The sequence below is a fragment of the Dermacentor silvarum genome, chromosome 2 (assembly GCF_013339745.2).
Source record: "Dermacentor silvarum isolate Dsil-2018 chromosome 2, BIME_Dsil_1.4, whole genome shotgun sequence".
Classification (NCBI taxonomy): Eukaryota; Metazoa; Arthropoda; class Arachnida; order Ixodida; family Ixodidae; genus Dermacentor; species Dermacentor silvarum.
In genome coordinates this window covers 7,962,546-8,106,724 of record NC_051155.1, presented here as the reverse complement: position 1 = coordinate 8,106,724, position 144,179 = coordinate 7,962,546, and positions in this window count along the sequence as shown.

Here is a 144,179-nt window from a genome sequence, read left to right as displayed (position 1 = left end):
CAGGGGGAGTCGGTAGCAGTCGCGGGCCGCTCCCACGCAGGGACCGGAAGACCGTGGCCCTCCGCCCTCTCGCAGGCCCTCTGGACAGCCCGAAGTTGAAGCGAGAGGTCGCCGCTTTTAAGGGCTTCCTCCCAGACCTCTTCGTTGTTGAACTCTGTGTCGCGTAACGCAGGACATTGCCAGAGCATGTGAGCTAATGAGCAGTACGCCTCTCCGCAGTCCGGACATTGCGGTTCGATGTTGGGCGAGAAGTGACTAAATCTGCCCCTCGAAGGGAAAGACCCCGTTTGGAGCATCCTAAAGGCCGTCGATTGCGATCGAGTGAGTCTAGGGTGAGGAGGTGGAAAAGCCCTCCGCGAAAGATGATAATGAGTCAAGATCTCGTGGAAAGTGAGGAGCGAGTCCCTGTACCTCCCGGCGTCCCCGCCTTCGAATCCGCCGGCACCGCCGCGGTGAGCGAAACCTCGCGCACGGTCATGGGCAAATTCATTGGCGTTGGGAACATCGGGATGTACGTTGGCCCCCATGTGGGCCGGGAACCATTTTATAGTGTGAAACCCGGCAGCCCCCTCGCTGCCGAGGATGGCCGCTGCTTCCCGCGAGATCGAGCCCGAAGCGAAAGCCCTAGCTGCGGACCGCGAGTCCGTGAATATATTTGGACGCGACGGGTCCTTCATTGCTATAGCGATGGCTATTTGCTCAGCCACCGTTGCCGAAACATTTCGAACCGAGGCAGAACATAGGAGTTTGCCAGTATGGTCGACAGAAACCACTGCGAAGCAATCGGAACGCTCGTACTGGGCTGCATCGACAAAGGCTGCGAGATCCCCACTATCTGCAACCGATTTTAATAATGAACGGGCCCGAGCTATGCGGCGCCCTACATTGTATTGCGGGTGGACATTTCTTGGAAGTGGAGCTACCGTAAACGTACCTCTGATTGAGGATGGTAGAGTCACTTTACGCTGGTTAGTCTCCGTAAGACCGCAGCCTATGGATTCCAGGATGCGCCTACCAGCCCGCGAGGACGATAGACGCACGACCTGAGCCATCTGCTGGGCCTCGATCACCTCCGCGAGTGAGTTATGCATGCCTAATTGTATGAGCTTCTCGGTGCTGGTGGTGATAGGCAAGCCTAGAACTCGCTTTATACTTTTGCGCATTAGTGCATCAATTTTTGGCTCTTCCCTTTTGGACCAGTGCAGCGCCGAAGCGACGTAATTAATGTGGCTCATGAGAAACGCATGGTAGAGCCGTAGGAGATTGCTCTCGCTCAGCCCTCCCCTGCGGTTCGAGACCCTGAGTATGAGCCTAAGCATGTTCTCCGTCTTGGAGGTGATGCGGGCTATTGTCTGTGAGTTGCCCCCTTTGGACTCCAATAGGAGTCCGAGGATCCTGATGGAGTCTACCCTGGGGATCATTAGCCCATCCCGTGTGTATAGAGCTATGGGAATCTGCTCTAAAGGAGTGAAGTTCCTCACCCCTTGTCGTGTGGGTCTGTAGAGTAATAACTCGGACTTAGCCGGTGACAGGCTCAGGCCCGAACCGACTAGAAAGTTCTCCGTGATGTCTAGTGCCTGTTGAAGCGCCTGCTCTACCCCGGCGTCGGACCCTCCCATGCACCACACGGTGATATCGTCCGCGTAGAGAGCATGGTTAGTCCCGCGCACCATGGCGAGTCGCTCCGAGAGGCCCTTCATGGCAATATTGAAGAGTAGAGGAGATATGACTGCCCCCTGAGGGGTGCCTCTCGCTCCCAAGGTAAATTCCTCGGATTTGACTTGACCGATCTTGATGGTAGCCCTGCGATCACTCAGAAAGGAGCTAACGTACGCGTGGAAACGTTGTCCCAGCCCCATATCCGAGACCGCCTCAAGCACAAATTTGTGTGAGATATTGTCAAAAGCTTTGGCCAGGTCTAGAGCTAGTATGCCTCTAGTATCCCTGGTGTAGTTGTCAATAATCTGTCTCTTGATAAGGAGCATGACATCCTGTGTGGATAGTGCAGGTCTAAATCCCACCATATTGTGTGGAAATAGCTCTTTGCACTCTATGTACCGGGATACCCGATTGTGAATCGCATGTTCAGCCACCTTGCCTACGCAGGACGTAAGCGAGATGGGCCGCATGTTCTCCGGCGCTAGAGGTTTACCTGGCTTTGGGATGAGCACAACCGAGGCCGTCTTCCAGGATTCGGGGACCAGCCCCGTCTCCCAGATTTTATTGACTTCCTCAGTGAGCTTTTCGATGGATTTACCGTCCAAGTTGCGTAAGAGCTTATTTGAGATTCCATCCGGGCACGGTGCAGAGCGCCCGTTGAGCTCATGGAGGACCTCCAGAATTTCGTGTTCCGTAAAAGGTGCGTCCAGCTCCTCAACCGGTCCCCCCCGGTAACGAGGATAGTCCGCATCCCCGGAAGGGCCCAGCGGAAGATATCTGTCCGCTAACTCCTGCAGGAGGGCCTTTTCGGACACCCCCTTCGCCTTTTGGCTATGAACGATTCTGTCAATAGCCAATCTCTGATTTCCCTTGGACTGCGACTCATCAAGTAATTGTTTGAGGAGGTTCCACTTGCCTCCCACTACATGGGCATGCCAAAATATCGCCAATAACTCCCCAAATCGAAACGCAACGCACGAGCAGTGGGAGATGGTGCTGACCAGCTCGGCACTGGAGGATCAGCGAAAGCTTATCGCCAGAGCCGAAAGTGCTGCCACCGCCGCTGGGGCCCTGGACTGAAGGCTCCACCATAGCCTCCTATATACTTCATGCCTGCCCATCGGCGCCGAGAACGCAGGGAACCGGTCGTCGCGCCTAGTGCCGTCACTCGCCACCAGATGGCGGTGCTACCCCAGAATAGAATGCGTAAAGTAGAACCGGCGATAGCAGAGAGGGTAGGGGTAGACGAACGAGTCCAGGTTAGCGCGCTTCCGGGGAAGCCGATTAGAGAGGTGATCGCGAAGGCCAAGGAACGCATGTGGTGATGATGATGATGATGAAGATTTATTGGCATCCCCTTTGAAACGGGGTGGCGACAAATAGTCACCTAGCCTGCTTGATTTAATCAGGTATACTACACATGTTCTTTATCTCGCATTTTTGTATACCTTTTTCAAAAAATTTAGCTTGTACCGCTGCCTATGATTTTAAGAGATCAGGTCGTATCCATCTTTTCCCTGCTTTTTTTCCACCAGTTCTCTAATCGTCTCTTGCTGATCTCTACGGCTGATCTGTTTGTTTCCTTCCACTTTAAACCCAAGCGCTTCTGGGAGTTGCACGTTACCTACGGTTCTCGCTGGGTGGATCCCGTCGCATTCCATTAGGATGTGCTGAGTGGTCTCTGGATCTTTACTGCAGCATGCACATGTCTCATCTAGTTGCGAATATTTGTTCCAATATGTTTTCGTCCTTAGGCAACCGGCTCGAGCCTCAAATAGCAAGGCACTGCCCTTTGTGTTATCGTACAGATTTTCCCTTCTAATTTCTTTCTTCTCATTCTTGTAAATCTCCATTGTCCTTTTCGTTTCCATTCTTTGCATCCAATTCACGGTCTCTATTTCTCTCACTTTCTTTCTGATGACCCCTGGTTGTCTATTTACAGTTTCGATTATCCTGTACTTGGTTGCCAACTTCCTTGACCTCTTCCTCCATTCTGTGTCCACGCTTTTCATGTAGAGATACTTGTGCACTTTAGCAGCCCATTTATTTTCATCCATGTTCCTGAGCCTTTCTTCAAAACTAATTTTGCTTTGTGCTTCTCTGACTTCAAAAGAGGCCCAACCCATGTCTCCATGCACTGCCTCATTTGTCGTATTACCGTGTGCTCCCAAAGCCAACCGGCCTACTGATCTTTGGTTAACTTCTAAACCCGCCAATATATCCGATTTTAAGCATATAATGGCATTTGCGAATGTTAGCGCTGGCACCATTACTCCTTTCCAGATTCCACGCACCACCTCATACTTATTGTGGCCCCACAGTGCTCTGTGTTTCATTAATGCTGCATTCCGCTTCCCCTTTATTTTCAGATTATCTTGGTGGTTGCTTGAGTAATTCTTTCCTTCGTTTATGTGTACGCCGAGGTACTTATATTGCTTCACTATGGGTATTACTTGCTGTTGAATTGACACCACGAAGTTACTCGTGTGTTCATTAAAGATCATAATCCCTGATTTCTCTGTGCTAAACTTAAGGCCTAGATTTGTCGCTGCGTTCCCACAGATATTCGCAAGTATCTGTAAATCTTTTTTATTGTCCGCTAGTAGCACAATGTCGTCTGCGTACATCAATCCAGGGACCTTCTGTTGCACCATTTGTCCATTACGCATGTAGGATAAATCAAAACCTAATTCGCTGTTTTCCAGTCGTCTTTCTATGCCCTTGACGTAAAGCGTGAACAACAATGGTGACAGAGGGCATCCTTGCTTCAATCCTTGGTGAATTCCCACCATTTCATTTCCTTTTCGACCTTCCCATGCCACTTGTACTTGGTTGTCTCGATATATCTCCCTCAGCAGCTCCACGAAATCGTCATCTATGCCTTCGTATTGAAGAATATCCCACAACAATTCCCTGTCTACGTTGTCATAAGCTCCTTTAATATCTAGAAATGCTACCCATAAAGGTCTTTTCTGAGCTACTGAAATCTCTATGCACTGAGTTAGTACAAACATATTGTCTTCTAAGCGTCTGCCTGGCCTGAACCCGTTCTGTAGTTCCCCCAATACACCGTTTTCCTCCACCCACTTCGACAGTTCTAATTTTATGGCTTGCATTGCCATTCTATATATCACCGACGTTACTGTAACTGGCCTGTATGAGCTCGTCTTATCCTTATGTCAATGGAGGACACAATGGAGCTCGTCTTATCCTTATCTCAATGGAGAACACAATGGAGGAGAGACACCTAGTGGTGATATAGGGCGGAGTGATTGACGTACTGAACGGACGAGGAGCAGGAATCACAAAGCAAATAGCAAAAGGGGTCACCGACCTGCGGAATGTTTCAAAAGAAGTACAAATCGCGGTGTGCACGGTGCCAGAGGTTGAAAGGCAGGGTTATAAAATTGAAAGGGCAGTTCTTGCAGTAAACAGGGAAATTTGGACTCTAGCTAAAGCAATGAATTTTACGGTCATTGACATCAACCGTGAAGTGCACCGAGCAGGCCGCGAAGGCGCTTTTGTGCGTGACGGGATACATTTTAGTGAAAGTGTAGCAACACCGGTCGGAAGTCGATTCGCGGCACGAGCTGTAGCTTTTTTAGGCGGGCCCCAGGCAATCAGGAAGCAGGATTAAGTATTGAACATAGCGAAACACCAGTAAAGGGCAGAATTAGGCGACCAGGAGTCAGGAAAAGACGCAGAAAGGATAAGAATAGAGAAGGTAAAATTTGCTACATTAACATGCAGGGTGGTCGTAAGCAGGAAAAATGGCTGGAAATTCAAACGCAACTGAATTATGAAGCGATTAGTGTGTACGCCTTGACCGAAACGCATCTACGAGATTTGGAGCAGCCGCCTGTTATTGACAACTTTGTATGGGAAGGGTGCAACAGAATGACCGGGTCAAGGAAAGGCGGAGGCGTAGGCGTACTAATTAGGCGAGGTCTGAAGTGGCGAAGGGTAAACGAGACATGTAAAGAGCATTTATGGATTAGTGGTACATGGCAAGGTAAAAAGACGTGGCTGGGAGTAGCTTACCTATGGACAGGTAGTGATAGCAGGGAAAAAAATAAGGAATTGGTCGATTGCATTAGAAGCGATATTAATGAGTTCAGTAACTCGGGCCAGGTGATATTAGTGGGAGATATGAACGCACACATGGACGATTTAGACGGATATACTGATTACAACGGCTCTCTAGTGCTGGATTTGTGTGATGAACAGAACCTTATAGTAGTTAACAGGGAGAATAAGTGTCATGGACAGGTAACGTGGCAATGCGGAAACAGGCAGTCATGTATCGACTACGCCTTAGTCTCAGAAATGATCTACGAACAACTGGACCAAATGATAATAGACGAAAATGGAAAAAAATAGCCTGGGAAGCGATCATAGACGTTTAGCATTAAAGTTTGGGAGAGATACCAGCGCAAAACATGAACCAATAACCTCAGAGTTTTTAAAAATGAATGACGAGCAAATAACAGAGATCGCAAACAACATAGAGAAGAAAATTGAGGCTTTTCCTACAGCAGTCTGGGAATATAAGGAACTGGTGGAGGTTATGCAGCATGAAATAAGGCGGACACGGCAATACAATTGTTGGATTGGAAAGAGGAAACCACGTAAGTGGTGGAACAAGGAAATTAAACAAGCTATAGAAGAGCGTAAAGAGGCATCTAGGGTTCATCGAGAAGCCAAAAAGTTGGGATTACAAGAAGAAGAGGTGCTCCTTAGATGGAATACATACCGAGAAAAGAAAAGGGTTGCGAGTGAGCTCGTGCAAGAGAAAATTAAATGCGCAAGTGAACGTTGGGTGCATAACATTCACAAAAGAGACAAAGGCGCCCCAAAAAGATTCTGGAACCATATAAAAGCACTCGGAGCTCCAACTAGAAACTCGCAAACGGCTATAAGGGATGAAGACGGTAACATCTATGAAGGCGATGATGCGCTGCGGTACATCACAGACGTTATCAGGCATAACTTCGGTACGAGAAAAAGCGTAGTTCAGACAACAGATCCAGCAACAACAGAGAAGCCTGAGAGATCAAAATTCAGCATAGAAAGCTTTTATTGGAAAAAGGCAGCAGAAAATGTCCCTAACAACACGGCAGCAGGACCCGATAAAATCCCAATACAGCTAATGAAAAACCTCGGTCCAAAAAGCAAGGCACTGCTGACTAATGCCATAGAGCAAGTGATTAGAACAAAGAATATTCCCGTTGGATGGCGTGAAAGCAAGATGAATCTTATCTACAAAGGCAAAGGAGATAAGGATAAGACGAGCTCGTACAGGCCAGTTACAGTAACGTCGGTGATATATAGAATGGCAATGCAAGCCATAAAATTAGAACTGTCGAAGTGGGTGGAGGAAAACGGTGTATTGGGGGAACTACAGAATGGGTTCAGGCCGGGCAGACGCTTAGAAGACAATATGTTTGTACTAACTCAGTGCATAGAGATTTCAGTAGCTCAGAAAAGACCTTTATGGATAGCATTTCTAGATATTAAAGGAGCTTATGACAACGTAGACAGGGAATTGTTGTGGATATTCTGTGTGTTGTGGGAAGGCATAGATGACGATTTCGTGGAGCTGCTGAGGGAGATATATCGAGACAACCAAGTACAAGTGGCATGGGAAGGCCGAAAAGGAAATGAAATGGTGGGAATTCACCAAGGATTGAAGCAAGGATGCCCTCTGTCACCATTGTTGTTCACGCTTTACGTCAAGGGCATAGAAAGACGACTGGAAAACAGCGAATTAGGTTTTGATTTATCCTACATGCGTAATGGACAAATGGTGCAACAGAAGATCCCTGGACTGATGTACGCAGACGACATTGTGCTACTAGCGGACAATAAAAAAGATTTACAGATACTTGCGAATATCTGTGGGAACGCAGCGACAAATCTAGGCCTTAAGTTTAGCACAGAGAAATCAGGGATTATGATCTTTAATGAGCACACGAGTAACTTCGTGGTGTCAATTCAACAGCAAGTAATACCCATAGTGAAGCAATATAAGTACCTCGGCGTACACATAAACGAAGGAAAGAATTACTCAAGCAACCACCAAGATAATCTGAAAATAAAGGGGAAGCGGAATGCAGCATTAATGAAACACAGAGCACTGTGGGGCCACAATAAGTATGAGGTGGTGCGTGGAATCTGGAAAGGAGTAATGGTGCCAGCGCTAACATTCGCAAATGCCATTATATGCTTAAAATCGGATATATTGACGGGTTTGGAAGTTAACCAAAGATCAGTAGGCCGGTTGGCTTTGGGAGCACACGGTAATACGACAAATGAGGCAGTGCATGGAGACATGGGTTGGGCCTCTTTTGAAGTCAGAGAAGCACAAAGCAAAATTAGTTTTGAAGAAAGGCCCAGGAACATGGATGAAAATAAATGGGCGGCTAAAGTGCACAAGTATCTCTACATGAAAAGCGTGGACACAGAATGGAGGAAGAGGTCAAGGAAGTTGGCAACCAAGTACAGGATAATCGAAACTGTAAATAGACAACCAGGGGTCATCAGAAAGAAAGTGAGAGAAATAGAGACCGTGAATTGGATGCAAAGAATGGAAACGAAAAGGACAATGGAGATTTACAAGAATGAGAAGAAAGAAATTAGAAGGGAAAATCTGTACGATAACACAAAGGGCAGTGCCTTGCTATTTGAGGCTCGAGCCGGTTGCCTAAGGACGAAAACATATCGGAACAAATATTCGGAACTAGATGAGACATGTGTATGCTGCAGTAAAGATCCAGAGACCACTCAGCACATCCTAATGGAATGCGACGGGATCCACCCAGCGAGAACCGTAGGTAACGTGCAACTCCTAGAAGCGCTTGGGTTTAAAGTGGAAGGAAACATAAACAGATCAGCCGTAGAGATCAGCAAGAGACGATTAGAGTACTGGTGGAAAAAAAGTAGGGAAAAGATGGATGCGACCTGATCTCTTAAAATCATAGGCAGTGGTACAAGGTAAATTTTTGAAAAAGAAAAATAATGATAGGTATACAAAAATGCTAGATAAAGAACATGTATAGTATACCTGATTAAATCAAGCAGGCTAGGTGACTATTTGTCGCCGCCCCGTTTCAAAGGGGATGCCAATAAATCATCATCATCATCATCCTCAGAAATACAGGACGCTCTACGGCGGCCTGCGCTGTAGCATAACTGTATATCACGCTATTTTTTTACCGGTGCCGATTCTATTGTTTTACAACATCTGCGGGTGTTTAACGCCGACACAGAAGCGTACAGGCCGCCGCGCATTGCTTCTTCCAAAAGAAAAGAACAATAAAAGGAAAACCACAGCTCTTATCTGTACTAGTATGAAGCTTCATTTTCCTCTGCTTATTATTACATATGTTTTGTATGTCAGTGTGGAGAAAGAATAATGTCGGCTGTAATAACTCCACAACAAAAACTTTTATTACCATCATTTGGATTTAAAGTTTGTGAAGCTTTCGTGACAGGGGCTCCTGTGAAAAAACTTTTCCGATGTCGTTCTTGTCCGTTATCTTCAGTGCAAAATTAGTGAATAGATGGCGCAACAACTTTGTCACCATGATCTCAAACAGCTTCTCGTGATGCTCAGGCACTGAACAATTCAATAGTTCACGCTCTCGCAGCACTTGAGCAGCATTCACGGCAGTCTCCCTCAACGGCTGCTTAAAATTTCTTAGCTTAGCGAGCACTACTTCAACCTACTTGTGCGAAGAGTTCAGCACAACTAAGCACAACTACGAGTTCGTCTGACCGATACAGCAGACGGCTGCTGTCTTGAAGCCTAACCAGAGAATCTGATGGCGCCGAGGGCTTGGAATTTGTCAACAAACTGAGGCATTCTTTGCAAGACACCCGCTCATTAACAGCTTAACAGCTCTTTATAGGTATCCGCCAACCATCGCTAGTGCTGCAGATTCTGGCGAACGAAGCGTTTTTTTTTTGCGCCGGGTAATGTGGTTGAAGAGCGCTGCTGTCGTCTCTTTGGGAAATTTTTTAGGTAGTTCTGGCGTAGTGCTTACGCTCAGTTGCCGGCGTAGCGACGAGCGTGTGCTATCTTCCGTGTCCATCACGTTGTTGTTTGTCGATGTTGACGCAATGCCTGTCTGCAGAGACTTTTCTGTTCCGCACAAAACTGCCCGTGAGTCTGTCTGATCGTTGCTTCCAGCTGACCTCCTCAACCACCTAAAAAAAGATTCATTGGCGTCAGACGAGAGCTTTCTAGTGAGAACAAATCGAAAGTGCATCTCTCTCAGCAAGTATCTGACGTATTCCACGTTTGACACATTCAAACTTAAAGCCACTTCTCTGGAAGTTCTTCATCGCTCGGAATTTCATGAAATGAGATGCCTAGGACCTTTCTCTTACTGTACGAGGTGCATCCAGGTCCACAACAATACGCCATACTACTGGGTACAACTCGCAAAGCGCCCTATCAAACCACTTAAAGTAGCACAACTCACTCGTGACCACAATGTCTTCTTTTCGGCCAGAAGGCTTTCATTTGAGCTGCTGCTAGACGTCCTCAATACGGAACCGACAGTGTCACCACAGCCACAGTCGTTCAATACCATGCCGCAGCTCACCGCGTCAATCCAAGGCAGAAGGCAAGTTTTTTTTTCCAGCCGTGGACTGCTGCCGAAAGGTAATCTCCCAACAAACCAGCGAACCGTCGGCAGGCTAGGCAAATTAATATTGTCTCGATTTGACACTAATGGAGACGCGCACACGCAATTTTTCCCGCCTTTAACCATGCACGGCGGCTAGCGAACTATTCTGGGGCAGCAGCGCCCCTAGCGGGCGACCTGCGAGGAGGTCAGGAGAGGAGGTTGAACGGCGCTCCCGGAGTGATTGCGCGGGCACAGAAAGTATATAGGAGGCTATGGATCCACCCACCACGGAGATCGACGCTTCTCCGTGCCTCATCAAAATAAAGTTTTGTCTCTCTCTCTCTATATTGCCACGCGTTAGTAACGCTAGAGAACGAGGACGAAGAAGTGTTGTTGGCTGCTGCGGCCAAAACAGTAAACAGCCGTTCGCTCGGAACTGACTGCCTGCCTTTTCCTCTCGCGACAAACTGGTGGAGGTGCTGGGTACACATACGCCCTATGCCTGCTGGTCCTGAACCAGAAGCTACCAACGCCAGTACCTCAGAGACTGCAGAAATCCATCGAAGCAGCCGTCGCCTCCAAGGTCTTCCACCGCAGTACAGTGCCCTGGCAAACTCTGCGAGGAAGATGGCAACAACAACCGCAACCCAAACCGAGGAGATCCCAAATGCTGCTGTACCTTGCATTGTCAACGCGCCTCGCACGCCTAACCCGTTCCACGGCGACGCCTTTGAGGACGTAGAAGACTGATTAGACCATTTCGACCGGGTCGCCACCTTTAATGACTGGGATGAGCGCCGTAAGTTGAAGAACGTCTACTTTTCCCTTTTAGACGCGGCAAGAGTATGGTACGAGAACCACGAAGTTTCACGAGAAACGAAGTTTCGTTTACCAGCTGGCAGGAGTTTTACTGCCTGCTTCGTGACGCCTTCAGTACCCCCGGAAGGAAAGAAAGAGCCGAACAGGCACTATCTTCCAGGTTCCAAATGCCGAACGAAACCGTCGCCATGTTCGTAGAAGACATGACACGATTGTTCCGTCGGGCCGACCCACTAATGCCAGAAGACAAGAAGGTGCGCATGTTAATGCGAGGCGTAAAAGAACAGCTTTTCGCGGGCCTCGTGCGCAATCCTCCTACAACGGTGTCTCAGTTCGTCCGTGAGGCAACAGTCATGGAGCGCATGCTTCGGCAGCGGCTATCGCAGTATGAACGCCAGACCACCATGACTGCGGCATGCTCGCTTGTACCTGCAAGGGATGACAGGGAGTCCCTTACCGAACTAATACGGCAGGTTGTTCGAGAAGAACTCCAGAGGCATTATGGATCGGCACCTCCGAGTGCCGCGGCTCTTACGGACGTCATTCGAGAGGAAAAGGCAGGCAGTCAGTTCCGAGCGAACGGCTGTTTACTGTTTTGGCCGCAGCAGCCAACAACACTTCTTCGTCCTCGTTCTCTAGCGTTACTAAAGCGTGGCAATATATATATATCTCAAAATGTGCATCCTTCTGGTACGTGGTGTCTGTAGGGCGAGACGTCTGCGGGAGAAACACTTGAGCGGCCTGTTCGGCGAGTTCCTGAGTGCTGATGCCTTCACGGAGGCCCACACGAGCCGCGCCGTTGTTAGTCTTGCGCTGGCCGAGAAGAGAGCGCAGGATGGCCCAACCCTTGCACGCGTGAGTCTGTCCATTGATCGATTCGCAAATTCCCATCCAGTGGTCTGACGGGAGCATAGTCGTATATTCTTCAATGGAACGCTGTATTTTGCGCAGCCGTGCCTTGTGGTGCGCAGCGCGACCAGACCGCCTGTACTGAGCGAGAATCAGGCGCCTTCTATTCTAAAAGGTGAGCAGATGTCTATCAGGCTCTGGGTGGTCAGATGGAACCTGTAAGTTCTTGGTGGCTCTTCCCTTTGCTGCGCATAGCTGTGATACCAGATGGTCAATGTGCTTGGCTGGAGGCTGCTGCTGCAATAAGTGCTACGCAGCGTCGGTGACGTGAACTACGAAGTGGCCCCAGTGACAACATTGCAGACACGGACCAGGATGCAAAGACAATCGAGCTCGGACGTAGTTCATGTTGTGCGCATACACTGCGTGTTCGTAACTTTTTCCCCCATCATTCACCCTTCTTTGGTTCTGCTTTTCATTTATCGTCGTCAGCTTGCTTCCTCGTTCATTGAATATGCCGGCGTGACGTTTATTTTTTTGTAATTTCCTTTTGCCTACGTTGTGTTATGAAAAAAAAAACTTTAGGTCAGCCGTAATTTGTGGTTCGTATCAAGAAATTATCATCAGCAATGAAGAGAGAAATAAATGGAAATAAACTTTGTCTTCGAGGCGGGATTCGAGCCCACGTACCCACGGTCCCAAGGCGAGCGTTGTAACCACTAGGCTATACAGCCACTTATTTTTTCTTTATTGTCTCATGTGCAAAATTCACTCATTTATCAACAGCCCAGTTCAACGAAGCAGCACGTGAAAATCATATGTAACATTTACCAACCAGCATGATTGCAATCAGATCAAAATTCTCTTAATGTTGCCAAAGGTTCTAACCTCGACAACCACTCCGGGGCGCATTCATGCGCTTTCTGCACCTCCAGAAAGGCATTTATACTCTCTCGGAAGTACATTCGCGCAGGTCGTGCGTCTGGGCCACAGTAATAGCCCGCCATTCTGGCGCGCCAGATGCTGTGAAGGCCAACGAGCATTACCAGATCAAAAGGAAGCCTATCGTCGTTTTCAATCGCTAGATATCTGATGCAGTAGGGATCTAGAGGGAATTCTTTCTTAACTGTCCTTTGTAAAACATCCCACAAGAACACTCCCTCCCAACAATGTAGAAAAACATGGTCAATTGTCTCGGGTTGATTACAGATTAAGCAATGTGTTCCCCACGGTACAAAAAAACCCTTTTCTTTCAAAACTGTCTTTACTGAAAGCGTTCCTCTATGAACCTTGAAAAAAAAAAGGTTTTTACCCCTGGTGGAATTTGCATACGCTTTACCTTTTTTAGTATATTTTGACCCTGGCTACCTCTGTAAAGGGATCTATATAAAGGAACCGGAAATTCAGTGTCGCATAGATCCCTGTACAGCTTTTTTCTTTGGACAGAACTCAGGTAATCCGTTGAAAAACGTACGCTTAGGAAGCGCACAGTGGAGACAAACTCCTTAAAAAACCCCGTAAGCGTTCCGGGAATACTGCTTGTGGCAACAATAAAATCTGGTAGCGCTTTGCTTATTCTCATCTGACACACAGTGCGCAAGAAAGGGTCGCTGACGTCTCGAAAAAATATAAATCTGTTACGAGCTGACGCACAAAGAGGTGTCCCAGACCTACTCCCCCATCTTTGACGCGCCTGAATAGGTTCGTCCGACTACACCTCTCCCAACTCGAGGCCCACACAAACGCGGCAAATATGCGGTGAAATTTCTGAATGTTTAGCCCAGAACAGTATAACACCTGCATTGTGTACCAAATCTTACTGATAAAGAACAAATTACACACTGTTGCTCTGGAGAAGATGGATAGATTAGTCCACTTTCCATCTGTCCACCTTCTCACGCATCTCTTTTCCTTGTTGTTGCTAATACCGATCATTATCCTTATAAAATTCAAGCGGCACACCAAGATATTTTACCGTAGTAGTTTCCCACCTAATGTTGGCAAAAGTGTCAGGGGTCGAAGGCCACTCTCCATGCCAAAACCCCGGGCACTTTCCCCAATTGACAGGACTTCCATGACTAAATTGTTTAACCACTCTAACTGCTTCAATAACACTTTCTTTGTCACAGAAAAGAGCTACGTCGTCTGCATACGCCAAGAGTTTAACTTCTGATGCATGCAAGCGAAAACATTGAATGGCATCATTCTGCAATATAGAGCGACACAGTGTTTCAATATACACACAGAAGAGAAGAGGGCTGAGAGGGCAGCCTTGGCGTACAGAACGTTGCACACTAATTGACTTTCCTATCGTCTTGTTCACAATTAACTGTGTGGAGCAGTTCTGGTACGCCAAGGCTACACCTTGTCTGATAACAGTACCAACATTGATGTATTCCAATATAGCTAACAAAATATCGTGTGATACACAGTCGAATGCCTTTTCGAGGTCTATCTGGAGAACCACGACACAAACCTGCATAACGTCACAACACTCCAGAACGCATCTAGCCTTATGAATGTTGTTTAGAATCGAACGACCTTTTATACCACAAGTTTGATGGTCGCCTACAATTTCGGGCATAACAGTCTGAAGCCTGGCTGCTAAGATCTTCATGAAGATCTTATAGTCAACGTTTGTCAATGAGATGGGTCTGTATGACGTGGGCAACCTTAGTTTTCCCGTTTGATCTGTTTTTGGTATGAGGACTGTATGAGATGTGCAATACGATGGTGGCAGCACATTAAGCCTCATTAAAGACTGCGGCAAGGACTGGGGTAATTCCTGTTTAAAAGCTTTGTAAAAAGATGCACTCAACCCATCTGGTCCGTGTGATTTACCCTTATTTAAGTTATCTATAGCTCGATAAACCTCTTCCTCTGATATCGGCTGCTCCAATCTTTCTTTTGATTCATCGTCCAGCTGTGGCATGACACCCAAAAAAGCATTCTTAAACTTAGGCACGTCAACATTCCGGAGCGAAAAGAGCGCTTGATAATGCTGGAAAAACACATCTGCTATGCTAAAGTTATCCATTACCAAATTACCGTTCCACTGAATCTCATGAATTTGATTTCCACTGGCGTATGTCTTTTCTAACCCTAATGCCCTTTTCGTTGCCACTTCCCCTGCGGTTAGTGCTTCCGCCCTCGCCCTCACGATTGCACCACGGTATTTTATTGCGATAGCAATTATATGGACACTCAAAAGCAGATTTCTGCCGTCGGCGTCGCCGTCGCCGTCGCCGTGAGGTTCCGTATGACGTCATTTGGAGAAGAAATCGTCGCCGATGATAAGTGGTTCTTGAGGGAAAGGAAAGGTTGGCGCTATCTTCTGCAGCCCTTGAGGGAGCACGGCTCAGCGCCAACGGGGAGGGGTAAGTGGGAGCGAAAGAAGGGATAGAGTGGAGTCGCCATGGCTGGGCGAAGCAAAACCGGCAGGCATAGGCGGCACGTATCAGGCCGAGATGGAAGGCCTTGGTGTGCTGCAGAGTCTGCAGGGGTGTTGTGCCAGGCCGGTCAGGCCCGGGGTGGGGTGGGAGGCCGTGAGGCCTTCCCGCTTGTAGAAATGTCCTTAGAGGCGTGCGGAGAGCCCTGACGAGTCAAGGAACTCCACGACGCCTCGAAGTGCAGAAAGGTGGTGTCGGCCGGGGAAGAGGAGATCTTCCTCCTTGCCAGAGGGGAGGCCCAGGCGGCGGAACTCCTGCAGGAGTGGGCCCCGCTGCTGGAGGTACGCCGGGCAGGCCAGCAGGAGATGTTCGATCGTCTCCGGCTCCCCGCAGGAGCTGCAGGCCGGGGACGTCGCTCGTCCCAGTCGGTAGCTGCGTGCTGCCGTCCAGCTGCAGCCGATGCGGAGCCGGAGAAGGAGCGAGGTCTCCCTGCGAGCCAGGCCTCGCTGGGGGAGTGGTCGTGGGGGGCATCCCAGTGCCACCCGTTTGTCTGGGTGGTGGGTCGCCAGGTGTCGCCGCAGCCTCAGTCCTGTGAAGTCGCCCTCCGTCACGGCCCGACTGAGGGGCACAGTGGTGTGGTGGGCGTCCTTCGCCAGGGTGTCGGCTGCCTCGTTGCCCGGGATCCCTACGTGGGCGGGGATCCAGTGCAGGGACACCGGGTGGCCTGCGTCCTGCAGCGCTGTCAGCCGGGTAGACAGCAGTGCGACTCCAAGGCTGGCGCTTTCTGGCCTCTGCAGGCCGAGGAGGGCTGCCTTGGAGTCGCAGAGGATGGCCGCTGGTACCCCAGGAAGCTCCTCGGAGAGTAGGTCGACGGCCAGGTGGAGGCCTGCCACCTCCGCTGCAGTCGAGCTGGCGTGTCTGGGCAGTCGACACTGCCTGCTCTTCTGCAGGGCTGGTGCCGTGCAGGCCGCCGTGGCAGAGCCGGTGTCCGGTACCACCGAACCGTCGACGTACACCAGGAGGTGGTCTCCGAGAGTCTCGTCCAGGAGGCAGGCGGCCGTCTGCTGCAGGGCGCAAGCGGGCGAGCGCCTCTTCGAAGTCCCGGGCAGCTCCGTGGCGATGGGGACAGGAGGCCTCTGCGGTGGGGGCAGCTGTACCGCATTCGGCGGTGGGTTGCCAACCACCTCCTCGTAGAGGCGGCACAGCTGACCCATCCTTGAGGAAGGCCGGGACTGGAGGCGACGCAGCAGGCCTCTGCCATCAGGAGCATGGTGGAGGCGGTCAACGTGCCTCAGCCCCTGCTGCAGGAAGAGGAGCGACAGGGGCCATGCTCCAGCCTCCGCAAGGGTAGCGGCAATCTGGAGCTCCGGGGGACGCCCAGGCAGAGTCGGATGGCCGCCCGGTGCTGCAGCTCCAACTTTTCGAGGCGGCGTGGCGGCAGCGCCACCAGCGGGAGGGCGTACCGCAGGCGTGATGTGGCCGCCGCCTCGTAGAGCCGCAGGGCCCACTTCACCGAGCAGCCCTCTCCATGGGCAAGGAGCTGCGACACGGCCTTGCGGACCCTGATGGTCTGGGTCTGCATGGCCCCGACTGCCGGTAGCCAGGCTAGCCGGTGGTCGATGCGCAGCCCAAGGTACGACACAGTCGTACTCCATGGGATGCGCACGCCTTCCAGCTGCAGCCGGGGAGCTGAGCGCCGTGCCGCTGCTCTCGGGTGGACGAGGAGGGCCACCGTCTTCCCCGTCGAAACCGAGAGTCCAATGCTTCCCAGGTAGGCGGCCGTGGTGTCCAGGGCTCTCTGGAGGGCCAGGCACACGTGGCGGCTTGACTGCGGCGGTCCCCGCACCCACAGGGCGATGTCATCCGCGTAGATAGAGCACTCCACCTTGTAGCGAGGGTCGGTCGGCAGTGCAGCAGGCAACCGGGCCAGGGCGAGGTTGAAGAGAAACGGGCTCACCACTGACCCTTGTGGTACGCCTGCTGCGACCGGACGGGGAGTGCTCCTTGCATGGCCCACGCGGACCCTGAGGGTGCGGTCGTTCAGGAACGATGACAGGAACCGCCGCAGGTTGCCGCCAATGCCCAGGAGGTCCAGAGCCTGCTGGACGACCGCATGTGGGAGGCCATCGAACGCCCCCTTGACGTCGATGAGGAGGAGCATGGCGAGGTCTCCGCTGGCCCTGGCGTCCTCCAGGGTGGAGACGACGTCTGCGATGGAGTCCGCAGTGCATCTTCGGCGCCGGAAGCCTGTCTGCTGGTCCGCGAGGAACCCGCAGGCGCGGGCCACCCATTCGAGCCGTGCCAGAGCAATGGCCTCCATCACCTTGCAGGCAGCGGAGGTGAGAGAGACCGGTCGGTATGAGGACAGCTCGTTAGCCGGCTTATTGCTCTTCAGAATGGGGGCCACGATGGCTGTGCGCCAGGCCTCCGGCACCTGTCCTGACCACCAGATGTTGTTGTAGCAGTCGAGCAGGCGTCGTTGCTCACTGGTGGCCAGGTTGCGGAGCATCTGGAGTGTCACTCCGTCTGCTCCCGGTGCACTCCGACGCTTGCCCCTCCTCAGGGCCGTCTGCAGCTCGTGGAGAGTCAGTGGGTCCTGGCAGATGGCCGCGATCTGGCTGGTCGCCCACTCCGGATGCAGCTCCAGCAGGCAGGTAGGCGGGTTGGCAGGGGGAAGTCCGACCGGCAGGATGGCCGCAGCGAGGGCAGCCGGGGGGGGCGAAGTGGTCCGCTAGCAACTCCGCCAGGGCCGCCTCGCTGATGCCCAGCGAGATAGCCACCGCGAGGACGGGGTGGCGGTTGACCTTCCTGCCGGTCAGGGACTTTAGGAGGCGCCAGGCCAGGGGGCCCTTGGAGCGGTTCTCGATGGTGGCGCAGAGGCTCCCCCAGCTCTGGCTCCTTCTGCGCCTGGCCTGTCGTCTGCAGTGGGCATCCGCTCTCCTGTATTCGGTCCAGTGCTCTGCACTGCCCGTCCGGATTGCTCGGCGCTCCACGCGTCGCCTGGACGCACGGAGGTTGAGCAGGAGCAGATCCGGGGCAGGAGTATCGGGCAGAGCAGAGCACTGGACTGTGGCTGCCTGGGCGCTCTCCATGATGGCACTCAGGAGGTCACAGCCATCTTCCAACTCACTGCAGCGCTTCCTGAAGAGGGACCAGTCTGTGACGTGGTATGTTCGTGACCTCGGCCTTCTCCCACACCCGGGGGTGATCAAGATGGGGAAGTGATCAGATCCCCAAGTGTCGGGAGTTGTAGCCCAGTCATAGGAGCGCTGCTCGGTGGTAAGGGAGAGGTCGATGGCTGTGCTCACCCCACGGCGGACGTACGTGGGTCCTCCTTTGTTGAGTATCACCAGGCCTGCTCGGCTGATGGCGTTGCAGAGGTCCCTGCCTCGGCGGGTGCACCTGCGGCTGCCCCAGTCGGTGTGGTGGGCGTTGAAGTCACCGCACAGGATGCGTTCCGCCGAGGCGTGCTGCAAGCCGCACCAGGCTGGAGGGGTCCCACTGTTGTCCAGGACGAACGTAGACGCTCGCCACGGTCGTGTCCTGTCTGTCAAGGCGTACCGTGACAGCACAGCACTCCATGGCGCCGCCTACGACGTCCGAGACTGGGGTCACCGAGTGGGCCAGGCTGCTGCGGACGTAGATGGCAGTCCTCGGCTTCCCCTTCTTGTGGGCACCCTCCAGGCAGGGAGCGTCCGTGCAGCTCTGCGTCGAGCAGGTGGTGGCGCCAGAGTAGCCCGTGTATCCCGGCAGCCGCAGGTCCTCGGCCACAGTGTACACCTCCTGCAGTGCGAGGACGTCGAAATCACACCGCAGGAGGTGCGCGCACAGCTCTGCATGCCGCCGCCGCAGTGAGTTGGTGTTCCATTGGAGAACACTCGGGCGGCGACGGCATTTCCCAGCTGTGGCTGGTGAGGATCAGCCATGCTGGTTGACTGTGGTCGGGACTGCCACTGCCTGCAGGCAGATGGCTCGGAGGGGGCTCTCGGCAGGCAGCATCTCCCCGATGGCCTTCAGGGCGAGCTGCAGGCTGGCAATGATCTGGTCCCGAGGGTCCGGGCCAGGCATTGCCAGTGATGCTGGGGCTGTGGTGGGCTCGCTCCCAGGGGTGGCATGCGGCTGGCGTCGCTGCTTCCGTGGGGCCGGTGTGGGGGGCCGTCCGGGGGGGGGGGGCTGCCTTCTGCTGGGGCGCCTGTGGGAGGCCGGCCAGTGCCTGTGCATAAGACAGGCCCTGCACAGGCGTTAAGGTGGCCTTGGCCTGCAGGTTCTCCTCCCGGACACCAGCGTGGACTGCCCGGCGGGAGAGGGGAGCAGGGGCAGTTGCCAAGATGGTGGCCACCCTGCGTTCCTCCTGCCACCTGGGGCAGGCAGGAGTATTTGCGGGGTGGTGGCCACCGCAGTTGCGGCAGTGGGCCGCGTTGGGGCAGCTGTCACCCTGCTCGTGAGACCTCCCACAATGACGGCAGCTGGATGGCGAGTCGCAGGAGGCAGCCACGTGCCCAAAGCGGCCACACTGCTGGCACTGCAGTGGACGCGGTCTAGACGGCCGCACCCTGAACCGGAGCTTGTAGAGGCTCACATGCTCAGGAGGGACCGGCCCCGCGAACCGGATGGTGATGGTGTCGGCCTCCCTGGTAGCAGCCAGCACTGGGACTCCCGACTCGATGGCCCCCAGCAGGTCCGCGTCTGCGGGGATGCCGTCGGCGCCGTGGACAAAACCAGTGCTCCTGCCTCGCTCGGCAGGCTGCCGGGCAGTCGCCGGTATTCCCCGGAGCTCCGTGGTGGCCAGCAGCTCCTCCAAGCACCTCTGGGTGGTGGCGTCGGCGGCCACGATGTTGCGCCTGTGATTGACTCTCACAGCGGCAACACCTGGCCGCGCTGAGAGCACCGCCGCAAGAGAGAGGCGTGGTGCTCCTCTGAAAGTGCCACCCACCACAGATGGGCGGAAGAGGGCCGTGCCAATGACCGCGGGGTCCACCGGGATGGCAGCACTCACTGGTGCTCTTGCGCGGCGGCGATCGGCCTTGGACAGCACCAGCTGGAAGCCCTCAGCTGGTGGTGCATGGGTGGATGGGGCCTCCTGTGCAGCAGCCTTTGCTGTGGGTGTGCCGGAACCGCCAGAGTGGGCCTCGGGGCCGGAGGGGCAGCAGGGGGGGATGCCTGTTTGGGTGCAGAGCTTTTCCCCGCCTTCTTCTGCTTCTTCTTGTTTTTCCCCTCCTGCCTCGGTAGAGTGGGGTGGGGGGGATCCTTCAGGAACCTCGCCGCTGGGTGGGCGAGGCCGTGCTGCGTCGGACCGGCTGGGGCTGTGTCTGCTCGGGGATCGTGCGCGAGCCCCAACGGCACAGACTCGGGCGCGTCACGAGCATCCGCCGTAGCAGACGACGCAGCAGGGCTCGCGCCAGCCTCACCAGCAGCCCCAGGAGCGACCGTGTTGATGCGCGCGCCCTCCCTCGGGGAGAGCGCGAAGGAGGCAGCGGACGACTCGCCGGGCGTCCGAGGGGCGGCGCTGGTGCTCGAGGGGAGCTAAAGTCCCTTGATGTAGGAAAGTACCGCCACTCTTTGTACTCTGCCGCCGGCGCGCGACCTCCTCGCCTCCTCCTCGCCCCTCGCGAGTCCCCTCCGCGGCAGACATTCTTGCACCCGTTTTCCTGCACGATGATTGGTCTCCCTGCCGGTGCCCTTGGAAACGAGCGGAGCTTGCGTTTTGCTTTTTCGTTCGCGCCATTTTGCGCCTCAGCTCGGCTGGCTCGGCGTATAGAGAACGTCGCACGCTAACATTGCACGCTGTTTCGTGCACTGTCTGCTGGCGCTATGCCGTGCTGTTGCGCATATAACTGCTGCAAGAAGCGTGATGATGGCTATGCAGTTTTTACGATAGCGCAAGAAGCAGTGGTTGCACCACATTGGCCGGAAGAACTTTGTTCCGACAAGCAACAGTGTTGTTTGCAAGGTAAGGCGCCTTTCTTATTGCTCGTATCAAAGCATCTCCTAATGTTGCATTTTTTCAATTCTTCCGGCCTGCTCATTAGCGTTTTTGCTGCGGTAATTTGTACGTTGCATAGAAATGGGGTTCTCCTCAGAATGCTGAATATTCTGCTGGGACTCGATCACCTCGCACGTCTTATTCAATCGGAAATGAAGCACTATAGATTCTGCTTTCCACTGAACAAATATACCCGAAGATACAGCCTCTCGATCGCACTTTTCGTGATTGTTAGGATCCGTTGCCTGTTTTACTGAAAATCGAAATAGCAGCTTGTAGAGGAGCTATTCACGGCTTACTTCGATGTGTGTGTCAGTCACTTAAATACAATGAATGCAGGGCCCCGAAAAATAGTGGCAAGTATACCCGTGGTATTCCAGGTGATAAGCGCCAGCTAGTGAACATTTTAAGGCGAGACCCTTAGTTGGATATGTTTCAAGGTGAGCGTTTGAAGTACACAAAGTAACGTGGCCTAATGAAGGCAGAAGCGAGTCAAATCATGTCCAGCCGTGTAAATAAATTATTCTTTTGCCTAAAAATATAGAATGCCTTCTCCGCGCTCATAGGTATACCGAGTATGTTTTAAGCTTCATTGACACGGACGCCTCAAGAATTATCTGCAAATACCTTTCCTCAGATTCTGTTATTGTGGGTGATGAGTGGCTGCCGGCACCGCTTCATCGCACTGAAATTGCGCAACCATCCTATTCAATGCAGAAACCACAGCGCAAAAGCTACTTTGACATTGAGACAAACACATGGACGGACGATGCTCTCGCCAGTAATTCATTATAAGAAGGCACACTGAATATAATACCTGCGATGCACATGCGCGCACATACAAGAAAAAACTACCAAACATAGAGCGATCTGCCACAAGCAATACTAGATCAGATGCAAAAAGTAAAGCAGCGTATCATGTGGCAGAAAAAATAACTGGGGTATAGAACTCACCTCAAAGCTCCTTTTAGATCAGTGTGTGTCATTCATACGGCTTTAAGATGAAACCAACCTCCTCATAAACGTTGCCTTCAGCATTCTCCATGCTGTTATCACCATTTTCCAAAATATTCTACGCCACTGGGGCGCGCAACTGGCCCAAAATAATGCGCTTCCATCGAATTCTGCGGCCCGTCCGCGGGAGCCCAGGCGCAATAGCGTGCCGTGCGCAGCGCGCGCAGCCAGCTCGCGAGGAGAATTGAGGAGGAAAGCGCGCGCGCGGAGGAGAGTGTCGCTACTTTCAAGATCAAGGGGCTTTCAAGGCTCGTTCACACCGGAGGCGCAGCGGCAAAGCGGCCAAGCGGGCTTTTCAAAGCGGCGAGGCGGCGACCGCGCGGGACTGTTCAGACCAGACGGCTTGCCTGGCTGCCCGCGCCGCCGAGGAGGCGGAGCATCAAGCTCTTTCGCGGGGGACGTGTCGCCATCTCGTGGCACCGGTCGACCGCCCGTGCCCAGATCTCGCGCCGAGATACACCAGCGCCACCGTCGTCTGGCGTTCTGATTGGCTGCGGCAAAGCGGCGAGCTTGGGCGGGCGGCAAAAAATCGGTCCGGGGGCGATCGGACTAGCCGCCTCGTTTTCCGCCCGCTTTCGCCGCCTGGAGAGGAGGTTTTCCCCGCTTTGCCGCTTGGCCGCTTGGCCGCTTTGCCACAGAACACCCATACAAACTGCTTTGCCGCTCCGCCTCCGGTCAGGAGAGCCGGCGCAGCCGGCGGATCGGCGGGGGCGCCATCTCGTGCCGCGGGCGGTGACGAGGAGGCGGCTGAGTCCCCCGGGCGCCGGGAGATGGCGTCGCCGTCGTACTTGCTCTGCGGGCAGCATAGTTAGAATGTGCAGTAGGTACAACGCGTGGCAACCGCAGAGCCACGCTATTGGCTTACACGCCTGTGGGACGCTGTGATGTCACTCCTAGCAACGGCGCCAAGAGACTACTCTCGTTCTCAGTGCTTTATCGCCTGGCTCTTCTTCGCCAGCGCCACGGCTGTGCCGCGGCCGCTCGATCGAGAGGCCATGGCTGTTCCAACGTGTTGCGTTCCGACTGATCGCACTGTTTTCTCCAAGTGTGTTGTTTTTAACCGCTGTACGGACGTGTTCTGCTGCTAGTGTCACGCCTGACTTTTTTTTTGCTTTCCTCCGGCTGTGCGCACGTGGATGTTCGGACTGTTTTTTTTTTCTCGCTCGCTCCAAGTGTTTTGTTTTTAACGGCTGTACGCACGTGTTCTGCGGCTAGTGCTAGGCCTGACTTTTTTTTTTCTCCGGCTGTGTTCACATGCGATATTCGGACTGTTTATGCTATTGGCTGCCGGCTGTGGGGACGCCGCCGCGGTGTCATGCATTGCAAAGTGCTCTCATCACCAGCGCCCTTCGCGTCTCTTGTGCGTCATGGCTGGGCTTCGCGCTTCGACGCCCTCACGTTTTCTAGAGCGATACTTTCCGTCCCAACCACTAAAGTGCCCTCGTGCCCTGCCGACTGATATAATCGAGACCTATATACGCCGGTGCAGGAGCTTACGCTGCGAGGCTCGATACGCCGGTGCAGGAGCTTACGCTGCGAGGATCGATGCGTGAAATTCATCCCGACAAGATCGGAACCTGTGAGAATGAGATGTCGTATTCCACCACCACTACTAATGACAAGTAGCGCGACGCCCTCAAAGTGAAGCAAAGCACCCTTGCGATTATTCTGCAGCTTACGTCCTATCAATGCAATTCGACATCGACACGGCATCAAAGCACTGGATATTGTTTTAACCTCTAGGTGCATTTGCACAAAACGTAATAAACAGTCCTAGAAAGAGCCTATTTTGTTTGGATGTTACAAAGTTCTCTCAATAAATGTCGCAGGTATGTGCCAATTTCTTCACGTTGAAAAGAACTCTCGGGTTTTATTTTGTTTTTCTGGTTTTCTCCATGCCGCGATATCCTTTATGTAAGGTACTTTGGAGTTGTTCCAGATGCACAATTTCAGTTTTATGACGTAAGTGGTGTGCATGTTAAATACTGTTTAAAAAGTGCTTTGCAAAAAGCAATGCCCATTATTCTACAACGGGGCTAAAAATTTTTAAAGGCGAACTGCCATTAATAGCATTGGAAATGGTACAAGCTAAAAACTGTAATTTAAGAGCACTGCTTTATGTGAATTTCTAAAGCACAGCAATTCGAAATAGTGGACACTGACTGGGGACACTTTTTTTCAATATACTGGCTGAAACTGCATTATCGGAACACTTTAGTAGATAATAAGTGTCATGATCAATAAAGCACCCCTTCTAAATGATTTGGTCTCCATCCTTATTCATAACGTTCCATGTATAGCTTGCTTCTGGCCTGCGGATTGTTCAGAGGGTATATACTGTTGCAATTAGACAATGTTTTCTGCGACCACTAGATCACGTCAACACCAAGCAGGAGAGGGAAACATTTAATTTGTTGCGATACATACTATACAAACATTACCATATCTAAAAAACTGTGTGCAATTCACACCGCAATAAGGACACAACCATGGCATAGCTTTCAATTTATACAGTTTTCGCTTTACACAATATACACACAAGGAGTTAGGAGCACAGAATTATTGGGCATGAATGAGAGATAAATCTTGGAGAATATAATCCATCGAGAAGCGTCATCGTCATTCGTGATGTTGGAACGAAGGACTTCAACACCAGCGCATGAATTGACGTGGTCCTTCACGCATTCCATCGCGAAGTGCGTCGACGTCCGACAATCACTGTCCGCAGCGGCCATAGCCGCACAACCGCGTTGGCACAGCCGGTAGTGCAAAACACTCTGGAGAGAGAGAGAGAGAAAAAAGAAAGTCAGCCGGAACACTAGCCGCAAAACACTGGCGTATAGGCGTTAAAAAAAAAACAGTCCGAACACCAACGTGCGCACAGCCGGAGGAAAAAAAAAAGTCAGGCGTGGCATTTGCCGCAGAACACGTGCGTACAGCTGTTAAAAACAAACCATTTGGAGAAAAACCGTCCGATCAGTCCGAACACAAGCTACGGACGGCCTCGATCGAGCGGCCGTTGGCACAGCCGTGTCGCTGGCGAAGAAGAGCCAGGCGATAAAGCACTGAGAACGAGAGTAGTCTCTTGGCGCCGTTGCTAGGAGTGACATCACAGCGTCCCACAGGCGTGTAAGCCAATAGCGTGGCTCTGCGGTTGCCACGCGTTGTACCTACTGCATATTCTAAATATGTCTCCGGGCAAGGTGGGGCGGTCGGCGGCGGCAGCTTGGGGCGACCGGTTTGCTCCTCCTCCTCGCTCTCTGCTTCGCGCGTGCGTTTGCGCGAGGAGGAGGAGTCCATGGCCTCCTCGTCGTCGGATGGGGGCAGCGGGGTGCTCGCCATGGCAGCAATGGCGGCGTCCTGCTCCGAGGGGGGAAGGCTCGCCTGCGGGGAAGGTATAGCCGGCGCCACGTGTGTCTCGGTGACGGCGGGCGCGGCCGCGGCGGCAGCTGCTTGGGTGGTGGTGGCCTGTTTCTTTATCCACGCGTCCACGATCTCGGCGGCGCGCACCTCTAGTTCGCCTCGCTCACGCGACGCTTGTAGCGCTTGTAGCGTCACGGGCACAAGGGTCGCGAGAGACGCGCTCGCACTTCGACAATGGCCCGCGCGCGGCGGGCGCTCTCCTGGCCTGCGGAAGCCCTCCATGCCGCTCGGCTCCGCAGTCAACACGCGAACCGCGCGTCACAGGGGGCAAACACATTACACGCACGTCGCGCGCACAGCACCGACCACGCGATGCGCGCACGAGGTTCCTGAAGGATCCCCCCCACCACACTCTACCGAGGCAGGAGGGGAAAAACAAGAAGAAGCAGAAGGCGGGGAAAAGCTCTGCACCCAAACAGGCTTCCCCCCCTGCTGCCCCTCCGGCCCCGAGGCCCACTCTGGCGGGCTCCGGCACACCCACAGCAAAGGCTGCTGCACAGGAGGCCCCATCCACCCATGCACCACCAGCTGAGGGCCTCCAGCTGGTGCTGTCCAAGGCCGATCGCCGCCGCGCAAGGGCACCAGTGAGTGCTGCCATCCCGGTGGACCCCGCGGTCATTGGCACGGCCCTCTTCCGCCCATCTGTGGTGGGTGGCACTTTCAGAGGAGCGCCACGCCTCTCTCTTGCGGCGGTGCTCTCAGCGCGGCCAGGTGTTGCCGCTGTGAGAGTCAATCACAGGCTCAACATCGTGGCTGCCGACGCCACCACCCAGAGGTGCTTGGAGGAGCTGCTGGCCACCACGGAGCTCCGGGGAATACCGGTGACTGCCCGGCAGCCTGCCGAGCGAGGCAGGAGCACTGGTTTTGTCCACGGCGCCGACGGCATCCCCGCAGACGCGGACCTGCTGGGGGCCATCGAGTCGGGAGTCCCAGTGCTGGCTGCTACCAGGGAGGCCGACACCATCACCATCCGGTTCGCGGGGCCGGTCCCCCCTGAGCAAATGAGCCTCTACAAGCTCCGGTTCAGGGTGCGGCCGTCCAGACCGCGTCCACTGCAGTGCCAGCAGTGTGGCCGCTTTGGGCACGTGGCTGCCTCCTGCGACTCGCCATCCAGCTGCCGTCATTGTGGGAGGTCTCACGAGCAGGGTGACAGCTGCCCCAACGCGGCCCACTGCCGCAACTGCGGTGGCCACCACCCCGCAAATACTCCTGCCTGCCCCAGTTGGCAGGAGGAACGCAGGGTGGCCACCATCTTGGCAACTGCCCCTGCTCCCCTCTCCCGCCGGGCAGTCCGCGCTGGTGTCCGGGAGGAGAACCTGCAGGCCAAGGCCACCTCAACGCCTGTGCAGGGCCTGTCTTATGCACAGGCACTGGCCGGCCTCCCACAGGCGCCCCAGCAGAAGGCAGCCCCCCCCGGACGGCCCCCCACACCGGCCCCACGGAAGCAGCGACGCCAGCCGCCTGCCACCCCTGGGAGCGAGCCCACCACAGCCCCAGCATCACTGGCAATGCCTGGCCCGGACCCTCGGGACCAGATCATTGCCAGCCTGCAGCTCGCCCTGAAGGCCATCGGGGAGATGCTGCCTGCCGAGAGCCCCCTCCGAGCCATCTGCCTGCAGGCAGTGGCAGTCCCGACCACAGTCAACCAGCATGGCTGATCCCTCACCAGCCACAGCTGGGAAATGCCGTCGCCGCCCGAGTGTTCTCCAATGGAACACCAACTCACTGCGGCGGCGGCTTGCAGAGTTGTGCGCGCACCTCCTGCGGTGTGATTTCGACGTCCTCGCACTGCAGGAGGTGTACACTGTGGCCGAGGACCTGCGGCTGCCGGGATACACGGGCTACTCTGGCGCCACCACCTGCTCGACGCAGAGCTGCACGGACGCTCCCTGCCTGGAGGGTGCCCACAAGAAGGGGAAGCCGAGGACTGCCATCTACGTCCGCAGCAGCCTGGCCCACTCGGTGACCCCAGTCTCGGACGTCGTGGGCGGCGCCATGGAGTGCTGTGCTGTCACGGTACGCCTTGACAGACAGGACACGACCGTGGCGAGCGTCTACGTTCGTCCTGGACAACAGTGGGACCCCTCCAGCCTGGTGCGGCTTGCAGCACGCCTCGGCGGACATGCAGTCCTGTGCGGTGACTTCAACGCCCACCACACCGACTGGGGCAGCCGCAGGTGCACCCGCCGAGGCAGGGACCTCTGCAACGCCATCAGCCGAGCAGGCCTGGTGGTACTCAACAAAGGAGGACCCACGTACGTCCGCCGTGGGGTGAGCACAGCCATCGACCTCTCCCTTACCACCGAGCAGCGCTCCTATGACTGGGCTACAACTCCCGACACTTGGGGATCTGATCACTTCCCCATCTTGATCACCCCCGGGTGTGGGAGAAGGCCGAGGTCACGAACATACCACGTCACAGACTGGTCCCTGTTCAGGAAGCGCTGCAGTGAGTTGGAAGATGGCTGTGACCTCCTGAGTGCCATCATGGAGTGCGCCCAGGCAGCCACAGTCCAGTGCTCTGCTCTGCCCGATACTCCTGCCCCGGATCTGCTCCTGCTCAACCTCCGTGCGTCCAGGCGACGCGTGGAGCGCCGAGCAATCCGGACGGGCAGTGCAGAGCACTGGACCGAATACAGGAGAGCGGATGCCCGCTGCAGACGACAGGCCAGGCGCAGAAGGAGCCAGAGCTGGGGGAGCCTCTGCGCCACCATCGAGAACCGCTCCAAGGGCCCCCTGGCCTGGCGCCTCCTAAAGTCCCTGACCGGCAGGAAGGTCAACCGCCACCCCGTCCTCGCGGTGGCTATCTCGCTGGGCATCAGCGAGGCGGCCCTGGCGGAGTTGCTAGCGGACCACTTCGCCCCCCCCCGGCTGCCCTCGCTGCGGCCATCCTGCCGGTCGGACTTCCCCCTGCCAACCCGCCTACCTGCCTGCTGGAGCTGCATCCGGAGTGGGCGACCAGCCAGATCGCGGCCATCTGCCAGGACCCACTGACTCTCCACGAGCTGCAGACGGCCCTGAGGAGGGGCAAGCGTCGGAGTGCACCGGGAGCAGACGGAGTGACACTCCAGATGCTCCGCAACCTGGCCACCAGTGAGCAACGACGCCTGCTCGACTGCTACAACAACATCTGGTGGTCAGGACAGGTGCCGGAGGCCTGGCGCACAGCCATCGTGGCCCCCATTCTGAAGAGCAATAAGCCGGCTAACGAGCTGTCCTCATACCGACCGGTCTCTCTCACCTCCGCTGCCTGCAAGGTGATGGAGGCCATTGCTCTGGCACGGCTCGAATGGGTGGCCCGCGCCTGCGGGTTCCTCGCGGACCAGCAGACAGGCTTCCGGCGCCGAAGGTGCACTGCGGACTCCATCGCAGACGTCGTCTCCACCCTGGAGGACGCCAGGGCCAGCGGAGACCTCGCCATGCTCCTCCTCATCGACGTCAAGGGGGCGTTCGATGGCCTCCCACATGCGGTCGTCCAGCAGGCTCTGGACCTCCTGGGCATTGGCGGCAACCTGCGGCGGTTCCTGTCATCGTTCCTGAACGACCGCACCCTCAGGGTCCGCGTGGGCCATGCAAGGAGCACTCCCCGTCCGGTCGCAGCAGGCGTACCACAAGGGTCAGTGGTGAGCCCGTTTCTCTTCAACCTCGCCCTGGCCCGGTTGCCTGCTGCACTGCCGACCGACCCTCGCTACAAGGTGGAGTGCTCTATCTACGCGGATGACATCGCCCTGTGGGTGCGGGGACCGCCGCAGTCAAGCCGCCACGTGTGCCTGGCCCTCCAGAGAGCCCTGGACACCACGGCCGCCTACCTGGGAAGCATTGGACTCTCGGTTTCGACGGGGAAGACGGTGGCCCTCCTCGTCCACCCGAGAGCAGCGGCACGGCGCTCAGCTCCCCGGCTGCAGCTGGAAGGCGTGCGCATCCCATGGAGTACGACTGTGTCGTACCTTGGGCTGCGCATCGACCACCGGCTAGCCTGGCTACCGGCAGTCGGGGCCATGCAGACCCAGACCATCAGGGTCCGCAAGGCCGTGTCGCAGCTCCTTGCCCATGGAGAGGGCTGCTCGGTGAAGTGGGCCCTGCGGCTCTACGAGGCGGCGGCCACATCACGCCTGCGGTACGCCCTCCCGCTGGTGGCGCTGCCGCCACGCCGCCTCGAAAAGTTGGAGCTGCAGCACCGGGCGGCCATCCGACTCTGCCTGGGCGTCCCCCGGAGCTCCCAGATTGCCGCTACCCTTGCGGAGGCTGGAGCATGGCCCCTGTCGCTCCTCTTCCTGCAGCAGGGGCTGAGGCACGTTGACCGCCTCCACCATGCTCCTGATGGCAGAGGCCTGCTGCGTCGCCTCCAGTCCCGGCCTTCCTCAAGGATGGGTCAGCTGTGCCGCCTCTACGAGGAGGTGGTTGGCAACCCACCGCCGAATGCGGTACAGCTGCCCCCACCGCAGAGGCCTCCTGTCCCCATCGCCACGGAGCTGCCCGGGACTTCGAAGAGGCGCTCGCCCGCTTGCGCCCTGCAGCAGACGGCCGCCTGCCTCCTGGACGAGACTCTCGGAGACCACCTCCTGGTGTACGTCGACGGTTCGGTGGTACCGGACACCGGCTCTGCCACGGCGGCCTGCACGGCACCAGCCCTGCAGAAGAGCAGGCAGTGTCGACTGCCCAGACACGCCAGCTCGACTGCAGCGGAGGTGGCAGGCCTCCACCTGGCCGTCGACCTACTCTCCGAGGAGCTTCCTGGGGTACCAGCGGCCATCCTCTGCGACTCCAAGGCAGCCCTCCTCGGCCTGCAGAGGCCAGAAAGCGCCAGCCTTGGAGTCGCACTGCTGTCTACCCGGCTGACAGCGCTGCAGGACGCAGGCCACCCGGTGTCCCTGCACTGGATCCCCGCCCACGTAGGGATCCCGGGCAACGAGGCAGCCGACACCCTGGCGAAGGACGCCCACCACACCACTGTGCCCCTCAGTCGGGCCGTGACGGAGGGCGACTTCACAGGACTGAGGCTGCGGCGACACCTGGCGACCCACCACCCAGACAAACGGGTGGCACTGGGATGCCCCCCACGACCACTCCCCCAGCGAGGCCTGGCTCGCAGGGAGACCTCGCTCCTTCTCCGGCTCCGCATCGGCTGCAGCTGGACGGCAGCACGCAGCTACCGACTGGGACGAGCGACGTCCCCGGCCTGCAGCTCCTGCGGGGAGCCGGAGACGATCGAACATCTCCTGCTGGCCTGCCCGGCGTACCTCCAGCAGCGGGGCCCACTCCTGCAGGAGTTCCGCCGCCTGGGCCTCCCCTCTGGCAAGGAGGAAGATCTCCTCTTCCCCGGCCGACACCACCTTTCTGCACTTCGAGGCGTCGTGGAGTTCCTTGACTCGTCAGGGCTCTCCGCACGCCTCTAAGGACATTTCTACAAGCGGGAAGGCCTCACGGCCTCCCACCCCACCCCGGGCCTGACCGGCCTGGCACAACACCCCTGCAGACTCTGCAGCACACCAAGGCCTTCCATCTCGGCCTGATACGTGCCGCCTATGCCTGCCGGTTTTGCTTCGCCCAGCCATGGCGACTCCACTCTATCCCTTCTTTCGCTCCCACTTACCCCTCCCCGTTGGCGCTGAGCCGTGCTCCCTCAAGGGCTGCAGAAGATAGCGCCAACCTTTCCCTTTCCCTCAAGAACCACTTATCATCACGCAGTGCCTGTTTATATCAGAGGCTCCGGCAACAGTCGCCAACGCCGCACGAATTTTGAGCGAACGCGGGCAAAACGCCGATGGCGTCGACAACAGTTCTGCGTGTTGCCGATGCTGCTGCATGTCCAAGTTTATACAGCTGATAAAGCTAATATCATTACTCCGTATAGCTCTCTACAAGTTTGCTATCGCAATTGATGCTTCGCCTTTCAGGTGAAACTGCGACAACTTTTTTTCCTCTTCTATTGGCGCTTCTGTTTAATTTTTCGCACATCATCTTTAAATGCGCCAGGCGTTCTGCTTTCAAGTTCAATCAACTTCTTGAGCATTGTTCTTAGTGCGCTTTCGTTCCTTCTTCGTATCTTATGCAGCTTGACCTTTCAAGAGCCTTCATTTTAATGTTCTGTTTGCACCATTCCCACTGTTCTCCCATATTGCTTGCATATGCAAAGTTTATTTCACTTATTTAATTTTTTACTGTGTGAATGAAAGTTTTGTCGCTTATGAGCTTCGCATTAATTTTCCATAAATCTCAATTAAAACTGCAGCTTTGTTTCTTCGTACCTATCAGGCATTTAACAAGGCTGTGGTCTGAAAACTGACTATTGGTACCACGTCGTAATTATTACACTTGGGAACCATGTCCAATGAAACGTAAATTCGATCGAGGCGAGCATGGCTAGTGCCCTGAAAGTGCGTATACTCCACACCATGAGCCGTCTGTAGACATTCAGCCACGTCATCCAAGTCATATTCCTTGATTAGGTCTGATTAATTAGGTTTTGCGCGCTATGCTCTGGAGATAAAGAAAATGAGAGCGAGAGAGAGACGCATTAACGGAGCGGCTCTGCTGGAACGCGTTGTTGGCATTGCAACGCGGTGGAACGCGGTGTCGGCATTTCGGCCAGCTTCGCTGTCTTAAGCTTTGCGCGGCCTAGTGCAAGCTTTCGTCTTTTGTTTATTTATTTATTACTGTCGCTCTCTGTCTCTGTCTCTTTCTCTCTCTCTGCACCTCCTGTCCTCATGCTTGGTTTTGGCCGGGCGGTTGAATCGAGTGACAGACAGACAGACGGGCTTCGGCTCCGTAGCATTGGCCGTGCTGCCACAGAAAGTTGTCGCCAGATATAGTGCATGCAAAAGGTGTCCGAAGCCCACGCCAGCGCTTTGTTTCCGCGCTGACCACATGCCTGGTCGCTGCCGGCACTCCGCGTTCCTCCTCACCCTTTCGCCATACCCTCCTCCGCTTTCCGCCTCCTGGTTGCGCAGCACCCTCCTCTCCGCTTTCTTCCTCGCGTCTTTCATCCTCCTGCTGCGCTCCGCGTTCGTTTTCATTTTAGAGCGATAGCCCTACTACTGCACCTAGCTCTACTACTGCACTACTGCACCAAAGTCGCCAATTTGCTGGACCTGCTGCAGGTTTACCTAATATCTACCGTTTTCGTGCATAATGAAGAGTTCTATGTGCAAAAGAACGGGATATGCATAGGCTCCCGCATTGCGCCCATAATGAGTGATTTATTGTTGGCGCACTGCGATAGTCTCCTCCAGGAGCAACTCTGCACAACACAGTGAAAGGGTTTCGCTATGTTGACGATTTTCTGGTGATACCTTCTGCCCCACTCCAATTATTGCTAGGCGCGCGCGCGCGCACGCACGCACGCACGCAGCACGCACGCACACACACACACACGCACGCACGCACGCGCACACGCGCACACGCGCACACGCACACACACACACACACACACACACACACACACCAGACTAATAATAGAAGCAGCGGCAATTGAAAAGAAGAATGCGGTAAGCAAGCTGTGGTGGCTCAATGGGTAGGTGTGCCGCCTGCCTTGAGAAGTTTTATTGCAAGAGGTTCGTTCCCCCAAGAAACAGCGCGAAGTCGTTGAGGACTTAACCAAGAGTGTTGCGATCCCGTATATACATGGTGTGTTCCATCGCATCAAGAAAGCCGCAGGCCCGGCTGGTGAGCAACGCTCATGCAGTAAGTGAATTAGTACACTGAGTCGGCATCGTGTACGATTTCGCGTCGACGGCACTGTTTACGCTCAAGGAAGTTGAAGGTCGACTGAACGATGTGACGGCTTTAATAAACCAGCCGTTACAGTTCAGTGCTTTTTGTGTCCTCCTTTGCGATGTCCGTGTTTTCCAAGTGCGCCGTTTTTAACTAACTTATATTAGCATATCATAAGCTCTAGCTCATGATTACTTATTTCAGTAGCCATGACTGTGCAGCACTTCTCAAGTGCTTTCTTTGTTATATAGCGGTATAAGCGGATGCTTTAGGCTCGGCGGCGTACTGTGCATTAATGCGTAGAGGGGCGCTCTAGTTTAATTAATTACAGCGTAGAGCACTGCAGTGAGAGGTTGCACAGCTCAAGCAACACAGGCACAAGGCTTCGACCAACTCGTCGTCGTCGTCTTTCTCGAAGCAGTGCGTACGGCTCGTTCTTCTTCAGTACAAGTATCTCCCCGGAGAAAAGGGATTCACCTACGGACAGGATAGCATGGGTGGGTCGAAGTAAGGCATTAGCCGCTGAACGCGCACGATTTCGCACACTCGGCGGCGCTTATCCAAAGGTTGCTCAAGGGGTTCGATCATGTAGCTCACAGGAGACGTTTGACTGATCACACGGTAGGGACCCCGGTACTTGGAAACGAGTTTGGGTGAAAGTCCAGGGCTGGTGGCGGGAACCCAAAGCCAGACTAATGAGTCAGGGGCATAGGGTGCAGGAGAGGCGGGAATATCCCGACCATGCTACTGTCACTGCTGGTCTTCGGTAGTAAATGTGCGGGCGAGCTGTCGGCACTATCTCCCCGGAGAAAAGGGATTCACCTACGGACAGGATAGCATGGGTGGGTCGAAGTAAGGCATTAGCCGCTGAACGCGCACGATTTCGCACCCTCGGCGGCGCTTATCCAAAGGTTGCTCAAGGGGTTCGATCATGTAGCTCACAGGAGACGTTTGACTGATCACACGGTAGGGACCCCGGTACTTGGAAACGAGTTTGGGTGAAAGTCCAGGGCTGGTGGCGGGAACCCAAAGCCAGACTAGTGAGTCAGGGGCATAGGGTGCAGGAGAGGCGGGAATATCCCGACCATGCTACTGTCACTGCTGGTCTTCGGTAGTAAATGTGCGGGCGAGCTGTCGGCACTCTTCCGCGTGGGCAGCAGCTTCGGACAGAACAGTAGACTCCGTTGTGTCAGGGCGATACGGGAGGATGGTATCCATTGTGCAGGAAGGCTCGCGTCCGTAAAGAAGAAAGAACGGGGAAAATCCCGTAGTGGTCTGGGTGGCGGTGTTGTAAGCATACCTCACGAAAGGTAGAGCGCTGTCCCAATTGGTCTGGTCAGATGCGACGTACATGGATAACATGTCGCCAAGAGTACGGTTAAAGCACTCAGCCATGCCATTAGTCTGCGGGTGGTATGCAGTAGTGGTGCGGTGAATTACGTGGCATTCCTTAAGTAGGGCGTCTATAACCTCAGAGAGAAAGACACGGCCTGTGTCGCTGAGCAATTCTCTGGGGGCTCCATGGCGAAGTATGATGTTACGCAGAAGTAGTAAACGTTTATTCCATGAAGGGGATTGAAGGTTGAGTGGGTGGGGCCCTCAGTCCAGGGCTCCACTGGCCTTAGCGGCTCGCTGGGCTTGGTCGAGGAGAGCCAGTTGGCTCTCCCGTTCCGTGCTAGCAAGCCAGGTCTCCCACTGCCTGTTTCTGGGTATTTGCCCTAATTTGGGGGAATTGATATTTAGGGGCCGCGAATTGCACTCCCATGTAATGTGGGCAAGAGTGGGGCGCTCTCCGCACCATGGACAGATGTCCGCGTATTGTGTGGGACTTATATGGTGTTGTCGGTATAGATTTGTGTACGTGTTCGTTTGTAGTCGGCGCCAGTCACGAGCCTGTTCCCCGGTAAGGTCCGGGTGCGGATTACTAAATTTTTGGCGGTCACGTCGCTGGTTTTCCAAGATGTCACGTGAGCTTGTTAGAGGTTCGTCGATAGGACTCGTCGGCGCTCGGATGTGAAATACGCGAGCTAGCCGATCCGCCCTTTCGTTTCCCTCCAGTCCCGTGTGTGCTGGGCACCACACAATGGTATGATATTCTTGTAAGCCATGTCCCAAAATGTTTAAGGCCGCCTTGGGGATGTTTCCAGTTAAATAGAGGCGGCAGGCTACTTGGGAGTCTGTGAGTACCGAGGCTGACTCTCCTCTCCGGTCTTTATCCTTGATGGCTAGGGCGATTGCTACCGCATCTGCCGTACTGGCTGAGTTTGCTTTGGTAGAGGCTGCTACGGTCGATCGTTGGCTTACAGCTGCTAGGCAGTATCTGTTATTTTGTATTTTAGCTACGTCCGTGTAGATCGTTCCGGGGTGCGAGCCGAAGCGCTTTTGTAGATTCTTAGCCCTTGCCTGCCTTCTAGGTTGATGATATTTAGGATTCATGTTTTTGGGTATTGGAGAAACTGTTATTCGATTCCGTATTTCTCGGGGCATTGGGGTGGTTTCCTCGTTTAGGTACTGGGGTCGTAGAGGATACCCTAAGCGCTCGAGCAGGGCCCTGCCTGTTGCGGTGATATTGAGCCTTTCCCTTTGAGATATTATTACCGCGGATGCGTGCTCTTCGTACGTGTTGTGCAAACCTAGGGCCTCCAGTCTATCTGTGGCGGTATTTTTAGGTAGCCCCAGGGCGGTTTTGTACGCCGTGCGTATCAGAATGTTGATGGCTCGTATTTCAGTGTTTGTAGGGTGCTGGTAAGGTAGGCTGTACGTCACCCTGCTGATTATGAAAGCTTGTATCAATCTGATTGTTTCGTCTTCTTTAAAACCCTTCCTGTGGAAAGTTACCCTGTGTATCATTCGGGCCACCTGTTGTACTGTAGATTTAAGCAAGAGTAGGGTGTGATCTACTCTGCTGTTACTTTGTAACCAGAGGCCCAGAATTCGCAGTTTTTGCACTTGCCGTATTGGTTGGCCTTGGAGTGTTAGCCGGATCTCTGGTTCTGTGCGCATGTATTTTGCTGTAATTCGAATAAATTCCGATTTCTCCGGCGCGCAGCACATGTCCGCCATGTCTGTGAAGGATTCTACTTTGTTTATTGCCTCCTGTAGGGTGTTTTCCTTATGCCCACTTGAGCCTGTCGAGGCCCATAAGGTAATATCGTCCGCGTACAGTGCGTGACCTAGATCTGGTATTGTCTCCAGGGACAGAGCGAGTCTGCGCATTCCGATGTTAAATAGCAGTGGTGACAAGATGGAACCCTGCGGTGTGCCTCTGCCTGGTACCTGTATTTCTTCCGATCGGAGTGAGTCGACACCTATGGTGGCCGTGCGATCTTGCAGAAAAGAGCGTATGTAGGCGTATGTTTTCGAGCCACAAGCTAATTCTTTCAGCTCTTCCAGTATGAGCTGGTGCGATATGGTATCGAACGCTTTCTTAAGGTCTAGCGCTACCACTATTCTATCGGAGCTGCCGGCTGAAGGGTTTAGGACTTCGTCTTTTAGCATGAGGAAAATGTCTTGGGCGGATAGATGGGGCCGAAATCCAAACATTGAAGTTGGGAAGAGTTGGTTGCTTTCTATGTGAGCGGTTAAGCGCGTTAGCACGACTTTCTCAAATAGTTTCCCTAGGCAGGATGTGAGGGAGATTGGTCGTAGGTTTTGAAAGTTTTTGGCCTTCGCGCGTTTGGGTATGAGAATTATTTTAGCCTCTTTCCACTCTCTCGGCACCAAGCCGGTGTCCTAAACCTCTGTGTTAAAGAAGTCTGTGATTTGATGAAGGGTTTCGTGACTAAGATTTCTTATCATAGCATTAGTGATTTGATCACTGCCTGGGGCTGTGTTTTTCTTTAGGGATTGCGCTGCTGCATGTACCTCCGCTACTGTTATTGGGGCATCGAGCTCATCGTTAGCTGCGCCGTCGTAGGCAGGGTAGTGCTGCTTTTGGGGAGGGTTTCCTATATAGGTTTCTCTAAGTTTCCGCAAAAGTTCCTCATCCGTACCTTCGAATTCGCTAGCTATTTGCCTTAGCGTTCTGGATGTGGCTGTTTTAGTGCCTGATGGGTCCATCATACTGCGGAGTATGGCCCACGTTTTTTTTGTGTGCAGGGTGCCCTGCATGGACGCACACAATTGTATCCAATTGTCATCATCCAAATGTTGGGCGTATTCATTCGCCTCTTGGGACAGTTTCGCTATTCTAAGTTGTAGTTTTCGATTATGCCTCTGTCGTTTCCATCGTTTTATGAGGCTACGCTTGGCTTCCCAGAGATGCAGTAGATGTGAGTCTACTACTGGGACGTCGTCTGTTAGCGCCACCTTCTGCCCAGGTCGCCGCATTGTTTAGCTGAGTGTTTGGTTGATTCTGCCGATACGCTTTCCAGTCAGTGATCGTTGCTTGGCCTCGTGGTCGTCTAATCTTGGGCGAGTTTACCGAAATGCTTATGATGCTGTGGTCGCTACCTAGGTTTTCCTCGAGGTTAGTCCAGCTGATTCGGTCTAAAGTATTTGCAAACGTGAGGTCTGGAAAAGTATCTCTCGTGACGCTATTTCCTGTTCGCGTAGGAGAGTCCAGGATGGTGACTAGCCTCATATTGTGGTCCTCCATCGCCTCCACGAGGTTGCGACCTTTAGGAGAGTCCCTCGGATACCCCCAGTCTGTGTGTGGCGAGTTGAAGTCCCCAAGTATTAATATTTTATCCTGATTTCGTGCTAGGGATTTTGCATGCCAAAACAGATCTTTGAAATTGGCGGATCGTTCCCTTGGGGGGCTATAGATGTTGATTATGATGGTTTTGGATTTGCTGCGTTTACAGGGCCAGATAGTTAGAATTTGGTGCTGAATATTTGTTTGGGACATGTAGCTTACACTCACTGCGATGTCTTTTCGAACCAGCGCTGCGATTTTTGGGTGGTCGGGGTGGGTGTGGTAAACATAGCCCAGTAGGGTGTGTATTTTATTTCCTAGTTCCTGAATACATATTATGTCTGGCTGGATTGGCGCCGTTTGCATGAAGTGGGATAATGCGGCTATCTTATTGTGGAGAGTGCGACAATTCCATTGCCAAATTTCCAGGGTTTCGTTTGAATTTGGACGTCGATTAGCCATGATTAGTACCTTCGCTGTCCGTCGTCTCTATAGCCTTCAGGCGCCGCGTTGGGGCTCCCGGGCTAACATTTGCTCGCTTGCGCATGGCGCCGCGTACGCTGTTGACGGATTCATCTACATAGGTTTTTAATTTTTGTAGCTCGCTGCACATTTGTTGTTGGAAATTCTGCATTTGCTGCGCTAAAATTGCGATCTGATTGGACAGCGTGTCCTGATTGATGGGTTTTGGCTTCGCAGATTCCTTAGCTATCACCAATTCCGTATTTTTGGGTATGGTTTGAGTTTGGGTGGAGCGGAGTGCGGCCAGCTCTTGTTTGATTTCGGCTAAGCTAGCTTTAAGGAGTTTGTTTTCGGCAAGAATGCGTTGGTATTCGGGACTTTCAGTTATGGCTTTGGCAGTGGATGACGCAACTTGCGCCCAGCTTACCTGCGGGTTGGTTTGTTGCTGGCCTTTCTGTACGGCAGCCCTGGACTTTGTAGAGGGTGTTTGGGAGAGATTTGTGGGTTTTGAGAAAGGCAAAGTTTCATGGCGGCTCGTGCTGCGATGTCTGGATCCCGATCGAGATCTTGAGCTGGATCTTGATTGGTGTCTCGCTCGCGGAGTGCGGCTGCCAGATCCGTGTCCGAGTCTCGGGATTTCTTGGTCTCTGTAGGCTGCTTCTTCCTCTTCCGAGCTGAACCATCGGGATGGATGTTTATGTTGCAGCTTGCTACTGGTATGTGGTACAGTTTTCGAGGATGGTTTGTTGCGCCGAGATGCGTTGGTGTGCTGCAGGCGACGGTTTGGCTTCAGTCTTTTTTTGCAGCTACGGTCTCCTGTGAGGTGTGGCTCCCCGCACATGGCACAGCGTGGGGTGCATTGGTGCCCTTCCGTGGGGTCCGATGTGCCACACGTGCGGCACACTTGGAGTTCTGGTTGTGGGCACACGTCTGTGCGGTGTCCCACTTGTTGGCACAGTTTGCAGACTTGCACCGTATTTTTGTAAGGGTAGCACGCTAGCTCTCCTCCTTGGTAGTAGACGTAGCGTGGTACAAACGTACCGTAAAATGTGATCACTGCAGTCTTTGAGTCTCCGAGCATGCGGGCTTGAATTATTTCCACACCTTGGGATCGGATACGTAAGTTGACCTTGAGGGTGTCAGATGGAGTATGGGGCGGTATGCCATGCACTACGCCGCGCACAGCCTCGTCTCCGGTGGCCACGTACGCGTTCACTGCATGCGGCCTGCCGTTGATGACGATGGAGGTAAGTTTGCGTACTCGTTCCGCCACTTCTTGCAAAGGGGTCGATACGATAAAAATATTTGAGCCCGGTTTAATACGGAGCATGAAGTGCTCACCTTGTACGTGGCCGTTGCATGCTTCGATGACCGCTTCGGCGAGCAACGGGCTGGTGAGGGATCGGATTGGAAGTCCTTGGTGGGGTCTTATGACGACCTTGAAATCGTCGCGTGGCAGTGGTGGAAGCTTGCGGTATTTTGGCCGTCGTCGGGTATTCCCGGAGGCGTTCTGGCCTTGAGCAATTTCGGAGCTGGGTCTGTTTCTCGATGCTTGTTGTTGGCGTTCCTTTGCTTGCGCTTTACGCTGTCGCAGGGTGAGTACCGTTTGCCAGTCCTCTTCTCCAGCGTTTAGTGTTCTCGTCGGACCGCCGCCGCTGTAGCTGCTGCTTGGTCCTGTGGTCATGGGCTTGGGTGCTTGGGGTTCGGTGTCACGGCAATCCATGCCTTCGGTGTCTTCTTCGTGGCCTCCGCGGCTCCGATCTGGGGGATTCTTCGCGTCCTCTGCGCCAGACGCAGGTGTTTGCGCCGCCATCTAGGGCCGCGTTCCTCGGCGTTCCGCCGGGCGCTGCCGCTACCACCTACGCTCCGGTAGGCTTGGCGTGGCGCTCACGAGGTTGGTCACTTCTGAGGTCCGTGGTGGGATGAAAAACGGTCCCTGGTCCACATATTTGGTATCCACAGGTTCCGCTTGCATTCATGGATCGAATGGTGTCGGTCAATCCGGTGTTTTGAAGAAAAGTTAGCTGAAACGCATAGGTATTCCAAGAACGATGTGAGCGCGTCTGCCTCATGCGGGGCGCTGCGCGCGTCCTCCTTACGCAGAAGGAACCATGCAACATCACGCGCAGATGCGCTGGGCAGAGGCGAAGTTTCCGCGTAACAGCGTTAGATGGTCTATCGCCACAATCACCCAGCGGTTGCCGTCTGAAGTACTCGGCAGAGGCCCGTAAAGATCAACTCCGACGCGGTCAAAGGCGCGTCCTGGGCAAGGCAAAAGTTACAATGGGGCAGCTGAGAAACAAGGGGTATTCTTGCGACGTTGGCAAGCGAGGCAGGAGCGCACATATCGGCGGACGAATCGGTACATTCCGCGCCAGTAATAACGGAGTCGCAGGCGCGCGTATGTTTTCAGTACTCCTGCATGAGCGCATTGCGGCTCATCGTGAAACGCTGCACATATGTCCGAACGTAGATGCCGTGGGACCACGAGTAACCATTTGCGGCCGTCCGAGACGTAGTTACGGCGGTATAGGAGTCCGTCACGAACAGCGAAGTGGTGTGCTTGGCGACGCAGTGTACGGTCAGAAGAAGGCGCTGATGGGTTGGACAGAAAAGCCAGCATAGAGACAATCCATCGAACCTTCTGCTGCTCCGAAAGCATGTCCGGAGCAGTAAGGGAGGACTCGCATATTGGTACCTTCGAATAATTGGGCTGGCCTGACACAGGGGAGCAGGACAGGGCATCCGCGTCCGAATGTTTACGGCCAGAGCAGTACAACACTCGAATGTCGTACTCTTGGAGGCGGAGCGCCCATCGAGCGAGGCGACCTGAAGGATCCTTTAAGGACGACAGCCAGCAGAGGGCATGATGGTCAGTTATTGCGTCGAATGGGCGGCCGTAGAGGCAAGGGCGGAATTTAGTGATGGCCCAAATGATAGCCAAGCATTCTTTTTCTGTAACGGAATAGTTGGCTTCCGCTTTCGTCAGTGCGCGGCTGGCGTAGGCAACGACGTATTCATCAAAGCCAGTCTTTCATTGCGCAAGACCAGCGCAAATGCCGGCACCACTAGCGTCCGTATGAATTTCTGTCGGTGCGCTTGGGTCGAAATGACGGAGAATCGGGGGTGAGGTTAGAAGACGGCGTAGCGTCGTGAACGCGGCATCGCAAAGTGGCGACCAGGCCGAGAGGTCGTGGTTACCCGCGAGAAGCTGCGTCAAAGGCGCTATTATGGTGGCGAAGTTGCAGATGAAACGGCGAAAGTATGAGCACAATCCGATGAAGCTGCGAAGTTCTTTGGTGGTCTTTGGTCGTGCAAATTCGGCGACTGCTTGGAGTTTGGTAGGATCTGGAAGCACACCCTCTTTCGAAACAACGTGGCCAAGGATGACTAGCTGTCGGGCGGCGAAGCGACACTTCTTGATGTTGAGCTGGAGTCCAGCATCGGCGAGACAAGTGAGGACGCGTTCGAGTCGGAGCAGGTGTGAAGAAAAGTCCGGGGAAAAGATGACAATGTTATTGAGATAACATAGGCGTGTCTGCCATTTGAGGCCGCGGAAGATGTTATCCACCATTCTTTCAAATGTGGCAGGCGCATTACACAGGCCAAAGGGCATCACGGTAAATTCATATAAGCCGTCAGGCGTAACGAATGCCGTTTTCTGGCGATATGACTCAGCCACCGGGACTTGCCAATAACCAGATCGTAAGTCTAAAGACGAAAAGAATTCCGCGCCTTGGAGGCAGTCCAATGCGTCGTCGATACAGGGGAGAGGATAGACATCGTTCCGGGTTATCTTGTTCAGGCATCGATAGTTCACACAAGAACGAATTGTCCCATCTTTCTTTTTCACCAGCACTACTGGAGAGGCCCAAGGACTGTGGGACGGCTGTATCACGCCGCGTTGAAGCATGTCGCCTACGTGCTCGTCGGTGACACGGCGCTCCGTCGCGGACACACGGTATGGACGCTGCCGTAGTGGCACATGGCTACCGGTGTCGATGTGATGAACGACTGTAGCTGTACGCCCTAAACATTGTTGTTGGAGGTCAAAAGAAGTGCGAAATCGGGTAAGGAGGTCGACGATCTGCGCGCGCTGACTCGGAGTGAGGTTCGGATCAATACACCGAGCAAACTTTCTGTCACATGTTGGCTCAGACGCAGAGACAGGAAGAGCCATGGCGTCAACCTGAAGAGGAGTCGAGTCATCAGGCACATCGTAGAGAAAGCTCGTCTCAAATTCGTCAGCAGAGCTGAGGCACTCGCCATGGTGTAAGCTTGATGGGCACGAAAACGGATTCGAAACGTAAAGTGCGCTGTAGCTGTGGCGAATGGGAAGGATGGCGAAGGGAAGCAAGAAGGGATGACGGCGTGCAGTAAGTTTCGACGGCGTGAAGAGAACTGTGGAATCGTAGAAAGCAGCACAGGTAACGGGCACAAGGGCGGAAGAGAAAGCAGGGATATCGGTGTCGGCGGCGACGAACACTCTAGCAGAAGAAAGAGGCAAATCTTGAGAAAGACTTCCGCAAAATGGAGTCAGCGCAATTTCGGCACGGGCACAATCAATAACTGCGCGATGAGAAGAAAGGAAGTCCCATCCGAGAATGATGGCATGAGAGCAGTGGGGAAGAACAACAAACTCAATGTGATATAAACTGTATTGTATGGCGACACGGACGGTGTCAGTGACACGAGCGCTGAGCCAATTGAGCCTACAGGCTCAATTGGCTCAGCGCTTGCTGTACGTAGCGAAATAGCGGAAAACGGCGTCGCGACCTTTCGGAGCGTACGGCGAAGCTGGTCGGCAATCACTGACACCGCGGCACCGGTGTCGACAAGCGCGTGAACGGCGATACCTTCCGCATAAACTTCAATGACGTTCGCAGGGAGTAAACGAGGGCTTGAGCAGTTAGATGAGATCGCAGTTCTTGCCTCCGGAACTGCGGGTTTAGGTTTCCTCCACAGCTGGAGGGCGGCGGACAAGGGGGGACAGAGAACGTCGACGGGGAGATGGAGACCGACGAGTGGTGAAACTTCGAGGAGCAGCAGACGAGGAACCGAAGTGCGGAATAGGTGGGACATAGCGGGACTGGGAGTCAGGTGCATTCTCTTGTGGCTCGCAGTATCGGGAGGGTACCAACCCCGCCGGCGGCAAAATCGTGCCACGTGGCCAGCAAAGCCACACGCGTAGCACATGGGCCGATTGTCTTGGGTGCGCCACGGACTGTGAACAGGGGGCCCAGGCTGGGGTGCACAATGCTGAGCCGGGCGTAGGGGCTGCGGAGGCGCGCAGAAGTCGCTCCTGGGCATGTAGTTTGCAGCTGCAGAAGGCGACGCGTAGAAGCCGCTTGTGGGCGTGTAGTGCGAAACTGCAGGCGGAGGTCTTGGACTGGAGACGACGGCAGCGTACGGGAGTGGAACCAGCGCTGGAGGTGGCTGATGAGTGAGAGGTAGTGCGTCGCTGATTGTTCGTGTATGACCCGACGTAGTTCCGGAGACAAGGAGGACTCAGACGACCGGGTAGCAGGCAATAGTGACAGTTGACGCGCGACTTCCTCTCGATCGAATTGTTTGACTTGGTCGAGGAAGGAGGAGTGGGCGAGAGCAGCATTTAAACTGTCGGTTAGGGCAGAAACCGTGTCGTCCGGCGCGGAAGCTTGGCGTGTAGTGAGGCGCTGTTTGCGGAGCTCGTCGTAGTTCTGGCACACGGTGATAACCTCGTCAACCGTTCGAGGATTTTTCGCCAAGAGCATCTGGAAGGCATCATCTTTGATCTGGAAGGCATAATCTTCGATGCCTTTCATGACATTCTTTATCTTTTCACTTTCTGGCATAGTGGGGTTAATGCGCCGACAAAGGTCAACGACATCTTCAATGTAACTGGTGAAGTTTTCACCCCTTTGCGGAGCGCGACCACGCAAACGTTGTTCCGCACGAAGCTTTCGCACAGCAGGGCGACCGAAGACTTCTTTGAAACAATTAGGAAATGCTGTCCAGGTGGAAAAGTCGGATTCATGATTTCGGAACCAGATATGAGCGACGCCAGAAAGAGAGAAGGTGACGTTAGTCAGTGTATCTTTGTCATCCGATTTGTTATGCGCACTCACTCGGGCGTATGAGGAGAGCCAATCCTCGACACCATGATCGTCGGTTCTGCTGAAGACAGGAGGATCGCGTTGGCGTAGAGCACCGCAGCAGACAACAGGCGATGCCTGGGGGGGATCGGGCTGCGCTGCGTCCTCAGGCATGGCAGAAACGGTAGGGAGCGTCCGGCTGCGGAGTTCCAGGTCGGTAAAGGGCCAGCACGTCCACCAAATGTAGAGGGGCGCTCTAGTTTAATTAATTACAGCGTAGAGCACTGCAGCGAGAGGTTGCACAGCTCAAGCAACACAGGCACAAGGCTTCGACCAACTCGTCATCGTCGTCTTTCTCGAAGCAGTGCATACTGCTCCTTCTTCTTCAGTACGAATGCATTAAATGGATACTCACACGATATTTACGACTATTCATTTCTTGCGTTTAATGAAGTTCCTAGAGCTATAAACTGCCGAGAAAAAATTGTGACACGCCTCAGAGCGTATTGAACAAATTAATTCATTAGCTTGTTTTTCAGCTAGTTTCGCTTTCGTTTCCCGGAAGATACTGTGTCGTGAGTCACGCCTCGACAGGGTATGTGAGAGCAGCAACTCTCTGACACTCAATTCGGCTCGCTCGGCCGTCCGCTATGCTGCTAACCTCACAATGATCCGCAGTGCACGAGGCGACCGAGTGTGAGAACGTCGCAATGCCCTGCTCCAACCAACTGTGTCGTGACGTCGCTACACAGTACCCTCCAGGAAACAAAGCCGAAACTGGCTGGAGGAAAGCTCTTTTACAAAATTATTAAAGGGTCCCTGAAACGGTTCGGACAAATTTCGTAGACGCGTAGGGTGCAGCTACAGTAAAACATCCGCGTCACAATTTAAGTGAAGCGTCTCATATTAAGAGAGCTACGGACGATTACAAGTTACCCTCCTCCCTAGCCATGCATTTCCTCCTCAACTCGCTCGCCGAGTGATCGGGGATAAGCTCGGCCTGCGCTGGCTCTACGTCATGTTGTGACGTACGTTGTCGTCTATTTGCGGTTGTCTTGGAGCCAGCGCGCGAAGGCTCGCCAACCTCTCCGCTAGCCGTCCGGCCGTTCATCCCCAGCGAGAGCGATCAAGCAGCGTGCGTTGCGAGCGTTCTGTCGCAGCGCCGAGCGTGTCCGGTATTCCGGTAACCACGGGCGGGCTGGGTGTTTTGACGGATGCGTAAACTAATGCCCCTCCATACCGCTGTGATGAAGGAGCTTCGTAGACGTACGTGAGCAGCCTGATCGGCATGCACGGTCCAGCCATCTGGTGGCGCAGAGCTCAAACAGCCAAATACAGATCTAATATTCCTGTAACCAAGTGTAAAACATTTGAAACTTATAAAAAGTCAACGTGTTCAAGAGTACGCTCCTGCCAAAAATTTGAGCCAGCAGCAAAGTAGAAAAAGAACTTGGTTACTGCTATATTAGCTGTGTGTTTGGTTGAGCTTTGTGCCGCCAGGTGGCTGCACCATGCAAGCAGTTCACGTTTGCCCCTCCGTTCATCACGTAAAACGTAGTAAAACGGCCAGTACACTTACGCTTGCGTTCACCTGAATACCGGACAAACTAAATTCTATTGTGGCAATCCTTCGACGTGATGTGACAGCCGCAAACGCGTAGATGCTGGAGCCCTTTGGATGCCGTCAGTCCGATGCGCTGCAGCCACTGCGCTTGTCTGCTACCTTGCAGCGGGGCACGATGTCGCAGCTTGACATGTCGCTGATCGCTACGTTTGCAGCCCACAATGCAAGGGCGAACCATGGTGCTTGCTAAAAGAAAAAATGTCACAGTTTCGCCCTAAGGGCGAAGCAATGAATGCGATAGCAACACAGCAATGTCATACGAAGTAAGGTGAGCGGCCTTGGTAGCAATATGAATTGTAGTAAACATGAGCTGATTAAGTAAGCAGGTGTGCTGCGGCGTAAGTAGACCGACATGAAGAGAGACTCGATGACCACGAGAAGGCGCGTGTGAAACGGTGGTGTTGATGAGAAGCGCTTCCCGTGGGCAGCGCGTGCGAAGGGACACACCTGTAGTGCTGCACTGCCGATCTGGGCAGCATTGCATGTGTAGCGTGCGTTGGAAAATGTGGCCCGACTATTACTAACTGAATGAACAAGCGTGGTGTGAGCGCGCACAAACAAACATGAATAGATCACACTGAATGACTGCAGCCAACGACTGTCAAAACGCTGGCAGCGCAACGTACCTTCGCCCGCGCAGCGGGCGAAGGTACGTGCGCTCTATCAACGGAAACTGAGCGGCATAAAGGTCGGAGCCGTGTGGAGATAAGAGACGGTGCGGTCGAACGAACGACGAGCGCGGTTGTTGGAAGCGTAGAAGTGCGCCCCCCCCCCCCCCCCCCCCCATGCTCCCTCCGGCGCTGGCTTCCCGCTTCCTGGCTTGCGCGTGGGAGAGATAAGAGACTGTGCGGAGCGACGAGCGCGGTTGTTGGCAGAGAAGTGCCCCCCCCCCCCCCCCCCTGCTCCCTCCGGCGCTGGCTTTCCGCTTCCTTGCTTGCGCGTGGGAGATTGAGTGAGTTCGCTCTCCGTGATAGCGCGCGTCCCCCCACGCTTCCGCTGGGGCATACGGCGCGCGGCGAAGATTTTATCTATACGGAACGTCACGGCGACGGCGACGGCGACGGCGACGGCGACGACGACGACGACGCCGACGGCAGAAATCCGGTTGAAGTGTCCATATAATTGCTATCGCAATAAAAACAAGACCAACACTGACCGCGCAGCTCTCGTGAACACGGAGCACGTTGTAACACAAGCAGACGACACTTGCTGTGGGCCGGAAGTGCTTTTTGTGGTGTGATACATGTCCTTGTGCATTCTCTTTCTGTTACTTTCTTTTTATAGAAACAAATTAACTAACTTCTAAACTATTACGAACAACATTTGTTCACCATAATGTTGCAAAAATTATCGATGACGCGCCCTGGGCAGCCAATCGGATAGCTGGCTCAGTGACGTATTCTGGGCAAAACACGTCATCTGGGCAAAAAAATCTGCCGCTTGGCGTGCTGCAATCGGTAGCGATGTAGATTTTTAACACCTTATAATAAATTACACGCTTTACGTGGAGCGCTTAGATGCGTCAATTAATGATCAGAAGGACCTAGTCTAATGACTCAGTACGTTTGTACACAATCGTCAAAATCATTTCAGGGTCCCTTTAACGGCTCACCGAGGCATCGTAAGTATTAAGCATGAAATGCTTTTAGCTCCCGTTATCGGGGACCTTTAAGTGACCTTGAACCAAGAGCCTTTATCCGGGCACTCAAACGAGAACATACGGGCATCGTTGCAAGAACATCCGGGCAACCAGTCAAAAGTTAAGAAAATGCGGTCTCTTAACAATGCGGTCTCTTAAAAAAACATAGTATATAATGTCCCTCTCTCATGTGGGCAGACATACGCGGGGCACACCGGAAGGTGTTAAAACGTACGCCTTCAAGAACACAATAAAAAAACTCTGAAGGACAGGGATGGCTTCTTGGCACAACATTGTTATGAGTGCGGGCGTAAGCCTCCCTTGTATGACACTACAGTTATTGCTAGGCACACACACGACCACACCAGACTAATAATAGAAGCAGCGGCAATTGAAGAGAAGAATGCGGTAAGCAAGCTGCGGTGGCTAGATAGGACTGATAGGTAGGTGTGCCATCCGCCGGGCCTGAAGAGTGAGTTCAGCGCTTCTCCGCATCATGACGACAAAATTGGCGCTGCGATCGGAGCTTTGTCGCAGGCGGTGCGCGTCGTTTGCTGCTGCGACCGTTTTGCAGTCGAACTTCGGCGCACTTCTCCGTACATTTAAACTGGACGCTGTCTTTGAGCGACATCAGAGGACAGTTGCAAATTGTATCAATGCGTGCATGTTACTTGAATGGCGACAGTATCGTATTTGAGTCGTCCGTCGGCTGCCTCTTCCCAGGATCGAGAGGTAAAATATATAACTGTGTTGGCAATTATAAAGATATTTCACGCAAGCCTATTAATAAGGACACTAATTGTGAATCAAAGTAATAGCTTTGCGGAAGTTTTAAAGGCGAGAGCGACGAAAATTCGTATTTCGAGACCGCATATATTCAGGAGCCCTAGAGCGGCGTGTGGCGGCGTGTTGTATGTTATTGCACGAGGTAGGTATACGAGTGCAATAAAGCTCTATGTCATGAGTAGACTAGCTGTCGGTTATAGAATGCAAAAAAGTACTTATGCCTCTTGATCATCATATACGTATAATTTAATGTATTACTCATGCTTTGAGCACACACACGGACCAACAACGCTACGAAGAAAGCTATGACAGCAAACAAGGTTTACAAAGTAGAGCACTGCAACGCTGCAGTCACAAGACATGTCGTAATTTCATGTGCTTTTTTTTTATTGCGATAGCAATTATATGGACACTTCAACCGGATTTCTGCCGTCGGCGTCGCCGTCGCCGTGAGGTTCCCTATAGATAAAATCTTCGCCGCGCGCCGTATGCCCGAGCGGATGCGTGCGGGGACGCGCGCTATCACGGAGAGCGAACGCACTCAATCTCCCACGCGCTAGCAAAGCAGCAGGAAGCCAGCGCCGGAGGGAGCGGGGGGGGGGGGGGGGCGCACTTCTACTCTGCCAACAACCGCGCTCGTCGCTCGTCCGCACCGTCTCTTATCTCCACACGGCTCTGACATTTATGCGCCGTGCATTCGCCGCTCAGTTTCCGTTGAAGCGATAGACCGCACGTACCTTCGCCCGCTGCGGCGTATGCTTGCTGCCAGCGTTTTGACAGTCGTTGTCTGCAGTCATTCAGTGTGATCTATTCGTGTTTGTTTGTGCGCGCTCACACCACGCTTATTCATTCAGTTAATAATAGTCGGGTCACATTTTCCAACGCACGCTACACATGCAATGCTGCCCGGATCGGCAGTGCAGCGCTATAGGTGTGTCCCTTCGCACGCGCTGCCCACGGGAAGCGCTTCTCATCAACACCACCGTTTCACACGCGCCTTCTCGTGGTCATCGAGTCTCTCTTCATGTCCGTCTGCTTACGCCGCAGCACACCTGCTTACTTAATCAGCTCATGTTTACTACAATTCATATTGATACCAATATTGCTACCAAAGCCGCTCACCTGACTTCGTATGACATTGCTGTGTTGCTATCGCATTCATTGCTTCGCCCTTAGGGCGAAGCTGTGACATTTTTTCTTTTCCCGTGTGCATCCAGACGCAAAGTTCCTGCTCTTTACAAGAAAGTGAATATGCGTTATGGAATAAAATTTGATAACTTTGCTTGTAAGCTCAAATTAGTATTGCTCACAGCCAACCATTCCTGGAGGCTTCAACTACCGTGACTCTTTCTTTTTGCTGTCGTTCTTGCCAGCACGTCTTCAAGCTTCCCACTTGCTTTAATTCCTTGAAACGGGACCATTTTGTCAACGTTCGTCAGGAGTACGCTCATTTCCTCAAGTGTGTGCGAAGTCTTGTTCAGTACCACTGTTCCTTGAACACAGACACTAGCGAGAATTTCGCTGCCACAAAACTGTACAAGGAGAACATTTACTGGGGTGATGCTGTGGTCATCTTTTGAGCAAACTGAAAATGCCACAGTTTCTAGGCTATCGTTCTTTGAATGCAGCGTCCATGAACTGTTGGGCAAAGTGCAGACCGTCACATCAATCTTTTCTTGAGTGGTTACAACAGGCGGATCACAACAAGCGCTGCTTTCACTGGCAAGTGATTTGGTGGAAATCTGTCGAACTTCAGGCGCGCTTTCTTTTCTCGCGTATTTTACTAGCCGACATCCCGTCGAAGACTTCCTGCTTTTTGCGGGAATGGGCTTTGATAGGTCAGCAGGCGCGCCGGCCAGTATTGATGGAACAGCGTCGCTTAGTCGCGGATATGGCCTCAGAATCTGTACAACCTGCCTGCCTATCACATGAGTGCAGTGACGCTCAACGAACTGGTCAGTCAAAGTGGCGCTCGCACACTACTGAATGCGGTTGAAGTTCTTTGTCAGCGAGGTGAAGTGCACGTTCCCTTTTTTTGAACAGTTCTGGGTCACGCGGCGTCGCAAAAAGTGACATCTTCTGCACTTGGCTCGCATGTTTGTAGCCGGATATGCAATAGGCGCAAAGCAAGTGGTGTCCCTCCCGTCTTTTTTTCGGCATAGCGACATTTTCACTCGGTCCTGGATCCTGAGGAGCTTTACACTGACGAGTGTTATCCACGGTATTCATTCCTCTGCCTAAGCATTGAGGTAAATGATAAAAGAACGGTGCAATATCACGGCTCCGAGTGCAGCTCAGCGTGCCGCCTACCTCTTAGCGGACGACATAATGACCGTTTTTGAGGTCGACTGATTAAAACAAGAAACATCACACCTTTATAGTGTCTTTCAGCGTAAATCTGCCACGTTATTTCAAGTTTCGCTAGAAAAAAAATTACACCATCTTCCCGTAGGGGAACCCTGAGTAGTATGCGAAGCAGCCATGGGGTCGACTCAAGCTAGTTTTATCAGCTGTATAAACTTAGACATGCAGCAGCACCAGCAACGCGCAGAACTGTTGTTGACGCCATCGGCGTTCTGCCCGCGTTCGCACCGAACGCGTGCGGCGTTGGTGACTGTTGCCGGTGCCTCTGGGGCGCCTACCGTCGCGCCTCTAACCTAAGCTGCTTCGCATTATCGCGCGCGGAGCCGCAGGTGTTGCCATTCGTTGCGCAATCCGGAGAGGAGAGGAGCGTCGGAGAGGAGGAATGCCGAGAGGAGAGGAGATGAGACAAGGAGAGGAGGGAGAGGACGATGCGCATGCGCAGAGGAGAGGAGCGTCGGAGAGGAGAGGAGGAATGCCGAGAGGAGAGATGAGACAAGGAGAGGAGGGGGAGGAGGATGCGCAGTGCAGGTGTGGACGCCGCACGGCGGATTCAGGGAGGGACATAGCCCCGAGCATAAGATGCTTCGCATCTAAAACAAAGTATTTCATATCTTACAGGCGCGCAATAACAGTAGTCTGAGTAGCAGACGACGCGCGCCTCGCGACAGACCTCCGACCGCAGCGCCACTCCTGCTGTCATGCATGCCGAGAAGAAGCAGTGAACTACGCCGGTCGGCACACCTACCAATCTAGCCACCGTAAGCAAGCATTCAATAGCCCTATCAACCAAGGAGTTATCATATTTGGGATGCGCAAGAAAACATGCGCCCGCTCCTTGACAATGACTGGTGTAGGGCACCGATGTTTCGATTTGTTTTGTCATAGATATTGACACGTACACATGTTTATCTTTCAGCGGTGGCCGCTTTCAATATTGGCTGACAAATGTTAAACGTTATCGCTCGGCGCAGGACGCGCCTGCATTGGAAGCTTCTCGGACGTTATCAATGCTTCTATCCGTAGTCTGTGGTCACCGACGCCCATGTAATCTGATTGTATGAGCGACGCGAATTGTCTAGAACTTTCTGGAAGACACGCGGGCATCAGGGATTAATCTGGAACCTTCGATGACTCAGGTATAAAAGCCGACGCGTTTCGCCGCTGATCAGATTTCGACGATCGCCGACTGTGTTCGCCGCTATCGTTGTGCTTCAAGTGTAACTTGCTTTTGTGGGCACAGGTTCGCCCAATAAAGAATCAGTTTCGTCATTCCCAGTTTTACGACTGTTTGCTTCATCGTCACTACTACGTGACATCTGGTGGAGGTGCTTTTATGTCCTTGTACCGGACCCCCCCGTCCAGCCGTGAGCCAAGCCCACACCGTCTAGAAGACGTCGACGCCTACCCCGACCAGCGAGCTAGTCGCAGGCTACTGAACCTGCCACCGGAGTACGAACCCCTACCTGAGAAGACCAAGAGGACAAAAGTCATGACCTCGGCAGCAGCTACCATGACAGCCCCTGTGCCAACATCTGCGGTCGTGATGCAACAATCCAGGGAGCCGCCGACTTTCCGCGGTTCGCCATGTGAAGACGCCGAAAGCTGGCTGGAGGCATACGACCGGGTTCCTACGTTCAACAAGTGGGACTGCGACGAAAAGCTGCGCCATGTTTACTTCTCTCTTGAAGATGGCGCCAGAACCTGGTTCGAGAATAGGGAACGTTCACTAACAACCTGGGACCTCTTCCGAGCCGCCTTCCTGGACACCTTCACGAGCGTCGTCCGTAAAGAAAGAGCTGCAGCCTTGCTGGAAAACCGTGTACAGCTCCCGAATGAGGGCATCGGTATGTACACTGAAGAAATGACTCGATTGTTCCGGCACGCCGATCCAGCTATGCCCGAAGACAAGAAAGTTCGCTTGCTCATGCGGGGAGTTAAGCAGGAGCTATTCGCCGGACTGGTACGGAATCCACCAACAACAGTCCAAGACTTTCTCTCGGAGGCTACGACGATCGAGAAAGCACTGGACATGCGCAACCGGCAATACAATCGCCGTTCGACGCCACACTACGCCGAAGTCCAAGGACTTTCCGACGACCTACGAGACACCATCAGGGCGATAGTACGCGAAGAGCTGCGGAAGTTGCTACCGTCGTCGCAGCCTCAAGTTGCTTCCATCGCCGATATCGTGCGGGAGGAAATCCAGCAATCGCTAGGACTTCCCGAATCGCCGCAACCCCAGCCGGAAGCGATGACATACGCCGCCGTCGCCCGTCGTCAAGGCCCCCCTCCGCGCTCGCGCCAGGGCCCCGTAAGGCCGCAAGTCCGTCGCCCAGCGCCGCCGCCGCAGCCAGCACGCCCGCCCGTCGCCCAGCGCAGCTACCCGAGAAAAACGGACATTTGGCGCGCCCCCGACCACCGCCCGCTCTGCTATCACTGCGGGGAAGCCGGCCATGTCTACCGCCGATGCCCATACCGCGAGATGGGCCTACGAGGGTTCGCCGTCAACGCGCCACGTCCACAGCTTGGCGAGCGACCACGTGACATCGCCGACTACCTCGCCGGAGCTCAGTGGCAACCACGACGACCCTCACGGTCGCCGTCACCAGGCCGCTACATCTCGCCCCATCGCCGTCAGTACACCGGTCCCACTCGGGGCCGATCTCCCAGTCCTTACCCGGGAAACAAAAGGCAGCAACCGATGGAGGTACGGTTGCTGTACGACGCAATACCGAAGATCCTCCGCCGCCGACGAAGAAGATTCGCGAATCACCACGACGAGGTATCAGCACACCGCCTGGCAAGAGCCCTAACGACAACACTTCGCCGCCGAAAGAAGACCTACCGACGCGACGTAGCAGCAGCGGAGCAAGCCGACGCAGCCGTGATCCGACGCCACGACTTAACCGCAACGCCAGACGACGGTCTACCGACTTAGACGTGCTAATCGATGGTCATCACGTCACTGCTCTCGTCGACACTGGAGCCGACTATTCCGTCTTCAGTGGCCCGTTCGCCGCCAAGTTGAAGAAGGTGAAGACTGCCTGGCAAGGACCCGGTATCCGTACAGCGGGAGGCCACCTAATAACGCCGGCTGGAATCTGCACAGCACGAGTCACTGTGAACAACCGCACTCACCCGGCGAGCTTCGTAATCCTGCAGCACTGCTCCAGGGAAGTCATCCTAGGCATGGACTTTCTAAACCAACACGGTGCAGTCATCGACTTAAGGTCCAAGTCGGTAACGCTTTCAACGCACAACGCGATACCACCGGATACAGACATCAATTACCATGCCTTGAATGTGCTAGAAGAACAAGTCACCGTTCCGCCTCGCTCCAGTGTAATGATTTCCGTCGGTACCGAAGTGCCTGCAGACATGGAGGGCGTCATCGAGGGCGATCATCACTTACTGCTCGACCGTGAAATTTGCGTCGCTAGAGGCATAGCTGAGCTACTTGCAGGGAAAGCAAGGGTGATGCTCACGAACTTCAGCCCCGAATACAAGCACATTAACAAAGGCACCACGGTCGCCTACATCGACGAAATAGTACAAGCCAGCAGTGCTTTCGCCTTCACGGATTCCAGTGCACCTGCAACGACGACTATAGTACCTGAACCAACTTTCGACGTCAATCAGAACCTTCCCAGGCATAGGAAAGAACAACTAAAAGCTCTGCTCCTGCAATACAAGGACTGCTTCTCGTCGTCGTCAAAAGTTCGACAAACCCCTGTCGCCAAGCACCGCATCATAACCGACGAAAATGTCCGCCCACTCCGTCAGAGCCCGTACCGAGTTTCGGCGCGCGAACGCGAGGCCATAAGGCAACAAGTCGACGAAATGCTACGCGACGACATCATCCAGCCGTCCAAGAGTCCGTGGGCGTCCCCCGTGGTGTTAGTGAAGAAGAAGGATGGAACCCTACGTTTCTGCGTCGATTATCGTCGCCTCAACAAGATCACGAAGAAGGACGTATACCCCCTCCCACGGATTGATGACGCCTTGTATCGACTCTACAACGCAAAGTATTTTTCGTCGATGGACCTCGAAACCGGCTACTGGCAAATCGAAGTCGACGAGAGGGACCGGGAGAAGACTGCCTTTATTACACCAGACGGACTGTTCGAGTTCAAGGTCATGCCGTTTGGTCTTTGCTCGGCACCTGCGACTTTCCAAGGCGTCATGGATACAGTACTGGCAGGCTTGAAGTGGCAGACTTGCCTCGTGTATTTGGACGACGTCGTTGTGTTTGCCTCAAGCTTCGAAGAACACCTGCGGCGCCTTGAAACAGTTCTTCAAGCTATCAAGACCTCCGGACTCACGTTGAAGCCAGAAAAGTGCCGCTTCGCGTACGAGGAGCTCTTGTTTTTGGGCCATGTCATCAACAAGTCTGGAGTGTGCCCTGACCCACAGAAAACGACGGCCATCACTGACTTTCCTCCGCCCGCCGACAAGAAGGCAGTGCGTAGATTTCTTGGCCTGTGCGCCTATTACAGGCGCTTCGTCAAGGATTTTTCACGGATCGCCGAGCCACTGACGTACCTCACGAAGGCCGACGTCGAGTTCAAGTGGGAGACGCCGCAAATCGAAGCATTTGAAGAACTGAAGCGACGCCTACAATCGCCGCCCATCTTTGCGCATTTCGACGAAAACGCCGATACCGAAGTCCACACCGACGCAAGCAGCGTAGGACTCGGCGCCGTGCTTGTGCAGAGGACTGACGGACTAGAAAGGGTTGTAAGTTACGCTAGCCGGTCGCTATCGAAGGCGGAATCAAATTATTCCACAACAGAAAAGGAGTGCCTCGCCATCATCTGGGCTACATCAAAGTTTCGCCCCTACCTCTATGGCAGGCCCTTCAAAGTTGTGAGCGACCACCACGCCTTGTGTTGGCTAGCTAACTTGAAGGATCCTTCAGGTCGCCTCGCACGATGGAGTCTGAGACTTCAAGCATTCGACATCACCGTCGTTTACAAGTCCGGGCGAAAGCACTCTGACGCCGACTGCTTGTCTCGCGCCCCCGTCGAACCGCCGCCACAGGATGACCAGGATGACGACACTTTCTTGGGACCCATCAGTGCCGACGAATTCGCCGAACAACAGCGAGCCGACCCGGAACTAAGGAACCTTGTAGATTACCTGGAAGGCAAGACCGTCACTGTGCTGAAGGTGTTCAGGCGAGGATTGGCGTCGTTTTTCTTGCAAAACGACATTCTCCTAAAGAAGAACTTCTCGCCTCTCCGAGCCAACTGCCTCCTCGTGGTACCCTCAGCATTGCGTCCAGAGGTTCTGCAAGCTCTCCATGACGACCCAACGGCTGGACACCTCGGTTTTTCCCGCACGCTCGCGAGGATACAAGAAAAATACTACTGGCCTCGCCTCTCTGCCGACGTCGCCCATTACGTAAGGACATGCCGAGACTGTCAGCGACGCAAAACACCGCCGACAAGGCCAGCCGGACTTCTACAGCCGATCGAGCCACCTCGCCGACCGTTCCAGCAGATTGGGATGGACTTACTGGGGCCTTTTCCGACGTCGACGTCCGGGAATAAATGGATCGTCGTAGCTACGGACTACCTCACCCGCTACGCCGAAACAAAAGCCTTGCCCAAAGGCAGTGCTGCCGAGGTAGCCCGATTCTTCATTGAGAACATCCTCCTGCGTCACGGTGCCCCAGAAGTCCTCATCACCGACAGAGGTACTGCCTTTACGGCAGAACTAACTCAAGCCATCCTGCGATACAGCCACACAAGCCATCGCCGGACCACCGCCTACCATCCGCAGACGAATGGCCTCACCGAGCGCCTAAATAAGACGATCGCCGACATGCTGGCAATGTACGTCGACGTCGAACACAAGACGTGGGATGCCATCCTTCCATACGCGACCTTCGCATACAACACGGTCGTGCAAGAAACGACGCACATGGCGCCGTTCAACCTGGTCTACGGAAGGAACCCGGCAACGACGCTTGACGCCATGCTACCGGACGTCACCGACGAAGAAAATCTCGACGTTGCCACCTATTTGCAGCGTGCCGAAGAAGGTCGACAGCTCGCCCGACTGCGCATCAAGAACCAGCAGAGGACCGACAGCCGACACTACAACCTTCGACGACGCTACGTCGAGTACCAGCCCGGTGACCGTGTTTGGGTCTGGACTCCGATACGCCGACGAGGACTTAGCGAGAAGCTGTTACGTCGCTATTTCGGACCATATAAGATCACCCGACGTATTGGCGCACTGGACTATGAGGTCGTGCCAGACGGCATTTCGCAATCACAGCGGCGCCGGGCACGACCCGAAGTCATCCACGTGGTGCGTCTTAAGCCTTTCTACGCCCGCTGACAAACTTAGGTACTTTGTTACTTTGTTATTGTTTTTTGTTATTTTGTTTGTTACGCATGGTTTTGTTTTCGCTTTCGTGTTTGTTTGTAGCATCGGGACGATGCTTTTTAAGGGGAGGGTATTGACACGTACACATGTTTATCTTTCACCGGTGGCCGCTTTCAACATTGGCTGACAAATGTTAAACGTTATCGCTCGGCGCAGGACGCGCCTGCATTGGAAGCTTCTCGGACGTTATCAATGCTTCTATCCGTCGTCTGTGGTCACCGACGCCCATGTAATCTGATTGTATGAGCGACGCGAATTGTCTAGAACTTTCTGGAAGACACGCGGGCATCAGGGATTAATCTGGAACCTTCGATGACTCAGGTGTAAAAGCCGACGCGTTTCGCCGCTGATCAGATTTCGACGATCGCCGACTGTGTTCGCCGCTATCGTTGTGCTTCAAGTGTAACTTGCTTTTGTGGGCACAGGTTCGCCCAATAAAGAATCAGTTTCGTCATTCCCAGTTTTACGACTGTTTGCTTCATCGTCACTACTACGTGACAATATGAGCCGGCACTGGTGTAAAATCCTGCATGTGCACCCCGTATATATGTTTGTTCTTTCTGGAATAAAAATTCAATTGGAAGTGAGCGCTTGTCTACTTCTGCCTCTTTCGCCATTCTTTGTCCAAGTTCGCGCTGTTAAACGACATGGCTCTTTTCCACGGCAGCGGCCTGTGACGGTTTCGCGGCGCGGGTTGTGGCGCCGCCTCCTTCGAGACGACGCTGCCGGCCGGACGTTGCCAGGCCGGCAGAGTCCGGCGCGCCACGGATGGTTGTGTGGTGTTGCCCTTGGGGTGAACGTGCACCACACCCATTTTAAGATTGTGAGAAGTATCATATCCAACCAGTCTGCTTTGCCGGTAGCCATTCCATGCTTACATCTACTCTCGATTACGGGAGAGCCAGTCATTTTTTTGTCTGCTGTTTAGACGTGTAGTACTTTCATTTAACCCAATAGATGAATAGTTGAAAAATCATGCGAGTGCCTTTTTAATGTGTAATAGGTAGAAAAAAGTTCGGGTGTCCTACGTGCCAGAGCCACGACCTGATTACGAGAGACGCCGTAGTGGCATACTTTAACGTGCGCCTACATCGAAGTACAGGAGTGTTTGGTTACGAAATAGAGAATTATTAAGAAGCCTTTACTTCCGTGTCTTCAGGTGGGTTTGATTTGCGTGACCACGACACCAGCTGACGCAAACTGCAGATTCCGAAGTGTTCGACGCGCACTTTCGCTGCTGTGGTGTTTGATTGAGATAGCAAATACACGAGGTGTTTTGTTAGATCATACAGAATATTTAAATACTATTGCCTGGGGCAGATAGCATAATTCTAGCCATTGAGATCTATTAATTACTCGGAGGTGGACATTACTTCCACAAGACAGAGGAATGAATGATCGACTAATTAGCTAAAATTCCCTAAATAGCTTTTTAATTAATTATTTTATGGCAGATATCGCAATTTACGAATTGTAGCCGTTGAAATCTCAAGGCGTATCGACGCCAGTTGTGATATATTAATTCTCGAAGTTGGTGACAAAATACAAGGGTGTGCCAGTTACTTTCTGATGCTTCAAGGCGTGAAACGACGTTTTCGTAAAGAAGTAAGTGGAACAGTGCATTTTTACCGGTAGTTCGACAGCGCATATCATGAAACCGGTAGCTTCCTCAGCGAATATGCCTTACAAACTCGTCAGCGCTACAACACGTAAATTGCAAATACGTAGCGTAAATTAATTAATTAAAATGTAATAAGTTATTTTTGTAATTAGAAGTCTATTTCTATATGTCGTCCGAGTAATGTCCGCTGCTTGAAGTAATACAGCTCAATGACTGCGCTTACATTATCTGCCACAGGTGATGTAAAAAAAATTCTGTCTGGTTAAATACGCCCCGCTGACCCTCCCCGTGAATTTTAGCCGGCAGCGTCGGCGTTGTTGTGAGGTTCCGTATAAAGTCGAAGTGCGATAAGATCGCGCCTCAAGCTGTGGGTGCGAGGAAAAGCGTCCGTGGGTGAGCCCAGAAGCTCGCAAGTTGTCTGGGGGGTAATGTCACGGAGCAGATGAGCGCGTGTCCTCTCTATTAGTCCTGACGTGGCTGCGCACGGCTTGTCCGCGCGGCCGTATCTTTAAGGCAATCTGCGACAGATGCAAAAATTGTCGCTTCTTGTTCGCCGTCTTCCCGTGCGTCTAGTGGCGGAGGTCGCCGAAAACAAGTTTCGGAGACGCGTTTAAGGGCAACTCCGTTTTTTAACAGCGAAGCTGCTCAAGCCAGCCGTAATTTGCGGTGCGTAGCAAGAAGCTACCAAGAAAGAAAAGAATAAGCTTTCTTCCCAAGGCGAGCATCGTAACAACTAGGCTATACGGACACGCCTGCAGAGCATGCGAACCATATGATTCCATTCGAGCGCCGTCGTCTTCGTCCATAGCTAGCGCGTTCATACGCTCCTGCTCTGCGAGATGAAGAGGTTTTGCGCGCCATGAGAGCGAGAGAGAGACGCATTCACGAAGCGAGTCTCCTGGAACGCGGTGTCGGTGTTGCAAGCTGCGCTATGCAACGCGCAGTGACGGCCGTAAGTCCGAGACGCGCGAAAAAAAATTATCATCATCATGAGTAATAAGATGAAAAAGTTCGCGCGCACATCCGGAAAATGCTGGGCTACGATCGCCCAGCTTCGCTGTTTCAAGCGTTGCGCGGCCGAGTGCAAGGTTTTTAACCATATTAGGATATCGTTATTTTCAAGTGGCATTGACAGTCCTGTCAATAGCCGCGTTTACATGAATGCGACAGCAGCGCATCGCATTTCCAAGCGTGGGAAAGGCGATGCGACGCCGTTTACATGTAGCGCATTGACTCTCCCGAAAACGTAGCGCCACGTGCGTGAGTCGACTCCCGCCTGTAAATCTACGTATACCATCGCCTCGCGCATTAATGCGATGCGCCTTCCTAGCGCATTAACACTGTTTACATGAATGCGATGCGCTAGAAATGCGATGCGATGCGCCGCTGTCGCATTCATGTAAACGCGGCTACTGGTAGCGTGGTTGAATGTGCTTGGAAACTCATAAATAATTTGAATCAATCAATAAATGAGGTACCAAAACCGAAACGGGTAGCTGCTTCGTGTGACGTCATGATAAGTCGATGACGTCAGATCCTACACTACCGCAAGGTAAACGCGCAGAACGCTTGCTACCCGCCGTGGTTGCTCAGTGGCTATGGTGTTGGGCTGCTGAGCACAAGGTCGCGGGATCGAATCCCGGCCACGGCGGCCGCATTTCGATGGGGGCGAAATGCGAAAACACCCGTGTACTTAGATTTAGGTGCACGTTAAAGAACCCAGGTGGTCCAAATTTCGGGAGTCCTCCACTACGGCGTGCCTCATAATCAGAACTGGTTTTGGCACGTAAAACCCCATAATTTAGAACGCTTGCTAAACACGCATTACAAGTGGTGCTAATGCCGAAAAAGCGAAGCTGACGATGTCTGCTGACGACACGGGGAGCTTTTCCAGCTCTTTCGAGCTACACAGCGGCGGTTGCAGAGCGACGATCTTTATAAGCGCTGAGGGATCGCCGTTGGCTTCTGACGCGGCCAAGCTCAACGCGTTGTGCTGCGGCAAGACAGAGAGAATCAAAACGGTGATTGTCGGCCGTTGTCCAGTAGAAAAGGAAGCCAGATTCATCGTTTCTGGCCGAAGTGGTGATGTAGTTTCTGACGCCACAAACATAGGGTGGCCCGTAAAATGTCGTGCCTTCGTGGACATGAGTCGGAAACGCGCAACCAATCTTCAACATTCATTTTCAGAAAAACTGAATGACTCGTAGTGGTATCGTTTGGCTAAGATAATGAGAGGCAGCGCACAAAGACTAAACACAAAGAAGTACAAGGAGACGACACAAGGCTACTTGTATTTCTCTGTGTTCGGTCTTTGTAGCGCTACACCCCCCCCCCTCCCCCTCCCCCCTTCCGCCTATAGGTGTATCCAGTGCGAACCCATACTAACTTGCTCAACAATATACTTTAGGGAACTTCTTGACACCATGCTTGGTAATTTAATTCGTAAGCGAATACAGTTCTAAATAGCTGTTAAAAACAATGTACAATAAGGGAATGTTCATTGCAATTTATACGGTCGATAAAGGTACAAACCTCAATCCGTGTAGTTGTTTCCCACTTTCCAATCCCTATCAAAGCATCGTCTTTCGGGCGAAAGTGCGACTTTCTTTTTCAGTTCACGGGCGAAGGCGGCCGGAACCACTTAACCGTGTGCGGCAGCGACCTGCGCTCCTACGAGGCGACTGTGCCCTTCAACGTCCAGATGTACATCAACCCGACGCAGTACTACGAGCCGGGAGAGCTCGTCGCCTTCGTCATTACCGGCTACAACAAGAGTACGTGCCGCCCCGCATCACACCGTGGTATAGCGCTTTTTTGCCGTCAAGATCAATATTGGCGACTTAGTGACAACTAACCAGTATTAGCTACAAATATTGGCTTCATGGCCTAGGTGCCTGAATTCGAGTGATCTGGGGAGCAAGGAACCGGACTCTTCTCGCAACGGTCATGTTGGAAGGCCCGCATGTGCTGTGGGCGTGCAAGCTGTCTTCGCGCAGCGGGTGGTTGCGTGGGCGATAAGTTATCTGTAGGGGTTGATGAGTGCATCAAGTTCCTTTTTCACGCGGAATCTACGTGGTCGAGAGTGGACGCTGCCTAAATTACAGATTTGGAAAACGTGACAACAATGTAAAGAAAGGACGTGATGGCTGGCTGGCTCTGCATTGTAGCCGGTGCCGTTGTGAGCCGTTGTGTCAGAATTTATTGTTTTGTCCAATCAGAGCGATCAACTAACTAAGCTGGTCATTGAACCAGCAAAAGTAGGAAGTTTAAATGACGAAGTGTGGGAGCATGCCTTCGTCTAAATTCAATAAAATTAAATTAGGGGACTTTGCGTGCGAAAACCACGATCTGATGAGGCACGCCGTAGTGTTGGACTTCAGAATAATTTGGGTTCTTCAACGTGCACCTAAATATTTTTCGAATTTCGCCCCCTTCGAAACGCAGCCGCCGTGACCAGGATTCGATCAAGCGACCTCGTGCTTAGCAGCCCAATACCGTAGAGGGAACAAAGTCACTCGCTTTGTTGAAGCTTAGTGGCTTCAACAAAGGGAGTGGCTTCAACAAAGCTTACTTTGTTGAAGCTTAGTGGAAGCCTAGGAAGGCCCACTAAGCTTCAACAAAGTCACTCCCTCACCAGAACAAGAATTGGCCTCCCTGGTGTAGTATTCGACCACTACCTCCCTAATGACTCCTACAATTAACCCATGGCCCTCAGTTCCCAGCGGCTGCGGAGCACCTGACCAAGGCGGCGGTCAGACCTGTCACGCGGCAGAGGGTGCTAAGAACCTCTAGGTCCGGACAGGCCGCCACTGGAAACTGATCCTGGCAACGTTCAACACGCACACCCTATCCAGTGAGGCTAGCTTAGCAGGGCTATTTGAAGAATTATAAGGTATCGCCTGGGATATTGTTGGCCTTAGTGAGGTTAGAAGCACTGGTGAGGCTTATACAGTGCTGACTAACGGTCACGTCCTCTGCTACAGAGGTCTTCCAGATAAAAGAGAATTCAGAGTAGGATTTCTAGTCCATAAGGACATAGCGGGCAACATTTATGAATTCTACAGTATTAATGAGAGGGTAGCAGTCGCCGTAACAAAGCTGAATAGGAGGTATAGAATGAAGGTAGTACAAGCCTACGCCCCAAGCTCCAGTCACGATGATGAGGGAATAGAACAGTCTTATGAAGATGTTGAATTAGCAATGGGAAAGGTGCAATCTCAGTATACTGTAGTCATGGGCGACTGCAATGCAAAAGTGGGGAAAAGCAGGCTGGTGAGCAAGCAATTGGCAACTACGGCATCGATTCTAGGAACACTAGATGAGAGATGTTGGTAGAATTCGCGGAAAGGAATATGCTCCGAATAATGAATACCATTTTCCGGAAGCGCAGCAACCGGAAGTGAACCTGGAGAAGCCCTAATGAAGAAAGAAGGAATGAAATATATTTCATACTCTCTGCCGATCCTAGCATAGTGCAGGATGTAGAAGTGTTAGGTAGGGTAAAGTGCAGTGACCATAGGTTAGTGAAGTCTTGGATTTCTCTCAATTTGAAGAGAGGAGGAGGAGGAATAAACATTTATTGCGGAACCAGCACTTTAAGACGGCCGGGCCTAAGCCACCCATGAGGGGACGTCGAGGGCTTTCCTTGCCGCCGCCTCACGGGCGTGCTGGAACGCCCTGGTTTGGTCGTCGAGGGCGGAGCTCCGCAGAGCCTCACGCAACCTCGACGAGAGGGTCGTGGTGTTAATGTGTGTGTACTGTGCTGGGCACTCCCACAGCATATGCGGAAGCGTAGCCGGGTGAGTGCCACGGCACCGGCAGTTGGGGGTATTGTAAACTTCAGGGAATATAAGGTGGAGGCGGGCGGGTGAAGGGTACGTATTTGTTTGTAGCAGACGCAGGGTGGTAGCCTGCGCCCGGCTGAACTTGGGGTGAGGTGGGGGGAAGGTTCGGCGACTAAGGTAAAATGCCTTAACGAGATCGTTATAAGTAGTCAGACTGTCCCTGGTGTCCAACTCGTCTCCAGTGTCTCCGGCGTGGTTGACTAGTCCTCGCGCAATGGAGTGGGTGACCTCGTTGAGGTTGGGGAGGTGTGGGTGGACAGTGCCCGCGTGGGCCGGGATCCATGTCAGGGAGATCATGCTTTCTTTAGAGTGTGGTGCCTGGCGGAGGATACGAAGAGATTGAGGAGAAATACGGCCTTTGCTGAAGTTAGTGACGGCTGAGCGAGAGTCACACACGATGGTGTGACAGGTGGGATCTATAGTGGCCAGGGCGATGGCCACTTCTTCAGCCGTTTCGGCAGTGGGGGTAATGACGCTGGAGGCGTGGTGTAGGACTCCATCGCGTGTGGCGACGGCCACAAATCGTGTGCCATGGGAATATTGAGCTGCATCAACAAATGTAACGCCAGGTACACGAGCAAAGGCTTTTAATTTGAAGAGAGAAAGAAAAAAATTTGTCAAGAAGAAACAGGCCAACCTAGACGCAGTAAAGGTAAAAGCAGACCAATTCAGGCTGGTGCTCGCAAACAAATATGCCGCTTTAGAACAAGAAAATGAAGACAACATAGAAGTAATGAATGAAGTCGTAACTAGGCTGATCTCAGAAGCAGCAGTTGAAGTAGAAGGTAAGGCACTAAGGCAACCAGTAGGTAAGCTTTCCCAAGTAACACAGGACGTAATAAAGAAACGGCAACACATGGAAATGTCAAACTCGAGAGATCAGATAGAATTCGCTGAACTGTCGAAACTGATCAACCAGAAGAAAGTAAGGGATATCCGAAATTATAACGTGGAAAATATTGAGGAAGCAGTAAAATATGGGCGCAGCATGAAATCAGTGAGAAGACAACTTGGCATAGGACAAGGAAAAATGCATGCACTGAAACATAAGTAGGGTAATATCATCAGCACTTTCGATGACATAGTAAAAGCAGCGGAAGAATTCTATACTCACCTGTACAGTGCCCAGAGCAGCCAAGCTACTTTCATTCGAAGTAGTGATGAAAAGGATACAGAGGCTCCTTCTATAACTAGCAATGAAGTTAGAAGGGTCTTGAAAGACATGACCAGGGGAAAAGCCGCTGGAGAAGATGTAATAACAGTCGATTTAATTAAAGATGGAGAAGATACCAAGCTTGAAAAGCTTGCGGCCCTTTATACGCAATGCCTCACGACTTCAAGTGTACCAGAAAGCTGGAAGAACGCCAGCATTATACTAATCTATAAGAAGGGAGACGTTAAAGAATTGAAGAATTATAGACCCATCAGCTTGCTCTCAGTATTGTGTAAATATTCAAGATAACTTCCAATAGAATCAGGGCAACAGTTGATTTCAGCCAACCAGGCGAACAGGCTCGCTTCAGGAAGGGATATTCTACGATGGATCATATCCATATCCTCAATCAGGTAATAGAGAAATCTGCGAGTACAATCAACCTCTCTATATGGCTTTCATAGATTATGAAAAATGATTTGATTCAGTAGGGACACCAGCAGTCATAGAGGCATTGCGTAATCAAGGAGTACAGGAGGCATACGTGAATATATTGGCAAATATATACAAGAATTGCACAGCAACCTTGGTTCTCCACAAGAAAAGCAGAAAGTTACCTATCAAGAAAGGGGACACAATCTCTCAAATGCTATTCACTGCATGCTTAGAAGAAGTATTCAAGCTCTTAGATTGGGAACGCTTAGGAGTGAGGATCAACGGCGAACATCTCAGCAACCTTCGCTTTGCAGATGACATTGTCCTGTTCAGCAACAATGGGGACGAATTACAGCAAATGATTGAGGACGTTAATAACCGAGAATTTGTAAGTGTAGGGTTGAAGATTAATATGTAGAAAACAAAGGTAATGTTCAATATCCTGTCAAAGGAACAAGAATGCAGGTTCGCCAGTTAGCCTTTTTCCATGGGGGACTAAGCTTGGGGCACAGTCAGAACAGATATTTGATATATCTGTTCTTTGATATATCTACATCTGCAGTGTAGTTGCAAAACGATGACCTATTTAAGATGGCCTATTTACTTCGCATAGAATTGACAAAACATTTTGTCTCCTAAACAAGTAACGCAGCTGCTCTCAGGTCACTGTAACGTCAACGACTGTCAATTTCTGATGCGTGGAATGAAAAAAGAAGTAGGTGGACGAAGCTAACAAGACCGCGTGAAATGTAATTTAACACTATCAAAAAATAATGAAGCTAGGAAAGCTATGCAGATGACAAAGTAATGAATGTACCCATCACGAGTCTAACTGTACAAAAGCCATAAGGAGAATTCCCAAGAACAAAATGGCACATACTTAGTTTATGCCTCACGGACTCTATGTTCCTCTAAGCCAACATTTCCCTCTCTTTAAGTAGAGGTGTCTTCATATCCACATTGACCTTCAAAAATAGTTTTAGGCTAGGTACTCGAAACATTGTGCAATCATACAAAACTCCTAAAAATGCACAAGTTGCATCTCCGGCAGACGCTACTCGGGCATAGAGCGACACAAGCTGCTTAGAAAATGTGCTTAGGCTGTAGCCTCTATTTTTGTGCGTTTATAAAGCAAGACTTAACCAGCAGTTTTAACATCTCAAATTCACTTGATCTAGTTGTAGGATGGAAAACTGCTATGGTCCATTGTATTCAATACTTCCACCTAACGAAAATGCAGTCAAGAATTGTGCTACTTACCTAAACGTTCCATTCAGACTCCATGATTTTTTTTTATCAAACTGGGGACGTTTGGGTTCACTTTCCTTGCTTTTTCTTAGCCTTGCTTCCATGATCTGTGTTAATACCAAAAAGTGCCCTGTACCAAGAGCAGAAAAAAACAATGCTAGATATAGCAGTAATGAAGCTACTCTTGTGCTTGTACCTAGATTCGTTGTAATTTCCAACACACATCCCAGAAGTTATACAGGTTCTTAATGTTGAAATTTGGTGCCCCAAGGCTGTTCATAAATGTCGTTTATACAGATATTGCTCCTCCTTAGAAATCACCCAGTGTAGCATAAATGTTAACCCCTAATCCGTAACGCAGTTTCTTGTTTCAAAACTCTTAAGACAGTCCCGGACGAAACACGTGAAAACCATGTCATCGAGTGGATAAAGTACGGAGCTATGAACATCACGTATGTTTCCTGAGGATGCCTGAGACCAGCATAAGTAATAAATTCATGACAGCAAAGAAAATGCACTCAAGGAATTTTTCGAGAAAGGCATTTACACTATAATGGCAAGCATAGCATGAGTCTCAGATTAAAATTCACAATTTCTGCATGAAAACATGGTACCCTACAGTGACAATTTCAACGGTTTGGTTCTGAATACCATAACCAATACGTGACACCATGCAAAGCTGAAAAATACATTCCAATACACCGCTGCTTCAGGGCAAGCATCTGTCAATGCAATCAATGAAATAAGTTTTGTAAGAACCTCAGGAAACTACACACAACACAAAAGTCGTCCTCAAAAGCAATCACCACTCGATGACTTGATGCTATGAAAACGATGCCCTGCGAAAACGCAAGAACACTATGTATCCTAAGTGCGACAAGAATACTCAGCAAGGATTTTGTTCGCTTAGCTACTTTCGAAGTAGGGTTGGTTATATCGAAGTATCCTGCAAAACGCTTAATCTTCATTGATGTACACCTTTCATTTAATTGACTTAATCGATTAGACATGTTCGATTAATCGTTTTCGTGAGTTTGACAGAAGTGGCGCGAAAGTTTTGAAATAGCAACATTTGCGCAACATTTTAACACATATTTTCATAGTGTGTTCTCACAAGCTATCATGTGCCAATCCACGACTTCTGCTTCAACATATGACGTATCATTTATTTCCTATCCAGGTGTACTATCGCCTTTGTTGAATCTGAATGTCAAAAAGTCTTCTGGTTGTGCTAATATTCCTAACACTTTTCTCAAGCGATATGCTGAAACTGTCACGAAATTTCTTGTTATATTGTTTCTTGTTTCTTGTTACGTCGCTGGCAACTGGCAAATTACCCGATGACTGGAAGACTGCCCGAATCGCTCCTGTATTTAAGAAAGGAGACCGTCTCCTGGTACAAAATTATCGTCCTATTTCTATAATATCGTCCTGTTGTAAATTAATTGAACCTATCATCGCTAAACAAATTAACGAGTTTCTCGAGAACTCAACTTTAACGCCTCACCAACATGGTTTCAGGAAAGGATGCTCAACAGTAAGCCAGCTAATTACGGTGATTCACTCACTAGCCTCTGCTCTTGACACTAACGAACAGTAGACCTGATTCTTCTAGATTTTAGCAAAGCATTCGACCATGTATCTCATGATTTACTCGTAACAAAATTAAGAAATACAATGCTTCCACCTATCCTTATACATTGGATTACTGATTACTTGACAAATCGTAAACAGTATGTTGTGATCGATGGGCAACAGTTGGACTGACTACCGGTGACATCGGTAGTACCGCAAGGTAGTGTACTCGGACCGTTACTTTTCCTTTTGTACAATAATGATCTTGTAAATGCACTTGACTCCAGCATTAACATCAGACTATTTGCCGACGATTGTGTTTTGTACCGAAATATAACTTCCCATAACGATCAACTTGAACTAAACAACTTAAAGAACATTTCAGATTGGTGCAACATGTGCAGAATGCTCCTGAATATGAAAAAAAGTGTCATCTTACGAATTACACGCAGAAAGAACTCACTAAAGCAGATTTATAAACTAGGTTCGTCAGTCGTACAAGAAGTTACTAACTACAAATACTTGGGAGCCACCATTACTAACAATTTGTCATGAAACATTCACATTCACAACGTATGTGCATCAGCCTTTCGTAAACTATGTCTGCTCCGACACAAATGAAGAAACGCCCCGGCTAGTTTCAAACTTTTGTGCTACGTATCCTTTATTCAGCCTATACTTGAGTATGCATGTATCGTCTGGGATCCCTATACTGAAGTTAACATTCAAAAGCTCGAAAGAATACAGAGAAAAGAAGTTGGATTAATTTTTTCCAAATTTTCGCAGTTTGATTCTCCCACGGAACTTATGCTAACAAATGATATAGAGTTACTAGCTTTACGAAGAAAAAAATTGCGCCTTGACTTTCTTTCGGTACTTATTAGCAATAAATTTATTATTGAGCCATCAATAGAAAACCTTTAACAACTACACACCCGGCACCATTAACCCCACACTTTAAACCCATATTTTGCACGAACTGAGGTGTTCAAATGTTCCTTTTTTTCACGAACTATTAATGACTAGAACTTGATGCCGTCCCCAATTGTACCTACTACTGATTGACATGTGATCCTTTTTTTCTTGTGTTTATTCAAATGCTTACGTACACACCCTGCTTGGACCTGTGCAAGGTCTGCAGTATTGTATAAATAAATAAAAAAATTAAAATCCTACTGGAATGGTGGAGCACGAGCAGTGACTGTGCGGCTGTGGTAGAGCGACTGTCGACTGTTTTTCCAAGTCCTGAGGGATGCCGAGCCAAATGCTTCCCCTCTCTTCACCCACACCGCACACGCCACCACGCCGCCCGAAGCCGCAGGCTTGAAATGCCGTCGCAATTCACGGCATACTATAGCAACTCAGTCGTTGACTCGCTCCTAGTCCACTCACTCCTAGTCCACTAAAGACGTGGCACGGCGTGCGCGCGGGTTTGGAGCACATATTTGACATGGCGATGAAGTTCATGTCGATTCCAGCAAATGTGTAGCTTCCGAGCGTCCATTCTCGCATGCTGGTTATGTGGCCATTCAAAGAAAGTGTTGGTTTCACCCGAACATCCCAGCCAATTGATATTACTTCACTCTGTAGAAACAATCAAGTGGTTTAAAATCCTAAACCATGATTTTTGGGGTGGTCGTGGTGTTGCAGGAGGCGGGGTTAGCCTGGCATACATAGCCGGCAAATGTCACGCCCGAGCCACCTATGAGTTGAGATTAGGGGTATGTCACCAGGTGTCGATGAGCCCCGTGTCTCACGGGAAGGCAATCAGCACTCGTTTCACTCTTTCCTGATTGCCGCGGCACCCCCCCCCCCCCCCCTCCGAGGGAAATGACGTCTTCAAAGGTCCTGTGCGAAAGACCACTTTTTTGCAGGCTGTCGACCATCGCATTTCTTTCTGTGTCGAACTGTGGGCATAGCCAAATGAAATGTTCAATGTCGTTGATATCACCACAGAAGGCATAGAGCGGAGAAGGGCAACGTCCAGTCTTAATTGAATGACCAAGCCGGTGATAATGTACGCGGTGTCGGTTCTGATGCGGTACAACAGCGTCGCTTCCTCGCGAGTAAGTCCATGGATCACACAGGTTTGGTGCGGAGTCTTGTGGATCGCCCTAAAGGGATTACGGATTGCATCTTTAGAGTTCTGGGAAATGCTTGGCGCTCTCCCTTTTGGGACACATGTCAGCGCTAGGCGTGCAAGAGCGTCAGCTTTTTTGTTTCCTTCAATTCCTACGTGAGATGGGATCCAGTGGAATTTTACGTTAAATTCCTTGCTCATTATATCTTTGATCAGTACTAGAGATTGCCTTGTAAACTTCTTTATACTCATTGTAATGCTGACTTTGAGTCCGTCAGCACAACGATATCTCGTGCAAGGCCGCGGTAATTGCGGCGCTTTGTTTTGTTGTAGACAAAATTACGCAATCCACAATCCAGGCGGCCAGACCATGATACATCAAGGAAGGGTATGTAGAATGACGCTGCGCAGCTATATGTTTGGCACACACCGACCCGTCGGTGTACGCTTGTAGGTGGCTTTGATACACTGTGCTCAAGTGGTCCAGTACGAGGAACTTAGCTTCGGCAGTTGGAATTGTGCGTTTCGTCGGTAGCTTGGGTACATTGAGGCGGCAGGTAACGTCCGAAAAAGACCATGACAGGTCGAGACGACTCCGTTTAGGCCATTCCAATCCAGAAAATCGGAAGGTGTTCAGCGCCGCGTGGAAATGGAGCGAGTTCTTGCTCCGCCGGAGAAGCGCCGTGCCTGCGGGGGACTCGCCGAGCCTTAATAGCTGCATTAAAAAGGCCTGAGATGCCAAGAGGCGGAGTGGAAGAGACCCTGCTTCATTATGACCTTCTTGTTTGAAGCTGCCCGAGGAACTCCCATCGCCAAGCGAAGTCCCTTTCTATATACTACCTCCAAGCGATCGAATTGACTTGGTGATGGTTATATATGAGCGGCAACTCATAGAGAATGCGGCTTGTTGTTAGTGCAGCGTTCAGTGTAAGCATGGACATTGAATTGTTTCCCCAACGTACACCTGCCGAGCGACGAAGTGCGTTGCCTATTTGCACTGATGCTGCCACAAAACTTTCAACCACGCGTCGCCACAGTATCTTGCTGTCAATGGTGACGCCCAGGGAACGAACACTAGTTGCACGACGAATTGGATGGCCTCTGATATCCAGCGTCAGACGTGTTCACTTCCGCCTCACTCCAGTGATACATTTCCCCTGTGCATATTGCAATTCCTTGCATATGCACAGGGAGCTTCGACTGCACTTCGATGCACAGGGAACCGTTCGACTTCACCTTTCACTTCTGTCATTTTTCTTATATCTTATTTAACTGTATTCTACAGGAATTCATTGGTGCTATTTATCTTGTTTAATGCTGCTCTAAGTGCCATTTTATACCATATAAAGTTTATATTTTCAAAGGTCACTAGTGCCAACTCTATTTAGTCTTTAACAAATTAAAGATTAAACTCACTTGTATTTCTAACTTGGTTCCAACTCTTAATCATTAAAATAGAGCTCTAGAAAAGTAGATAAATCTGTCTCAACCTTTTTAATGTGGCCGGCAAAAATTTCGAATAATCAATTAATCGATGAAAAACCCTGCATCGAAAGCGATTAATCGATTAAAGGCTAAAATGATGAACGATTCATCGCATAAAAAATTAATCGAGCATCCCTATTTCAAAGTTGGCCAAAATATAAACACGAAGCTGGCCAATACATTACAGAATGAAGTTTCTTAGGTAGCTCCTCAACATGGGTTCAAAATTAAGCATTTAACAAGTTAGGCAAATTAATCTCGAATAAAATTAAACCGTTGCGAAAAAAATTTCTGTGGAGCGCAAGGAGACTTTCAAGAATACATAGTTTTCACCGGCGTCATAGCAGCCGCTATCTTTGGGTACAGAAAGCGCAGCGAAAGCTTAGGCACCTTGCTAATCCGCTTATCGTCAACCGGTTCCCGAGTACCCAGCGGAAGCTAGCCACAGTACCCAAAGATGGCACCCGTGACGTCACGTGAAAACTAACAGGATGCACTAGCATGTCAACAGCAATTTGATTGTAGAGAAATCATGCCCGTACAACAGTATCACGTAAACAGAAACCATGTGGGCGATGTAAATATAGAGTTCCTTCTAAAAGCCCACGTGCCGCCTCGGAAAGTCAACGCAAACCAAGACAGTTTTGAACCCGAAAGAGTAGCGCAGCAAAAGTACGCGCACGTGGGAACTTAAGCTGCTTGCACACAATACGCCATTAAACATAACTATACAGCATGAAGCAACAAATATGAAAGTGCTTGAACAAAACACAATTGCTTCCACAACTGGCACCGTTCCAGGCGGCACAGGCGGCACATTCGGAGCGCCAACGAAAACCAAGACAAAGGTTTGTGAACAAAACAGCGTTGCACCGCAGCAAAAGCGCGCGAGTGGGAACACAAGTCTGGCACACAATACGCCGTTAAACATAGAGTTCTACATTGCAGTATTATATTGGAGAGTACTTTAATGTAACTAAAGCAACTTGCACAACTGGTATCGTTTCAGGCTGCAGGAAGCAACGGCGGCACATTCGGAACGCAAATGCTAACCAAGACAAAGGTTTCCTTTCGAACAATGGAATCACAGACGATCGCGCTTTTTGTGAAGGAAACAGCGCGAACTCGAAACTGTAGCGCACCAAAAGTGCGCACATGTGGAACTTCAAACCTCCTTACGCTGCTGGCACGCCAATACGCCATTGAAAATAATTATATACCTGTTAATGCAGCAACATTGCATTCTACCGGTGCTAACATATGGGGCAGGAACTTGGAGGTTAACAAAGAAGCTCGAGAACAAGTTAAGGACCGCACCAAGAGCGATGGAAGGAAAAATCTTAGGACTAACGTTAAGAGACAGGAAGAGAGCGGTGTGGATCAGACGACAAACGGGGATAGCCGATATTCTAGTTGACATTAAGCGGAAGAAATGGAGCTAGGCAGGCTATGTAATGCGTAGGATGGATAACCGGTGGACTATTAGGGTTACAGAATGGATACCAAGAGAAGGGAAGCGCAGTCGAGGTCGGCAGAAAACCAGATGGGAAGATGAAGTTAGGAAATTCGCAGGCGCAAGTTGGAATACGCTAGCGCAAGACAGGGGTAATTGGAGATCGCAGGGAGAGGCCTTCGTCCAGGAGTGGACATAAAGTAGGCTGATGATGATGATGATAATGCAGCAAATATTAGCGCTTTAATATAAAAGAAAACTGCTAGCACAAGTTGTACACAGCTTCTGGCTGCAGAATCATTTCAGCGACTGCGGCGCAATATTCGCACAAACGCCACATTATAATTGTAACTCGCAAAGGTTCACATTCATGCTGTTTTGCATTGGCACATAAAACGAAAAAAAAAAAGAAAATCGTGCACTAAGCAGCCATGCAAGGCGAAGTATACAGCAGCGCATCTGCGACGCCACCACAAGGTCCCTTCATGGCGGGCGTGAAGAAAGTAATGCGAGCAAGTACACAACATGCACGCCGGTGAAACGAAATGGCTTTCTGACACTCTAGAGCAGACATATCATTCGCATGCGTCACTGCGCGATTAAGTTTCGAGAAAACAATGCGACGTACCTGCAGCAGGTGAAGAAAACGTGGCCCAAGTGGCTTCCAAATTAGCACCGTCAACTAGAGCACTGCACGGGCCGATTTTTGCGGTCCGGGCCCGGCCCGGGCCCGTTTTTACATTGGGCGGCCCGCCCGAGCCCGATCAAAACGTTTACGGCGAGACCCGGGCCCGAATCTACGTTACCCGCCCGGCCCGGCCCGCCACCCCTTTACCTTAAGCCCGAGCCCGGCCCGAGCCCGGCTCGAAACGGGCTCGAAACCGGCCCGAACCCGGCCCGAGACCGAAAAATAGATGTTTTTCAGAGTTGAGAAGCCCGAGAATAACTCGCAGAAAGCCCGAGCCCGGCCCGGGCCCGCGTCAAAAAGCACACGCCGTGCCCGAGCCCGGCCCGAGCCCGTGAAAAAACTGATCTACCGGGCCGGGCCGGGCCCGGGCTTTCGGGTAAGCCCGAGCCCGTGCAGTGCTCTACCGTCAACGCAAATTCGCAGAGCCTTCAGAAATGGCGGTGACGGATCAGGCACCGGGCCGGCTGCTCCTTGCGCTATCTGCGCTGCTCTGCGCATGCCCGGTTTCTCCCGTAGACCGTAACACAATGGTACGCCGCCTAGCATTCGTCGCAGCGTCCACACACACTCAGTGGCGGAAACGAGAGGCGCGCAGAAGGTGACGATGTTGCTCTCACTCGAAAGGAGATGCCATGCTGGCACGGTATACGGAGAGAATACCGTAGTTTCCGTTTACGATGGCGACACCACATTTTGTACGTAATACTGTACGTAAAAATAACGGTATTTTTTTACAGTGCAGCCGTTGCATTCGTTCACGAGCAGCGGTGCGACGCGCTTCCCGTCAAGCGTCTTCTTCCTCGGGGGTTACGTACTTATTCGGCCGACTAATGTTTTTAGGCGGCGCAAACGATGTTCTCGGTGCAGATACACTAGGTGTAGAGAGTTGATTGCGGACCGTCACGTTTGTTGACGTGCGTTGCGGTGAAGGATGAAGCCGTAGACATTTAGGTTGGTAGATAACATATATTAGGACGAATCACTCAACGACGCACACATCACACAGTAACTAAAGTACATGTTACACATGCTTGCTAAGTCCCTGCGCTACAAGGTTCTTGCTCACGCTCACGTCCTCGTCGTCTTCATCAGAAGGAGACCGTAACGGGACGACTTGGTCACTGAGCAAGACGTAGCGTGTCGACTTGCCGAGGAGCTGGCGGGAACAGTCTCGCGGCCAGGTAATCGCCGCACTGGTCACTAACATCCGCAGGAGGGCGACCGGTCAAGAGGTTGCCCAGCGGCTAACCCGGGCGCGACTTTCCAATTGCTAGTAGATACAGCGGGGGCGTGGCACTGCGGGTCACGTGACTTCCACTTAACACGTGTTGTCATGGCAATCGGGGAGCTCCTAGGCGCTTAGGGACATAATCGCTTAGGGACTTTTGAGGCACTGGTCTGGCGCGGCGGCTGCTAGTTACTGAGCGTGGCTCTCCATCTCCGGGCGGATTTACAGGGTGCGATTTACAGGGTGCGAGAAAGAAACGATGATATTCCTAAATAAACGCATCACTGTTTTGATGATTCAAATATAATCTCACTATCAGGGAGGGAGCAGTCTACCTGACTGGAGCAGTGTTTTTTTTATTTGGGGTTTGTTTTTTTATTGACCGCCGCTTCGCGTCGGCGCCCGGCACCGCGGCTTCCGCCGCAGCACAGGGGTACAAAGGCGAGCAGTGTTTACACCACGACAGTTCACCGAGATCAAAAGCCGTTATGCCACACCACCACTACTGCAAGGATTTTCGACACTAGAATAAACGCTACGATAATAAAGCGCGGCCGGCGTGGGCCAGACACCGCCAAACATTCAACGCGCCCTAAACGATTCGCTCGCATGTAGGAGCTGCGTCTGCAAGGTCGCTGCGCCCGGTCCCGGAGATAAGAGAGCCACGCTCAGCGGAGACCAGTGCCTCAAAAGTCCCTAAGTGATTATGTCCCTAGGCACCTAGGAGCTCCACGATTGCCATGACAACACGTGTTAAGCGGACGTCTCCGGTGTACCTACTAGCAATTTTAAAGTCGCCACCCGGGCAGCCCTCTCGAACCCTGGCTCTTCGAAGGCCGTGTCGAACCAGTCTGCTGCGCTCGTGCCTTCTGCCTCTTCTTTTTATTGCGCTAGCAATTATATGGACACTTCAACCAGATTTCTGCCATCGGCGTCACCGTCGCCATCGCCGTGAGGTTCCGTATAGATTACAAGGGCGATAAAATCGTCGCCGCGCGCCGTATGCGCGAGAGAAAGCGCAAGGGGGTACAAAGGGAATACGGGGGTACACGCTATCATGGAGAGCGACCGCACGGCGGAAAGCAAACGCAACGCTACCATGCGCGAAAGGCCGTGGGGGTATGGCAGGGAGGGAGTCGGGGCGACGCTGTGCTCCGGCACCAAAGGCGTATCTTGCAACCGGGCGTAAGGGGAACTTTCCACTCAATCTCCCACGCAAAAGCAAGAAAGCGGGAAGGCAGCGCGGGAAGGAGGGGGGGCAGCTTCTCTGCCCACAACTTCTCCTCTGCACAACTCCTCTGCACTTTGCCCGGCGGTGGCGGTCACCCGCACCATCTCTTATCTCCACATGGCTCTGACCTTTGTATGCGCTGTGCATTCGCTGCTCATTTTCCGTTGAAGCGATAGACCGCGCGAACCTTCGCCCGCTTCGGCGGCTGCGCTTGCTGCCAGCGTTTTGACAGTCATCTGCGGTCATTCAGTGTGATATATTCATGTTTGCTTGTGCGAGCTGACACCACGCTTGTTAATACAGTTAGTAAGCGAATGTGTCCAAGTTTATGCAGCCGATAAAGCTACTATGCCTACTCCGAATAGCTCTCTGCTAATTTGCTATCACAATTGACGCTTCGCCTTTCGGGCGAAACTGCGACTTTTTTTTTCTTCTCCGCCGCGCCACCTCGTGCTCTCTCTTTTTTCCGCGACGCGCCGCACATGTAGTCAATGTCGTCGTCGTTTCACCACACTGGGCAATGTGCCGCCGTCGCGGCGTCACGGAGCTTTATATGAACGTTGCGAACGAAGCGGCGCGCAGTGACCTCATGGCTTGTTTTTTTTTCGCCTACACGGCTGTGGAAGCTTGGTGATGTACTTGAAGCGGCGGTGCAGCGTGGCGCGGCCGGCTGCAGACATGCCAGGTGGTTGCTAGGCGACGCATAGTGACGTCAAAGCTAGGCGCAGCGCGGCTAGGAGAGGCGATGCGGAAGTCGGAGCTAGGGAGCCTACATGCAAGCACTGTTTTAGGGTGGTGACAACGTGACAACACCAAAATTTAGACCGCTATTTACCGCCAAGTTTTGCGGGTAACCATTTTGGTCCCCAGTCTTTCTGCCTTTTTTGTCACGCTCTGATGTACTCATGTTGGCACGCGACCTATTAAATTTCTTTCATTTAGTTTTCCGCAAGTGCACACAAGAAACCTTCATACATCTTTAATATACTAGTTGCCTTTTCCTTTTATTTGAACACATCAAACTTACTTTTCTATTGCATGTCGTGCGACACATATAAAGCAACAAGTTATAAGGCACGGTGGCGTGCTCATGGTAGTATTATCTCACGCCAAGAATGTGAACTGCATTAAGCATTGTCGTTGCCTTCCAGTTGTACATAATATATAAAGGGTGTTTTTCGAAGTGTGTTGTAATAAAGACTGTCCTTACTAGTCTGTTTAACTAAAACGTAGACGTGCCGTGTACGGCGCTCAGATGCGCCATTTGTCTCTGGTTGCTGCGGTCAAAGTTTATTAAAAAAAGTTAATGAGTTTCACGTTACCAACGGTTGCGGAAAATGTGGTCCTGTCAGCTGGTCTTTTGCCATTTTGTGCCCCAGATTTAACCCGCCAATTCAGCTGGCGGCGGCAAGTGCCCTTACAAAGGCTGTCACCACCCTAAAACAGCGCTTGCATGTAGGCTGCCTAGTCGGAGCGGTGTCGTCACTACACCTGTGCGAAGCTCCGCGCAGCCAGGCGAGCTGCGCCAAGTGTCAACACGAGCCAGGCGCAGCTGTGCTAAGTGGTTGCTAGGCACCGCAATGACGTCATAGCTCGGCGCAGTTTCTGCAAACGATTTGTAGGCGAAACTCGAGCTTAAACAGTTACGCTGGTAAATCTCCACACATCACACGGCACCAACAACATACGGCAGTATAACGACAGACGAAGCAGCAGCACCGAATTGAATGAAGAAGTGTAAGCACAAGTGGCAGAAGTGACGAAAGACGCAATTGCAGCGCTACTAGTTCGGGGGACCACCACCTCGGCCACCTCCCGTGCGGATCTGTGAAACTGAAGTATGTCTGAGAACGTTACTCACTACAACGTGAAATCTGGTGGAGGTGCTGGGTATTCTCGGGGAGACGTCTATGCTCAGGGACAGGTTTTCTAGCCTGCAGCTTGCTCGATGGTCCGGTGCGACGTCTTCGCGGGGGGGGGGGGGGGGGTCCACTATATGAACGGTAAAGCACCTCCAACAGATGCCATGTTGTAGTGACAGTGAGGAGCACAACGCAAGCCACGAAGTTAACTAATAAGTCTTGTTGCTGGGCTAGTCGGTCTTAGACCATATGGTCGCTTAGCGCAAATAATGAAGGAGCGCCAAACTTTCGACTGTTTATTCATTTCTTTCTTTCACGAAATATATATGCACAGGCATGCTCAACATACAGAAAAAAAACATCATACGCGCATCGTGCAAATCACCACCATTTATCAAAAAATCTTATTTCCGCTTGCAAGAGAGAAACGGACGTATCACTGATACATGATCGATGGTCCACGTGCCTTAATATGAAATGCCTCTAACAACTCACGTACCGTGGCATCCTTGCTTTTACCCAGAATCCGCACCTTATCCAGACGTGGCCCGCAATCATGTGAACTGCACTGGGACTGCAAGCCTTAAGTTCCGTTTAGGACAATCGTGAGTGTACGTGGCACTTGGCAGATTTTGATTAGCAAGTTTTTAATGAAGCATCTTAATTCAGTGGTTATTGATAACCCGTTTCGGACTGACAACTCCTTATGTGTTACGAACTTTCTGCAGACGAATCCTTCAATAGGTTACTTGTTTTCCGTAGATGTCGAGGATCTGTTTCACTCGGTCCCGCACAATGAACTGATTTCATGCGTAAGAAGCTGCATAGACGCGAGCGGAATTGCGTTCCAGAATGCCGCAGGCATGGCCGTAGATGCTTTCTTATTCTCGAGTTCTATCTTCAGGTCACCTTCATCAATTTTAATGGGGGTTTTTATGTACAACAACAAGGCTCGTGTGTCGCTCCCGTGCTTTGCAATTTTGTTTTTATCGAGTATTGACCGTGCCTTGCAGGAACATTTTATCGAGGGGGGGGGGGGGTATTGAAAGTGTTTAGGTACGTTGACGATTTTTTAGTTGGTTTAAAACATCAAATGACTGACTCATATTAGCCCGTTATCGATGACATTTTAGCGATCTTTTGCCGTCTCGGGAAGGGTTTGGGTTTTACTCCGGACTTCCCTGTTCACAATTCTTTGCAGTTTTTAGATCTTAACATCACTTTGCCTAAGGGTCCTGTCTGTTGGCTTTAGTCGCCTCGGACCACTAAGGCATTGCTGCCATATGATTCGGTGCATTCAAAGACTGTTAAGAGGTCCATCGAAACACTGCCTTAATTGAATCCGCTCTCGTACGGTCGTGCTCTCACGCTATTCGAAGGAGATTTCAATAACGATTGGATCGTTCGTCTTTGGCTGGGCTACCCCGCACGCTATTGTCGCCGTCTCAGAGTCACTCCTTCAGAAATTCAAGTGCGACCAACCAAGCACAAGGGTGCAGCAAGCGCCGAGTAAGACCGGTGGTCATACCCTATGTGCACCGAGTTGCCCACAACCTGAAGAAGGGGGCAAACCGGCACGGGGTGCCAATTGTTTTCTCTGCGCCACGCAAGCTCGCCCAGCTATGCATGCCCGCGCATACTGTCTGGTGGCAGCAAAAAACGTGGCCGCGATAATCAGCACGGCATGCCGTATATGAAATGCGCCACAAGAGTCGTTTATGAGATTCCTCTTTCTTGTGGCTTGACTTATGTCGGCCAGAAGGGAAGGTCCGTTAACAAACATGCGAGGGAACACGAACAATCTTTAACTGCAGTTCACATGATTGTGAGCCACGTCTGGATAAGGTGCGGATTCTGGGTAAAAGCAAGGACGCCACGGTACGTGAGTTGTTAGAGGCATTTCATATTAAGACACCTGGGCCATCGATCATGTATCAGTGATACGTCAGTTTCTCTCTTGCAAGCGGAAAAAAGATTTTTTGATAAATGGTTGTGATGACGCGCCACGCGTATGATGTTTTTTTTCTCTATGCTGAGCATGCCTGTGCATATATATAAAAAATGAATAAACAGTCGAAAGCTTGGTGCTCCCCTTGACCCCGTCCCTACTTCATTATTTGCGCTAAGGGACCATATGGTCTAAGGTATGATGAAGCTAACTGTTTATTGGACGAACTTGTGTCCAGCAAACCAAGTAACACTCAGCACAAGGATAGCGGCGAGCATGTTCGCCGAAATCTGATGAGCGGTCAAGCGCGTTGGCTTTTATACATGGCTCGTCGAAGGTGCCGGAGTAATCGCTGGTCCTCGCATGCCTTCCAGAAAGTACAACACTATTCGCGTCGCGCATGTTATCTGATCACACAAGGTTCGGTGACAACACAGGCAACCCACCGGATCGGTTACAATAATCGAGAACCTTCTGATACACACAGGCGCGTCTTGCGCCGATCAATAACGCTTAACATTTGTTAGTCGGCGAAAAGCGGTCACCGGAAAAACTCAAAGCACAGATGACAATGGCAACAACCTTCGCTCAAGTGTCGGAACGTGCGCAGCGACGCAGGATGACTGCAAGGGCGGGTCGTTCACGTGCGCCAATTCGCGCTGCATCTGGGACGGCTTCTCGTGCGACAAGACCGACAATTGCGGGGACGGAAGCGACGAGAAATACTTCGTCAGCTCCATGTGCAGTTGAGTGTTTTGTTTTTCCTTTTTTGTCAATCATACGGTGAACGCGTTTGCAATGCCGGACTCCGAGTAGGAGCGCGCGCTTGAATTCCGTTGGCGCTCTGCTCAGCCTTTATATGTGCGACTGAGCGTAATGTCGACAAGCGCTCCAAAATTCGAAACAAAACAACTGGCCGCATATCTGCTTGCTTCGCTGCAAATGACGTCGAAAGGCGATTGCCTTTTGTCGAACCTGATACGTAACACCCTCTGTTCTCTCCCCCCCTCCTACCTCTCATGCTCATCTCCTCCCCTCTCCTCCCATAATGGATGCAATGGAGGTTTTGCAGAATTCAAATCAAATTTCCTTAGTCCACCCTGCTCTCGCGCCATCTGTTGGGACCTTTTATTACTGTTGGCTTAAAGCCGGCTGTAGAGCCGCGGCTTCAGTGGGCTTGTTTTTTACGCGTAGCGTCTCTTCGACAGCATTTCTAACGCGTAGATTTTTCATTTACTAACGTAAAAGCCAGTCCTATGTGTATTCTTAATTAAAGGAATGCTGCGGATCACGGTAATGTAAATATATTTTGCCTCAAATAGGCCTGATGTTTCCTTTGCGCTGTATAATGTCGACGTGTATGACCCCATGCCCCCAGTGCTAGTAGCTTGGTTTGGTTTTGGCCGGGTGGTTGAATCAAGCGACAGACAGACAAAGTTTTTTGCGTTGAGGTAGCCCTAAAAGACTATCGTCTTTAAAAAAAAATGCAGGCTCGCTTTTTGTCGGGTGCGACTGTTTTCACAACAAATCCGTGCAGGGGCGGGGCCTCGCCTCGATGACGTATCACCATTTTATTTTTTTTCTTCCTCTCTGGCGGCGTTCCAACGCCGCCGTGGTGGAACGGAGAACAAGCTGGGCTAGTGGTGACTAGGCACAACTGTGGCTGCTGTTAAGAGATCGATGCTATTGCTAAATTAACTCATCACTCTTTTGATGATCCAAATATAATCTCACTATCAGGGAGGGAGCAGTCTACCTGACTGGAGCAGTATTTTTTTATTTGGGGTGTTGCTACGCTGCGCTCCGCAACAATGACCGGCGCTTCGCGTCGGCGCCCGGCACCGCGGTTTCCGCCGTGGCATTGGGACACAATCGACCGCGCCGCCAAACAGAGAGGAAAAAAAGAAAAGAAACTGGTGATATGTCATCAAGGTGAGGTCCAGCCCCTGCACGGATTTGTTGTGAAAACAGTCGCGCCCCTCTTTGCCGTCCCACGTAATGGGGCAGGCCGCGGACGTTACGTTACGTGATTATCGTGTAACGAGCGTCTGAGTGCCCACGTCAATACAGAACACACAACTCGTGCCGCACTCCGACGCTTGCATTAGCCAGAATGCTCTGCGTGCGTGACCGGCAGCATTTGGGCACAGCTGTTCAATATATCCGTCGCGCTCGAAACTGTCTGGCCTGTTTGGCGACGTATACAAAATAGGTTGGCGCAAGTTGGAATACGCTAGCGCAACACAGGGGTAATTGGAGATCGCCTTCGTCCTGCAGTGGACATAAAATATAGGCTGATGATGATGACAAAATAAGTGGCAATTAACGCTGAATGCGCGATCACAGCTCTTTGAGGTCCCGAATTTAAAGAGGAAGCTCGGGCCCCAACTCCGATGCCGCCTATTGAAATACATGTAAAACGCAGAAACACTTTTCTGAGATAACCACACGGCCGATTTTAATGAAATTTGTTGCATTGGAGAGAAAAAGTTAAATTTTAGTGCTATTGGAAGCTCAATATTGATTAAGGCCTTCACTGTGTAAAACAAATTTTCAAAAATTGGTAAGTTCGAAAGAAGAGAAGCAAGAAGTTTACAAATTCTGCACCAAGAAAATATATCGCTGCTCTGTAAATTGCATCCGTTAAAACATTCAAAGCGGACAAATCTCACATCAATTTATATCTTACGTGAATTCGTTAATTGTTTACAAGGGTTTTGCAAAAGTCCTACGCACATATTACTGATATATTTGCGAGGTATGTGTAACACATGAATTTCTACCGCTTTAGATGTACTATTACAGAATTAGCGCAATTTACAGAATTGTGATATCATTTTTTATTACGGAGTTATGCAGTTGTAAATTTGATGGTTTCTTTTCCTAAATATTTGCGATTTTCATCTATTTTTATTAAGAAATTAAGGGCCTGTATGGAAAGTTAGCTACCAACAGTCACTTACCTCTAACATTTTGTTTTAATTACATCAAGCCTCATCAAATTTGACGGAGTGGCTGCCGATGAAGACGATTTGTCGTTTCCCATGTATTTAGATAGGAGCCCCCGAGCTTCCTCTTAATTCACCACATTGCGAAGTACTGTTCAGGAGCTCACTCGACATACGACCTGCCTCTTCGAGGTGTGACGGTGGTCCCAGCTGCGCTACACCGCGGGTGTTTCAGCGAACACTTTCAAAAAGTTTTAAATGTTGCCTGTGGCAGGTAGCGCAATTCTAGTTCATGAGCTCGAAAAGGCGGACATCACTTGCACAAAAAAAAAACAACGCTTAACCTTGCACTCTGCCACGCAACACTTGAAACAGCGAAGCTGGGCGATCGTAGCCCAGCATTCTCCGGAAGTGCGCGCGAACTTTTCATCTTATTACTCATGATGATGATCATTTCTTCTCGCGTGTCTTGGACTTACGACCATCACTGCGCGTTGCATAGCGCAGCTTGCAATACCGACACCGCGTTCCAATCCCGACACCGCGTTCCAGGAGACCCGCTCCGTGAATGCGGCTCTCTCTCTCTCTCTCTGTCTCTCGCTCTCATAGCCCGCAAAACCTCTCCACCTCGCACAGCACGAGCGTACGAACGCGCCAGCTGTGGACGAAGACGACGACGCTCGAACGATATCATATGGTTCGCACAAATCATATGGTTCTGCAAGCGCGGCTGTATAGCCTAGTGGTTACGACGCTCGCCTTGGGACCGGGGGTACGCGGGTCCGAGTCCCGCCTCGGCGAGAAAGTTTGTTCTTGTATTTCTTGATAGTTTCTTGATACGCACCACAAATTACGGCTGGCTTAAACAGCTTGGCTGTTAAAAATTGAAACGCAGTATTGACTAACTGACAAAAATTCATTAGTAAAGTTTTAACTAATTACCTTATTGCAATTTACAAATTCTAGCCGTGGAGTTCACAAGGCGGATCCGCTTGGAAAAGATTCTCAGGATGACCCCAGTTTCGAGATATTAATTCCCGAACTTTGCGGAGAAATTCATTGGCATTCCAGTTAATTTTGTGCTTCAACGCATCAAATGACGTTTTGTTAATGAAGTAATTGGAACGCCAGTGAATTTCTCCGCAAAGTTTGGGAATTAATATTTCGAAACTGGTGTAATCCTGAGAATTCGTTCCAAGTGGATCCACTTTGCGAACTCCACGGCTAGAATTTGTAAATTGCAATATGGGCCATAAGGTAATTAGTTGAAAACTTGATTAGTGAATTGTTGTGAATTAGTCGATTATGGATTTCATTTTTTGTGCAAGTAATGTCCGCCTCTTCAAGTAGACCAGCTCATGAGCTAGAACTGTGCTATCTGCCACAGGCAACCTTTAAAAAGTTTGCAAGTGCTCGCTGAAACACCCTGTATATACATGTATTGTAACGGGCGAGATAGCGCGGTATTCAGAGACACACTGCACTGCCTTTAATTAGACTGCAAGAGATGGAAACCTGTGACTCATAAGAAAGAAGAAGGAAGACGAGGAGTACTAGATTGGAGAAAATGGCCGCTAGATCAAGAAGTATTTTGTCCTTGTGTATGATGCCCGCTACCATTGGTGGCAACGGTGTTTGGCTCTGCTGACTCGTACTGCAGCGGCGACCCCGATGGAGACCCCGGCGAAGACCCCGGCGGAGAGCGTGGCGGAGCACGAGATCGCGGGATCGAATCCCGGCCACGGCGGCCGCATTTCGATGGGGGCGAAATGCAGAACACACCCGTGTACTTAGATTTAGGTGCACTTTAAAGAACCCCTGGTGGTCAAACCTATTCCGGGGTCCCCCACTACGGCATGCCTCATAATCAGATGGTGATTATGGCACGTAAAACCCCATAATTAAAAAAAAGAATTGAGAGCGTGGCGGCGTCCGTGCACCGCCAGCTCTCGGTTCAGCGCTTTTCAGTGCTTCGCCTCACCAGCTGAATGGAAAGCACTGACCGGAAAGTCTCACCGATCGTCTGCTTTCGGTAAAGTTTACGCGGCAACTGTCGGCTGCGGCTTACAACGTTGCAGTCCTCAATGAGCGTGTTGCCGCCCTCAAATTTACACCTGCCTGTTTGTCTGCCTCAGCTCCTCAAGGTGTGCCAGACACTTAGATTCCTCGTCAGTCATCAGCTGCGTCGATTGATTCACCTACGTTCGATGGTTCCTGGACACCTTTTGGCATCCAGTTCGAAACAGTCGCCATGCTTCACGGCTGGACAGAGCAAGACAAGACTAGATTTCTTGTGGCGCAACTGCGTTCAACGACTGCGGAGTCCTTCGAGAATCTGCCTGATCTCGCCCGATGTGACTGTAATGCTTCGATCTCCGCGCTCGAGAATCGCTTCATCGACAGCTACCTCCAACGCCAATAGTTCGCTGAACTCAAACGCCTAGAAAATCGGCGCAGCCTACAAGACCTCGCTGCCCATGTTGAACGACTTTCGCGCAAGGCTCTTGTCGGATGTCCAACATACAACATTTCGTCCTGCTTGCACGGCCATCCGCGCAGCCCGGGCTCTTGCTCACCAGGCAGAGATGGGAGACAAATTGGCTGCTCGTCGGGTGTCGTATGTGGTATGGTGCTCTTGTTCCCAAAGCAGAAGCACCGTCTAGCTAAGCTAGACGGTTTTGTTTTTTGTTTTAGTGGAAAGCACGAACAACGTAGGCTACCGCTATCGACAAGACGTCGCGCGACGTCGCACGCACCTCTATTCCCGTTAGGTCGGCTGTCAGGCCCTGTTGTTGATACAGCTGAGAGACCATCGGCCGAAGTTTGATATTCTCGTGGACACAGGTGCGGCGTTCAGCTTAATACAACAAGGTTTGCTGCCGGAAACCACCTCTATCGGCAAGTGAGCCTCTTTTTAGCCGACGGCACAATTTTGCCCATCGTAGCAATATGTCACAGGCCTGCGCGGCACACGCAGCACAGTCACAGCGTAAGCTGGTGGAGCGGCTCAAGAGTAGCTCCAATTTGGGCACCACGAACAACAGGGTCTTCGCGGCAGTCTGTTCGCCTCGTTTTAACGAGACCGATCGGAACTGTCCGCCCGGCGTCAACGGCGAGCTGCGGCTTTTAATGCTCTCTGCAAAGCAGTCTCCTCAGCCCGACCAAGCCTTACAACTGCAACTTACATGTTGAGCACGCCGCGTTTGCAGGCACCTAACTAGATGGCGCCACCATACTGGCGGAGGCTCGGGTCGTCTGCCCTGCGCGCTTGCCTTATAGGTCATTTCCGCTGGCCGATAGCAAGCGCTTGCGCGACTCAGTGGCAGCGTATCTGGCTCCCACGCAGCGGGCGCGGGTTCGATCCCGGCCAGAAACGCGTACTTTTTCACATTTCCAGTGATAGCGGTTACGGCGGCTAAACGCCGGCGGTGGCGGCATCATCGCGAACCGAAACGGCTATTGAAATGAGCCCATAACAGCTTACGCTGTAAAATGTGGCTGTCAGTGACGACATTGGACAATACAGCCGTGCACCTATTTGTTGTCGTCCAACTCCTTTGCGTGCCAGTTATTTAGGGCAGTGAGTGGTGTCGTAAGTTCGCTGTGTGTTTAAACTTTCGATCTACTGGATACGCTGTAGAGCCAAAGGTTTCTAGTAGTAGCCGCCACAACGCTGCTCAGCTTATCGGGACTACAGACGAGTCGTCAGCTTCGGCCTGCCTGCTACACCCGTATGGTTATCCAAACTTTCACAATTTATGGTCCGTGCTAACTGTCAGCCTTCGGATAATGCGGCAGTGCTTTATCAATTTCGCCAAACGGTAAGCGAACTCAGGCTCTTCAGGTCACTGAGTGAGCTCTCCCTGTTAGAAAGCATCCCTGTGAATACATCGCAAACAACGATATCAAAGACCTTATACATCTTTTAACCACAACATCGCACAGCACAATCCCTGTAACGCCTGCATCCTGGGTTCCTGTGCATTAGGACACCGACGCTGCAGACGCGCTCATTGAGTGCACGCTTTCTTCCTAACCGGCAGCCGAATTCGCCACGCCACGCGTCCTTCTGTGCAGGACTTAATCCGTGGTTTTCAATCTCTCCGACAGCGACTTGCAGCTGCCCGCGGGAAGCCTGCTTGGATCATGTGCAAAGCCACGCACTCTTCTTGCTACGATATAGCCAGCGAGTTCTCTGGAACCTGCTGGTTCGGACATGACTTTCACTTTGATTCCAACCTAACGAGCCAACAAAATACGCATATCCGGGCGTTACTGCTGAAGTCCCGCAGCAGCGTTGCCGTCTCACCCAATGAGCTTGGTTGCACAGATCAACTCCGACACAAAATAAACACTGGGGGCCATACACCAGTTCGTCATAAGCTACGGCACGTCTCCGCTTCTGAGCGTGCTGAAATCTCCATTCAGGTCGACGACATGCTTCAACGTGCCGTTATATCTCGTACCTTTAGTCCGTGGTCGTCCCCTGTGGTCTTCGCAAAGAAAAAGGACGGAACCGCGCGATTTTGTGTGGACCATAGGCGTCTGAATACTTGAACAAAGCCAGATCTGCTCGCCCGTCTAGACGCCCTCTGCTCAACTCGATGTCTCGAACGGCTACCCAACGAGATGAAGAGATCTCGGACATCGCCTCAGCGGTGCGCTGCGTAACCGCCAGCGACGTCTCCAAGGCCTTGCATCGCCGTATGACGTCCGCAATGGTGTTCGTTACCACCAGGCATAGCCGCACTGTCTTGTGCCTCCTCTCATACCAGCAGTCATGCGGCAATTGTGCTGTTCATGCTAGAGGTACTGTACATGCTACCAAAAGTAGCAGAGTGGCGCGTCTGTTTTGTAAACGCCTCTCGCGCCCCCATTGCCAGAAGGCCATCACGTGGGTTCCAAGCAACGTTTTTTGTATTTCCCGACGCCGCCGATGCAGCGAACTGGACTGATACTAGTCAACGCCAGTCAAGATCAAAACGAATCCGGCCGTTTGCGTTCGTTTTTCATGCGCGCAGCATCTCATGCTACGGTTATTCCGTAGCAGGGCCGCGATTTCGTAGCGATGCCTTATGACTTATTCTATACTAGTCTTATCAACCACCGCTCACGACCGGCTAATCACGTTGATAACGAGAGCGGATCGTCGCTCCGACCACTAACAAAGCGCTATAAGCTCGAAAATGCATTATTACCGAAAAGGCATCGCTACAAAATACCGGCCCAGTTCCATGGTTTAATCGGAATCAGATGGTGCGTCTGACGGAAACGGACTAAGTGCAGGAAGTCTGTAGTGTTACGCGACCGTCGAAAGCGCTATTTGAAGCGTTTGACTTCGTGCTTTCATGTGCCGTGTTTCGTGTGTCACTACAAACGAGGAGTCCATCACTTACACGTGCATTCTTTTCACGATACATGTTAAATGCGCGCCAAAATGAAAAATGTTCGGTCATCGTACATGAATTGTGTGTTCTGTGTATGGCGCGTCATCGCAGCGAATTGCGTACGAGTAGGTGTTTATATTATTGGAGAACGCCAGTCCTCTACAAGCTTTAGAAGTGATGATACGATCAGTAGCGACAACCTTTATTGCCTCGTTATCGCTGTCATTCGTCATGATGTACTTCGTGTGGACTGTTTCGCCGGCAGCGATGCGCGTGGTGACCGCGTCACGTCCGTTTCTTGCGAGCCTTCGTGTGCTTTCTGTTACGAAGTGTGTTCGCGAAATGGAAATCGTGATTTATACGAGCGATGTTGCTCACCGGTGCTAGGCATAAAAGGAGTAAAAGTGCTCGTTTTGTTAGATGTGCGTGTGCTCAGGATCAACCATGCATACGCGTTGCCAGCCGAATTTTCCTATGTACAATGACAGAGAAGCTATATCAAACCAGCCTTTGAAACTGCTTCGTACACGTATCCTTTGTTTCAAAAGTTGTTACTGCACTTTTGTAGGCACTTCTATTGGTGAGGGAAATCTAAGGAACGGCTCAAAAGTTATACTTGGGAAGACATGGTCTCATGACTGTGAATTTTGACCAGCTTTCATTTTTTTAATGTGGACCTTGGCACGAGGAGCAAAAAGGGTGATATAGATTTCTAGAGCTGGCTCTTACTGAATAAATATTTCGTATTAATGGGACTCTGAATTGGAATCTGCTCAGGCAGTTACTCAATGAAAAAGGCACTAAATCGAATAGACGTACGGCAGTGGCGAAGCTGGTACACCAGGAAAGTCAGACTGCAAGCGCAGAGAGCATAATGTAGCGATTGGCAGCTAAATACTTGCCTCTCAGCACAGCGGATCAGGAAGTAAGTTACCCCGAATACTTAGGGGCAGAATGCAACTTTATGGATCAGGAATTCAACGAAAGTGAGGTACGCACGGCATTGTATGATTTAAATAGTAGGTCAGCATCGGGCCCGGATGGCATCTCTAACAGATTGCTTAAGAATTTGGACGACGATTCCATGAAATATCTGACCACATACATTAATGAATTATGGAAGAATGGGGTTTATCTAAAAGAATTTAGGACGGCCTGTACTATCTTAATACCAAAGCCGGGCAAACAACTCAACTTGGATAACCTCAGGCCAATTTCGTTAACATCATGTCTAGGAAAGACAATGGAGCATGTCATATTGAACAGGTTAACGAAATATGTGGAGGACAATGACACCCTACCGTATAATCTGATTGGATTCAGACCAGGCTTGTCCACACAAGATGCCATGTTGTTAATCAAACATAAATTGCTTTTAGCCAGTCCAAAGCACACTAGAGCTCTCTTGGGGTTGGATGTCGAAAAAGCATTTGACAAAATTAAGCATAGAGCAATACTTGAGGTCATTTCTGAACTGGGATTAGGCAGAAAACTATATGAACTGGTTAAAGCCTTTCTTGGCCATCGCTCAGCACACCTTAGATTCAGGGACATTAAATCAAAGAAGATGGATCTCGGTGACAGAGGGACGCCACAAGGTTCGGTCTTGTCACCTATGCTTTTCAACCTGGCGATGTCAAAAGTGGCAAAGGGATTAAAAGGGATAGAGGGCATTAACTTTACCATTTATGCAGACGATGTGACAATATGGAACGCTGTAGGAAGTATGGGACAGGCGGAAAGCAGACTTCAGGAGAGCATTTATGAGGTAGAGTCCATTTTAGAAGACATGGGACTGAAATGCTCTGCTGAGAAGTCTGAACTCCTAGTACTCAGTAACAGGAAAAAGGGTAGAAAACCGAGGGGATATGTTCCCGAGGAAGAACCCAAGTTAGTACTAACCCCGAAGGCAGGCAAAACTATTAAGCAAGTCGAATCCATTAGAGTCTTAGGGTTATTCCTGGAGGCAAACGGGGCAAACGAGGAAAACAATACAAAACATCGCAAGCAAGACTGAGGAGGTAATAAGACTGCTAAGGAGAATCACTAACAGACACAGAGGGCTGGGAGAGGAGAGCGCCATGAGACTGGTCCACGCTTTCGCCTTGTGTCACTTCTCATATGTAGCATGGATGCTTAGATAGACACAGACAGAACTGAAGAAGTTGAACAGATTAATTAAAAGGCTTGTCAAAACAACAGTGGGATTGCCGGTTAGCACACCAGATGATAAATTAATGAAACTAGGGCTCCACAACACAATAGCCGAAATAATTGAAGCTCAGCAAATTGCCCACAGAGAGAGGCTTTCCAAAACAATGTCAGGTAGAGCAATACTCGAAGAGCTAAGGTGGTACCCAAGCGAATCCGAAAATTCGGAAGACACAGTAGAACTAAAATATAGCATAAGAGAGATCACCACGACGACTCCTTTTCCCAGAAATATGCACCCGGTGCACAACCTGGAAAGAAGAAAGGCAAGGGCCAAAGCTCTCCTACAGGAGATAGAACAGGACAGAGAACATGCGGCTTTTGTAGATGCTGCATGGGTCAGAGGAAAGAAAGCCTTTACGGCAGTAGTAGTAGATGCAGAAGGACGAACTCGGGATGCTATTACAATCATGACTAAAGAAGCGACAGTGGCAGAACAAGTAGCGATAGCATTGGCTTTAAGGAATAATAAGTGGACGCGAATTTACAGTGACTCTAAGATGGCTATTAGACATTTTACCAAAGGCGTTGTAACCAAAAGAGCTGCCCAGCGGATTGGTGAGATGGACAGCCAAGGGATCGAAATCCGCTGGTTTCCTGCACACATGGGGTCAGTCGATCCATCTCGGAGGAATTTGAACGAGGTGGCTAACGCAGCTGCACGAGGACTTACTATTCGTGCACTACGCGACCAGGACCCCAATAATATGCTGGAGGAGAACAGGGACCGATTACTTCCATATAATGAAGTCACGAAGCATTACTACATGAACAGAAGGGAATTCCCAGTGCCACATGCTAAGCTCAATAGAGATCAAGCGGTGACTCTGAGATTGTTACAGACAAGAACGTATCCTAGTCCAAACTTTATTAACAAGCTATATCCAGAAACAGAGGTACTAATCAATTGCGAGAAGTGTAATGGCATCATTACTCTGGATCATATGCTTTGGCAGTGTCCTGTGGCTTTCACAGACTGCGACAAGGAAAGAGACTGGTGGCGGCGAGTGCTTCATAGTGGAGTGCTTTTAGATCAAGTACAGGCCGTCCAGGAGGCCCACGACACGGCGGTAAGGTTAAACCTTACTGAGGAACCATCAAGAATTGAACCTTCGAGCAAGAAATGAAAAGAACATCTCAGAAGAACTGAAGAATCCCCTCAAGACAGAGGAAAAAGAAAATTTTTATCTATTCTTTATTTGTTCAATAAATGCCCGCTGTTTGCTGGGCCGGTCCCCTTGGCGGTGGTTGCTGATGGTAGCTTTCACTTTCTCTTTTTCACACTTTCCCACCCATATCTTTCTATACATTTACTTCTTCCTTCTCATCTACTCCTTTTTTTTACCCTAATCTCACCTATCTTCGAAGACAATCCTGTATTTTCCATCTTTTCTATTCCTCATTTCTAACCTGCGATACATTAGTGGTGCAGGTGGGGGTATACTTCACCCCTTCTCACATTCTGTCCCGACGTGGGAGCCGCCTGCGTCATCCTAAGGGTTGATCTTCAGGACCTGAATAAAGTTTATCATACCATTGATGGGACTCGATTCTGCGAATTTATATTGTGCATTCACAAGTTATTTATTGCATGAAGCGTTACAGATGGTAGTGTGACCTGGCAATGATGCTCTTTCCACAATCAGCGTTAAGCGAGTTTTTAAATGTGGCCCAAGATTAGAATGACGCAAGTTAGCAATCCTGAACAAAAATTTATCGACATCTCATCACTACATTTATCTTCACTGCAGCGCGCAGCTCACTATTTATTGTTGTGCAGCACGTTACAACACAGTTTTCTAACATATTGTTGCACCGACGCGTTAGTGAGGAAAACGACGACCGCTCAACGCGCTTGCGGTCCCGGGTGGGAAAAGAGGACGAGGACGACTCTGGGTTTATTAACCAGCTGGCCGCTCTAGCGCTCACCCTTCGCGACCTCACCTCCATCGGCCGCGCTGGCTAGTTTTCCGGTGACGAAGGGGACGTGGTGCGACGTAGCGGTGATGGAGAACGGGAAGCACGAGGACGCGGTGGGGGCGTCAAACTCCTGTCAGATGCCGGGGAGCGATGCCGGGAGCTGCGCGGCCAGTACTCGTAGCCAGACGATGCGTGTGCTGGCCATGGGACACCATGGGGCCATTCGGAGGGCCGTAAAAACTCTTCTTCTTCTTTCTGGGGTTTTACGTGCCAAAACCAGTTCTGATTATGAGGCACACCGTAGTGGAGGGCTCCGGATTAATTTTGACCACCTGGGGTTCTTTAACGTGCACTACAACGCAAGCACACGGCCGTTTTTGCATTTCGCCTCTATCGAAATGCGGCCGCCGGGGCCGGGATTCGATCCCGCGACCTCGTGCTCAGCAGCGCAACGCCTTAGCTGACTGAGCCACCCCGGCGGCCGTAAAAACTCTGAGGGCTAGCCATACCAAGTGGTCATACGCTGGTTACAAAACCGCGATATATGACCCGGGACACCGCAAGAGTAACACATCGGGGGAGGTCGAAACCTTGGTTGTTCGTCAATGATGCGAGTATTGTCAATTTGTCTTGTGTATTGGGTTGGTTCATGGCGGGTGTCATGACGATACATCTGGGGTCGAGAAGGCGTGCGCTGTGCGCGTCAGTCATAGCGTGGAGTCGGAGAGCGTGTTGTTATCCGAGACTGTGGGGCTGCGCTGTACTCTACGACCGCTGCGCGGCCGTAGAGTACAGCGCATAAGGCCTGCGTCATATCCTACGGCCATAGCCATAGGATATGACGTAGGGTATCCTACGGCCATAACCATAGTCATAGCCTCACGCGACGTGTACATGCCATGGTGGTCAGCTGTTGAACGCGACATCTCTTCGCGGCGGAAGCCCCAGAAAACTACGGAGCTCCTTGACAGAGCGTCGTGCACTAAACGCTTCAACGGCTGTTGTCCTCTGGGGATCAGGGCGGATGCCGTCCTTATCGACGAGGTGCCCAAGCACAAGGGTTTGGCGGTCTCCGAAGTGGCATTTCTTTGAGTTTAAAACTAGGCCAGCGTTTCTGATGCAGTTCAGGACAATATCCAGACGCGAGTTGTGTTCGATGAAGGTGCGGCCAAAGATGACGACGTCGTCGAGGTAGCACATGCAGATGTTCCTACTTCCACCGCTTTATCCCTAAGCTTGCCGACGTCGCGTATCCGCTGACATGTCTGCTACGAAAGGACATCCCCTTTGAGTGGACTCCGTAGTGCGACTCTTCTTTTCGTCAGTTGAAGTTTCTGCTGACGTCACGGCCTGTTCTTCAGCACTTCAATCCTTCAGCTGCGACGGAACTCCATACGGATGCCAGTGGCATAGGCATTGGTGCCGTCCTAGTTCAACGCCACGGTGACCGCGAACACGTGATTGCATATGCAAGTCGATCCTGAAGTAGGCCTGAGCAGAATTACACTGAAGTAGGCCTGATCCTGAAGTAGGCCTGAGCAGAACAAGAATGCCTCGCGGTAATCTTTGCGGTTCAGCGGTTTCGTTCTTACCTTTATGGACGCCCCTTCACAGTTGTCACCGACCACCATTCTTTGTGTTGGCTTGTAAACTTTCGTGACCCTTGTGGCCGCCTTGCGCGCTGGCCGCTCCGACTGCAAGAAACCAGCTTCAGCGTCTCTTATAAGAGTCGCCGACGACACACTGACGCGGACTGCCTCTCCCGTATGCCACTTAGCACTACGAACTGTGACGCCGACTACTTCGATCACCTTGTGGCTTCTCTGTCGCCGCGTTTTCCAGACTTCGACTGCTTCAACGCCGAACAGCGAAAGGACGCTAAATTAACACTGCTCTTCACCGCTACGACCGCCTCTATACTAGAGCACACGATTTCTGCGTACGTGATGGACTCCTGTATAAGAAAAACTTTTCCGGCACTGGCGCACGTTTTCTTCTAGTGGTGCGGGAGAGCCTTCGCATAGCGATTCTGAGTGCTATGCATGACGACCCTACGTCTGGCCATTTAGGTTCGGCGAGGACGCTAACCGGATTAAGGAACGCTTTTATTGGCCTGGAATGCGACAGTCTGTTGAGACGTATGTGGCCAGCTGCATGCAGTGTCAGCGCCACAAACGTCCATCTACTGGTCCAGCCGGTCTCCTGCAGCCGATCCCGCCTCCAAGCACGCCTTTCCAACAAGTGGGAATTGACTTCGTGGTCTATTTTCCAAAATCAGCCAAGGGAAATCGGTAGATAATTGTTTGCGTCGACTACCTCACACGCTACTGTGAGACGGTGGCCGTGCCCTCAGCAACTGCCACTGACGTTGCAACGTTCCTGCTGCAATATTGTTACGCGAAGTACGAGTCAGTAAGACGGGGAACTATTTACAGGCAACAGCGGTTGCAGCGCTGACCGGCTAGGTTCACAGCGCGAGCCCAGCTCGTTCTTCCTCTTCTTTTCTCGAGTGATGGCGCCCGCGCGCCTCGGTCAAACAATCAAATACCACACGCGTGTAGCATAATCCCCCGGCGGCAGAAGCGACGTCCCGGAGCGTCTAAATGTCATCACTGGGAGGGTGATACTGCTTCAGTCGTGTAACGTGCACGATATCGCTGAACTGGGAAGCAGATGGGGCGTCAGGGGCGATCTCGTATGTGACGGGAGTCACGGCACGAAGCACTCGGTAGGGGCCTGTGTAACGCGACAGCAGTTTTTCTGACAGGCCGACCTGACGCGACGGAGACCATAGAAGCACCAAAGAACCTGGCGGGAAGTGCACGTCTCGGTGTCGCTGGTCGTACAAGCGCCTTTGACTCTCTTGGGAGTTCAGAAGGCGGTCACGGGCAATTTCCCTTGCGTGAGCAGCGCGGGCGACGGCATCAAGTGCATATTCACAGGTGGGTGCCGCGTGAACAAGGGGAGTTGTGTCGAGGGGCAGGGCTGGTTCTCGGCCGAACCGGTGGAAAAATGGGGGAATAACCGGCTGTGTCGTGGCGCGAGGAATTATAGGCAAAGGTGACAAACGACAGAGTGAGGTCCCAGTCTGTGTGGTCTGAAGAGACATACTTCGCGAGCATGTCTGTGATAGTGCAATTCAGACGCTCCGTGAGGCCATTTGTTTGCGGATGGTATGACGTGGATAGCTTGTGCCTCGTGGCACAGGACTGCAGGATGTCCGCGATAACTTTTGACAGGAATATCCGGCCACGGTCTGTAAGAAGTTTTCGCGGAACTCTATTGTGAGCTTCAGCTCTAAACATAGCTGTACTCGAAACCAGGTCAAGCAACGTTGAGAGTCATTGGACGTTTTGCGAGAGAAGAGCGGAGAGCCGGAGTTTTTTCAGCCTCAGACAATGAACGCAGTTTGTAATTTCGCCAATTAAACGTTTTTCAACCTTTCTGCCCGCTTCCTCCGCTCACACATGGCGCAGTCGACATCCGCAACCTGCCACAGCCACTTCGCCCGCCAAGTAAGCCGCCGTGCCCTCGACTGAGCGCTGTTGAACGCCAAACCATTCCTAAGCCTACCCAGCCCGGCGTTTCAACAACGATGTCGTTCATCAACTGGCGTGTTGCCACCGCAGAAGACCTCGCCACGTTGAATGCACAATTGATTAAAACTGAGCTGCAACGCCGAAACCTCTCCACAATCGGCAACAAGGAGGAACTAATCTACCGACTTTTGGTTGATACCGCGAAAGACCCACCGCCAAACCACGAACCCGCGCCATGCGTGCCCGAGATTTCAACGTCGTTCCCGACCATGCCAGTGCCTACGACGTCATTCCCAGCCATGCCAGCCTTCACGTCAGACCCAGCAGAGAACATGCAGCGCATGGCAGCTTTTCTTCACCAAAACATGGCCATTATGATGACCACGATAGCAAGTCACGCGAACCCAGTGCACGTGACAACGCTACCAGACCTCTCAGCTTCGCTGCCTACCTTCAACGGAAGTGGCACCCCTACTTTCAAGCACTGGATCGAAGAGCTCAAGCGCATTCAACGACTTGCACGATGGGAAGACCCAACTCTCCTCGCCATTGCACAAGGAAAGCTACGTGGAGTCGCAGCAGACTGGCATGCCTCAACAGGGCGACAGCTTATCACATGGACCATCTGGAAGGCCGGACTCCAAGAACAATTCGGCGAGCAACTTTCCATGATACAGTGGCAACAGAAGGTCACAGCCCTCACACAAAAAGCCGGAGAGAGCCTGCAACAGTACACCTTTGCAAAGCTCAAGACCATGTCACGTTGTCCAGTTCCCATTACTGACAAGGAACGCATCGAATACCTCGTTCAAGGCACTCGTGACGACCAGGTAGCCACATCTATCGCTGTTCAGCGACCCCGTATCGTGGACGACTTCCTCAGCATTGTATCCGAAGTGGATAGAGCAGTGGACCACGCCCGCCTGATCCGATCTCCACAGCCAGCAGAGCAATTGGTAAGACAGCCGGGACGCCCCCAGCTTCAGAGTGCTACTGCCAGAACTGACAGTGTTGTGAACTCCTCACAGACTGCTCGACCATCTACGTTCCAGCACACCACAAGCATGACACTGCCTCCTCGTATTAACAGCCTACCACCTGCGGACCAAGAGTCGAGGTACGAAGCCATTTCAGCTAAGTATGGTGCCCCAGCATACAGAAAAGGACAAGACTTGAAAGATGCAGTGTGCTACAACTGTCAAGAGAAGGGTCACCTAGCAAATAAATGTACTACACCAAAGCAACCTTCGGGTGACAACAAGCTGACAGTTCCCAAAGCACCAACAGCCTGTGTTAGCCGTGTCGATGACACCCTGTATGGATCCAAGTTCAGATGTGCCGTCGCTACTGCTCACGTCAAAGGACTGGGAGAGATCAGTGCTTTCCCAGACAGCGGTTCAAACGTCACCATTCTTGCAGCAAGCTTAGCATCAAACCTCAACATCGAACCGTGGACCAAGCCACCTTTGCTTGTCGTCGGCGGAAGCTCCGTCATGCCGGAAGGATCTGTCTTTTTGAGGATCACTATTGGGCCTCTATCCGCAGTTGTCGAAGCAGCCATCCTTGAACGAAATGCCCTTCCCGTTATTCTGGGAGAGGATTGGTTTTACGCAGCTTAAGCTGAACTCCACTTCAAACCTCCGAAGCTGCCTGTGATCTGCCAGCCATCTACCAACGTTGTCGTGCAGTGCAAAGAGAAACTATTGCCAAGAATGTCAAATGCAGTAATTTTGACAACATCTGCATTGTCACGTTTTGATCCCTCGCAACCCACGGCAGAGCCACTTCAATTCGAGTACGAGCCAGACGAGAATGAACCCTTGTGGAGCCAGCTCAACAAGGCGGCCCTAGTTCAACTGGAAACAACATGCCCCACAAGCCCACTCCAGACCAGCTCTTCCAGCCCATTGCCTTCAGACCCACTTGCTAACGTCCCTGACGATCCCCTGAATGACATCTGCCTTGGAGCTCAGCTCAATCACGAAGAACAAGCAGCCGTAAAGCGCATTGTACAACGTCATGCTGGTCTTTTCAGCACAAGCCCTGAAGACATCGGTCTCTATGAAGGCATCGAACACGAGATCAAGCTGGTGCCTGACGCCAAGCCCTACGGTCGACAGCCGTACCGTTACACAGCCAGTGATAGACAATTTCTCGAGCGTCAGACAGCGACTCTGCTTGAGAGTGACATCATCCGACCATCCTATGGCCCATGGGGCTTTCCAGCAGTGGTAGTGACGCAAAAAAACAAAAAGAGGCTGTGTGTGAATTACATACCTCTGAACAATATGACAGTGAATGGTCTGCAGCCACTTCCCCGGGCTGATGACATTTTTGATGACCTTGCTGGCAGCTCCCTGTTCGCGGTCTTGGATTTGTGCTGTGCATACTGGCAAATCAGAGTGAAAGAGGAAGACCAGGAGAAAACCACATTCATCATGCACCAGGGTACTTTCAAATGGACGCAAATGCTTTTCGGGTTGAAGAATGCACCATCCACCTTTGAAGACTTCTCGCCCGGTGTCACGTAGTGCAGAAACTGCATCTGCTTTGACGCTGAACGATCAGTGCCCAGTCAGACAGCCCAGACTGCCCACCCGATCACGTCAATGCAACAGTAGCTTTTCTTTTCCAAGTGGACTTGGACTTCTAAGTGGAGTGGGATGTGAGCTTCAGCTCTAAACAAAGCTGTACTCGAAACCAGGTCAAGCAACCTTGAGAGTCATTGGACGTTTTGCGAGAGAAGAGTGGAGAGCCGGAGTTTTTTCAGCCTCAGACAATGAACGCAGTTTGTAATTTCGCCAATTAAACGTTTTTCAACCTTTCTGCCCGCTTCCTCCGCTCACACTATGTAATAAAATCACGTTGCGTAAAAGAAAATCGGCAACATCTGTGGCGCAGCTCGTAGGGAGCGCTCGGGTGATGGCGTAGCGCGTGGCGTAACCTGTGGCCACAGCGATCCACCTGTTCCCAGAGGTAGAAAGAGGAAAGGGACCAAGTAAATCTAAACAAACCGAAAGAATGGCTCCGCGGGAATGTCGATTGGTTGTAGGTACCCAGCAGGTAGCGTCGATAGTGTCTTGCGTTGCTGGCATTTATCACACGCAGCTACGTATCTTCGAACGGAGCGAGCAAGCCCAGGCCAAAAGAAGCGTCGGCGGATCCGGTCGTAGGTACGTGAAACACCGAGGTGACCGGCAGTGGGGAGGTCGTGAAGTTCGTGGAGAACAGCCGAGCGAAGGTGTTTAGCGATCACAAGGAGTAATGCTGGGCCGTCGGGTTGAACGTTGTGGCGGTAGAGTATGCCATCTTGAAGTGTCAATAAGCGAAGGGAACTGTCGGCAAGTAGAGATTCCAGGCGGTCATCATCATCAGCCTATATTTATGTCCACTGCAGGACGAAGGCCTCTCCCTGCGATCTCCAATTACCCCTGTCTTGCGCTAGCGTATTCCAACTTGCGCCTGCGAATTTCCTAACCTCATCATCCCACCTGACTTTCTGCCGTCCTCGACTGCGCTTCCCTTCTCTTGGTATCCATTCTGTAACCCTAATGGTCCACCGGTTATCCATCCTACGCAGGCGGTCAATGACCGCTCAATCCTGCGACATGGTCCTCCTCGCGTGATCATCAGCGACCGAGGACGACAATGCACAGCAGATGTTGCGGAGGAGCTCCTTCGTTTGTGTGAAAACCACTTGCGTCACTCGACACCATACCATCCACAAACAAATGGCTTTACGGAGCGCACCAACCAAACAATTATAAACATGTTATCTATGTATGTTTCATTCGACCACAAGAACTGGGATGGCGTACTGCCTGTTATCACGTACGCGTTCAACACTGCCAGGCACGAGACTGCTGTACGCACGGCCACCCCGGTAAACAATCGACACTATTTTCCCTTTCTGTAGTCACGAAAATCCCACTGTCGCCGAGACCTCCTGCCTTGCCAAAGAGGCGCGTCGTATTGCTCGTTTACGCACTTTGGCCTCGCAGGATAGATCAAAAGCACGCTACGACGTTCGCCACCGTCCGGTAACCTATCACCCTGGTGATTTAGTGTGGCTGTGGACTCCTGTAAGGAAACGCGGGTTATGCCAAAAGCTTTTGGTCACCTGCGATGGACCATTTGTTATTCTTAACCGACTCACGGAGGTCACTTATACCATAGCTCGCCTCACAGCGCGTGGTAGAAGAGCTGCCAAGACCGAAGTGGTCCATGTCGCCCGCTTGAAATTGTTCACGTCAAGACAACTGGATTGACTCGGCCGGCGGGCTACGTCTGGGACGAGAGGAATGTTGCATGGACGCGTTAGTGAGGAAAACGATGACCGGTGAACGTGCTTGCAGTCCCGGGTGGGAAAAGAGGAGGGGGAGGACTCTTGGTTCATTAACCAGCTGGCCGCTCTAGCGCTCACCCTTCGCGACCTGCAATAAATGGCCCCCTTCATCCGTAAGGGTGACAAACGGTCTCCTTCGCGCGTAACAATATGATAGCCTGGACTTGCCCACAAGAGAACTATATAAGTGGAAACGCCTATTATACATTATAATTGTAATTAATGATGGCCCTGCGGAGCATTTCTTAGCAAATACACTTTTGAACCATGTGATGTGAACTGCGGTGTCTTCCTTATGGGTCAATGTAGAGATGAAGCCATCAGATTTGACAGAGGTCAGCTCATAGTATCGTAAACGTCTTCTTTAGGTGGCTGCTCATGCGTGTTGAAGCGTGTGCTGAAGCACACCATATTGAGAAAGGTGCAGTGCAAACTGTAGGTTACTCGTGGGCAGAAAACACGCTGGGCGTGCGTTAGGCAGAAGTGGCCGCTGTTCACGAAGAACACTGCCCACTCAAGCGGCTCATGTCTTTGGCACTTCCGCTCGTATGTTATTGCAGCTGCCGCGGTATACGATTGGAAAGAATCGCTTACAGATGTTGTCCGCAGTACCAATAGTTTGAGAATTTCAGAGAGCATGAACGCATTGAACATGTGGAAGTACGAGAATGATCAACGGACATTTATCAATGTCGAGCACTCGTATTTAGCCTAAACGTTCAGGCTTGTTTTGAGCATGAAGAGACGCAATTGTGAACACGAAAACGTTAACGTGATTCTTGTATTAATATTTGTTTACAACTTTTGGATAGATTTGCAGATAGACACCACTCAAAATCTTCATTCTTACCTTCTTTGATTATTTTTTTCCTGTTCCATTGGTTTGGCACAAATTCGACTTTTCTCTACTAAGCATTTAGTTGTTTTATAAGCGTATTCTTTCTGTGCATGCGTGCTCTATTTGATGCACCATTGTAAGCAGCAAAAGTGTCATTTCTTTACCTGATCATTTCACCATGGCAATTGTACGCAAAAACAGGCCCACTGCGACATGCCGGTAGACCGCAATGCAGCCACTGTACGCGGCCGAGTGCAGTGAAAACTAATGCATGCAATGTAGACCACCGTAACCAATGTAGGCCGCAATGCAGCCAATGTACCCTACCAAGTACAGTGAAAACTTACCAAGTGATTCTGCTTTGTTAACAGCCTATAGTGGCTATTTTGGCCCCTATCATGCTTTAATGCACCTCTTATTACCCTACCTGCCTTTTTCCAAATGCCTAAACATCCAGTCTAGTTATTTAATCGATTTTATTAAATTGTATAATTTTTCTCAATGATTTGTTGGCCATGTGATGCCTGATTGGTAGGGTAATCCAGCTCAAAATTTGGAGTAGAGGTATCTGCAGTGTGTTGAAAAAAAATATTGCTTAAATTTTGAAACAGGTTGTATGTACTAATGTTGTTCATCCTCTGTGTGTGGCCAGCTCCTGGATTTCCTACTTCTGCAGTGTCTCATTGATAAGTTGTCTAGGTCTGCAATAAACATGAACTGTGATTTTCTCATACCCATACAAAGCCTGTGTGTTATCTCGGTATAAACTATATACGTTTTAGTACATTTTCACTTCAAAGTGAATAGAAGCTCCTCTCATTTTTCTTACGACAAAACTAAAAGCTGCTCACATGGGCACTGATGCTTGCTGTATAGTGGTTGTGCACTTATTTGCCGTGCTTGGTGTGGATGCTTACCATCTTTGCATTGTGGATAGTCAAGTGAACTCCTTGCAAGTTGGAGAAGCAGCTATATCTAGTTTTTAGGAACATGTTTGGATATAAGAGAATAATCTAAACCTGCCCCGTGAGTGCTTACTGCATAACTGTTGTTTTTCCTTTGTAATATTACTGAAGGGTTTTTGCGTAAGGAGGCTTGAACAAGAAGTCGCAGTTTCGCCCGAAAGGCGAACCATCAATTGCGATACCGAATTTACTAGTAGAGTATACGGAGTAAGGATAGTAGTTTTATGGGCTGCATAAACTTGGACACATTCGCTTACTAACTGAGTTAACAAGCATGGTGTCAGCGCGCACAAGCAAACATGGATAGATCACACTCGGTGACCACACACAACCACTGTCAAAACGCTGGCGTGAGCAAGCGCCAGCAGCAGCGAGTGAATCGTACGGTCTATCGCTTCAACGGAAACTGAGCGGCGAAAGCACAGAGCACAAAAAGGTAGGAGCCGTGTTGCAGATCGCTTTCAAGATACGGTTCCCGCTACCGCCCGCAGCCGCGCATAGTACAAGCACGCAGTTGCTCGCAGAGAAGAAGCCGCACCCCCTCCCTCCCGCGCTGCCTTCCCGCTTTCCTCCTTTCGCCTGCGCGATTCCAGTTCCTCTTGCACCCGGTCGCAAGATGCACGTTTGGTGAAGCATGCGAAATGTTGATTTTCACTGTTGCGAAACGGGCCGCAGGCCTATGGGCGCTCGCGCGATAACCTTCAAATCGCGCTAGACTGTACGCTGCATCGCGAGATAGCATTCTTCCTGATGCAGCCAAGCTTCGCACAGTCACCGACTTTCGAAAACCAAACAACTTATAGGGCCCCTAAACCATCCAGAGGTCGAAATTTAGTTGTGGTGCCGCAGTTGTGCACGAGTCTACAATGAACACGTAGCCGCGAGAATTTTTCGAAATGGTGCCAGTAATAGCGGAGTTACACGCGTTTGATGATCGAAAAACGGCCGTCACTCATTTCGCTCTTTCCTTCGCTACTCTGGTCTCCCCTCCTCACCGAGTGCTGCTCCAAATGTCACGCGACATACGTCATCGCGCTTCTCAAAACACCTCCCACTTACGGTCAAGGCACGTCCACGCTATAGCGGCACATATACCGACGGCGAACCGGCCTGCCGTGCCCTAGAACGCCTGCCGCGCGAGAGGTGTTCAAAGTAGACGGGAGTCTACTTTCCGATTCACATCTACACTACTGTCTACTAATCTGGGGTACTAAGACAAATTTAGATAGGTTGACAATCCTACAAAAAAGAGCTGTTCGTTGCATAGAGAACCATAAACGAAATGACCACACAGCGCCATTTTTTTCCAAACTAAACATACTCAAAGTAGATCAGTTATTCCAATTAAGGCTTGCTATGTATTCACATAAGGAAATTTTGCATGACCCAAATACCCTGTCGACATCTTCGCCATCTGACAACTCACAATATCCCCTTAGGCATAACCGACTTAGAACACTTATGTTTAAAACCAATTATGGTACTCAGACACTCGCCTACCTAGTACCTCATTTCCTAAATAATAATCGAGAAATCGCTAATATGATTCTGGAATGCAGGTCGGCTTACAGTCTCAAGAAAAAGGTTAGAAATTATCCTTTGCTTTGCTCTTAACACTCCTGCACGGTGCTTAGCTCTCCTATTAGGTCTAGATATTTCTTTCCCATTTTTTTTGTCTCTACTCGTTCTCTTACATTTTTTTCTCCTATTTGTTGTATAATGTTTTGTAACACTGATTAGCATTATTTGTTTGTTTAAATATTTCCTTGTTCTCACGCATTAACTGATGCTATACTATGTATACAGTGTAATAATCTTGCTTTTTGTATTTGATTGCCAGTCGCATACACTTATAGTTCATTTTTTTTCTACATTGTTGCACTATCCTTCATAATGTCCCACCCGCTGAGTAATGTATGGGTAGGGGGGCCTCTGTCAGGCAGTTGCATCTGCCTTTAGCCCCTTCATCCCAGACAATGAATTGTCTAAATAAAGCATTACAAAAAAAAAAAAAGTAGACGGTAGTTCGACCAGCGCACCGCCCGCAGCACGATCAACGGGCCAATTGACGACTGCGAAGCTGCGCGCCTCCGCCACCGGCGACGAAAACATCGGCTGCAGCTTCTGTTCCAAGCAAAATAACTTTCCCTAGATAAAGTGATACGTAAATTGTACACTTTATGAAGAACGATATTCAATGTCAAACGTTAAACGTGAACTCGAGAGCTCCGGTACTTGTCGAACTCAGCTGCCGTGCACGGCTACTGACGGGAGACGACCGGCTCGGCTGTGCTCGCATCGCAGCCGACGGCGCCGCTAATATAAGCGTGTTTCTCCTTCGTGTACAATTATTGCGAAGAGCGATAACAACGGTAAGAAAATATTGCGGCTTGTGAGCGTCGGTAATTCATTCCGAAGCGCCGTCCGTTTTATCTTTGAAGTGAGCCGGAAAAGGCCTAGCGACGATATCGGCGCCGGCGAGCGATCGGCGGCGGTGGCGGTGAGGCTACCGCACAAATGGGTCGCGGTCTCATCCTGTCTACGGCAAGGAAATCTCGCCGTTCGCGAGGAAAACCGCCGTCGAACGGCGGCCCGCGAATGACAAACGGCATGTGGCGAGTTACCGTGCCGGTAACGGCGACGTGGACTCGGCGCTTCTCGGCTACCCGCTGTTGCTGCGGTGCCGGCCCGTGTTCATGCGAAGCGTGCCGCTATGGACCCTGTGTTGCACGCACGTCTAGAAAGGCCAACACTGTCGCACTCTGTTCGCGCAGCTAATCAGACTGCTCGCGTTCCAACTGTGTTCGAGCGATTGGGCACTTGCGTTGCAGGCTGTAATTACCGATTCGCAAGGGCGCACAAGCGAGCAACACGGCAAGAAAGAGCAGGGAGCGCAGGTACCCGCTAGCAGACAAACCGGAAGTCGTAGGTTCTTGTTCGACCAATGGGCATCGTCCCCGACGCTGACATCACCAAATACACCCTGCTGACATCGTGACGACCGCTGGGGATACCGGAAAGGCCACGAGAGGAGGACGGCCTTGTTTATTTAATTTTGTCGCGCGCCCGCGGCGCGTAGCGCTGCATCGTTGAACGTGACGGCATTCTAAACTCGATGCGCATGTTAATTTGAAATGTTCAAAAAATATCTGAGGTGGTTTAGGGGCCCTTTAAAGGAACTTCGAAGCTTCGTCTGTTTGTGCCCATATTTCCGCCATTCTATTCGAAATTTTGCCTCAGCAAGTGCTCCCTGTGGATCGCCTACGCGGTGACACGGATCTTTCTGCTTGGTCCCCCGCTTGCGATGATGCCTTCGCAAAATTGCGTCGCCTGCTAACCTCGTGACCCATCCTACGCCATTTCGATCCTCGAGCCCCGATCGAAGTCCACACGTGTGCCAGCGGCGTCGGACTCACCGCTGTGCTCGCCCGACGGAAATCGGGCTGGATGAATATACTCTCACAAGGGCTGATTACTCGGTTACTGAGAAAGAGTTAACAGACGTTGGCGGGCTAGTTGCTTAGAATGCATGATAAAATGTGAGAGCGGGAGTGAACGAGAACGTAGAAAGAAACAGACACACAGAGACAGCGTGACTTTCAACTAAATTATTTTATTTTCGCACGAACCGATAAATATACACCGAATGAGTGGGAACAATTAAGAGAGGCAAAAAAATAACCTGCATTAATAACGTTGTCTGCGCCATCCCGCTTTCGTGCAAAAGAACGTATGTTGGTCAAACTGGCAGATACATCAATCGGAGACTAAAGGAAGAGTAATCTCGGGACATTTGGGCATTGATTGCCGAGATTGTGGCTGCAATTCCATGTTTGAAAGTACTTCTATTTTGTATGAGGCTCATAGCAGGATAACATGGGAGATTGTGGAGGCCTACTAAATTGCAAAATTAGACGATAGGTGCGTAAGCAAGCCTTCAGCGTCACTATCTCAAAAAGAGATACGGTTCTTCGGTTTATCGCTGTAACTACTGCAGTTTATGTTTTTACACGCGTACGGTCCTTCGATTTACACCATAGAATGTCCTTTTTTCGCTTGTTCGGCGTATATTGATCGGTTTCTGTGAAAATGAAAACCTATATAGTTGAAAGTAGTACTGCCTCTGTGTGTCTGTTTCTTTCTTCGTTCTCGTTCAGTCGCGTTTGACGATCATCTGGGCTCTAGGAAAATTTCGCGCTTATTTGTACGGTCGCCCTTTGAACGTCATCACTGACCATGCATCACGCCCTTTGTTGGTGGTCCACCGCCAAAGATCCATTCGACCGCCTTGACCGCTGGGCCTTGACGCTACACGACATCTGCATTTTCTACCGGTCCTCGGCCACAAGCACACAAATGCCCTTTCACGCTCACCGGCATCAGACCCGTGTCACACTTGAAAGGCCTTCCTGTTGACGGCTTCGACTCATAGAGCTGTGGCGTTTCCACACGGCACTTTTGAAAGGCCATTCAGGCGTTTCGCGCGAAAATTGTGTGGCGCTGCGAAGCTTTATTTTCGTTTTCATGTGGCCAAAAGTTACGTAATATTAAATCCACTTAAAAGCACCAGAATTTCTTTTATTTTGTTTAAAAATTTTCGTAAATCGTTTAGACATTGTTTATACGTTTTTTAGAGCAATTTGGTGTGATTTTTTTCTTTCTAATCGTGAGTACGAGCACACTCTGAACGAGGAGGCACGTTCGCGCTGTATGGGTTTCGGGGTTTCAATAGAGTTGTAGGGTGCTCCGTAGACTCGATAGACTATTGACTCGGCAGCCTTCGAAACCGGCTGTGTAGCAGCTGGAACTTGAACTTCGTGTCAACGGACTATCGTTTGGAAGGCCTTCCAAGCGCCCGTGTGACACGGCCGGGTAAAACCGTGCTTGCCTCTCCGTCTTTGAGCCCACCCTTTTCTCATGTTCACTTTTCAACATGGCGTTGGAGCAGCGCAAAGTTCCTTGGATTAGTGGTCCAATCAGCATCTTTTCTCACCCCTCCACTGCTTCACCGCCCCGCGCTCTTCGTCGCCAGGCTACCCACTTCGCCATTCGTGATGGCCTTCTTTACCGCCGAAACTACCTCTCTGACTGTCGCAAGTGGCAGCTTATCGCAAAGCCCTCAAAAGCGGCTGGCGTAGTGCATAGTCCGGAAGACATCGCAATAAATTCGTATAATCCGCCAGGAGTGAAAAACGCTGTTTTCTGTCGATCATCATCCTCATAATCATCATCATCAGCCTATATTTATGTCCACTGCAGGGCGAAGGCCTCTCCCTGTGATCTCCAATTACCCGTTTTGCGCTAGCTGATTCCAACTTGCGCCTGCAAATTTCCTAACTTCATCACCCCACCTAGTTTTCTGCCGTCCTCAACGGCGCTTGCCTTCTCTTGGTATCCAGTCTGTAACTCTAATGGTTCACCGGTTATCCATCCTACGCAGTACATGGCCTGCCCAGCTCCATTTTTTTGCGCTTAGTGTCAACTAGAATATCGGTTATCCCCGTTTGTTCTCTGATCCACACAGCTCTCCTCCTGTCTCTTAATGTTAGGCCTAACATTCGTTCCATCGCTCTTTGTGCGGTCCTTAACTTATTCTCGAGCTTCTTTGTTAACCTCCAAGTACTTTTGGCACCGTCTGATCGATCAGATGGTGCCAAAAGTACTTGTCAGTCTGCGAAGTGCAAATCTAACCAAGAAAAGCACTCCGCTCCCTGCAAACAGTCCAGGTGGTCGTCGATGCGCGGCAGGGGATACAGCACCCAGCTTTCCGAAGCTGCTCGACACTCCGAGGAATGCCACCAGCTGGCCCGCTGGTTTTCTACCGAGGACCAGTGGCAGCAGTAATCCCGTCTACCTGACCACCGTTCTCCGTGCACTTTTTGATGCGAAAACTTGTAGCAGCGAAACGGCACCTAAATTCCCATTGGCTGCAACGCCACGTCACGAGCGCACCTCGACTGAGTACGGTGTTGCGTGAGGGGAGAGGGATCGCCACGTCATCAGCGCACCTCGACGGAGCTGATATGGCTCAAACCCCTCAATATTGTAAAGTTGCGCCATCCCTTGAACTTTTCCGTCGCCGCGCGGGCTCTCCCGCCTGTCTCCCTTACCCGCGCCTTCCGCCTCCTCTTTCCGATTAGGACTACTGCCGTCACGTGACAGCGCGAGTTTTTCTGTTTTGTTGTCTTTTCACCCGAGAAAAAAGCGCGCTTTCGAAAGTCTTTCCGGTGCCATTTTCGTTGCAAATGAATGGATACCCGCCGTAGTGTACGTAGTATGTGATTTATATGGTGACGGGAGCTTCCGTCGTGAGAGCGTCGTTAAGAACAGCGTCGTTAAGAATGGCGCTGCTTCTACTCTCTGTCATGAGTTGATGCACCTGCGGTTGCCGCAGTCGCTTCAGTGAATGAAAAAAAAAAAAAAAGCTTTTTACGCGGCCGTTCGGCAAGCAAGATGTGGAACGAAGAAAGATATGCATGCACCGAATTGGTCGCGCAAAATTCAACGGGCTGCCTTCCGCGCATCTTTGCGAGGTAACCAGGAGGTTTCTAAATAATGCAGAGTATCCGAGGTAGTTATTCCAAGCTTTCACACCGTGCGATGTTACCACAGATGTCGTGCTCTCCTTCGTCGTGCATCATGTCGATGCAGTTTTTCTTCCTTGAGCATTAGTGGATATAAGAAAAACGGACTGATACTTAAAAACGAAAATTTGCGTTGACTAAGCTTGTGTGTTTAGCCGTGGAAAAATATACAGCGTCAGTTAAACTGATAGAATGTTCAAAAAATAAATCAGACTTTCACGCGATGATACTTTAGCAAAAAAAAAAAAAGTGGAACTTTGGGGCAGCCTTGCATCACCGCTACCTGGGGCGATTCGCAATCCGCATTCAGCGAAAAGCCGTACAAAGAGACACGAACGCGTGCGTCCACGCTATCCTTGTCGTGACTCCACAGGATACATTTTCTTACAGACCCCCCCCCCCCCCCCTCTCCGCCTACAATTTCGTTCATACAGCTTTTTCTTCTTCCCAGGGTTGAAATAAGGCTCTCGAATGTAATTTCATTGGGACAGGAAATAAATAGAAGCTAAAACAAAAGCGCCACAGTAAAACATTAACCGACGTTTACGATATCCCCTAATGCGAAATTTGAGTGCAGCTCTATACTTGTTCTCATTTCGCGATATATTGGCTGGCGTGGACAATCTGTCTGGTCATGCGGCGTGATGCAAACGGAGCGAAGTGTGACGCGACTGCCTCGCTCGCTAATCGGGAGATCACGACAGGCAGTGGGTGGGTCCTCAGACCTCCGCTCATACAGCACTTTGTTTCCCTTATGAAATCGTTGGACGAGCTCGCCGCATGCCATCGGTGAACAGACGACGGCGCTAAAGACAGCGCACTCCTCCGGCGCTATCTGGTAGCGGTCGTCGCAAGTACGCTTGTCTTCTCACGCTGCGCTCCGCGTTCGCTTTCATATTTCGCTGTGCTCGTTCGCTCGGTTACGCCGAGGAACAAAGCCGACGCTCGCCGCCGCAACGGTGAGCTGCGTTATAAAAGTTATCACCCAATCGCTTTAATGTGTGGCGTCGTCCGCTACGCCTGCAACGGACACCATCAAGCGGTGAGAGCGCGCGAGGAGAAATGAGAGTGAAGTGGGGGAGGGCGGCGGAGATGGCGCTACCTTCATTCAATGAGAGGTTTTAGATACGGCGACGCGACCCCGCGGTGCGAGACTGGTTGTCGTCCGCGAGGCAGTCGCGTGACGGGCGCGTGCGGGTGCCGCTAAAGCCCCTTAGGTGCCGTCGTCTCGCTCTCGGAAGCCGGGGCGCGGGCCGTATCTCTCTCTCTCATCCCCAGTTGGCTTTAAAGTCCCTATATAAGAAAAGTACCGCCATCTACTCTTTCCCCCGCCGCCTCCTCTCCTAAAGCGCTTGCTTTTTTCTTTACTTTTTGCTTGCGAAAGCCAAGTCGACGGTGGCGCACCTAGAAAGTCTACGTTGAAGCTTTCAGGCTGGGCGCGCGCAGCCGCCGCCGCCGGTGACTGCGGCTGCGCAGAGGACTTTCAACATGGATCTAAGGCGAAAAAAAAAACAAAATATAAAGAAGTGAAAAGCGCGCGCTATCACCGTCCAATCGGAGATACAGGAGAGAGAGAAGCGGCGTTGATCAAAGGATGGCGGTACATTTCTTGTATAGGAACTTTAGTTGGCTTAGCTTCTGCGCACCCCTGCCGGTCTTGGTGGCCGCTGCTGCTTCCTCGGTGTGGCATGCGGCGTTGGCACCGCAGGCTGCTGCAGCGTCTGCGTTGTCCCTCGTAACCGAGCGAACGTGCGCAGCGAAGGATGAAAGCGAACGCGGAGTGTAGCAGCAGATGAAAGACGGCGATAGCGAAGAAAGCGCAAGGAGGGCAGCGGAGGGAGAGAGTATGGAGAAAGGGTTAGGAGGAAAGTGGAGCGCCGGCGCCGACCAGGCATGCGGCAAGCGCGGAAACAAAGCGCTGGCGTTGTCTCCGGACCCACTACGCATGCGCTGTTTCACCTGCGCCGCAGCGGCCGCCGCTAGAGAATTCGCTCCGTGCTGGCCACGCACTCCCGTGTTCACGCTTTCTTTCTTAACAATGAGCGACGCAACGAGTGGAAATGCTTCGTCTGCCGCGGCTGCTGAGCGAGCTGCCCGAGATGAGGCTCCGCGCCGCCGCCAAGGGGACCCTGTTGTTCGGAACCCAATTCTTTGCCACAATATATAACCTGAATTCAAAACACCTAAACAGCTGCGCTCAAAATTCACATTAGGGAGCATCGTAATCGCAGTGAGCCGGCCGTACGCCAGCGAGGTGGGCCTTGGGGCTGTGCTCGTGCAGCGTGACATGCATGGAACCGAACACATCGTCGCTTACGCTAGCCGAAAACTATCAGACACTGAGCATCATTACCACTCTAACGAGCTCGAGTGTCTCGCGATTGTCTAGGATGTTGACGACAAGTTGAGACATTATCTGTCTGGAAGCAAGTGCCCAATGATGACAGATAATTCAGCGATTGCCTGTATGTTTTCGAAGCAGCGCCTAAAGTACAAATTCACACGGTGGATATTTCGCCTTCAAGAGTACACCTACCACGTGCGACAACGCGCCATGCAGTGCTCTGAACCACGTCGCTGACGCTCTTTCCCGAAACCCTGCCGTCGATGGCTCGCAGAGAAAGGAAGATGGCTGGATATTATTTTCCCAGCAAGACATTTCCAAGGCCCAACGCGAAGACCTGAATGAAATCGTCACTTTGCTGGTGGTCACAGAGACAACCTCCAAGTTTGTGATGCGGAAGGGCCGTCTATACCGTCTCTACTGACAAGAGAGTCGACGAGAACGCCTCCTCGTTTTTCCCGCCCCTTTGTGCTCCCCGATAGTACGCGCTATCCATGACACACCGGAAGGAGGACACACTGGCCGCGCCGAGGAAGGCCCAAGAACGCTTCTGGTGGCCAAGAATGGAGAAGAGTGTTCGCTCATACGAGGCGAGCTGCGAGGTGTGCCAGCAGCACAAACGAATAAAAGCCTGGTCTCCTCACGCCAATTCCACTACCAGAGGCCGTTTTCGACATCGTCGGTAGCGACCACAGTGGCCCACTCCCTACGTACAGCAGCTGGCAACCGGTGCATTCTAGTTGCCCTAGACTACTTGTCGAAAATCGTGGAGGTCGCTGCCGTGCCTTCTCTCGCCGCCAGCTTCGTCGTCAGTTTCCTGCAGCACCGACTCGATTGGAGGCACGGTCTACTAAGGAAGCTCATATCGGATAGGGCAACCGCTTCCCGAAGCCGCGAGCTCCGGATCTATCTCTGCAGTAGGCCTCGAGCACCACTTTGCATCGGCCTACAATCCGCAAGCCAATCGTCTAACAGAAAGCTCAGATAGACCATCCAAGCTCGATTGTCGCCACAGGTAGGTATAGTAAAATTTATTGAGGTCCGGAAGAATCTTGACCCCGTTTTTATAGGGGCAAGACTGTGGGCCGCTCCTAGGTTGGGACGGGAAGGTGAAGCCTCCCCACCGCATCATGGGCCTTCTGGACAGGCCGGAGATGATCAATCCATCCGTGGCTCTTGACCGATGAATAAAATGCTTCCGCCATCAATACGTGGTCCGTGTGGTGCTGTAAGGAGGGGCACTCCCAGAGAATGTGTTTAAAATCGCTATTTCCGCCGCAGTCGGGACACAGAGGGGAGACCTCCGTGTACCTACCGTCGCCGGTCCCACCCGTTACACCGGCCTCCCAGTGCCCGGCGCGGCCGGCAAGACCTCGCGCCCGGGAATGGGCCACCTCATTAACGTTGGCTGGCCCCCCTAGTTCGGCGCCCTTTTGCGCCGGGAACCATGTAATGATGTGATGAGTAAACACCTTATCCTCAAGTGCCCTACCAACCTCCTCACAAACTTCCCCAGTCGAGAAAGCTCGAAGGGCCGAGCCGTCCTCCTGCTAGTGTTGAAAGTAGGATGTTCGTTCCTTGGAATGGGGGAGACCTTAAAGGTATACGGACACAAAATCAGAAAATTTTATGAGAATGCTGAAAATTAATTCTCAATGTGTGATTACACCGAAAAGAAGTAGACACTTAAGTCATTTTTGAGCTGATGGCTTTATTTTTGTCGTTTTTGTGAGCGCGCGCCTCGCCGCCCGACCCGCGGGGAGTTGGAAGGCGTGACGTCACGACACCCTCGTCGTATAGCCAGCCGGCAGGCCGCGGTCATTCGAATTCGCGCCGACGCCGTCATCGCGAGCATGGATTCGAGTTCTGGTGCCTCTACCAGTGATGAGTACACGTCTGAAGACGAGGACCATTCCAACTTGGCAAGAAATAGTGCCGCTTACGGTTACGAGCCTTCAGGTCAGGTTTTCGCGAACCGTAGCACGAAGATTTCGCTCTGCACCAGACACTTGTGCAAGAATTATTTGTCATTTCCTCAGTAAACTTGCTTTTTCAAGAGCGCACGCAGGTGAGGCAGCTGCGGGGTACTTCCGCACTGCGTGGATGACTAAATAGTAGTTAATGCCGTCGGCGTGAGCAACTGCTGTGAGGTATCAGTACCTCCGAGACTCTCACGTCCACTTCGCCGGCCGCCCGACAGATGGCACCCCCTGTCTGGCGTTCTCCCCAGTTTTTCCTTGCTTTTAGCCTGTAGAGAAGCAGAGCTGTATATGTGACTGCCCCGCTGCCATGTAGGGCTGATCTCGTGAGTAGTGCTCGCTAGCCTTGTATTGTTTTACTGTGCTTTGCCAACATCTTTAAAGACATTACTGCCTTCGTGCCCAGCCTCGGGCATCTCGCCCCAGCCTCGCCCTCACACTGCTCAAGAAGGCTGCAAGTGAACGAAAACAGTACCGATCTTTTCGCCTCCTCTTTTCAAACGCGCCGCTGATCATTTGTGCCTTGCGTTGGCACAGCCGATGGCACAGCGTCAGGCTTTAGGCGTTGCATTTTGAGCGGCATGCCGAGGCTTTTCAGCACAGCCGGGCTGGTCACAATCTTCGTCGACGAAGTGGTCCGCACAAATGAAGTCATTTTTAGAGATCTCCAGGCTGGTTTGGCTGACAGGCAGAATGGCTGACAGGCAGGTATTCAAAGTTTACGCACCTTCTCGTCTCTGGGAAACGTATGCGACGGCGTGCCACGACCAACGATGCTGTTATAACAGCAGTGTCTGGGCCTTCCGCCGCGACGAACGCGTCAATACAGAGCGACGACCGCGGGAAGGCGCATACAAGACGCACCCCCTGCGTGGAGCGCCGACGGGGATAATGTTTCGGACGGACCACGTGCGAAGATCGCCGAAAGGGGTTAAACAAACGCTGCAAAGGACCGACTCCCCCGGAAACACTGCGACGGCTATGGCCGACATTGGCCGCGCGCGCGGGTGGGTACTATGACGTCAAATTTCAGCTTCTGCCGGCGGCCGCTTGGAGGCAAGGTGGAACGAAAAGTTCGCAAAAAAAGATGTTTCTCGTTCTTTTTTTCAAAGCAGCTTGTTGTATTCGTCATTTTCAACAGTTGAACTTTTGGTCCCGACGCAAAAAAAAAACACCCGCCAACTTTTGTGTTCGTATCCCTTTAATAGCCTGCCTCACACTATCCGAAAGCTGAACGTTCCTATCCCTTAACGTCTTCGGATTGATTCCAACCTTAGCCAGGATCCCCCTTCCCGCCTCAGTAGACAAGAGTCTAGGAATTTGTGCTGATTGCTGCACTTCGATAACTTCCTCTAATGTGTTGTGGACGCCTAGGCTTGCTAGGTTTCCTGTGCTTGTGCGCATTGGGAGTCCTAGGACTTTCCTAATACTTTTCCTGATGAGCGTGTTTAGCTTGTTCATTTCTTGTTTCTGCCATCTGTGCATCGGAGTGACATAATTCACATGGCTCATGAGAAACGCGTGAAAAAGCCTGAGGCCTCCTTTGCTGTTCGAAACCCTTGCAATGAGTCTGATTATTCCTTCAGCATGCCCTGTAAGCTTATCTACAGTACGCCCGTGCTGACCGTTAGCTTCAATGATCACGCCTAGCACCCGGAGAGAACGAACCCTTGGGATATCGCTCCCAGACGACCCAATATCAATCTCCTCTAGAGGCCTCCACCATCTAGGCTTGGGTCCTCTTCTAGTGGGACTATATCGAAGTAACTGCGATTTGGAAGGCGTGAGCCGTAGACCCATCCGATTGACGTGTTTTTATACCCAATGCACCACCTCTCACAGTGCGTCTTCAACGTGGCCTTCTGACCCGCCAGAGCACCAGAGGGCGATGTCGTTCGTATAGATTGCTAAAGCACGTCGGCCAAGCCCTGCATCGCTATGTTAAACAAGAGCGGCGAGACAACCGACCCCTGCGGAGTACCCCTTTTCCCGAGATCGTAAGCCTCCGATCTCAGTTCACCCAATTTGATTGTGGCCCTCCTACTTCCGAGAAAAGAGTGCACGAATCTGTAAAATCTCGCCCCCAAGTCAAGGCCGGAGATCGAGTCTGCGGGAGATCGAGTATGCCTATGCGACACGTTGTCGAAGGCCTTTTCCAGATCGAGACCGCGAATGGCCCACGTGTCCCTGGTGTCTTTATCTAATATATCGTGCTTGATGAGTAGCATGACGTCCTGCGTGGAGAGGTGAGGCCTGAAGCCTATCATGTTGTTGGGAAAGAGCCCCTCGTCCTCAATGTGTTTAGAGATCCGATCATTTTTCACATGCTCCACCACCTTGCCCAAACAAGACGTGAGGGAGATGGGCCTGAGGTTCTCAGTCCCGGGGCTGCGCCCAGGCTTGAAAATGAGAACCACGGACACACTCTTCCACTCATCTGGAAATACACCCGATTCCCAAATGCGGTTGATCTCTGCCGTTATGACCTTAATCGACCTGTTATCTAAATTGCGCAGGATTCTGTTGGTTACGCCATCCGGTCCCGGGGCTGACCTGCCATTGAGATTCTGCAGTATTTCGCGAACGTCCGCCTCCTGAGACGGCCTGTCTAGGCCGTCTGCCAGTTTGCCCTCATATCGTGGGCCTTCCTGCCCCGGGGGCCCAGCCTTGTCCGCCAGGGGAATTGTGGTGGTTCGTGGGCGCAGGGACTCGGATACAGGAAGCAAAGTCATAGGACAAACATTTATAATCGACAGACGGCAACAATTACACTTACGAAGAGCTACAAGATACTGTACAATTTCTATAGTGCCCACGCATTCCACGACTCACGCGAGTTGTCTCCGCGCGTGTCTCACTGACGATACGACGAGTCTGAGTATCTTCGTAAGGTCACTCACAGTACTTGATGTCGGAGGCGTCGGCGCTTGTAGACTTGAAGCGCTGTTTCTACGACGGAATCGTACAGGCGACCAGCAAACGTGCAGATGATGAACTGCTCGCGTGACAGCACGGCAGGCGCACGCGGTCAGCAACGCGGCACTGTGGCCAAGACCCCAGCAGGCGGTTGTGCCGGATCCTTTCACGTGGCTTGCCCGAGCATCGCACTCGCGACCAAGGCCATCTAGAACCGCTGGGCTCGAACGCTCGTTCACTGCAGGAACAGCACCGAGCCGTTCAGCCTGGTCTACATCTCAGCTCTGGCCGGAACACAGGTTGACCGTGGGACACGCCAGTCTCGTCCCGGCTGGTCTGGTATAGCACCGGCTCGGTCCGTGTTGTGCCTCAGGTCGAACCCGTACACGCCCAGGCTAGCCTGGCAGCGCTAGCTCAGCCGTTTTCGTTCCGAAGGCCCAGAGCTCCCATGCACGTTCGTCACGAGCTCGCGCATTCACTTCTTCGTGGCTTCCGTTGGCTTCTTCCAGGTTGCCATATGCTAGTTTCTCACTACAGAATATACCTCCGGGCCAAGCGCGTGGCGATTTCGTCATCCCCATGCTTCTGCCTGTTCGCATGAAGAATTTTATCCACCACCCGATTCTGATTGCTTTTGGTCTTATCCTCGTGGAGCAGGTACTTGAGTAGGTTCCATTTCCCACCTAATCGCATCTGCCCATACACCATGCTACAAACCTCATCCCATTGCTGTCTCTCAAGCACTTGACAATGTGCCATAATTTCCTTGTTTAGCTCGGCTAGCCTCTTTCTAAGCCTACGATTGAGCTTTTGTGTTTTCAACCTAGCCAGCATAGATTCCTTGGCCTCTATTAAGTGTGCTAATCTGCTATCTACTTTATCGACCTCCAGCTCCACGTGTATCGTCTCGGTCACTTCTTCTACGTCCCTTTTGACTCTATCCAACCATTCCTGGAAGTTCTCAGGGGAATCACCCCCTCTTTCCTGCCTGATTTTACGGAAACGATTCCAGTTTATGTAGTTGAATGTATTGGGAGGCTTTCTGCCTACTTGCAGCACGGTGCTAACAATATAATCATCGCTTCCCAATTCCACCCCCAATTTAGCCCAGGAAGTTCCCCTGCCGACCCCACGAATGTGAGGTCCGGAGTGGAATGCTGTGACACGGAGTTGCCAATCCTGGTGGGGAAGTTGGAATCGGTGATTAATGTGAGGCGAAGATCCGCTGCTGCCTGTCAGAGGTTCTCGCCCTTGCGTGTGGTGTGGGGGTAACCCCACGTCTGATGCTGGGCATTAAAATCCCCGGCCACAACAATGGGGGCCTGGGCCTGCCTGCCATAGAAACCGCCTTAACCAACAATGAAGTGAAGTGATGCTGCCTCCCTCTAGGGGAACTGTACACGTTGAGTATGGATACGCTATTCCTGAGCTCACCACTCGGGATAACCTCGCCAAAAAGGTATTTAATTTTGCAACTACCCATGTTTAAGTCATGCTCGATAAAAGTGTGTTTGTTAGTATCAGGGTGGAGACCCCCCTATTCTCCGGCCCTTTCTTTACGTACGATTTGTAGCCCGACAGAAAAACTCTATCCACCGATACCTCTTGTAATAGAATATTCCGCGGTCTCGAATTTCTCGATTGGTTGCAATTCAGCCGGGTACATCATGTTTTTTGTTAATCATTATTGTTCATATGTCATGAGCCCCCCCCCCCCCCCCCTAACAGTGCTGCTTGGCGTTTGCTATAGACCCCCACACATTAATCCAGACTTCCCACGTCATATGAATTAATGCAATTCATAAACTTGTTTCCACTTACCCAAATGCCCGCATTCTTCTTTTTTGGTGATTTTAAGTATTCGTACATTGACTGGCAAAACATAAGTAGTTCCATATTAACATGTCATGCAGAAGCAAAAAACATCATCAATGTCTGTTTAAATTTTAACCCCACACAATTAGTCACTCAACCAACCCGTGTCTCACGAGGATCAGCAAGCACCCTCGATCTGATATTAACCAATAAACCCGAGAATCTATCATCCATCAGTTTCCTCCCTGAAATCAGTGATCACAAAGTCATACATGCTCTATTTTCATTTACATCGACTCAAAAACAAACGTCTGATAAAACAATACATCTCTACGATAAGGGAAACTATAATAAAACATCTGACGATATCAACACCTTTTCTTCCCGAGTACAAATCACCATTTCACACTCGCTCAATTCATGAAAACTGGTTAATCTTCAGGACCAAATTAAATCACCTCACTAATATGTTTATCCCGAAGGTTACCTTTCATACTAATCGCAAAAAACCGTAGTTTACTCGGTGCTTAAAACAACTCGAGAAGAAAAATAAATTATTGTTTCGCACCGCCAGACGCAGCGACACACTTGCTGCATTCTACTTTTCGTTCGTCACGCCAAATACTCGTTTTATCACAACGACTTGCCTAACCTACTAATCAGAAATCCCAAGCAATTGTAGCAAGTTTTAAATCCCACACATCATCCCGATATTACACTGACGAACGATTCACACGAGGCCGTCACTGTTTAAGATTGTGCAGAAATATTTAACATCGCATTCGCATGTGTCGTCACTACCGAACTTGACGCGCCTTCACAGTTACCATCCTTGGAAGTTTTCATGCCGGCTGTCACCTTCTTCGAAGAAGCATTTCATCCATAATTCACAACATAAAGCTTTCATTGTCAGCTGGTATGAAACGTATTAATTCGAAACTCCTGGAAAATGTAGAATCAATTTGTGCAGCATATTTACGTCTCATTTTTTCACAGTAACTCTCCTAAATAATTATGTCAGTTGATTGGAAAATGGGCAAAGTCGTTCCAGTCTGCAAATAAGGTAACAGAGGCTCCCCCCTGAATTACCGCTCCATTTTATTAACTAGTGTGTCTTGCAACGTCACAGAGCACGTCATCTACTCACAAATTATCAACTTCTTGGACTCCAATGCATTTTTGCATGCTTCACAACGCGACTTTCGTAAGGGCCTCCCTTGCGAAACCCAACTAGCGCTATTCCTTCGCGACTTGCAGACTAATCTTGACCATAACATGCGAAGCGACTCCATCTTTCTTGGTATTGCGAAAGCTTTTGACAAGGTTCCTCACGGCCGTCTGTTACTAAAACATTTGAAGCTGAAACTACATCCTAATATTCTTAATGGATTGAAGAATTCCTAACTAATCGTTCTCAGTCAGTCTATCTTAACGGCCACCTGTCCAAACCCCTGTCAGTTACCTAAGAAGTCCCACAAGGGTTTGTATTCCTAATATATGTTAACGACTTACCCCTGCATGTTTCCTGTAGTATTCGAATGTTCGCTGATGATTGTGTCATTTACCACACCGTTACTAATTGCCATGATCAACATATCCTTTAGACAGATTTTAATAGCGTACTAAATTGGTGCAACGATCGATTAATGTCCTTCAATCCTACCAAATGTAAACTCATGTCTTCCTCTCGTCGTCACAATCCGTCTCGCCTTGATTATTCAATTTCTAACACATCGATTGAGCTAGTACAATCATATAAATATCTAGGAGTCACCCTCTCTTCTATTTATCATGGCGCACCCATACTAGTAACATCATTCCAGCAGCGAACAAAACACTTGGTTTTCTTAAGCGCCGCCTCCGCCTTGCCCTACCACATGTTAAATTGCTCGCGTATAAATCACTTGCAAAACTCAAATTACAATATGCGTCTTTCACCTGGAGCCCGCATCAAGCGTATCTAATCACAGCATTGGAAGCCGTTCAAAATCGTGAAGCTCGATTCATTCATTCCTCTATTCACACAATCGTCAGTATTTCATCTTTGAAAGCACAATCCGGACTGCCGCCCCTCTCCCATCGTCACCGCATTGCTAGCCTCGCCCTTTATCATAAATTTTTTTTATTGCGATAGCAATTATATGGACACTTCAACCGGATTTCTGCCGTCGGCGTCGCCGTCGCCGTCAGGTTCCCCATAGATAAAATCTTCGCCGCGCGCCGTATGCCCAAGCGGAAGCGTGCGGGGATGCGCGCTATCACGGAGAGCGAACGCACTCAATCTCCCACGCGCAAGCAAGGAAGCGGGAAGCCAGCGCCGGAGGGAGCTGGGGGGGGGGGGGCACTTCTACTCTGCCAGCAACCGCGCTCGTCGCTCGCTCGCACCGTCGCTTATCTCCACACGGCTCTGACCTTTATGCGCCGTGCATTCGCCGCTCAGTTTCCGTTGAAGCGATAGACCGGACGTACCTTCGCCCGCTGCTTGCTGCCAGCGTTTTGACAGTCGTTGTATGCAGTCATTCAGTGTGATCTATTCATGCTTGTTTGTGCGCGCTCACACCACGCTTGTTCATTCCGTTAATAATAGTCGGGCCACATTTTCCAACGCACGCTACACATGCAATGCTGCCCGGATCGGCAGTGCAGCGCTACAGGTGTGTCCGTTCGCACGCGCTGCCCACGGGAAGCTCTTCTCATGAACACCACCGTTTCACAGGCGCCTTCTCGTGGTCATCGAGTCTCTCTTCATGTCGGTCTACTTACGGCGCAGCACACCTGCTTACTTAATCAGCTCATGTTTACTACAATTCATATTGCTACCAAAGCCGCTCACCTTACTTCGTATGACATTGCTGTGTTGCTATCGCATTCATTGCTTCGCCCTTAGGGCGAAACTGTGACGTTTTTTTAATTCTTCTCTCAATCAAGCACCATACATAACAGTAACAGCACGCATATCCTACCGCACGACCCATCCACTTCAAGTTACCCGCCCGGCATCACACACTACTACGTTTTCTGTTTCGTTAGTTTATTGCGATATCAATTATGTGGACACTCTAGGCAAATTTCTGCCGCCGCCATTGTCCTCGTCGACGCCGTCAGGTTCCGTATGAAGCCCAAGGGCGACACCACCTCGCTGCGCGTGCTACGCTGTATGTGCGAGCGAATGCGTGCGAGTGGAGCTGACTATCACGGCTCAACCTCGCTCGCGCGAAAGGGAGGTAAGCGGGCAAGAAGTGCGACGTCTTTCGCCGCGCGCGAGGCATTCAACGTTTCGAGGCATCGGGAGGACGAGGAGGGAGGAGGGGGCGGCATTCTACTCCGGCTGCAACTGCGTATATCGCGGCTGCGCGCGGTCGCGTATCTTGAGAGAGGTAAGCGTTGGGGGCACAGTCTAGGTGCGTCGGCGGCTTGTAGCTTTGTGCGTGCTGTGTGTTCTCGGCTCTCAGTTTGCGTTGAAGCGATAGACAACAGCACGAAGGTCACTTCGCTCGCTGCTGGCTGCCATGTTTCCTCACGCCAGCGTTTTGACAGCGAGTGTCCGCCGTCGTAGAGTGTGATGTGTTCATGTTTGCTGTTCGCGCTGACACTATGCTTGTTAATTTATTTAGCAAGCGAATGTTCACAAGTTCGTCACAAGTTCACAGGTCCGTCCGAACAGAACAGTCTGTCTAGTGCCTCACTACACTTTTCTTCGCACGCCGCCGTTCCACCAACGACGAGAGCGACACTACGCTCTCTCGTTCATTGCATAGCGAGGATTTACAATCCGGCAGCATTGATGCCTTCAGGTAGCATCATCATCATCATCATCATCATCAGCCTATATTTATGTCCACTGCAGGACGAAGGCCTCTCCCTGCGATCTCCAATTACCCCTGTCTTGCGCTAGCGTATTCCAACTTGCGCCTGCAAATTTCCTAACCTCATCATCCCACCTGACTTTCTGCCGTCCTCGACTGCGCTTCCCTTCTCTTGGTATCCATTCTGTAACCCTAATGGTCCACCGGTTATCCATCCTACGCATTACATGGCCTGCCCAGCTCCATTTCTTCCGCTTAATGTCAACTAGAATATCGTCTACCCCCGTTTGTTCTCTGATCCACACCGCTCTCTTCCTGTCTCTTAACGTTACTCCTAAGATTTTTCGTTCCATTGCTCTTTGTGCGGTCCTTAACTTGTTCTCGAGCTTCTTTGTTAACCTCCAAGTTTCTGCCCCGTATGTTAGCACCGGTAGAATGCAATGATTGTACACTTTTCTTTTCAACGACAGTGGTAAGCTCCCAGTCAGGATTTGGCAATGCCTGCCGTATGCCCTCCAACCCAATTTTATTCTTCTGTAAAGTTCTGTCTCGTGATCAGGGTCCCCTGTGAGCAATTGACCTGGATAAACGTACTCCTTTACAGACTCTAGAGGCTGACTTGAAATCCTGAATTCTTGTTCCCTTGCCAGGCAACTGAACATTATCTTTGTCTTCTGCATACTTATCGTCAACCCCACTCCTACATTTTCTCGCTTAAGGTCCTCAATCATTTGTTGTAATCCATCCCCATTGCTGCTGAACAAGACAATGTCATCTGCAAACCGAAGGTTGTTCAGATATTCGCCGTTAATCCAGTATTTCTAGTAGATATAGATAAATACCCCAGAAAGTGGATGGAGCAACGGCGCCGCGGCAGCTCAATTGGTATAGAAGCACATGGCACGCGTAATGTGAAGACGTGGGTTCTTGCCCCACCCGCGGCCGGTTGGTTTTGCATCCATTTTCATTTCCATTAATGTATCATTTCTTGAATTCAATTAATAAGTACAAGTAATTTCTCCTATGCTGTCCTTGGTGTCCTTGTTTGTTGGCTTCGGATGGTATGACTAATAAACATCGGCACCCTCGGTTTTCTTTCTTCTCGTTCACACACTCCCACAAGAAAAGATATATATATATATATATATATATATATATATATAGTAGTGACTGTACACTGTACTCTGAAACAGGCTGGTACAGTAGTATATATATATATATATATATATATATATATATATATATATATACTACTGTACCAGCCTGCGTCAGAGTACAGTAGTACAGTACTTGAACACGCTGGACCCGACGTAACAGATGCAGGAAAGAGATGTCGAACTTCTTGGAAATACGACATATTTACCTAACGATTTCGGCTAATGGATCAGCCTTCGTCAGAGTACAGTAACTTTAATCTTATGTAACTGTAGTGACTGTACTACTGTACTCTGACGCAGGCTGGTGCAGTAGTATATATATATATATATATATATATATATATATATATATATATATTAAAATGGGGGTGTTGGTCTTCACGCAGGCTTGGACGTGGCGTTGCAGAAGGCTATCCGAAAGGCAGGTCGGGTTACTGGCGAGCGCGAGCTAGAGCGTCAACAACAACCACACTCATCGTCGTCTTCTTTTCCCAGACATCCCAGAATGACCGAAGAGCGGTCATTCGCCTTCAGTACAATTACCCCCCGCGGAATAAGGAGCCCTCCTGGCGACCTAGGGGCAAGAAAACACAGGGGGATCGTAGCACTGCTTGAGTCGGGACACGTGGACAATTTCTTGGCCGCGACGACGATGGTCAGAAGACGGTTCTGACGGCTCGATGAGATAGTTCACCGGAGATGTTTGTTGAAGTACACGATATGGACCCTGGTACTTGGAGACCAGCTTCGTTGAAAGGCCAGGTGTAGTGGACGGGACACGCAGCCAGACTAGCGAGCCAGGAGCATAGCACGTAGTCGTAGCGGAGGCATCGTGGTGTTGCTTCTGGCGCTACTGGTCTTGTGATGTGAATGAACGTGCAAGTTGGCGGCATTCTTCAGCGTATGTAGCTGCTTGAGATAGAGTCGTGGACTCGGAGGCGTCGGGTCGGTATAAAAGAATAGTGTCCATGGTGCAAGAAGGTTCGCGTCCGTGAAGGAGAAAGAAAGGGGAGAATCCAGTCGTACTTTGAATGGCGGTGTTATAAGCGTACGTAACAAAAAGTAGCACTCGGTCCCAATTGGAGTGATCTGACGAGACGTACATAGCAAGCATGTCGCCCAGGCTTCGGTTAAAACGTTCTGTAATCCCGTTCGTCTGTGGGTGATAGGCACTGGTGGTGCGGTGAACGACACGGCATTCAAGAAGCAATGCTGCGAGGACGTCGGAGAGGAACACACGACCACGGTCACTCAGCAACTCTCGAGGAGCTCCATGACGAAGGACGAGATTGTGAAGAATGAAAGTGGCAACGTCTTTTGCTGTGAACGATGGAAGAGGTGAAGTTTCGGCATACCGTGTGAGGTGATCGAAGGCAACGATTATCCAACGGTTACCGTCTGGTGTATTGGGAAGGGGACCGTAGATGTCGATGCCGACGCGGTCAAATGGTCGGGCGGGGCATGGTAGAGCTAATAAGGGGCCGGCGGCGTGTTGAGGAGGAGTCTTGCGTCGCTGACACGTGGAACATGACCGAACATACTGTCGAACATAACGGTACATGCCATGCCAGTAGTACCGAAGCCTAATACGTGAATACGTTTTCAAGAAACCTGCGTGGCCACATTGTGGGTCGTCGTGGAAAGTGGAGCAGATTTCGGAGCGCAGGTGGCGGGGAATGACGAGAAGCCACTTACGGCCGCCGGGGGTGTAATTCCTGCGGTACAGCACGTCTTCCCGAGTGGTGGCTCAGCCTGCCGACGCAACGTTCGAGAAGCGGGAGCAGAAGTCCGGCCAGACTGAAAGTCTAGAATGGAAGCCACCCACTGGTCCTTGCGCTGCTCAGATGGCATGTCAGAGATGGCAAGAGCGGTGGTATCGCAGGTGGTATTTGTGAAGCAGACCGGGTCGGGAGGCAGGGGTGAACGGGAGAGGGCGTCTGCATCCGAATGTTTCCGACCAGAGCGATACACGACGCGGATGTCGTATTCCTGGAGGCGCAATGCCCATCGAGCGAGCCGACCACTTGGATCTTTCAGTGACGACAACCAGCACAGGGCGTGGTGGTCGGTCACTACGTCAAATGGGCGCCCGTACACGTAAGGACGAAATTTTCTATGGCCCAAATTATGGCAAGACATTCTTTTTCAGTCACCGAGTAGTTGCCTTCAGCTTTGTTGAGAGTTCGGCTTGCATAGGCAACGACATACTCTTCAAACCCATCTTTCCGTTGAGCAAGAATAATGCTTAACCCGACACCGCTGGCGTCCATGTGGATCTCAGTGGGTGCAGAGGGGTCGAAGTGTCGCAGTATAGGAGGCGACGTAAGGCGACGGCGCAATTCGTTGAAAGCGTCGTCGCAAGCAGGAGACCAAGCCGAAAGGTTATTACTGCCAGCGAGGAGCTTGGTCAAAGGGTTGATGATCATCGCGAAATTGCGAATAAAGCGTCGGAAATAAGAACATAGGCCGATAAAGCTGCGGAGATTTTTCATGGTACTTGGTTTGGGAAACGCTGAAACGGCTGTAAGTTTGGCAGGGTCGGGGAGAATACCGTCCTTCGAAACAACATGACCTAGAATCGTAAGCTTTCGAGCGGCGAAGTGGCATTTCTTCAAGTTCAGTTGCAGTCCTGCAGCTGAGAGGCAAGCGAGCACTTGTTCGAGGCGATTGAGATGGGACGCAAAATCGGAGCAAAAGACCACAATGTCGTCTAAATAACAAAGGCAAATATGCCACTTGAAGCCTCGAAGGATCGTGTCCATTATGCGCTCGAAAGTAGAATGCGCGTTGCAGAGGCCGAAGGGCATGACTGTGAACTCATACAGGCCATCAGGCGTCACAAAAGCCGTTTTTTCGCGATCGGCCTCCTCCATCGGTACCTGCCAGTATCCCGAGCGCAGATCTAAGGACGAGAAGAATTCTGCTCCCTGTAGGCAGTCCAGGGCATCGTCGATGCGTGGTAGAGGGTACACATCCTTGCGCGTTATGCGATTAAGACGTCGGTAATCCATGCAGAACCTGATGGATCCGTCCTTTTTCTTTACCAGCACACCTGGAGAGGCCCAGGGACTGCTGGAGGGTTGGATTATTCCACGTTTCAGCATATCGTCTACCTGCTCATCGATAACACGGCGTTCTGCAGTCGACACACGATATGGGCGCTGGCGCAATGGTACTTGTTGACCGGTATCGATGCGATGAACAAGTGCCGATGTTCGACCTAAGGAAGACTGCTTGTGGTCGAAGGAGGCTCGAAAACGCTGCAGGAGTTGCACGATCTCCTTGTGCTGCGCAGGTGTGAGGGCGGAATCGGCGGCATTTAAGAATATGTTAGCAGGATTATGGGTGCCAGCCACAGGAGTGACGGCACAAATCGGTAGTGATGCCTTATCGCCAAGCATTGCATCCTCGAAAAGGCAGTCAAAAGTCTCGAAGCTCCCCAGACACTCGCCGCGTAGGAGAAGTGACGGACATGCAGATACATTGCACACGTAGATAGCCGCAGAACCATTGCAGAAGTTGATGACAGCCCACGGGAGGAGGAAGTTTCGGCGCCGAGCAGGAGCTGCAGATGGCGAAAACAAAACAGGTGAGTTGGCGGCGGCAGGCGAAAACACCGGCACCAGAACGACGGACAAAGGGGCGATGTGGACGTCAGCCGCGGCAAAAACTTTAGGGGGAGCGTGGTCGTCGAGGTCAGGGCACGGCGTCGTCGACAATGTGAGTTCGGCACGAGCGCAGTCCACGAGGGCTTGATGAGTAGACAGAAAATCTCATCCTAGGATTACGTCGTAGGATGATCGGGGCAGGACGACAAACTTAACGGCATACGTAACATTTTGAATAATTACACGGGCTGTGCACTGAGCGGTAGGCTTGACGTGATGTGAGGTCACCGTACGCAGGCAAACATCGGTAAGCGGAGTGGTCACTTTTCTCAGATCGCGGCACAATTTTTGGCTAATTACAGAAACAACAGCCCCTGTGTCGACAAGTGCACGTACGGCGATACCTTCTACCAATAAATCAATTTCGTTAGGCGGGTAAAAATGAGGTCTTGGAGAGTTCGATGACGGCGCAGTTCTTGCCTCGGGAACTGCGGCTGTTAGTTTTCCTCTCGTGCGGGGCTAGGTCGGCGAAGCATCGGGGAGATGGATCGGCGACGGGGAGAAGACGACCGGCGTGAGTCATACGGGCGGCGTGTAGAAAACGGGTCGGCGACAGGAGAAGAAACTCGTGGTGAATGCTGAGCACCTTGATAGGTTGGCGAAGCCACACCATGTTGAGAGCGGAAGCTGCGACGGTGACAGTGGCGGGCTATATGACCCGCAAGACCACATGCGAAGCATATGGGCCGGTTTTCAATGGTGCGCCACGGATTCACAATAGATGGTCCCGTGGGCGAAGAAGGAGGGGGCACCGTGCGGGAGGGTGACGGCGACGTGTAGAAGGACCTGGTGGCCCGGTAGGCGCCAGAAAGAGATGGGGCCTGTGGTCTGGCAAGAACGGCAGCGTAAGTTAGTGGCGTAGTGACAGGCAACGCCGGAGGGGCAGCTGGTAGTGCCTGGGTGATTTGCGTCTCAATGACGTGACAAAGAGGTGGGTCTAAAGGTGACGGCGCTGGCTCAGGTGTGTGGGCGACAAGGGAAAGTTGACGTGCAACTTCCTCGCGGATGAACTGCTTGATGTGTGGTAGCAAAACGGTGTGATCAGCCGTGGCGTCGTTGGCAAGGGTGGAAATGTCTGCTGTATCTTGAGCAGCACGGCGCGTCGACGTACGCTGCTTTCGCAGCTCGTCGTAAGTCTGGCAGAGTTGTATCACGTCGGCTACCGTCTGGACGTTCCTAGCGACAAGCATCTGAAATGCGTCGTCGTCGACTCCTTTCATGATTTGCTTTATTTTTTCTCCTTCGGTGAGAGATGGGTCGACGCGCTTGCACAGGGAGAGAACATCTTCGATATAGCTTGTAAACGTTTCCTCCCTGCGTAGGACTCGACTGCGCAAGCGCTGTTCCGCGCGAAGCCGGCGCACGGCGGGACGGCGGCACCCCGCACCTCCACCACTGAAAATGGGGGTGTTGGTCGTCAAGCAGGCTTGGACGTGGCGTTGCAGATGGCTATCCGAAAAGCAGGTCGGGTTACTGGCGTGCGCGAGCTAGAGCGTCAACAACAACCACACTCATCGTCGTCTTCTTTTCCCAGATATCCCAGAATGACCGAAGCGCGGTCATTCGCCTTCAGTACAATATATATATATATATATATATATATATATATATATATATATATATATATATATATATATATATATATATATATACTACTGTACCAGCCTGCGTCAGAGTACAGTAGTAGTCTCTACAGTTACATAAGATTAAAGTTACTGTACTCGGACGAAGGCTGATCCACTAGCCGAAATCGTTAAGTAAATATGTCGTATTTCCAAGAAGTTCGACATCTCTTTCCTGCATCTCTTACGTCGGGTCCAGCGTGTTCAAGTTTCAAAGAAACACCCTATATTTATATAGGAGACAAGTAGCACGGAACATGGCATAGTTGGTTACAATGGCTACTTCCACCCTACCATCGAGCACGGGAACGTGGCAGGGGCCACCACGGACACTGTGACGTTGAGGCGCAGTTGTCGGTGTTTGTTCGTCGGGACCTACCAAAGGCACAAATTGATACCGTCCAGGCAGTGGTTCCCGTCCGTTGCACTCATGAAAGATAGCACATGGTTTTGGCGATTTACTGCGGCACTAGCCGAGCTGCTTCAAGCGATGTGTGAACAAGGGCCGCACAAACTTTTAGTGGATGGCGGACTTGAGACTGCGTTACCCAAAGGACGGCCTCCTGGTGGCGGGTGACTTCAATAGCAGTAGCTTCTATGCTGCGGCAAATAACTTCGTCATCCGCCAGTTGTGAAAAAAAAAAACTGGTTTTCGTTTGAAAATATTCATAACAAACTTCGCAGCAGGATCACAAGTAAACGCGTTTGAACTAGAGCCCTGCACGGGCCCAGGCCGACCCGAGAGTCCGGGCCCTGCCCGTGGGCCGGGCCGTGCCGTCCGAAGCGTTCTTCGGCGGGCTCGGGCCGGGCTAGGGCTTGAAGTCACGGGCCCGGGCCGGACTTGCGCTTGAAGCCAAGCGCCAGGGCTGGACTCGGGCCCGCTCATTAAAGGGCCTAAGTCGGGCTTTCGAGCACACGCGAACGTTATGCAATGCATGGTTCAAGGCATTCTGTGCCAAGCTGAAGTGACACTTGCAAAGTACCTTAGCACAGAAAATAGGATAACAGATGAAGTTGAAGATGAAGATGAAATAGGATAAAGATGAATTTTTTTCCTGACGCGGAAACGAACATGGTTTCCGCGTCAGGAAAAAAATAAATGATCCAAATTTTCCTGTTACCGCTTTTCTGTTTGCAATATGACCACTTTCGACACTATTATATTATTCTAGCGCCAACGCAAGGAATGCCTCTTTTTACTTGTGCGTGTATGTTATGCTGTATGCTCGTGAATTCACCTGCGTATATGTATAAATATCGTGCGAAATGACCTTACAGAACTAGATCGTATGATCAAGGTAAATGCATGCGCACCCGTGAAAAAATAACAGTGATCCGGCTATGGGCCGGATCACTGATATTCCCATGGGAGAAACAAAGATTTTGGTGTTTTATTGCTTATATACAGCAGCTGATTAGACCTCGAGAAGGTGACGCTGACACATACGGTGCAATCTGTAAGTACAAAATGTATTTTTTTTACTTACAGGCCGGGCTTGGTCATGCACACGAGCTTGTCATGCACACGGTCATGCACGGCTAAGCTTAGTAATGGACGCCCGGGCCCGGCCCGGGCTTAGTAACACGGGCCCAGGGCGGGTTCGGAACCACGGGCCCGGGCCGGGCGCGGGCTTGGTATCATGGTGTCAGGTTGGGCTCGGGCTTCATAAAGCGGGCCCGGGCCAGTGCAGTGCTCTAGTTGGAACACTCGTCTACGTAATATCAACCAAATATGAATGTGGAAGCAGCCGCGAGCGATTCTAATGCGAGTATGCCCAGCGAGAGTGACGGAGGGACCTTTTTCTAGGTTATCTGATTAACAATCTTTTGTAGAAGAAACCAAGGTGACCACTGTCTTCGCGTTATTTGCGTAATTATCGCACTTTAGGGTTAATTATGTTTTTATAACTGTAATAATAATATACAGGGTGTTTCAGCGAACACTTTCAAAATTTATTGAAGGTTGCCTGTGGCAGATAGCCAAATTCTAGTTAATGAGCTGGTCTACTCGAAGAGGCGGACATTATTTGCACAAAAATTGAAATGTATAATTGACTGATCACCAAAAATTCACTAATTACGTTTTTAACTAATCACCTGATGGCCGATATTGCGATTTACAAATTGTAGCCGTGGAGTTCTCAAGACGAATCCACTTGGAATTATTTCTCAGGATGACACCAGTTTCGAGATATTAATTCCCGAACTTTGCGGAGAAATGCAGTGGCGTTCCAGTTAATGTTGTGCTTCAATGCATAAAGCGACGTTCTGTTAAGAAACTATCTGGAACGCCAATGCATTTCTCCGCAATGCTCGGGAAATAATATCTCGAAACTGGTGTCATCCCCAGAATTCGTTCCAAGTGGATCCGCCTTGCGAACTACATCGCTACAATTTGTAAACTGCAATATGGACCATCAGGTAATTAGAAGCTTAATTAGTGCATTTTGTTAATTATTCGATTATGCATTTCAATTTCTTGTGCAGCTAAGGTCCGCCTCTTCGAGTAGACGAGTTCATGAATTAGAATTGGGCTATCTGCCACAGGTAACCTTTAAGAATTTTCGAAAGTGTTCGCTGAAACACCCTGTAATAAGCTTCAATGAAGTTTCAATTTTTGTGAAATTTTGCACGATTTACCGAAAAAAATGAAGAAAAGAAAGCGTTTTCTTTTTTTCCTCCGGCTCAATATTTTCGGAAATTTGCCATCGCTATAGTTCTGCGACAGCTTCGAGGCGCGCACCCATTACAATATGGTCACCAGTCCCTGAGACACGTCTCTGCAGAAGCTACAGGGAAGAATAATAGGCCCAAAGAACACGACGTTTTCTCGATGCGGTTTGTAGGTAACAGAGGAGCGCGTCATGGATTGACAGCTAGACGAGTTGGTGTACAAATGCATTGGTACGAAATTCCCTGTGTTCCGTTTTATTGTCTAGCAGTTCGTACCAGAGAGTGACTATCTTGTGAGCTGACGTCTTCATGTTGTCTATCTTTATGGTTCACACGCAGTACCCTTACAAACTACTGAAGCGGTTAACTATGTGTTTATGTTATTTGTAATATACTTCTGGTTGCAAGTATCGGCACATTCTGTCCGCTTTTATTTGCGCAGTTTTCCGTCTATTTTCCTTAGCTTGTTACTTGAAGTATCTGATTTAACGTCACTTGCTCTTTTCTGCTAATTTAAGAAAGACTGCATTCGTTTCCAACCTATGCCTGACATTGCGCTGTGGTCTCTCTCTGCCGACAGTAATGCCCATGACGGCGCTCGTCCTGATCGTGAGTGGCATCGCAGTCATTCTGGCATCGCTCATCATGATCTGCTACTGCATGGCTCGCCTTCGGACTCAGCTGCAGAGGGTGCGCAGCCTCGCATTGCCACCGCCCCTTCTACTACTGGCCCAGTTTTGCAAAGCGCAGCACGAACGGTACCGACCGGTACATGGGAGTCAGAATTGCTACTGTAAATAATCTAGGTAGCATCGTTTCGGAGTACTTCTGGCAGAAACGATTCGTGACGACGCTAATATTTGGCAATAATTGCAGTAGTATTAAAGGGCCCCTAAACCACCCAGAGGTCGAAATTTAGTTGTGGTGTTGCAGTTGTGCACGAGTCTACAACGAACACGTTGCCGCGAGTATTTTTCGAAATGGTGCCGTAATAGCGGAGTTACGCGTTTGATGATCGAAAAAGGACCCTCGCTCGTTTCGCTCTTTCCTTCGCTATGCTCCGTTCGTTGGCTGGTCTCTCCTATAGCTTGCCGAGTGCTCCTCCAAATGTCACGTGACATATGTCATCGCAACGCGCTTTTCAAAACACTGTCCACTTCCGGTTAAGGCACGTCCACGCTAGCTGCAAATATACCGACGGTAAGTGGTTCTTGAGGGAAAGGGAAAGGTTGGCGCTATCTTCTGCAGCCCTTGAGGGAGCACGGCTCAGCGCCGAATGCTCCCCTAGCGGATGGATGGAAGTGTCGAATATCGTCGCTGGGCCAGCGCGCGCCAGTGTTCTCTACGGCGCGAGCGCTCGTACGCGTTGTTTTCGCGACGGCGAGCACGACCTCATCAATCAGGAAAGGTGGCATGCAATACTGCTGTATTGTTGGTTGCCATAACAGCCTTGAAAGGTCGAAAGGGGCCCGTGAAGTTCTACAGAATTCCGGGGAGGTGGTGCGAGAAGGACAGACGACAAGCGTGGATAACTGCAGTGCACCGAGTCAAGTAAGTCACGTACTTTCGCATTCGCGTGCAACATCACGTCCGCTCGATAAAAACGCAATAGTAATATCCCTGTATTTAGCGCATGGACGTTTCCTTTAGACGTGTCGCGTAGTTGAATCCTACATTGACATCCGCCGTGTTAGCTTAGCGGTAAATGCATACGTGTTGCACTGCTAAGCTCGACGACGTGAGCTTGATTCCCGGCCACGGCGGCCGCATTTCGATGGGGGCGAGATGCAAGAATACACTTGTTACCATGTACTTTTATTTTTGTGCACGTTAAAGAACCCCGGTGGTCAAAATTATTCCTGAAGCCCTCTATTACAGCATGCCCCATAATGATATTACTCAGCGCGCTGAGGAGGCTCACCAGCTCGCGCGGCTGCACATCGGTGAGCAGCAAGTCGCAGATGCATGGCGCTATAACATCCGTCACCGGCAAGTGCGCTACAGTGACAATATCGTGGTTTTGGCACGTAAAAAACCCCCGAATTTAATTGATTTACTGTTCGTTCACTCGATATCGGCAAGGACGAGCTCAAGAGGACTATATCCCTTTTCCAAACGCTTCAACTTAAATTGCTACTTGTGCAGGCAACAAAAGGGGCCGCGCGCTACATGTCTTTTGCGTGGTGGCAATCCGTATTTTATGCAAGCTGCGCTCATCGCGTGCGTCGGTAAGCGGCAGAACGGAAAGCAGCTGCCCGAGACGTGCACGTTATGTTTGTTGCTTGGCCATGCTTTCTAGGTTCACAATATCCAAGCAAGCTTTAAAGTAATTGCCACCTTGCACATTATTCATGCTTCTCTCTTCCTGCCAAGAATCTTCGTTTCAAAAAGAACTTCTTCTTCGGCAAGTTGGTGCTGATATTTTCTAGGTAAACTTGACTGTGGCGCGAAATGCATTTTGTGAAAAGGGGACAGAAGAGAGGAGACAGTGAAGCGCCAAACTACCAACTGTTTAATGACAGCGTCTGAACATACATAAAAAAAGTTGACTTCCGCGTGCGCGCAGAAAGCCAAGGTATGACATGGAACTACATGGTCATGATAACATTTTTTCAAGAAAGCACATTTCTGCAGAATACAATGTGATGTATGTGTCACTAACACAATTAGACCCTTTCTTTTTAATAAAGAAAGCTTCCAACAACTCCCTCGAAGTTTAGTCGCCGCTTTTGCCCAAAATCTACACTTGCTTAAAGCGTGGCTCACAAGGACAGGCCTTACAGTGCGCAGGAAGATGCTGATTGTCACACTTACTAATACTATTAGCATGCTCCCTCAGTCTGTCATTAATGCAACGTCCCGTTTGTCCAATGTAGGACCTACCGCAGTCTAAGGGTATCTCATAGACCACCTCTTCAATACAGCTCCTGACAGGGTTGGTGTGCTGCTTCTGGCAGCCCCGCGGCCCATCGCATGTGATACGAGGGCATAATTGAGCCAATTTGTTGGGAGCTGAAAAAACAACAGGAATGCCATATCTGGTAGCCACCTTCTTGAGGTTATGGCTCAAACGGTGAACATACAATACAGATTTATTTCCAGAAATACAAGATTTCCGGTGGACATCATAGGCTAAAAGCTGTTGGTAAACAGCTTGACTAGGCCTATGGTCCTTTACAAGGCATACATGGTGGTTACATCAAAAATAGTAAGATTGTTAGACACTCAAAATAAATAAATTACATAAATGCATAGAAACAAGACAGAAAAATTAATAAGAGAAAATATATTTGATACATCTGAAAAAGAAATATATGTGTGTAAGGGTTACAAATTGGTAATACAAATGGGCTCTGATAAACAATCAATGATCACATGTTTACAAAATGCATTCTAAGTTCTTTGGATGAGGAAATATATGTACCTTCATATTTATTTAATATAGATGGTAAGTTATGTTGTAATGACTGTAGGCTATATTTATTTCGAAACCAGGGCACATGCCACGTGTCGCTATTTCTCGTATTGGCAGAAATTAATTTAGGTGTCAATGATGCAGCAGACACTAAGACATTTTTGAGAGCAGTATTTGAGAAGTAAAAAGAATTTAGAATCCGAAAAGTGTATAGGTGTTCTACTTTAATAATTTTATGTTTTAGAAAAGCTGGCCGCGTTGTGTCCAGAAAACCCATGTTGTCAATGTGCCGAATCACCTTCTTTTGCAAAGAAAAGATTTTCATAATGTTCGTCTTTCCTGTGGTCGCCCACACTAAGCTACAATAATTTAAATGTGAAAAAAATAAGGCATAATAAATGTTTAGTTTTGCTTTGGGTGGAAGAAGGCATCGACATCGAGACAAAACACCTGCGATTGCAGACAATTTCTTGCAGATATTTTCAGTGTGTTTATCCCAGGTAAGGTGCGAAGAAATAGTAACGCCTAATATTTTATGTTCATCAACAATTTGCAGTTCTTTACCAGCACACACTAGAGTTTGATTACTACTAAGAGCTTTATTTCTTGCGCGAAATAGCATTACTTTAGTTTTAGTAGGATTTATTTTTAGGCAATTAGTGATTGACCATTCAGATAGCTTAGTTAATAGATCGTTACATTTTTCTATGAATATCTGTGAATTGGGACCAGAAATAAGAAGAGTAGTGTCATCGGCATATATGATAAATTTTACAGTTGTATCAATTTTAATAATGTCGTTAACGTAGACATTAAAAAGCATAGGACCTAATACACTTCCTTGTGGCACGCCGTTTAATAAAGGAAGGAAAGAAGACTTCTCGTGGTTTATGCAAACTGATTGTTTCCGATCACTAAGGTAGGACTCGAATAATGTTAATGGAGTACCTCTAACGCCGTTCTGTGATAATTTCCATAGCAAAATTTTATGACTTATACTATCGAAAGCCTTGCTGAAGTCGATGAATAGTGCCAAAGTGAAGAAATTTCTTTCTATGTTTTTTAGTACATGCTCCTTAAGAGTGAGCAAAGCAGTTTCCGTTGACCTGCCTTTACAAAAGCCGAACTGAGCACAAGATATAACGTTTTGTCTGTCGAAAAAATTTGACATGCGGGAAAAAATAATCTTTTCTAATCCTTTGGAAAACACTGGTATGATTGAGATGGGTCGGTAATTTGATACATCATTTCTGTTGCCTCCTTTAAAAAGTACAGTTACCCTACTCATTTTCATTTTCTCTGGGAACACCCCAGACTGTAAAGCTAGATTAAATATATGCGTTAAAGCTGGAGTGATGTATTCTAAAACATACTTTATAGGTTTTATTTGTATATCATCAATGTCAAGAGCTTTACTATTTTTAAGGTTCAGAAAAATGCAACATACCTCGGATTCACTTGTGGGATTTAAAAATAGACTGTTCGAAGTGGAAAGAAATGATGACGTATAGGGCGGAGTTTGCTCCGTTTGCTGTGGCACGGTTATACTTGCAAAGTACTTATTGAAATGATTTGCGAGCGCTAAACCTGATATTTCATTGTTATTGCAGATTATCTTGTCCGGTGAGGTAGAATGCTTTTTGCGACCAAGAACATTATTGATAATGCTCCACAAGGTATCAGAATGATTACTCGTGGCGTCTGCAAACAGACGCTCATGATAAGCATTCTTAGCACGTCTAAGTTCCGTATTTAATTTGTTTCTGTACCTTTTGAATAGTGTCAGTTCCTCAGGCGCGCGTGTAGTAAGAAATCTATGGTACAGTTTATCTTTGTGTTTTATTTTTTTAAAAAGTTCCTGCGTAATCCAAGGTTTTCTTATCTTTTATTGCGATAGCAATTATATGGACACTCAAAAGCAGATTTCTGCCGTCGGCGTCGCCGTCGCCGTGAGGTTCCGTATGACGTCATTTGGAGAAGAAATCGTCGCCGCGCGCCGAACGCTGTATGTGCGAGTGAAAGGGCGCGAGGGGCGCGTCTTTCACGGGGAGTGAACGCACGGCGGAGAACAAACGCGCGTTCTGCGCCGTGCTCGCTTAAGGGCTGCAGAAGTAGGCGTCTCTGTTCTCCTTCACAATCACCATGTATGTAGAGCAAACGCGCCTTCTTCCGACGAGCGAGAGGCCGTGGGGGAGGGGGAGGGAAGGGAGGCGACGTTTAGCTGCGGCACGCAGTGCCTATTTATATCAGAGGCTCCGGCAACAGTCACCAACGCCGCACGTATTTTGAGCGAACGCGGGCAAAACGCGGATGGCGTCGACAACAGTTCTGCGTGTTGCCGATGCTGCTGCATGTCCAAGTTTATACAGCTGATAAAGCTAATATCATTACTCCGTATAGCTCTCTACAAGTTTGCTATCGCAATTGATGCTTCACCTTTCAGGTGAAACTGCGACAACTTTTTTTGGTTTGCGTAATCTTTTTGAAAGGGAAATGTGTGCTGTAAATTTGTAGAAACGCAGAAAGAAACTTGGAATACGCGGCATTTGCATCACTTATTTCGTATAGGAAAGACCAGTCGTAATTGCAAATGTCATGTTTAAAAAGTTCCATATTTCTATCAGACATATCTTGTATTGTAAACACATTTGTCTCAGAACTACTTTTTTTCACATTGATACGATATGTCATGGGACTACCTCTGGCTTAACACGCTCCCTTTCCTTCGAGTGCGCCTTCACATTGTCAACGGAGGCTTTCAACTTTTGCAGCAGGGACTCAATCACAGACTGAAGGAAGCCAGCCCTTAAAGGTCTCTCAAGCAGATTGCGAAAACTCGCCTGCATCATATGTACACATGACTTGCGCAGAGCTGATTCCAGGCAAAGCAAAGCGATTCCACGCTTCACAGTCTTCGAGTGCGCTGAGTCGTACTGCAACAATTATTTTTTATTTACCTCGAGGGATGTACGCACAGCAAACGTGGTCACTCAGAAGTGTTAGGTTAAGGTCTAAAAACTGCAACGTACTGTCCTTCGGAAGCTCATTAGTAAATGTAAGTCCTTTTGTGTTTACTCTAAAAACTTTTAAAATCCGCTCAACCATTTCATGGTATGGCAAAGGGCACCTATAGTCAATAACAACTAAAAAATCATCAACGTATCTAAAAACCTTAAGAACATTGGGATGAGATGAAGTAAAAACACAAGTAAGATTAAAAGATGTCACATAAGGTGATGTTTTAGGATAAGATTTATTGGAAATTCAAACCAGAGCAAATAACGTACTCGGGAAACTGCTTCATATTAACGCCCAGTTGGCCCTGAACAAAGAAGACGTCATCACAACGTTTATAGAAAGTTTTAAATTTTGTTTTGACGTAGTTATGATGACCGAAACTTGGTTTACAAGTGAACTGGAGGTACTGAAATTGCTTGGTTATGAGTCTCACTTCCTAAATCGTCGCGGTAAAAAAAGGGGGTGGTCTTACGTTAATGGTTCAAGACAGATTTCAAAGCGAACTGCTCTCGAATTATTCTCAAATTACAGATGATTATGAAATTCTTACGGTAAAGGGCACATATGGCATTTTATCGGTTATGTATCGCCCACCTGGAGGGATGCTGCCTTCATATTTATCTTTTTAGACGAATTTCTTGCGTTGATTAACGACAATAATTACAAAATAATTTTGGGAGGTGATCTTAACATTGATTTCTAGAGCAACTCAGCGCCACAGGCTGAACTTACGGAAATGCTCGTAGTAAATGCGTTGGTATATGTGATAAAACAACCGACACGTATACATTTAAGTACGCCAACATGTATTGATGCTTTTATGACAAACTGTCAAAATCAGACAATTGACTCAGGAGTTCTCGGATCACATATTAGTGACCACTTGCCCATATACATAATACAAAGCTTAACAAACCAAACTCAAAAAACAAACATGAAAGGTCTGTCACATACCGCAACGTTAACCAGAAGACATTGCAGCGTTTTCGTTCAATTTTATTAGCTACAGACTGGCGCTCCATCTATAGCAGTGGTAACGCTACTAGCGCGTATGAACTACTAATAGACAAAATTAAAACAGCCTTCACCGTAAGTTTTCCTTACATCAAAAATGTCCCAGTTTCGCCCTAAGGGCGAAGCAATGAATGCGATAGCAACACAGCAATGTCATACGAAGTAAGGTGAGCGGCTTTGGTAGCAATATGAATTGTAGTAAACATGAGCTGATTAAGTAAGCAGGTGTGCTGCGGCGTAAGTAGACCGACATGAAGAGAGACTCGATGACCACGAGAAGGCGCGTGTGAAACGGTGGTGTTGATGAGAAGCGCTGCCCGTGGGCAGCGCGTGCGAAGAGACACACCTGTAGCGCTGCACTGCCGATCCGGGCAGCATTGCATGTGTTGCGTGCGTTGGAAAATGTGGCCCGACTATTACTAACCGTGGTGTGAGCGTGCACAAACAAACATGAATAGAACACACTGAATGACCAGACAACGACTGTCAAAACGCTGGCAGCAAGCGCATATATACGCCGCAGCGGACGAAGCTACGTGCGGTCTATCGCTTCAACGGAAACTGAGCGGTGAATGCGTATAAAGGTCAGAGCCGTGTGGAGATAAGAGACGGTGCGAGCGAGCGACGAGCGCGGTTGTTGGCAGCGTAGAAATGCGCCCCCCCCCCCCCGCTTCCTCCGGCGCTCGCTTCCCGCTTCCTTGCTTGCGCGTGGAAGATTGAGTGCGTTCGCTCTCCGTGACAGCGTGCGTCCCCGCACGCTTCCGCTCGGGCATACGGCGTGCGGCGAAGATTTTATCTATACGGAACCTCACGGCGACGGCGACGACGACGGCAGAAATCCGGTGGAAGTGTCCATATAATTGCTATGGCAATAAAAGACACGTCCCCGTAAGGCAAGAAAGCCGTGGCTTACTTCGGAATGCTTGAAGGCTATCATCGATAAAAATTAGACCATCTTTCCGTAAGGGAACCCTGAGTAGTATGCGAAGCAGCCATGGGGTCGACTCAAGTTCCCATTACGCAAGCCCTCGTTGCATCAGTAGCAGCTTCTCGGCGGCGTTGACGTTTCCTTTCAGCTTCGCGAGCCCGAAGTTCGGGATCGGCCTGTCGCCGCTGCCGTTTCGTGGCAGCGGCCCGAGCCTTCGTCTCCGCGGCGCTGTCCACGGCGCTGACACTGGCGTTGACGCTGGCGCTGTCCGTGGCACTCATCGCGGCGTTGCGGGACGAGAATGAGAGGAGCGGAGCGCGCGCGCGCGTCAACATACCGCGAGCTACAGTGGCGCCCCCCAGCGGAGTATGCAGCGCCTACCATCGCGCCTCTAACCTAAGCTGCTTCGCATTATCGCGCGCGGAGCCACAGGTGTTGCCATTCGTTGCGCAATCCGCAGAGAAGAGGAGCGTCGGAGAGGAGATGAGACAAGCAGAGGAGGGGGAGGAGGATGCGCATGCGCAGTAGGGGTGTGGACGCCGCACGGCGGATGGATGGATGGCTGGATGGAGGGAGGGAGGGAGTGACATAACCCCGACCATAAGCTGCTTCGCATCTAAAATGCACTGTTTCAAAGGTTCCTTAGGTCAAAAAGCGCCTCCGATTTACAAGCGTTTAAGAAACATGGGAATAAAACAAATAACCTTTTGCGCAGACAAAAAGAACGATACTTTTATAACTTGTTTAATCACGAAGTATCTAGAGAACCGGAACTTGTCTGGAAAAGGCTGAATTCTTTCTTAGAAGGTTATTCTAAAGAAAACACTGGCCCCACTGAGATCAAATTAGATAACGATACATTCACTGGCCGTAAGCTAGCTGATCGTTTTAACAATTTTTTTGTCTCTGTCGCAAGCAGTGTGCATACGCTCCTGCATGGAATTTACGCCTTCGAGAACACGTGAATCTGCGTATTTGTGTCCCGTCTCCCAGCCAGAAGTTGTAGCAGTGTTCTTATCCCTCAGAAATAGCAACTCCGCCAACCCTGATGATCTACAAATTCGACCGGTCAAGTAGGTGCTTGACATCATTGCCCCAGCCCTAACACATGTGATCAATCTAATCTTTTCTTCTGGCGATTTCCCGAGCCAGCTACAAGTTGCTAAAGTTACTGTTATTTTCAAAGGCGGTGACAAAAAATGTCAGTTTCGCCCTAAGGGCGAAGCAATGAATGCGATAGCAACACAGCAATGTCATACGATGTAAGGTGAGCGGCTTTGGTAGCAATATGAATTGTAGTAAACATGAGCTGATTAAGTAAGCAGGTGTGCTGCGGCGTAAGTAGACCGACATGAAGAGAGACTCGATGACCACGAGAAGGCGCGTGTGAAACGGTGGTGTTGATGAGAAGCGCTTCCCGTGGGCAGCGCGCGTGCGAAGGGACACACCTGTAGCGCTGCACTGCCGATCCGGGCAGCATTACATGTGTAGCGTGCGTTGGAAAATGTGGCCCGACTATTACTAACTGAATGAACAAGCGTGGTGTGAGCGCGCACAAACAAACATGAATAGATCACACTGAATGACTGCAGACAACGACTGTCAAAACGCTGACAGCAAGCAGCGGGCGAAGGTACAGTCAACCACAAAAGTTTGCGGACCACGCGAGCGCGTGGCCAAGAGCCTCTTCGCGACACTTCCGCTACGTCACCAGCGATCGACAGCAGCGCTACGTTGAAGACGCATCCCTCCTTAAATCTATGGCCTTTCTATTTTCGCACTGTGCGCAAATATTTTCTACCTATCTCTTTCAACGTGACGCGCTCTTTGTTAGCCAGGGCTACTTGCTTATATTTTGAGAGCAGAATATCAGTACAAGTAATCAGACAGCGTATTCTTCGGCTGTTATCAGTTCTATTTTCGCGTAGCCACGCTGTTTTTTTTTTTTCGTGAGTGCGTGAGTGAGCGGTGAGGCAGCCATGGGACACAGATGCTTAGTCAGTAGGCAGAATTTTTCCGTTCCTCCCCCATCGCTAAGTGACAGTAGCGGCCGGGATTTGATCGCCTGCGCCCAGGTTTTGCTGCGCAAAGCCCGAACCACCGCGCTGCTATAGTGGTTACATTTAGAAAAATAAGAAATAATCGGGTGCGATGACTCTTTTTATAACCCTTTGCGACACGGCGTCCTCGTTTGGGGACTCGAACTTCGGAGGCGCGTCCCACGCCACGTGTTTCTTCAAATGACCTAAAACTCAGTGTGCACATTCGTGTCCGCTTCCTGATGGGACAACTAGCGGTCAGTTAACTTCATTGTCCTGCGTATTGCTGCAGATGATCACTTTGCTGGAGACACTACCATGTTAGACAATCGTTCGACGTGCCGCGTTCCAAGAACAACGTCAAGAGTATTTTTTTTCTCCGGTCGACACGAATACAACCGAAAAAGCAAGTGTGCATGCGTTTCGGGCCTAATAGTTGATTCTTTTTATGCAAGCATTGAAGCTGACGGATTTCAGAATAATTAGATAATGAGTTATACGCTAATTAATTTTTTTAACTGAAACTCGCACAAAACAGCACATTGCTTCGTCTTCTTTCTTGGAATGTAATAGTGAGCGTCTTGAAATAATGCCATGCGCATTTGACGCATTTGCAGACAGTGCATCATAATTCGTGTCTGAAGGGGATGAATTTATTCACAAGACATTTACAGAAGTGTCATGAAACATAGGTCTCTCAATGATCTAGTAGGAAGTGAAATGTCCGCCGTTTTCTAGCACCTTATTGATGCGTGTGGGCATCGACTCGTACAAAGATTCAGTAATCTCCGGTCGACCACGCAGGCTTTCCCATTCTTGTGCGATCGCTTGCCACAGCGTATCGGCCGTGCGGCCGCGGTTGGCTCGTGTGGACAGCCGTTTCTTCAACATGCCCCAGACATTTTCTATGGGATTCAAGTCGGCGCCACATGGAGGCCCCTCAAGCTGGCAAACAGCATGTTCTTCTAGCAATGACTGGACGATACGTGCTTTATGGATCGGGCTGCGGTCGTGTTGAAAAAAATAGCAGCCGTCGCTGAAGGGACCGTCCAGCGCATACGGAACGAGGTGTCTAGTGATGACGTCGCAGTACCGTGACGCAGTGAAGGGCCCTTTCAGACGCACAAGGGGACCAAGGCCATCTTTGCTGATTGCTCCCCACACGCTCACGGAACACCGTCCACTGGATAGAACACTCTGTGTGTAATTAGGCAGATATCTGCAAGAAATAGCATACAATTGGGTTCCAGCGGCGCGTCTAAAAATGTTGTGATTCCTCTTGCGTATGAACTTTGTAATGCTGTTATAGAGTTGCAATAGAAAACGTGCAAACATCATTAGATAGTACTGAAAGACCCACTGGCAGCTTTTAATTAGCTTCAGAGTAAGTAGTACTATGAAACAATCGTTAATGTTTTCAACATAATACCACTACAGAAAAATCTCGTAATGTCCAAAAGCTCATTTTACGTGAAACATGTTGTGATGCAGAATTAGCTTCGTGAATTAACTGCCAATACACTGTAAACACACCTGCAGTTTAGTGGACGCCAAACCCGCTTCCGTTGGTCCCAGCGCGTGGAAAAAGTTGACTCGTCGCTAAAGATGACATCGCCCCATTTCTCTGTTGTCCAATCTTTCATTGCTGTAGCGAACATGAGTCGTTCTTGTAGCTGGCTGTCTGAGAGGCAGGGCTTCTGTGCTGCTACGAAAGACTGCAGGCCAAGCTCACTCAGCCTTCTTCTTACAGTCTCAGACGATACCGTGAGCGAGAGCGCTTCTCGGATATCCTCTGCACTTTGAAAAGGATCAGCCACGATGGCGGCCGTAATCAGGCAGTCCTCTTCCTCAGTCGTGGCCCTTGGACGCCCACTGCGCTCCATATCTGTGAATCTGTCATCGTCGCGGAAAGCTTGAATAATCCTATTCACGGCAGTCCGGCTCCTGTTGGTTCGGCGGCAGATTTCGCGCTGAGGTATTCCCTCTATAAATAAACGCACAATGTGCCTTCTTTCATCAAGTGGAACACGCAGCGGCATCATTCCAAATAGGCAATCACCACGTGGCCTGAAGCAAGTCTACTACGTTTTCAGCGACTGATGCGAAGATGCGCCTATGTGTGAAAGAAAATTTTCTATGCATCCGCTTTTTCTTTATTTTTGATGACAGTGAAACACCTCCCTACCCTTTCTCTCAAGACGCAGAAGCAGCAACACTCATTGGACCAAGATGCTGCCAACCAAAGTGCGCGTAAAAAAATCGTCGCAGCGCTTCGTGAAACTTATCTACCCACTGGCACACTAGTCGACAAAGGTTGCAGTGATTGCTCCGATACTGCTATCAAGCCAGATATGTGGCGGTCTTATCGCAGACAGCGCTCTGCGTCAACACAACGAACTAACAATGTCATGCACGGGAATAAAAAATTAACAGGCAGGCGAGTACCAAGAGGGCTCATATCCGGGAGAGCGCCCCTGTCGCCGCTAGGTGGCGTATCGCTAGGTGGCGCGGATAGGCAGTCAGGCACGCGCTCGCGTGGTCCGCAAACTTTTGTGGTTGACTGTACGTGCGGTCTATCGCTTCAACGGAAACTGAGCGTGCATAAAGGTCAGAGCCGTGTGGAGATAAGAGACGGTGCGGCGAGCAACGAGCGCGGTTGCTGGCAGAGGAAAAGTGCGCCCCCCCCCCCCCCCCCCCGCTCCCTCCGGCGCTGGCTGCCCGCTTCCTTGCTTAC